At 43.9% G+C, this 118,035-nt stretch overlaps 4 protein-coding genes and 1 non-coding gene across 6 annotated transcripts; 3 read left to right on the forward strand and 2 right to left on the reverse strand.

Annotated features, from left to right (window-relative positions):
* Positions 1-12,306: 12,306 nt before the first annotated feature.
* On the reverse strand, positions 12,307-22,194 carry LOC132583697 (dickkopf-related protein 3-like). The gene is made up of 4 exons (XM_060255325.1): positions 21,792-22,194; positions 17,395-17,572; positions 15,781-15,976; positions 12,307-12,473 (listed from the first exon to the last, which is right to left on the reverse strand). Exons 1-4 carry the CDS (start codon positions 21,945-21,947, stop codon positions 12,419-12,421), a joined length of 585 nt encoding a protein of 194 aa, XP_060111308.1. The 5' UTR covers positions 21,948-22,194; the 3' UTR covers positions 12,307-12,418.
* Positions 22,195-31,505: 9,311 nt separating this feature from the next.
* Positions 31,506-31,577, forward strand: TRNAC-GCA (transfer RNA cysteine (anticodon GCA)). The gene has a single exon. It is a non-coding gene; the product is annotated as a tRNA-Cys (tRNA).
* A 12,952-nt stretch (positions 31,578-44,529) lies between these two features.
* LOC132583611 (parathyroid hormone/parathyroid hormone-related peptide receptor-like) lies at positions 44,530-60,006 on the forward strand. The gene is made up of 13 exons (XM_060255231.1): positions 44,530-44,544; positions 44,960-45,065; positions 45,946-46,119; positions 50,822-50,946; positions 52,593-52,687; positions 53,329-53,521; positions 54,545-54,698; positions 55,296-55,356; positions 57,168-57,234; positions 57,833-57,927; positions 58,217-58,358; positions 58,445-58,486; positions 59,430-60,006. The coding sequence occupies exons 1-13, from the start codon at positions 44,530-44,532 to the stop codon at positions 59,805-59,807; spliced, it is 1,647 nt and encodes a 548-aa protein (XP_060111214.1). The 3' UTR covers positions 59,808-60,006.
* Positions 60,007-61,920: 1,914 nt separating this feature from the next.
* On the reverse strand, positions 61,921-89,070 carry DDX42 (DEAD-box helicase 42). Of its 2 annotated transcripts, XM_060256586.1 has the most exons (18): positions 88,955-89,070; positions 85,102-85,331; positions 84,415-84,565; positions 83,742-83,803; positions 83,241-83,277; positions 80,198-80,347; positions 79,537-79,641; positions 76,698-76,817; positions 73,624-73,800; positions 72,025-72,153; positions 71,408-71,507; positions 69,767-69,814; positions 68,902-68,999; positions 68,478-68,754; positions 66,012-66,238; positions 65,280-65,390; positions 65,100-65,198; positions 61,921-64,213 (listed from the first exon to the last, which is right to left on the reverse strand). In XM_060256586.1, the coding sequence occupies exons 2-18, from the start codon at positions 85,320-85,322 to the stop codon at positions 63,545-63,547; spliced, it is 2,781 nt and encodes a 926-aa protein (XP_060112569.1). In that variant the 5' UTR covers positions 85,323-85,331; positions 88,955-89,070; the 3' UTR covers positions 61,921-63,544. The 2 variants fall into 2 exon arrangements, with proteins under 2 accessions (XP_060112569.1, XP_060112571.1); XM_060256588.1 differs by lacking the exons at positions 83,241-83,277; positions 85,102-85,331; positions 88,955-89,070.
* Positions 89,071-92,780: 3,710 nt separating this feature from the next.
* CCDC47 (coiled-coil domain containing 47) lies at positions 92,781-115,092 on the forward strand. Its single transcript, XM_060256589.1, has 13 exons — positions 92,781-92,932; positions 96,348-96,610; positions 99,156-99,263; positions 101,082-101,256; positions 102,605-102,726; positions 105,399-105,464; positions 106,412-106,513; positions 107,419-107,529; positions 108,694-108,779; positions 110,024-110,082; positions 110,688-110,797; positions 111,843-112,010; positions 114,547-115,092. Exons 1-13 carry the CDS (start codon positions 92,800-92,802, stop codon positions 114,625-114,627), a joined length of 1,584 nt encoding a protein of 527 aa, XP_060112572.1. The 5' UTR covers positions 92,781-92,799; the 3' UTR covers positions 114,628-115,092.
* Positions 115,093-118,035: the final 2,943 nt, after the last annotated feature.

Genomic DNA, 118,035 nt, shown 5'->3' on the forward strand with positions numbered 1-118,035 from the left:
GTATCAGTTTACATACAAAACAGTATTTTACAAAAATATAAGGAGCCAGTGTGGTTGTAGTGGTTTGAGTGTCAAACTAGGGTCTCAAAGATCCGGGTTCAAATGCTTACTTCAGATACAATATTCACAGGATGGTTTTAGAACAGTTGCTTTATGTTACTCTAACATAACTCACAAGTAGGGTTGCCAGGTCCAATTCAAGAAATATCTGGGGACTTTGGGGGTGGAGCTAGGAGACATTGGGGGTGGGGCCAGGAGCAAGGTTATGACAAGCACAATTGAACTCCAAAGAGAGCTCGGGCCATCATGTTTAAAGGAACCGGACACCTTTTAAATGCCTTCCCTCCATTGGAAATACTGACGGATAAGGGGACCTTATTTTGGGGCTCAGAGGACTGGACCAGGGATTTAAAGTTTCTCTTTAAATCACTTAAATTAAATCAATTAAAGACTTGGAAAAAGCATTTCCCTGAAACTTGAAGGGTATTTTGAGGAGAGGCATCAGATGCTATGTGGAAAATTTGGTGCATCTACCCCCCAAAACAGCCCCCACAAAGCCCCAGATACCCACAGATCAATTCTCCATTATACCCTATGGCAGGCGTGGCCAAACTTGCTTAACATAAGAGCCACGTAGAATAAACATCAGATGTTTGAGAACCACAAGACAAGGAGGGAGAGAAGGAGGGAAGGCAAATAGATGGGGAGGGAAAGGTGGAAAGAAAAGAAATTTAATTTTGAATTATTTAACTTAAGTGATTTAAAGAGAGAAATGCTTTTTCCAAGTTTTTAAATGATTTAATTTAAGTGATTTAAAGAGAGAAATGCCTTTTCCAAGTAAGCCAACAGGGTGGATGGGGGGGATTAAAGAGTCACACAATGTGTGTGAAAGAGCCGCATGTGGCTCTTCAGCCACAGTTTGGCCACCCGTGCCCTATGGGAATCAGTCTCCACAGAGCATAATGGTGTGCCCAGCAGACATCCCCCCACACTTTCTGATGACCCTGCAGCTGGGGGAGGGCCTCCAAACTAGGGGATCCCCTGCTCCCACCTGGGGATTGGCAACCCTACTCACAGGGTTGTTACTGTTATATAGGGCAGGCAAAATGGAAGAAGGGCAAACCACACACACTTTAGTTAACTCCTTGAAGGACAGGTGGAATAAAAGAGTGATAGGTAGATAAACAGTACAGTTCAATTGTTTTTGTTGCCATGCAATGGTTCTTCCCCATTTCTGTAATCCTAGTTCTTCTATATTGTTTATCAGAGTTCTTTGCCTCTCTAGTTACTGGATGGCATGAGATGATTTGGGCCTTGGTCCCATTATGCTGAAGTAAAGATTATGGCTTGGGAGCCTAATGCTGTTCTGAAGGGCCATTCCTCAGCTGTAATCAGTGCTCTTCCCCACATTTTGTAATCCACCTTGAAAAATGAGAAAGGTAGGCTATACATTAATAGTAATATTCATATTCTTAAAGCAAATTATTCCTATAAATCTCTACAAAGTTCCAATATATTCTCAATTTTTTTTATCACAACCTTGTTTTGAAGAATAACTTCATGGACTTCACTGTTCAGCCATATGTAAACTGCTGGACCTTGTAAATTTGAAAAGTGCTTGTTTTTCAGTGGCATTCATGAAGCTAATCTTTTTTAAAAAGACTGTCATTGAAACAGACTATATTTGAATGCCATCAAAATATGTGGAAAAGGTTACTGAGAGGCTATTAGAAAGTTCTTAGAACTATGTTTTCAACTTATGTGTTTCTTTGTAATATAGTTTTGTGTGTGAATAGATGTGTGGGCAATATGGTATGTGGGAATATGTATGTACTCAATGCTTAATTTAATTTAAAAAATGCTGAAAACATTGCCCATCCCCAAATGCCTATTTATTCTCCTCTTGTTTTTTTTAAGGAAGGACACAACTAATCATTATATTGTTGCTGTCGAGGTGCTTGTTCTTACAAGACAGGAAGTGTGTAATCTTTCCTCTCCTTGCTGATATGATCACTTTGCTCCCCCTCACCCTTTGTGGAGTGGTGACCAAACAAAAACCACACTAACCATTCTTATCCTGCCCATTCTGTTCATGTAATCCAGTCAGCAGCATTTGGCCCTAACAGAGGTGGAAACAGCATATTCAAGATGCAGTGGAAAATTATATATGTTGAACATGCTCAGTTCTAAGAAATTACCTCAGCTTTTTCTGGAACTTGTTCTGATGTTCACAGCACATACTTCAGATACCTCAGATGAGCAAAATAAAGTCTAGAGTGTCTCTGAGCATGAAAAAGTGCCTTACCCCCAAATGACTGAGATTTCCGAAGGCCTCCCTATGGTGAAACTTACAAAAAAATTATTTGATCACTTTTTCTCCCAAATAGTTTTCAAGACCTATAGATTTCCACGTGTTTTTAAACTTTTGGCCTATGAGACTAAGAAAGAATCTGCCTGAGATGTTAGATTTTCATGACTGGAACTCCAGATGTATAATTGGGCCCCAAAGATAAGCTAGGAGTGGCTGAGAAGGTTAGTATAGATTGGGGCACAGGGAAAGAATCCATGGGGAACAAAGGGAAAGAGGTAAGCCTTCCTGCTGCATAGTATTAAGGCCTGATCTTTTTTGGAGGACCTACAGCTGATTTTAGGGCCAAATTATACGTAGGAAACTCAAATTCCTGAATTGCAGTGTTACATAACTGCCCAGTGAGTTGGCAGAATGAGGACTTGAACCTACAGTTCCCACATTATTTTTCTTGGAGCAGAGGTTTCTAATGGCTGTTCCTTGGTCTCTATCAAAACACTTTGTCAGAGAGCCCAAAACAGAAGTGGCCAAACTTGCTTAAACTGAGAGTCACATAGAATAAATGTCAGAAGTTTGAGAGCCGAAGGAAGGAAGAATGGAAGGAAGGAAGATGACTGACTTGGCTTGGAGAAGTGATTTAAAGAAAATGCCTTCTGCAAGCCAGTTGACAGGGGGCTTTGGTGGGGGCTTTGAAAACAGCACAATATATGTGAAAGAGCCACATATGGCTCCCAAGCTGCAGTTTGGCCACCCCAGCCTAAAATAAAGAATATTTTTACTTATAACATGTCTAGGCTGCTTTCCTAATCACAGACTATCCAATCAAGAGGGCTTGTAAATAAAATACAGGGTGCAATAATACATTAAAAATAAAATCAACCCATAACTAAAATCAATATTACAATTTAAGTAATCATTAAAATCCCAAGAAGATAGATTCAGGTGGGTAGCAGGGCTGGTCTGAAGCAGCAGAACAAAGTTTAAGCCCAGCGCCAGCTTTAAGACCAAAAAAAAGTTGTATTCTGGGTATAAGCTTTTGTGTGCACACCACTCACTCTTCTTCAGTGTATGTGGGCACACAAAAGCTTATACCTAGAATAAAACTTTGTGGGTAAGGGTGCCACTGGACTCAAACTTTGTTCTACTAAAATCCCAAAGTACAAAAACAATCATGTCCCTCATAGGTCCTTGGGAGGGCCAGCCTTAGACTATCTGGCACCCTAGGCAAAGCTAACTTCTGGCACCCCCACCCCCCATACTAGGGTTGCCAAGTCCAATTTAATAAATATCTGGGGACTTTGGGGGTGGAGCCAGGAGACTTTGGGGGTGGAGCCAGGAGACATTAGGGGTGGAGCCAAGATCAAGGCTGTGACAAGCATAATTGAACTCCAAAGGGAGTTCTGGCCATCACATTTAAAGGAACGGCACACCTTTTCAATGCCTTCCCTCCATAGGAAATAATGAAGGATACGGGCACCTTCTTTTGGGGCTCATAGAATTGGACCCCCTGGTCCAATTGTTTTGAAACTTGGGGGGGTATTTTGGGGAGAAGCACTAGATGCTATACGGAACATTTGGTGCTTCTACCTCAAAAAACAGCCCCCCCAGAGCCCCAGATACCCGCAGATCAACTCTCCATGATTTTCTATGGGAATAAATCTCCATAGGGAATAACAGAGTTCCCAGCAGACATTTCCCTCCCCTCTCCCCGCTTTCTGATGACCCTGAAGCGGGGGAAGGGCCTCCACACCGGGGGATCCCCTGCCCCCATCTGGGGATTGGCAACCCTACCCCATACTGATAACCAATTTTCTGAATTGTGGGGAAAATGTGCATCCAGTTTGGCACCCCCCCCCGAAGGCCAGCGCCCTAGGCAATTGCCTATTTTGCCTAGTGGCAGGGCTGGCCCTGGTCCTTGGAAACAGAAAGCATTTCAGATGGTACCAGAATAAGAGTGCATGACATCTCCAGAATAAGAGTGCATGACATCTCCAGATTAAGGGAGCTGCACAGTTTGGAACAGCAATTTTAAAAAGGCCCTCTTATGGGTCCCAGCCACCCACACCTCTGAGAGGGCAGATTTCCAGTAGCATCTCTCCCTCAATGATCTAAGAATCCAAGCAGATCAATAGAGGAGAGGATTGTCTTTCTTTGGGTCCAGGTCATTAAGGGCTTTAAAAGCTAAAACCAGCACTCTAAATTGAGTCTGGAAAAATGCTGGAAGCCAGTATAGTTGAGATTGAAGTGCCTGTGGCCAATGTTCCCTCTAAGCTGCAGAGTCTTGTGAGCAAAAATTATTCGTTGTGAGCTACTGGCATTAAAGTTGTGAGCTACTGCATAAATTAGTGTGCAGTGGGGTCCTCCTTCCTGAGCTAAGACAAAAATGTGTGAGTTGCAGGCTAAAAATCTGTGAGCTAGCTCATACTAACTCAGCTTAGAGGGGACATTGCCTGTGGCAAACACCTGTTACCACTCTACCAGCTAGGCTCGGCCCTTCCCAGCCAAGCCGGCAACGCCGGCGTTCAGGCTGGGGGCCGCATTTGCCCGCCCGGAAGAATGAGGACAGGCGATGACAGCAACAGCCCATCCGGGGCTTGAGCGGGGCGTGGCGCCAGGGCTATATAAGCCCTGGCCCCGCCCCACTCAGTGCGGCTGTCTTCTTGGCTCTCTGCCCACCCACCCTCCCTTGACAGTACAGGTTTCAACCGGTCGCCTTGTTGGGGGCCAGGTAGGAATTTTTTCAGCTCCGCATAATTGGCTCATGTGGGGTTGTTTTTCGCCTACCTTGTACTGCCTTATAGTGTTAGGTTGTTGGGTGGATTGTAGTTGGTCGCTGGCCGGGGATGGGTTGGCCACAGTGTTTCAGGGGAGCACCTATGGCCTAGCACCTTTGGTGCGTGTAGTCTGTATGAACCGCAGATGGGCTAAACGGCTCAGTGCGGGGAATGCAGATCACGGGGAGCCTCACCTGGGGCGGATCTTTCCATGGGGGATCGATGCTAGCCCAGGTGGAGAAAGGCTGGAGGCCTGGCCGCTCAGTTACAACCCGAATACGGCGGGTTTGTGCTGGGGGCAGGGTTGCTCGCCCTTTGGACAAGGCGGGGTCCGTGGGTGACCCCAGGGGCTTGTCTGGTTAGGCTTTATCCCTGCCGAGTTCATAAGTTAATTGAGTTCAATAAAAGCGGCCCGGTTTAAACCCAATACTTTGTGTCTGTGTCTTATTTCGACTGGGTGGGCAATGCTTTGTACTGTTTGAAGTTTCCAAACTGTCTCCGAAAGCAGCCCTTTGTGCAGCGTGTTGCAGTAGTTTAGCCTTGATGTTAGCAAGGCATGCCTGACTGTGAACAGGTCAACTTTTTCCTTGAACTGTCACAGCAGGCACAGCAGCTAAAGCTGGTAAATGGTAGGGATGCCATCCTTCAGGTGAGTCCTCCTGGGGATCCCCTGGAATTATGGCATATCTCCAAACTACAGAGATCAGTTCTCCTGGAGAAAATGGATGCTCTGGAGGGTGGATTCTATGGCATTGTACCCAACTGAAGTCCCAACCCTCCCCAGGCTCCATTCCCAAATCTCCAGGAGTTCCCAACCTGGATCTGGCAACCCTACACCCCAACCCCCACTGGTGGCCATGGCCAAGTGGACTGGGGAACTCTAGTACTTCTAGTTACCTCTGTCACCCATTTATTCAAGGAAAACAAGGAATCCAGAAGTACCCTATCCAAAACAGGTGGCATGTGCGTGTAAGATGCCATCAAGACACAGTAGACCTATAGCGACCCCAGCAAGGCCTTTCAAGGCAAACGAGAAGCAGAGGTGGTTTGCCATTGCCTTCCTCTGCAGAGCCTTCCTTGGTGGTCTTCCTTCCAAGTACTGACCTTGCCTGGCTTCAAAGAGTGGGCTATACCATGCCACTAGGGGGCATACCCATTCCCATACAAGCTTTGGTCACAGTCTACGGCAGTTCTTTCTTATTGGAATCACATCTGCTTGTTTATCGCCCAGCCTTTCACAGCATGCAGAGACTGCTCTACAGGAAGAGGCTTGTGGGACTTTAAAGACTGCTCGATTTGGACAAAAGTTTCTACTGGATTCAGGGAAATCTGACTAAAGCCCAGTAGCACCGTAAAGAGACTAACAACATTTATATTTTAAGACAGGACTCACAAAAGCTCATGTTGAAACAAAGGTTGTAAGTCTTTAAAGTACTCTTGGGCTTTTGTTTTGTTTTGTGACAACAGACTGACATGACTACACCCAGGGCTTTTTTGTAGAAAAAGCCCAGCAGGAACTCATTTGCATATTAGGCCACACCTTCTGACACCAAGCCAGCCGAAACTGTTCCTGTGCTTTCTTGTTAAAAAAAATAGTCCTGCTCTTAACAATTTTGAGGCTGCAACACGCAGAAGGCTTTAGATCCCAACAGTGCAATCCTATGCAGTGTTATTCCATTTTATGCCTACTAATTTTATGGGGTTAGACTGGAATAACTCTGCATGGGATTGCACAGCTAAAGCTTCAGCCGCAATAAATCTGTTAGACTGAAATCACTCTCACACTGTAAAGCTGACAAATACAATTGTAATCTGCCTGGCTGGAAATAAATTTATAAATGCAAAATAAACACATTTAAAAAGATCTGGTGGGTTTTCACATGTGCATCCCAATAGTAGGGGGGAAGCGGCATTTGTGAAGCCAGCCTTAGTCTTTAAGATACCCCCCAAACTGCTGTTTTTGTGTTGCTGTAGAGAGACTGAAATAGAATTGATCATAAAGTTGCCTGCAGCTCAGACTCAGCAAAAAAAGCATTGCAAGTAATCATGTGTCATACACTTCCAATTAGACTTTACACAGCCAGAAAAGGTATGATTTACAGCTCTAGATATGTCTTCTACCCCTGTGAGTGCCACTTAAAACAAAATTCAGTCATTTATTCCAGTCTGCAAATTTAACAGGTTCCTGTTGGGGACAGAAAGAAATTATTCCTATATGTTAGCTCAGTTCAGGTGCCATGTAAAGTCATCGTTCTCAAGAGTCCCCAAGCTTTTGGAGACCATGGGTACCTAGGATGGTGGGTGCAGCCACAAAATGGCCATTACAGGAGGCGAAGTCAGCCAGAAAACCTTGATTTACAACAAGGTGGAGGTGTATACCTAGAGGAAGCCCAAGGGCAGGGGAAAAGAGAGGCAATTTAAAAGAATCCTCTGGGAGAAAGGAGTGTGCAAGAAGAAAATGGTGGTGGCAACTGCCACTGAAACTTTTTAAAACGAACATAGCTAATTGGATCTTCTGTGGCCAATCAGAAGACCTGCTGGGCAAGAGCCCCACTAGACCCTACACAACTGGTCCGCAACAAGAAAGGTGTTGATGGGCATGAGGACCCCTGAATTTTGCTATTGTAAGTGTCTGAATGAGGGCCACTTTGCTACCTAGGATCAGTCAGGGGTGTCAAACTCATTTGTTTGGAGGGCCAGATCTGACATAAATGAGACCTTGTTGGGCCAGGCCATGCGTGTCATAAAATGAAATGCCAGGTAGCAGAGATATAAACTTTACAAACAGACAAACACAATTAAAGATTTAAAAAAAAAAAACATGCTTAAAACATTACCTCTCGTTGATCTTAAAGGTACTTTCTTTGTATTTCTCCCCTAGGATCCAGGGAACTGGGCAAAGGAAGCTCTGGCTCTTTCCTTCATTCCTCCAGGGACCAGGAGGGAGAGAAGCCAATAGAAGGAAGAGAGGTTGGCTCAGTAGCTCTGCTGTGCGATTGAGAGAGCCTGGCAAAGCAAGCTTTCCCTCCCCCCCCCTTTCTCCCTAAGGGAGGAGCCTCAATCAATGGAGAAAACAGAGGTTTTGCTCTGTAGCTCCTGTGCAATTGAGCAAGCCCCCAAAAGCAAGTTGTTATGCAGAAGGAAACAAGAGAGAAGGAGAAGGAAGCAGACAACAGCAAGTTGTCAGGGGCCTGATAGGAGCCTTCCAAGGGCCTGATTTGACCCCCCAGGCCGCACATTTGACACCCCTGAGTTAAGATATCTCACTCAAGGATTGGAAATGTCGGTTTGAAACTGTTTTATTAACCACAGGTAGTTTAAACTATAACATATTTACAATATGAATGCAGGTATCTTGACTTCATCCTGACTTGATCCCTGTGCGGCCCTCACCACAATACATGCCAGGATACCAGCTAAGTTTCTAGACTGTATAGAGGAGGTGAAGGAAAGGCAATAGAAACCAGCGTTTGTTAAGACAAGCCAGGATTTGAATACTCGTCTGCAAGCCAGGTCCTACTAGCTGCAGAAACTAGCCACACTTTGAATAAACAGTGGTTTTGTGTTATGTTTAAAGTGAGCCCTCCCATCCTGTGCAAACTCACCAAGATAACCTCTGAAAGAGCTTCATTTGAAGAAATATTTGGGTTTTTTCTCTGCATGAAAAGCCTGGCTTTTCATTTGCAGCCAGAAAATGCAGTCCCTTCATTTTAAGTGGGAAATTAAACCTCTTGAACTGAACAGCAAAGAAGGAATATTTAGATTTACATCACAGATCGCTTAATTAGCTGCCCCAATGCTCTGCTATTGAGCGGTACCTCCACTTGCCTACTTGTGGTATTTGGCTAGTTGAAAATAACACCCACGCTATTTTTGAACTACAAAAAAAGACCCTTGTTTGCATTCAAAGGCTGGTATCATTCTGTTGCACCAAAGCACTTTGCTAAGAGATTGTCTCTCCAGGAAGCACACATAGCTGGCTGTAAGCAACTTCATCATTTATTTTATATTTTCATTTTAAAAGCCAGTTCAGCCCAAGATCTCGAGGCAGGTACTAATGCAAAACAAGAACACATTAAGTCCTAGCTGGCAGTAGGCCCATTCTATAAAGCGTTGTGCAACCAAAGTGAATTTAACAACACTAGCTTAAAGCCAGAGGTGAAAAGCCTACCACAAATAAGAACTGACTGTATTTCTGGAAAATGTCTTGGCTCAGATTTTAATTAGTCTCTGAGGGAAAGGAACGCCAGGGTGGTGGTGAAGCTGCTGCAGCCCAAACCAGGCATAATCCTTTCAGTTTTTTACTTTACTTCATTTTTATTTTACTTCATTCTCCCCAACAAGGACCCAAGTGATTTACAACATTCTGCCCTTCACCATTGTATCCTTATAATAGGGTTGCCAAGTCTGTGTTGGAAAAAAGCTGGAGGCTTTGGGGATGGAGCTGGGAGAGGGGAAGAGAGGGACCTCAGAATGGTACAATGCCATAGAGTCTACCCTTCAAAACAGCCATTTTCTCCAGGGAACCTGATCTTTGCCAGCTGGAGATCAGTTGTAAAAGTGGAAGATTTCCAGGCCCCACCTGGAGGCTGGCAACCCTACCTTATAACAACCCTGTAGGTTCAAAGTATGAGACTGGCCCAAGCTTCTATGGCAGAGTGCAGGTTCAAATCTGGGTGTCCCAGATCCTAGTCTGACAATCTACCCTCTACACACATTTTTGACAAAAATAATCCTAAAAGCACTTTCCTGGGATTAAGCCTCACTGAAAAAGAACAGGATTCTTATAATCTGCGCTTTCCTCAGCTCTGTAGAAATCTGCGCTTTCCTCAGTTCAATATAAAAAAAGGTAGTCCCCTGTGCAAGCACCAGTCATTTCAGACTCTGGGGTGACGTTGCTTTCACATCGTTTTCACAGCAGACTTTTTACAGGGTGGTTTGCCATTGCCTTCCCTAGTCATCTACACTTTCCCCCCAGCAAGCTGGGTACTCATTTTACCGACCTCGGATGGATGGAAGGCTGAGGCAACCTGGAGCTGGCTACTTGAACCCAGCTTCTGCCGGGATCAAACTCAGGTCACGAGCAGAGTTTACGATTGCAGTACTGCATCTTTACCACTCTGCGCTACGGGGCTCTTTCAGTTAAGTATAAAAAGGTAAAGGTAATCCCCTGTGCAAGCACCAGTCATTTTTTACTCTGGGGTGGCGCTACTTTCACAACATTTTCATGGCAGACATTTTTTTTTTACAGGGTGGTTTGCAATTGCCTTCCTCAGTCATCTACACTTTCCCCCCAGCAAGCTGGGTACTCATTTTACCGACCTCAGAAGGATGGAAGACTAAGTCAACCTGGAGCCAGCTACCTGAACCAGCTTCCGCTGGGATCAAACTCAAGTCATCAGCAGTGGGCTCCGACTGCAGTACTACAGCTTTACCACTCTGCGCCACGGGGCTCTAGGAGAGCCTAAAATATCTCCTTGGACTGAAGAGGTCATAAGCAGTAGGTAGCAGTCTTTTGCTCTTAAAATAGGGTTGCTAGCTCCTGCTTGGTAAATACCTGGAGATTTTGGGGGTGGAGTCTGAGGAGGATGTGGTTTAGGGATGGACTTCAATGAGGTATAATGCCAGAGTCCACCTTCCAAAGCAGCCATTTTCTTCAGGTGAATTGTTCTCTGTCACCTGGAGATCAGCTGTAATCTCAAAAGATCTCTTGCCACCAAACAGAGGTTGGCAACACTATCTTAAAATGACACCCCCACACACACACACCCCCCAAAAAACTTTATACATGCGTGGGACAGACTTACATTTAAAGAGCCAAGCCTGCTATTGTTGTGTTGGTTCTAAGAATGCCGCACTTTGGATGCTAAATGGATCAGCCATTTTCTCTACATAGCATCATGGAACAGCATAGAGATTTATTGTTAGATAACAAAAGATAAGATGGGGGGGGGGGGTGAGGTGATCCCCAACTAGGGTTGCCAAGTCCAATTCAAGAAATATCTGGGGACTTTGGGGGTGAAGCCAGGAGACATTGGGGTGGAGTCAGGAGACATTGGGGGCGGAGCCAGGAACAAGGGTGTGACAAGCATAATTGAACTCCAAGGGAGTTCTGGCCATCACATTTAAAGAGACAGCACACCTTTTTAAATGTCTTCCTTCCATAGGAAATAATGAAGGATAGGGGCACCTTCTTTTGGGGCTCATAGAATTGGACTCCCTGGTCCAATCATTTTGAAACTTGGGGGGGTACTTTGGGGAGACACATTAGATAACTATACTGAAAATTTGGTGCCTCTGCCTCAAAAAACAGCCCCCCCAGAGCCCCCAAAACCTCCAGATTAATTCTGCATTATGCCCTATGAGAATCAATCTCCACATAGGGAATAATGAAGTGCCCAGCAGACGTTTCCCTCCCCACCCCCCTTTCTGGTGACACTGAAGCGAGGGATTGGCCTCTCTACTCATGAGTTGCTGCCAACTTCTCCAAAGTAACACAGACACACCATCCCAAGAGGAAGCCTTTCAATCGTAGACTGAAACCTTCGGAGGGAGAAAGGCACATGGTCCTCTGGGGGCGGGAAGGAGCCTGGGAAAGCGGAAGTACTCCTGCTGGGACCTGGGGATTGGTAAGCCTAGCCCCGACACCATCACAGAAGGAGAAAGTTGAGACGCCTCCAGGAACCCCCTCTGAAGTGCAAAAGGAACCAACCCTGTCAACCTGGGATACAGCCCCACCATCTGACTGGGACCCTGAACCCTCTACCCCAAAGCCCATTGCAGCACCTGAGGTATCTCCCCAACTGTTCACTCGAGCCCCACAAAGCCAAGAACCACCCCAGCTCTGTAAGAGCACCATCACCAAGCTTGGTACCTTTAAGAGCTAGGGGGGAAGGGCTTGACTTTCCATCACCTTTCATGAGTATTTGAGGCCTCACTTCGCCCTCAGACTTTGCTGAAAGAACATCTGTGAAACAGTACTGACTCCTGAACCACAGCCCCTCAGCAGGGTGTATGGGGCTCAAGCTATTTATAGTTAGACAGGACACACCATGTTGTTCGCCTCTACAAATACAAGGGAAGGAGGATTACCCAGGGAGTAGGAGGCAGGAAGGAAGTGTAGAGGCAGGCGCGTTTAAGTAAGGTTTCCTCAGCTTGTTTCCAGGTAAGTTCAATCTGTTTGCTCATACCATGGGCTTGTTCTTTTAAAGGACAACATTAGGCTAGGTTTTATGGCTTGTTTTATTTAAAAACATCCAGACAGAGACACAAAGGGCAGAACAACTCTATGTACAGTGCTATTTACAGGGATTATTAAATACTGTTATTTTAAAACTTATTTTTTCTGGCATTGCCACTCGCCTTTCTCTGGCCGGTACTCAGCTGCTATCCTGGTGGAAAGAAAAAGAAAAAGAGTTAGTTAGGCCGATTCCTCTTGGTTCAAGTTTTTGTAGCACAACAGACAGCAAAAGCAGACAGGTCAGAGAACAGCAGATTGTTCAAGCGTAAGTGAGCTGCAGGGGGCAACTCTGGCTCAGAATAAACCCTACCCAGTCAGTAGAGCAAGGGTGGCCAAACTGTGGCTCAGGAGCCACATATGGTTCTTCCACACATGTTGTGTGGCTCTTGAAGCCCCGTCAGCTAGCTTGGAGAAGGCATTTCTCTCTTTAAATCACTTCTTCAAGCTAAGCCAGCCAACAGCTTGAAGAATTCATTTAAAGTTAAAGCTGCTTTCTTTCCAGTTCTCCTCCCTTTATCTATTTGCCTGTCTGCCTTCCTTCCTGCATTGCGGCTCTCAAGCATCCGATGTCCATGTCTTAACGGCTCTCAAAAATCTGATGTTTATTCTAATTGACTCTTACATTAAGCAAGTTTGGCCACCCCTGCAGTAGAGCATGTCTTAAACCTCAAACTACATGCTACATTTTCTTTATAAGGGCCAATGCACATGTTCTTGTTTCCCCAGTGTATTGAGGATTGGTCAGACATTGGCTGGTAGTTCTGTGCTCAGAATTTAATTCCTAGGCACATGTAAGACTGATTTGAATCAAGACCATGGACTGTGGCAAAAGGAGGTTTAAAGTCTTCCTGTCTATACTGAAATATCCTCATGGAGCTACTATTTGCCCCCTTGGGGAAATGTACAAGTAGGGATGGGCTGTCTGTATGTTTCCCCAATGGGGCAAGTCCCGGCTCTCTGGAGCATGTCAGGCTAAGAAACTGGTGCTGGCAGGGAGTTAAAGCTCCCGCTTTGCATAGGCTGTGATTCCCAATCTAAATCAGACCTGAACATATCTGAGAATTAAACAGAACTATCTATTCTGTTTCATTCTCAGATACGGATGCCGTGTCTCCAGGTGGGGCCTGAGTATCCCCAGAATTACAGCTCATTTAGTTCTCCTGGAGAAAATGTATCTTTTGGAGGGTGGTCTTGATGGCACTGTACCCCCACAGAGGTCCCAGTCCTCCCCAAGCGCCATCCTCACATCTCCAGATGTTTCCCAAACTGCATCTGGCAACCTTACTTCCTATTGGAAGCCAGGGAGGACCCTGGCCACCTTACCCATAACTTATCTGTGGACCAATCACATGGGAGACACCAGAATTTTGTAATGTGTGAACTTGACCCTTGGACAGAGGCTAGGCAGGCTCCTAGGTAAACTACAGACAGTCCCACTAATGGCCCTACCTAATCTTTTTTTTCAAAATCTAGGCTTCTTGGGCTTAGGGTGTTACAGCTTGCATTTAAAGAGCGAGAGTGTTTTTTTTTTAAAAAATATGATGATATCGAGTTTTTAAAAAGGGAAAGTGGAGGCTGACACCCCACATGATTTTGTCCCAAATGTTGCCCTCCTGACTTGCTCTCCTGAGCTAATGCAACACTCGCCCTTCGCCTGCTCACCTTTATCCTCCTTGTAGCTAGCAGGATTCTGAGCCTGGCCCAGAGCTTAAAGGAAGTCTGATGCAAGTTCAGGAAGGTCTTTATTAAGATTTGGAATTTTGCACTGTTCCAGACAAAAACACTACATGGCTATATAAAACGCAGGAAAATGCACTTCTCATAAAATTCAATATCTTACATCACAGTGAACTTTGAAGAACGGCTTGGGCTTGTCAGGTTCTTAAACTGTAGGTCAGAGCGACCACTTTTGCAACTGTGGAAGGCTTTATCGTTCCATATAAATTATTGGTGAGGAGGAAATTCCAGCCCTTGAAAAAGACCCTACTTCCAGTGGAAACGATCCCATGAGCAAGAGACTTCCAGAGTTTTTTGTCTTGTTAAATAATTCCTTGAGCACTCTGTTTTGAAGGACTTTTGTTTTGTACAGTGGACTTTTTAATGAGATGTGGATTGAGTAACTTTCCAGTACTTTGCTACTGCTGGAGACATAGGACTTGAACGTTTTGCATTAATAGAGAAATTGCATATAGCTTCAGATTTACTGTTATACAAAACATATAAAGTTCACTGTGATATAAGATACTGAATTGTATGAGAAGTGCATTTTCCTGTGCTTTATATAGCTGTGTCGTGTTTTAACACAGGAGCCCATTTTTGCTATTGTTTGCCATACAAAAATACTGCAATGCACAGAGACACATTCTCAGCAACTGGGTTTGGATGACAGTTTATACATGTGGTTTTATTTATTTACATTATTTGTCCACTGCCTTTCTCACTTGAACTCAAGGCAGATTACGTAGAGTAGGGTAGAGTAAGTCAACAGATGGAACTTTTAACAAAGAATGCAATTGTGTTAAGGTTGTAAAAACAACCAGAAGTTTAAAAACCAAACACAAGCAAATCATGAATATTAACATGACACATTGAACTATGCAAAATTCCACAGCAGAATCCTAATTTCAACAAGCTATACACAGTAGTATAATTGTTTTCTTTTAGTTTTCAAATGTGTTTCACATTTATAAAAAAAATTCCAATATATTTAGTAAGCTACACTGGGATCTTTTCTCTCCCCCCCCCCCCCCCCCGGAAAGACAGGCGATAAATCTTTGTGAATAACTAAAATAAACATGGTTACCCTAGCTATTCCAATTCATTCCTTTAATCCCTCCCCCCCCCCCCCCCCCCCAGAAATGCAATAGGCCTCACTGATGGAGGAAGGCTATGCTATGCTCAGGAATCCATACTAGGGGTAATGTTGCTGTTCTCTTCTTTCCCACCCTCCATTCCCAGTGATAAAATAAACCAGTGGGAGTCTTGAAAACGAACAAAAAGTGTGTATGTGTTTGTGAATCAAAGCTCACTTCATCAGGTGCAGTCTGAGTTCTCTGCTCACGACCTGAGTTCAATCCTAGCAGAAGCTGGGTTCAGGTAGCCGGCTCAAGGTTGACCCAGGCTTCCATCCTTCCAAGGTCAGTAAAATAAGTACCCAGCTTGCTGGGGGGAAAGTGTAGATGACTGGGGAAGGTGATGGCAAACCACCCTGTAAAAAGTCTGCCCTGGAAACGTCATGATGTGATGTCACCCCAGAGTCAGAAATGACTGGTGCTTTTGCAGGGGACTGTCTTTTTAATGTACACTTCAGTGCATCTGATGAAGGAAGATCTGATTCACGAACACTGGAATAAAATTTTGTTAGTCTTGAAGGTGCCTGCCCACCAGATCCCAGTTTCATTTTGCTGCTGCAGACTAAGAAATCTACCCACCAGGAATTAGTCACTGAGGTTACTTACTGTTGCTTAGAAGAGGTCCTTCTGCAAACAAGCCCTTCTAGACAGGGACACACTTGATTCAAGCTGAATGCAATACCTCCTTGGGGGATGTAGCATCCATCACCTAAATGCAGCCGTTTCTTGCAAACCATTTCCCCATGAAGGCGGGCACAGCATGCATGAGGACCACAGTCTTTATCCTGGTGGCAGCGGGCACCTGCAAGAACCAAAGAAAATAAAAATCTAGCAAATCCTGCAAATCTGAATTATCTTCCCCTACATTAATCCTAGTCTTGGTTTCAAAAGGTTAAATGCCTTAAAAAAAATTGCTTACAAACTCAAAGTTTAAGAACTGAGGTGAGAATCTCCCTCCCTAGATAAGCCTGACCAGGCTAGCCTGATCTCATCAGATCTCAGAAGCTAAGCAGGGTCGGCTCTGGCTAGTATTTGGATGGGAGACCACCAAGGAATACCAGGGTTGCTACGCAGAGGCAAACCACCTCTGGACACCTCTTGCCTTGAAAACCCTCTGGGGTCACCATAAGTCAGCTGTGAATTTACGGCAACAATAACAACACAAGCTGGATCATCATAGTACACACCAGGCTGCCAGGGCAGGATTAAACCCCATGGAGGCCTCTAGGCAGTCAAAATCTTGGGAGGGCCCTCGCAAATTATCTCAGAGTTGGAGTGGCTGCCCTGCTGCCTGTGGCCCCTGCTGCAGTTCGCAGGCACCTTCTCAAAAGCCCCTTTGACAAAGCTGCGGGGGAGAGGCAGAGAGAGGCAAACTTGGCTGTGACGCTAGCATCAGCTGCACCAGGCAAGTCGGGCAAAGAGCGGCTCAGTTGCTGGCTGCATGTGCAGGCTGGGAGGGCTGCAAAAGGGGGGAAACTGGAGGGGGAGCCGGCCTGGGGCCCCTAAAGGCGTGGGGGCCCATAGGCCACTGCCTACTTGGCCTAATTGTTAATCCAGCCCTGCAGGCTGCAGCCCAAATACTTTGGTTCTGAAAATATTGTGCAAGTCTGAGGTTTAAGGATTTGAATGAGAACCTCCCGTCCAAAATATCTGAACATGTCACAAATCCTGCCCACCCATCCTGAAACTGGTGACATCTCTTTTTCTTTAGAAAGAAAGACTTATACCGCTATCCTAAGCAGAATTAGACTCTTCTCAATCAACTTAAATCAACGGATTTAGAAGGATATAACTCTGTTTAGGACAGCAGTGTCAGGATTCCAGATGCTTTGGGAACATTTGCTGTTTGAGAGTTCAGAACTTTTGATATTTGTCACCTAATTAATTTTCTTTGGATGAAAGATGCATGAATACAGATGTGTGGTCCACTATTGTTACTGTTTATTTGCGGGCCGTATGAGATGCATTAAAGATAGCTGGTCTCTGTCAGGAAGCCACGCCCTCTGGCCTATGAGCCCCACCCTGTAATCCCAGATGGCAAACTGGATTGATTCATTGGCCATGAACATATTCCTGGCATGCATGGAAGCCTGCTGTCTTCCTTCACGTGCCTCGGGAGGGAGCAATTACTTCAAATTAAATCCTGATTCAGTTCCTGTCCGAAAACACAAAAGTCTTCCCCTAAGATTAGGGAGAGCAGCTTGCCTCTCCACGCCTTACCTTCCTGCCCGCTTGGCACAATCAGGTGGCATCTGCCAAACATGCAGTTCAAACCCTTGGCACAGTGGGTGTCCCAGCGGCAGTACTCCCCTTCTTCTCGGCGGCTTAGGCAGAGTCCAAAATGGTGGTCGCAGAAGAGCCCTTGGGGACAAGGCACCTCCTGGCTGCACACAGCAGCCTGTAAAGAAAAAATTGATTGATTATACACACCCCTCCACCATTCCGAGTCCATGGAGCTGAAGCCAGGGCTCATGGGGTTCCTCAAAGATCTCCCAGACAGCTACTGGGTAAACTCCAGATTAATTTAGAGACAGTTTGGTGTAATGGTTAAGAGCAGCAGACTCTTATCCGGAGAACCAGGTTTGATTCTCCACATGCAGCCAGCTGGAAGACCTTGAGTCAATCCTAACTCACTCACAGCCATTCTCTCAAGAGCAGTTCTCAAAGAGCTCTCTCAGCCCCACCTGTCTCACAGGCAATACATACTCTAAGCTGTGGAGTCTTGTGAGCAAAGATCCTGCTTCGTGAGCTACTGGCATTAAAGTTGTGAACTACTGCATAAATTAGTTTGCTCTGGGGCCATTTTTCCTGAGCTAAGACCAAAATGTATGAGCCTGGGCTAAAAAACCCCCCCCTGTGAGCTTGATCACACTAACTCAGCTTAGAGGGGACTCTGCTCACAAGGTGGGAGAGGAAGGGAAGGGTGGGTATAAATCCAATTCTTCTTCTTCAGCGAGCTTGTTGTGTCACGGGGCTTTAGACGGTGTGGAATAGTAGTTACAATGTTGGACCAGGATCTAGAAGTCTTGGGTTCAAATCTCCTGAGAGACCTTGGGCCAGTCGTTTTTTCTTGGTTTAACCAGCCCTGAATTCAGAAATATCTGGAGATTTGAGGGTGGAGCCTGGGAAAGTGGAGTTTAGGGAGGGGAGGAGCTTCAGTAAAATATAATGCCATGCAGTCCACATTCCAAGCAGCCAGTTTTCCCAAGGAGAAGTGAAATGAATGTTTTAAATACATGAATAATGAACAAAACATATTCCTTAAAGGAATGGGGAATAATGAACAAATAAATATCCAGGTGAGAGTAATTTCGGGAGGGAGAGTCTCACCTCAGTTCTTAAACTTTGACCGTTTTTGCACACAGCTCACCTCGCAGTCACAATCCTGTTCCCTCCGCAGTGTCTGGTCAGATTTCCCACTATCTGCGCCGCAGTTACAGGAAGTGCCGCAGCTTTTGCGTAGCAAACGTAAACCGCTAAAACCCAGTTTAAGTTTGCTACGCAAAAGCCATGGCACTTCCTGTAACTCCGGCGCAGATGGTGGGAAATTCGACAGACGCTGCAGAGGGAACAGGATTGTGACTGCGAGGTAAGCTGTGTGCGAAAAAGGTTAAAAATGTTTGAATTCGTAAGCAGTTTTTCAAGGCATTTAAAATTTTGAAACTTAAGGCTGGAATTAATTTAGGGGAGGACATTTCAGGATTTGCCAGATTTCAAAGTAGTGAATTTAAAAATGATTATTTCTTTCTCTTTTGTATTTGCGTGTGTGTGAAGTCATGGTGACTTCTGGTGACTGACCCCTACTGGGGGCCTGGATGAGATTCAGAGAGGTGGCTGAATAGAGCCTTCCCTGTCTCCCGACTGCTGGCGATGGATGTAGTCTGGAGATTAACTGTTATTCTGAGAGATCTTCAGCACCCATTTGGAGGCTGGCAGCCCTACAATGAAGGTAAGAACAAGGGAGAAGAGCCCTGACCTGGATAGCCCCATTTCAACAGATCTCAGAAACAAAGCAGGGTCAACTCTGGCAAGTACCTGGATGGGGATATCTCCTTGGAATACCAGCAGCTGGGAGGTAGAGGCAGGCTGTATCAAGCCACTTCTCTAAACCACCAAACCCCACTAGGGGTCGCTAGAAGTCAACTATAACTTTCATGCCTGCTCTCTCTCACAAACACACACACAAAATACTCTCTCTCTCTCACACACACACACAATGTCACAAGCTGCTTTGGGTCCCTCTTGGGCAGAAAAGCAGAGCATGTATTTATTAAAAATGTATACCTGCTTTTCTCCTTGATCAAGGGGCTAACTCAAAGCATACTTTTCCCCCCCCTTCCACTTAATCCCCATAATAACAACTCTGCGAGGGTAGATTAGGCTGAGAGACTGCGATGGGCCCAAGATCATCTGGCAGGCTTCCATGGTCAAGTGAAGGATTTGAACTTGGCCCTCCCAGGTCCTACGCTCTGTCCACTTCACCACACCTGCCCTATTTGAATGAATAAATATAAAAGAGGGCAGCTGCAGCAGATTCTTGACCTAGCTGTGAGCCTGTTTACATTACTCTTTTTTAACCACTTTTTTTCTGGTGGTAACTCTTTTTCTTCTGTTAAAAGAGTCAAGCTACTAAGAATTTTCAGTACTCTTAACAAAATCTACAGTACGTGGGGAGAAAACAGTCATAAATCTATCTCAAGCTGGTTTAAATTAGTATGGAAGATGTGCCATGATCTGGATAGAGAGCTTTTAGGTTTTGAGACAGTTCGTTTAGTGCACTGAAACCCCACAAAGGTAAAATGGCACCCATACTGACCCACTGTGATCCCAGCTGCCACTAATTTAGACACTAAGGCCTAGAAAACAGTACATCACAGATAATTACACCAGTGCAGCAAGAAGATCCACATAACTCTGCTCGACACTGTCCTGTTTTTTCCTGCTAGGGCTGCTAGCCTCCAAGTAGTGGCTTGTGATCTCTTGGGATTACAACTGACCTCCAGCTGACAGAGATCCGTTCTCCTGGAGGAAATAGCTGCTTTGGAAGGTGGACTCTATGGTATTATACGCTACTGAGAACCCCCCCTTGCCCAAAGGGAACATATATTTAACAGCACCGTAAAATGGTTTTAAAAATGTTTTAATAGTGTCTATTGTTTGAAGTTTGATTGTTCAATTTGTATTGTCTGAAATTTGAAACTGATTGTTAGCTGCCCTGAGTCCGCTTGCGGAGAGGGTGGGGTATATATTAAAGGGAAAAAAAAAATATATATATATATACATACACACACACACACCCTGTCCTCTCTAGACTCCAGCCCCCCCACCAAATCTCCAGGAATGTCCAAGCCAAGAGCTGGTAACCTTATTTTTTCCCCCAGCTTAGCATTTCGTCACTGAACTGGAAGCAAGGAAAGAGCATGGACATCTCTAGCAATCCAGCATTGCTGGGTTTGTGGTTGAGCCCCAAGATGGCTAGAGTGGTGGGACAAATGTAGTGTTGCCAGCCTCCAGGTGGTGGCTGGAGATCTGCTATTACAACCAAATTCCAGGTGACAGAAAATGGTTCACCCAAAGAAAATGGCTGATTTGGAAGGTGAATTCTATGGCACTATACTTCACTGAAGTCCCTCTCCTTTCCCAACCCTGCCCTCCTCCAGCTCCACCCCCAAAATCTCCAACTGATTTCCAGCTGGCAGCGACCAGCTCCTCTGGAGAAAATGGCTGCTTGGAAGGGTGGACTTTATGGCACTGTACTATGCTGAGGCTCCTCCCTTCCCTAAACCCCTCCCTCTCCCAGCTCCACCCCCAAAGCCTCCAGGTATTTTCCAACACAGACCTGGCAACCCTATGCAGCCAAGACAATGGGAAGTAGGTGTGTGAAAGGCACATCTGAACCAATGTACCACAGCCTGTGCTCATTCAACAGGATTTCTAACCAGGGCTTCCACTGTAGGGTTGTCATCTCTGGGTTGGAAATTCCTGTAGCTTTGGAAATGGAACCGGGGGGGGGATGGGATTTAGGGGAGCAGAGGGTATAATACCATCAAGTCCACCCTCTAAAGCAGCCACTTTTGCCAGCAGAACTGCTACTTGAACTCTGAAAACCAAATGTAAGTCTGGGAAGTCTCCAGGTGGCTGGCAACCCTAGCTTCCAGCAGGAAAGGCCCAGATTTCCAGCATCTTCATTATAGACATTAGATATTCATTTTGCAGTCTTTTATTTCTCCAAATCCCCGCAAGCCCGTGTCCTCCGCTCTGTCTCTTCCCTTAAGCCCCTCATACCCATTCAAGGACATGTACTGGCATTCAGGTCTAGCACTTTGTACAAGTTTGTTATCTTGCTATATCGTTCATTTCTGGAAAAGAAAACAAGATTGGGGGCTAAGTTTTAGCAAACTGCCATCCCACCCTTCATACACCTACCTGTAGGGCCCAGGTAGTTCAAGCTAATGCCCTCTTTACAAGAAGCTGCACTTTCACATGTCCAAGTGTAACCCAGAGTGCTGTTCTGTCCCTGCTTACTCAGAAGTAAGTCCCATTATATCCCGTGGTGCTTACAGGTGGTCTCAGGACTGCACCTCTGTTCTGTAAAACAGTATGCAACACTTGCTTACCTTAAGGTCCCGGCTAGCTGATGGTCCAGAGCCTATGGCTGCCACTTCGCTGGGGTCCTGATTAGGTAGGGAGTACATCCAGGCCCAGATGTAGCCATGCACAGCAGGTGACGGACAGAGGAAGAAGATGATAAGGCAGAGATGATTTTCCATCATGAAGACCCGGTGCTGATGGAGTTGGCAAGTCAGCCAGGCTGGGAAAGTTTATATAGCCAGGCCTATCTCAGCTCCTGCTGGTTCAAGCTGTTTGCCAATCTAATGGGGGGGGGGGAGGGGGAGGAGGCTGATCAGGGATTAGCGGCTTAGCATAATGCCTAGGCCCTCCTGGCTCTCCAGGAGAGCAAACTAAAGCCCAGAAGTCTGGCTCCACGACTGCCAAGCAATACCCCTCTGTCTCCGCATCCCTGATTGCGTTGGCTCCGTTCAACATAGGAGCAAAATAGACCCATATTATAAAACCATAAACAGTGTCTGACGTGGAAAGAGTTCACAGAGTTCACTTTCTCCAAAACACCCTGGAACTCAGTGTCCCGTTATAAGTTTTTTTGCTTGTTCCTTTGGGGTTTTTTTAAAAATAAATAATATGCTTTTTTCCTTCCTCCAACAGCACTCCAGGTATCTTCCAGAGAGCAGAAAAGCCAAGAGATAAACAGAAAGAGGATATTGGTTGGCAGGAGATTCAGGAAGGACTAATGGAAATCTTTATTGAATTTGTGAAGCTGCCTTATGCTGTGAATCAGACCATTGGGTCTATCAAAGTCAGTCTTGTCCATTCTCATTAGCAGTGGCTGTCCAGGGCCCAGGAGGACATCTTTTACATCACCTAGTACCTGCTCCTTTTAACTGGAGATGCCTGGGATTGAACCTGGGACCTTCTGCTTGCCAAGCAGATGCTCTGCCATGGCCCCTTCTTCTTCTTCATACAAGAAAGCTATCAGTCGACACAAGATGTTGGAACAGTAAACAGTGATCAGTTAATAGCATTTTTGTGCCCTCAGGAGACAATAATTATTATTTCTGATAGAAGGGGGTTCCATTGTTTGGTCCAATGTATACAAGTGCACTTTCCTGACAGAATCTCCCCAAAATCTTGCCCATTAAAAAAAAAAACACACAGAATGAACTCATGGAGGCTATGAAATCACAACAAAAGCTAGAAGTTGCTATCTCCTGCTTGGGAAATTCCTGGCTCTTTAGAGGTGGCTTGTGGAGAAGGGGGAATTTGGGCAAGAAAAGAGAACACAGCTCAGTGGCAATGTGATGCTAGAGAATCCACCCTCATTTTCTTCAGGGGAGCTGATCTCTCTCATCTGGAGAACAGCTGGAAAACATAAGGAAATCCCAGCATAAAATAGAAGAGAGGAGAACAATGAAGCCACTTCAGGTCACCATGAGGGGGGAAAGTGGAATATAAATGGAGTATATAAAATAAATATCTTTAGCTAAGATGGTCAAGGAAGGATAGCAGGTTCTAGGGAAAGACCCTTCCCCCTCCCAATACTCTGAAGATCTGCTTTCGATGAAAGTCAACAATCCTGAGATAAATAGAGCAATGGGCTGGCTTGGTATAGACAGCTTCATATGTAAAATACATCTGTAAACATGATGGGACTAATTTGAATCTGGGCTCAGCAGGGCTTAGCCTACTGAGGGCAAGAAGGTTACCCACCTGTACATCTGTGTATAAACGCTTGTTTCTGTGGAGCTGTAGGCCTCAGTTCCACTCTGTAATTACTAAAGCTCAAGGGTGGCCAAGCTTGCTTAATGTCAGAACCACATAGAATAAATGTCAGATGTTTGAGAGCCGCAAGACATGAACGTCAGATATTTGAGGGAGGGAAGGGAGGGAGGGAGGGGAAAAGATGGGTGGAGGGAGGCGGGAGCGGTGGAAAGAAAGCAACTTTAACTTTAAATGCTTTCTCCAAACTGCCAGTTGGCTTGGTGAAGTGATTTAAAGAGATAAATGCCTTCTCCAAGCCAGCCAATGGGCGATGGGGGCTTCAAGAGTCACACAATACATGTGAAAGAGCTGCAGCTTGGCCACCCCTCTATAGCTCCTGCTGTCATCCACCACTGGTAGTTTGATAACCCTCGACATACTGCCTTGGCATCTGTAAAATTATAGTTGTCTAGCATTGGCTACTTCCTCTGAAGCACTGGCTACAAACATCATAGATTATGGGAGCGTTAGATGCTGTGGACAAGTTTTCCAGCTGCCTCATTGGTGAATGGTGACTGCAACAATTCAGGATGTGGTATGCTGGCTTTTGTCACTGGCAGGAAGGACCAAGATCCCACATATAATCTCTTCTCCAACCTGGCAGGAACCGCAGAAAGGAAAGATCGTCATTTATATCAGCGTTAGGCAGCCTTCTTTGGCCCAGGTGTAGACAAAATGCAACATCTGCCTGCATTTATACCCCAATTTTCTCCACAGAGCGGCCCCGTGGCGCAGAGTGGTAAAGCATCAGTACTGCAGTACTGTGGTCTGAACTCTCTGCTCACAACCTGAGTTCGAGTGTGGCGGAAGCTGGATTCAGGTAGCTGGCCAAAGGTTGACTCAGCCTTCCATCCTTCTGAGGTCAGTAAAATGAGTACCCAGCTTGCTGGGGGGAAAGTGTAAAAGACTGGGGAAGGCAATGGCAAACCGCCCCATAAAAAGTCTGCCGTGAAAATGTTGTGAAAGCAACGTCACCCCAGAGTCGGAAACGACTGGTGCTTGCCCAAGGGACCTTTCCTTTTCCTTTCTCCACAGAGTGGACCAAAAGGGGCTTATATAATGCTGCTCTCCTCCACTTTCTCCTCACAACAACCCCTTGTGATAAAGTAGGTTAGGCTATATATATGATGGGGGTGGGGAGACTCCACATTCAGGAGGCAACATCAGGGGAAAATTTCAGCCTTTATGCCCTGTTGTTGGCCCTCCAGACAGACTCTGTGAGACGCAATGCCATCCTAGATGGACCACTTGTCTGATCCCGTGGCATCTTATAACTAGCCTAAGGTCACCTAGTGAACTTCCCTGGCAGAGTGGGGATTCAAACCTGGGTCTCCCAGATACTAGTCTATCTACTACACTGTAGTACTAATACACTGCCTATGAAGAGGTTGGTAGGCCAGCTAACAAAACTGGTGAATGAGGAATCAGAGCAGGCCAAACTGCAGTGGTGCATCTTGGGATCTTCCTTGGCCTCAACTGGTCATTGTTCAGGTCTGGGGGTGGCAATGAACATAAGCCATGCCTCTTGCTCTCTCTTGAGCTACTGATGCCAGCCGTGGTGCCAGTGCCTGGTTGCTTGGACAGAGATCTGACCCTCAGAACCAAGCAAAATGGTCCAATGCTAGGAGTCACCTACCCTAGATTTATATCATCCCAAAGATATAAATGCCTACTGGCAGCTTCCCTCTTTGTTCTAACTACGGCCAGTTGTTATTACCAGCCTCAACAGAGAGGAGCTTGGGCATAAGCTGGGATGCCTTTATTATCAATGGAGACCCAAGTCACGGATGTTGCATTTCTTTCCTCTTTGGCAGATCAGGCAACTGACCTAGCCAGGGGTGGCCAAACTGCGGCTCAGCTCAGGAGCCACATGTTGTGTGGCTCTCGAAGAACCCAACACCTCCTCAGTTGGCTTGGAGAAGGCATTTCTTTCTTCAAATCACTTATTCAAGCCAAGCCAGCTGGTGGCTGGGAGAATAAAGTTAAAGTTAAAGCTGCTTTCTTTCCACCTCTATATCCATTTGCCTTCCTTCCTTCTTTCCTTCCTGTCTTGCAGCTCTCAAACATCTGACATTTATTCTGTGAGGCTCTTGCGATAAGCAAATTTGGCCACCCCTGATCTAAACTGTCACTTCCCTCAGCCAAACATCTGGTGGAACATCTCTGCTTTACAGGCCCTGTAGAATTGCATAAGAATGCAGTGGCCAGCTGTACCGGATAAAGTTCAAGGTTTGACCTTCAAAGCCCTATGCGGTCAGGGACCAATGTACCTTCAGGACCGTCTCTCTCAGTACGCCCCTCAAAGAGCATTATGCTTGATGGAGCAACATCTGCTGATGACCCCAGCCCAGTGGAGGTCTGCTAGCTAGAGGCTTCTCAGTTCTGACTCCAGCCTGCTGGAGCACTCTCCCAAATGAAATCTGGGCCATTCAGGACTTATTACAGTTTCCCAGGGCCTGTAAAATGGAGATGTTCTACCAGAGTTATGGTTGAGGCAGTGGAGCTCTTCCAATATTGGCCTCCCCAATGCATTTCAGCACATTCCATCTTATGAGTTTGCTCACCCGCCCACTTCCTGCAATACTGGTTTACCATCCGCTGCGCACATATATCAAGCGGCCTCAGAAATAGTTATATTTGGCATCACAAATATAATGATTTTATAATTGGATTTTTAACTAGTTACTGATATTGCTGTCTTATTATAACTTATTATATTGTATTATACAGTCATATTGTGACTGTTGGATTCTTGTAACCATACACCCCCCCCCCACGAGCCTTGCTGTGCAGGGGAGGGAGGGCTAGAATACAATAAATAAAATAATAAAATAAATAATAAGCATATAAAATAAATACGTTGATTTCCCTCCCTTCTGTTTCCTCCACTCCACATCATGTGTCAGGGTCAAACCACGTGTGATTTGGGGAGCTCTAGATTCAGATCTGTGTTTGGATCTTCCCTGTGTCTTTTTGAGTTCAACAACATGAGGCCCGGAGGCCACATGGGGATGAGAGAGAAGCTTCAGATAGATCTCTTTTAAGGCTAACATTGATAGAGAAGGCGGTTTTGATTAGCAAAATTGTGCAGGGGTGAAAAAGACAATCCTGTTGTACCCTTTCCATCACATCCCCAATCCAAATATCAGATCGAAAGACTCTAGTCCAGTTTGCTGTGCTACTTTCCTGCTTTTAGAGAGCTGTTTACATACAGGAACATTTGTAAATGTGAGCCAATTTTTATTGCATTCCTTCCTCCAAGAAAATGCACCCTGAGTAGGACTTTACCACTTCAAAACTCTGCCACCTTGTTCTGTTGCATGTGTAGGTTACACTTTAGAACACATTTCTTTGCACTTTGTCTGGACACAGGCATGGATGGCACTGGAATAAAGGCACACCTGGGATATTGTAGTCCCAAGGGACACTCACTTTCATTATGTCCAGCTTGATCTCTTAAGCTTGCCTAAAAGGATAGAGAGAAATAAGTCAGGTGATCTTTCGACAGGCCAGTAATGTGAGAATATGCAAGCCATCAAGTGATACCAAACTCTTAATCAGGCAATAAATAAATAAATAAATAAAATTCCTTATTCTCAGGTTTTACCTGTCCAACCATCTCTTCTTGCGTCCCTGCTTTTCAAATTCCTTCCATGTCCTTTGTATTCCCTACAGCTAGCTAACGTTGGATAGAGCATATCTGTAATTTATTTACTTTATTCATAGTCCACATTTCTTGCCGCAACTCAAAACTAATTGCAATTTTAAAAAAACTTGCCTTAGAAATAGTAGTATGACATCCAATAAGCAATGCAGTAAAACTGGATTAGAAAATTAAGGGGGGAAATGCAGTGCAAAATGGTGGCTTGGGGCCAGTCAACATTTTTTTTGCTGGGGCTCACCCAGTTCTCCTCCTTGTTACAGATCTGGATTCCATGTGGTTTTTGTTCATGCAGATCCCATGATCTCCAGCATAGCCTTTTTCAGTGGCCTCCTCCTCCTCCCTTTGTAGCCAGTGGAAAAGTGAGTTGGATCTAACCCAGTATAACAGATGACATACCATTAAAAATGAAAAAAATTATGTTTAGAAAATGATGCAATAAAAACCAAGCTAACAATACACCAAAAATGTAGACCACCACTATTCCCTTGATACAAATATTTACAATATTTATATCCTGCCCAATCATAACACCTTATTTTTAAAAAGCTCTCCTGATCCATCCTGAACATCCATGCCCTATTACCCATTTCTCTCTGGGGTGCTCCCAAACGTTTATCTAAACAGATCTCCCCCCACATCTCAACACACACAACCTATTTCCCTCCAGTGATGGTTTTAGCACCTTCTTTAATGGGCCTGCAAATGACATATTTACTTTCCTGATGTCTTTAGCACCTTCTAGATGCCCTGGATAGATTGGCATAGTTAGGAAGGGAATTAATTGATCTTTGGACAAACAAGCTTTTAGTTGTTTTCAGGTGGATTCCTCTGCAACTTTCCCTGTGTCTCCAGCAAGAGGATTATTTTTTTAAAGACATCCATGTCAGGTCACATATTTAACTTCAGCTCAGAAACAATTTAACAACCAGAAGGCCTGAGGGGGCGGGGGGGGGGGGTGGTTGAATCAGTTGGGCTGCCAACTCCCTGGAGAACAAAATCCTGTCACTTTAATAGGATGCTATTTACCTTCCTATTTCCACACATTTAACCTCTGTTAAAGGGACAGGACATTTTTCGCCAGGCGTGTTGACAACTCTTGTTGGTATTGGTGGCAGCAAACAGACTTCCCTTGCTGGAAACAGATTTTAAATCTCTCTGTGCCATTTTCTCAGAGATAATGTTGTACTGAATTCAGCTTCGTCCTGACTGCATATTGACATTTTGATATTGGTTTAAACATTTCTTATTGCATTCCCTCCTCCAAGAAAATGCAATTTAAAAATCACAGGAGAAAACAATCTATCCCCAATGAAATGGATAACATAAAATGGTCAATTTTTAAATCAATCAAATGCCTTTTGGGGGGAAAATATGGTGTATCCTTTCTGGAATCTTTGGAAAGATGTAGTGTTTTCAAGATCCTCTGGGGGAAAAAGTTGCCCAGTTTTGTAGCCAATAATACCATAAAATCCTTCACTGTCCTCAAATTCTACAGTAACCGTTAACAGCATTTGCAGGCTAGTCTTTATTTATTCACTTATCAACTTCTTGTAGCAACTCAAGGTGGATTACAGAACTCTAAAAACAATGCAATAAAAACAAGTATAATCATGCAATAAACAGTGCAATAAAACTGGATTGCCCCATTAGAGAAGAAGGAAATAAAACACTATAATGTATACAGTAAACATGTATGTGTGTGTATGGGAGGGGACAACAGAAAACTTGCCAATAATCCTTTCACAAAACAAACTCCTGCAGCTCTATTCCCAATAGAAAAAGTTCTGTGCACTATTCCCTCTGTTTTGAAAAAAAAATTCTGAACAATTCTGCTTTGTATGTTTTGTGAAATGATAGGAATGCAGGAGGCTTCAGGTAGGCAGGCTCTACAAGGTGGTAACTGCCAGGTGAAAAGCAATCCTTCCATCACAGGATTTTTAGGCCGTGAAGCATTTTAAAGCAGTGGAGTTCAACAGATGGATCAGGAATCTCCGGTGAAAGCAGAAACCCAGGAGTAGGGGGCAGCTTGCTGGCGGGCCTATGGAAACAGGCATCTTAGATGCCAATCCACTTACTTTAGGGTTATCATATCTTGAAAAGAAAAAAAAAGACATCTTGCTTGACTGACTCCAGATCAAACAAGCGATCACTATGATAAATCTCATTTTAAATACACCTACTATTTAAGCTGCGATAATTGCCACTAACTAGGGATCAGAACGGGATATGGAACAACTGATTAGTTTAGAATAGGAAAAGGAGTTCGACAAGGATGTATGTTGTCACCTTGCTTATTTAATTTATATGCAGAGTACATCATGTGGAATGCTGGCCTGGATGAAGCAGAAGCCGGAATTAAGATTGCCAGGAAAAACATCAACAACCTCAGATATGCAGACGATATCACTCTAATGGCAGAAAGTGAGGAGGACCTAAAGAACCTCTTATTGAGGGTGAAAGAGGAGAGCACAAAAGTAGGCTTGAAACTCAACATCAAAAAAACTAAGATCATGGCATCCAGCCCCATCACACCTTGGCAAATAGAAGGGGAAGACATGGAAGTAGTGACAGACTTCACATTTCTGGGATCCAAGATCACTGCAGATGGTGACTGTAACCGTGAAATTAAAAGACATTTGCTCCTTGGGAGGACAGCTATGGCGAACCTGAGCAGTATAATAAAAAGTGAAGACATCACCCTGCCAACAAAAGTCCGTATAGTCAAAGCAATGGTATTCCCAGTAGTATGTATGTATGATAGTGTGAAAGTAATGTATAATAGCATGATAGTGGTAAGCAAGATATAGGGAGAAGGAAGCAGATGACAGCCAAGTTGCTTGGGGGCCTGATAGCAGCCTGCATGTTTGACACCCCTGATCTAAAAAGAGGACATCAGGTAACCCTAACTTACGTATTTGGAAGTACCATTGTGAAGATCGTATGTGAAGGGGAGGGCAGATATGTAGGCTCACTAGAAGACAGGATTCACAAGCGGCCCTTGGTTATATACTGATGTTACAACAGATCTCCAGACAAACCAAGGTCAGTTCCCCTGGAGAAAATGGCTGCTTGGGAAGGTGGACCCTGTGGCACTGTGGGAGCCTCCCCTCCCCAAACCCTGCCCTCCCCCCAGGCACCACACAACCCTCAAATCTCAAAGCATTTCCAAAACCCCAGCTGGCACTAAAATGGGACTTGCTTCTGTGTAAATATGCATAGGATCCTACTGTTAATTACCGCTAAGGAATTCCTGCTAAGGAGGTAGGCCTCAGACACAAACTCCCTTTTGTGGGGAATTGGCAGCAGTAAAGAAAAGGCACTTTGCACATGCTCAGAAGCATTCTCATTTGACACAAGTCGCTTGTGGGTGAAAATGACGTGAAAATCTTTCTCCAAGAAATCTTGCCACAGGCACTGCGAGTTTTTCAGGGGTGGCCAAACCGTGGCTCGGGAGCCACATGTTTCGGGAGCCTCTTTCACACATATTATGTGGCTCTCAAAGCCTGCACTGCCACATCGGCGGGCTTGGAGAAGGCATTTCTTTCTTTAAATCACTCTTCCAAGCCATGCCAGTTGGCAGCTTGGAGAATGCATTTCAAGTGAAAGTTACTTTCTTTCCACCTCTCCCTCCCTCCTCCCATCTATTTGCCTTCCTTCCTACCTACCTACCTACCTACATCTGACAATCATGTCTTGCGATTCTCAGACATCTGACATTTATTCTATGTGGCTCTTATGTTTGGCCACCCCTGGTTTTGATCATCTAGGGATCTAAGGCAAGATTTCTGGAGACGGATTTTAACGCCTCTTCCCTCCCCCTCCCCCTTTAAAGAGCCACTACAGACAAACCTACATTTACTTAGATGGCTCTTTTTGTCTTCTCTGTATTTGTAACGCAAACTTGTATTCTCCTTTGAAAAACTGCCCGCCTTCCTATTTTCATCCCGTAACAACCACATTCAGACGTGTGGCCAAAGCCGCACAAACGACTAAAGGCACTTTTAGCTGCGCGTATAAAAATGCTGCACCCTCCGAGGATAAACTGGGTTGCCTCGACCTGTTTGTCTTGCCTTTCCCCCCAAGCATTTCTCAACCCAGTACTTAAGCTTGCCTTTAAGACTCTCTGTTCCCTGCAGGGAGTTCCTCTTTTAGTTAACGAGTTATATCCTGTGACCAATTAGTCCTTCCGACTAAAAGATCCTTCGCCCTTCAAAATCCTTGGTTTGCCTCCGCTTGCGGTTTAAAAAAATTGCGAAGGCGTCTAAAGCGGGAATTGTGTCGTGTCATCGGCGCTGTAAAAGAACCTTCAGAAAACTGATAGACCAGCAGAGGGGGTATAGCTCAGTGGTAGAGCATTTGACTGCAGATCAAGAGGTCCCTGGTTCAAATCCGGGTGCCCCCTCAACTAACCTTTTCTTTCTTTCTTTTTTTTAAAGTTCTATTGAAGTATTAGCAGGGCAGATCGGAAATTTTAGCAATCCCTACCGTATATTTAGATCTTGATATTGCATATAAGTTCAACACCCTTGCCACGCTGTTAAAGTTTAAACATTCTTCTCTTGTATAGATGAGGGCAAGATTTGTTTCATAAATTTCACTACACTGTGAATTACGAGACACTGGTAGGATTTTTGATTTGTTGGGACTTATTTTCCCTGCTAAGGAGGAAATTTTGCCACCTGTAAAACGTAGTCATTAGCCTTCCTAATGACCTTCTTTCATACTGATATTTAATATGGATATCCAGGGCTTTTTTTCCCTTCAGAAAAAGCCTAGAAGGAACTTATTTGTATATTAGGCCACACCCCCTGACATCACCATGGTTTTGCGAGGGTTTTTCCCAGAAACTGCCCAGCAGGAACTCATTTGCATATTAGGCCACACACTCGATGCCAAGCCAGCCGGGACAGCATTCCTGTGTGTTCCTGCTCAAAAAAAGCCCCGTGGATATCTGGTGGGAAGTTTAACGACAATGCCACCACCATACTGAGATGGGCAAGGGACAGCATCATCATCAATCATCCCTTCCTTTAGTGACTCTCAGGATAGGGTATGTAGCTGCCCTCCCCTCCACACATTATCTTCACAACAAGCCTGCAAGGTGGAGTTAGGCTTAAACTGTGATTTATATCATCTAATAAACTTCAAGGCAGTTTAGATTTATGGGTTCCCATATCTGATCACTAGCCCTTTTTCCTTTACTCTCAAGTGACAGCTGACTTATGGCGACCTGGTGGGGTTTTCAAGGCAAGGGATGTACAGAGGTGGTTTGCTCTTGCCTGCCAGCCTTACTTAGCTTCCAAGATCTGATGAAATCATGACAGCCTGGGCTCTCACTGTACAATATCTTTAAAAGCAAATATAACATTCAGCTTTAAGCTCAACCAGGGCTTTTTTTGAGCAGTAACGCACAGGGCTGGCTTGGTGTCAATCAGGGGGTGTGGCCTAATATAAAAATGAGTTCCTGCTGGTCTTTTTCTACAAAAAGGTCACACACAAATCTGCCTTCTTTTGAAGCAGTCCATCAGTGTTCAGTACTGTCTCCTCAGGCTGAGGTCTGTCTGTCTTATCACTTACTCCCTGGTCCTTTTAACTAGAGATGCTTCCACTGAGTGCTCCAATTAAAACCATGCAGAACTTAGGAATTACAGACTCTTAGCTCTGCTTTAGAGTTGCCAGCTGCCTGGAGAAAAATGGCATGTCCCTCTAACAGTGACTTGTGTGTTTTAAGAGCTGTCAAATCACTTCTGATTTATGATAACCCTACAAAAACGACCTGGGGAGTCCAGGCTAACCTGAACTTGTCAGATCTTAAAAGCTAAGCAGGTCAAGCCTGGTTAGCAGGCTTATAGCTAACCGGGGGGCCCATGGGGCCTGCCCCCTGACAGTTTTGGTGGACTCTCACCCATGGGAGGGGCAGCAGGAGAAGTAACTAGCCTCCTGCAAAGGGCCCCCTCCCCTGAGGCGCTCCACAGCCCTCTCCCCCTCCAGCCCCTAGCTACTGGGCTGCTGCTTAGTATTCAGAAGGGAGATGACCAAGAAATACTAGGGTGGCTTTGCACAGGCAGGCAATGACAAATCGCCTCTTGCCTTTAAAATACTAATGGGGTCTCCAGAAGTCAGCTGTGGTTTGATAGCATCAACAACATATGAAAATGACCTCCAAAATGTCACTATATTTTTTTTCCCATTTTGGATTGTCTCATCATAGGGTTTTTGAGGTAAAAGTTCATCAGAAGTGGTTTACCTTTGCCTTCTTCTGCATAACACTAACCAGGGTTAGCCATAGTGGCACTGCCCTTGTCTACGAATGATTCTCCATCAGGTTATCTTCACCACTACTGCAGTCCAGTAGTTTCCCTTCAAGAGTTCCTCAGCCCCACCCGGTCACCACTGGAACTGCCCGTTCTCTTTGGCATCTTAGTCTGGTGTCTCAGAGTCACTCAGCTGTGACCACTGAGTGACTCTGCTTGGAGTTTTGCCTCTTGATGGAATCTAAACTTACCATATTGCTCTCACAACCCCCCTCACCACATGAAGGTTTGTGTCCAAGAGGGACTAGAGGCTTCATGGAATGTTACTTAGCAGGAGACGTTCTCCATGCCCCAACAATCTTCAGCTGCTCGTTCCTACACATTAAGCCTCTAGTCATGGTGCAGGATATTTTTTCTATAGGCCTCTTGGCAACTCTCATTCACTTCAGTCTGGTCAGAGAAGCCCTGTCCCAGCCAAAAACCTTCCTGGGTGTATAGAAAAGACTCAGGAGGCATTCTCTCTGGCTACTGAGAGAGAAGGATTTTTCACTCCAGCCTGCAGATAGATAGAAATCTAAGAAAAGTAAATGAAATGACTCAGTTCTGGCTCGCCTCTCAGGTTTACCTACCAGAATCATTTCAAGACAGTAGCCATGTTAGCCTGTAGTAGTAGACAGTGTTCCCTCTAAACTGAGTTAGTGTGAGCTAGCTCACAGATTTTTAGCCTCCAGCTCGCATGTTTTTGTCTTAGCTCAGGAAGGAGGACCCCAGAGCACAATAATTTATGCAGTAGCTCACAACTTTAATGCCAGTAGCTCACAAAGTAGAATTTTTGCTCACAAGACTCTGCAGCTTAGAGGGAACATTGGTAGTAGAACAAAATTTAAGCCCAGTAGCAGACTAGAGAGCCAGTTGGGTGTAGTGGTTAGGAGTGCAGTCTCTAATCTGGGAGAAGTGGGTTTGATTTCCCCACTCCTTCACATATACCTACTGACTGTTCTTGGGTCAGTCACAATTCTCTCAGAGCTAGTCTCTCAAAAGTAGTTCTCACAGAGCTTTCTCAGCCCCATCTACCTCACAGGGTGTCTGTTGTGGGGAGAGGAAGGGAAGGAGATTGTAAGGCACTCATACTCTGAGTGAAGGACTGAGTATAAATCCAATCTCTCCCTCCTCCTTCAAGTGTTTAAGCTTTAATGAGTCAAAGTTCTAGCGGGTCTGTGGCAAAAGACAGTGCTTGACAAAGTGAACTTTGACCTACAAAAAACGTATTCCTCGGGAAATGTGTTGGTCTTTAATGTGCTACTGGACTCAAATTTTATACAAGCATTGGTCTGCCACTGAGTTCTACTGTAGAGTCAATGTTTCACTTCTTAAATTTGTCCAGTAGGGGGGAGATGAAACCAGACATTATTCATGTTATTCATGTACATTCATGTTATTCATGTACATCCAAGAGTTCCCATTGCTCTTCAAGAGGAAGAGTTCTTAATACAATCAGGAACCGACTGAAAGCAAATTAACCCACAGAAAACCTACACGTGATGCTAGCTGTAGAAAAACAATTACCAGGTCCTTTAATTTAGATCTGCCCTTGCTTAGGTTCCCTGGAGAGGCAGCAACAAAAAAATCTAAATATTTATTTATTAAACAAATTAGATTTTTTTTAACTGCCCTCCCTTGTAAAAACAGGGCTTATGGCCTGTGTACAGCCATAGGTTACATTCATACAATAAATTAATAATTAAAACAGTTAAAATACAGTAAAAAGCACACAGTAAAAAGCAAATTATAGTCCTGAGCTGCATGGCTAGATATTGGACTGTCGTTACTCTTAGCAGAAATGACCGACTGGATTTTCTTGTGGGGACAAGCTAATCCAGTTGCAAATGATTGCTATTGCACAATCCTTGAGCAATAGATAACTGTACTGAATGCAGTCCTGGTGCACACAGCAAGACTGATTACAGATCCATTATTATTGTGAAATCTGTGTATTTCCATGACAAAGAGGTATGGGTCAGCTTGATGCTGTGGTTAGAGTCTCAGACTAGAATCTGGGGGATCCCATGTTGAATCCCCACTCTGCCATGGAGGCTTGCTGGGTGACCTTGCGCCTGTCTCTGTTAACCTGCTTCACAGGATTGCGAGAAGGCAAAACGGGGGATGAAAATAAGAAGTAAGCAGCCTTGGGTTCCCATTGGGGGGAAAGAAGTGGCATTGATGAAGAAAGTAAATAAACAAATGTTGGCGTTCCCTCCCCATTCAGGTAGAAGACCCTGGCTAAGGAGTCGGTTTAACTTCTGTACCAGGAGGTAAAATGTTTCATGACTGAAGACTGCAAAAGTGGGGAAAAGCAGTTATGAGAACATCTTGCCAAGGCATGGGAAATAAGGAGGAAAAATGTAGCACCTAGGGGTGATCTAACAAACCTGAGCTCTTCAGCTCTGGAGGGGAACAAGGAGCAGCAGGAGCAAATCACCAGCGCTTCCCTCATTAAGACAGAAACAGAAACAAAAGGACCAGGGATGCTGAGCATCACGGTGTGTCAATCTCGGGAACCATCTAGCTAAATTATTGCCTGCGGCTGACGTTGGTCAGTCTTTGGGTGATATCTCCTGGCTGTAAAAGCTCCCACTTCTGGAGGAAACTGGCAAGAGAGGCTCACTGGGAGATGATGAGCTTGGATCCCCAGTATCTCCATCAGATGCATGCGGAATTTGCATCAATGAATGTGGAGTGAGTGGTTCTTAAGGGCTGAACTCATCTTGGCGTGATTAGAACTCACTTCCACTTTGGATGGCACCAAAGCTCTGAGAGAACAATGGAGGTCTTGGCCCAGGCAGGAAGTGTGATATCAGCTGCCCTCTGCTTCTCCCTTCTGAATTTGGTCAGTGCTTTGGTAAGTCCCTTTCTAGTTTGTGTTCCTTGGCCCGCTTTGCAGTCTCTGTTCCACTGTTATGGCTTTATTGGAAATGTGAGGTGCTGGGAATCTGTCCTGCAAAAGCTTTGTCCTGCATGAACTTGTGCAAGAGCCTGGGTGTGTTCTGGTGCAAATCACATCCATTTCAGTGGATGTTAAAGCCTTGAGCAAGTACAATTAGTTTTGATGGGCATTCTGCATGATCCATCCTCATTGTCCTATGCCTGAGGGATATTCTCCTATTATGCAGTCTAATGACCGAGCAGTGACAAGAAAGACAAAATGGGGGGGAAACATATCCCTCCTGGCTGTGTTTCTTTCTCTAAAACATCTGGACTGGCACAGAAAGTGCTGGAATGTTTGACAGCATGAGTAAGTCCTGAGCAGTTCTGGAAAACACGATTAAATTTCTCAGTCATTTGGCAAGCTTTTCTTTTTCCAGAAAAGAGAACCACTTGTATCTTTTCAGGAAGGGGTTGGTAGTGGTGGTTCCATGGAAATCTTTCCATACCTGATGAGGCTCTGGACTTATTCATGCAACTCAAAAACTCATGAGAGACTTTCAGTTATATCTGGTCACCCATCTAATAAAAATATTTTGATTGAACTGTGTGAGTGAGAACGAAAATGAGCACAGCGATCTACTCATTCCTCACAATTCTATCAAAATAGACTTTTCTCCGCTCTATGAAATATGCACACAGATGATAAATTCTGAGTTGGTATTTTCTGTTTACAGTCTTTCCTGGCTCAGGGATTGTAATGCATTTGTGGACTTCTCTGGTCTGTAATGGCTTTAATGGCAATAATTTTAGCTGAGGAAACAAAAACACTAGAACAATCCTTTGTGTACCTAGATCTTCCCCCACTCACCAAAATGAATGGGGAATCTTAGTCTGTTTTTTTATTTTATCTCAATGTCTGTACCATGCTTTTCTCGCACTGGTGTCTCAAAGTGGATTACAACAGCTTCTCTTTACCTCCATTTTATTCTCACAGCAACCCTGTAAGGTAGGTCTGACTGAGAGTGTGGGAGTGGACCAATGTGATCCAGTGAATTTCTGTGGCAGAGTGAGGATTTGAACCTGGGTCTCTCAGAGCCTTGTAAGACACTATAACCAGTACACCACATAGCTCTTTCAGTAATGATAAACCAGAGTACTTGTGCATGTTTTTCAGAAGAGGAGAATAAGCCACTAGACAAAACTTATTTTGTCATCTAAAACAGCAGAACTGGGATTCTAGTCAGATAATTTTTGTAAAAAGCTACCAAAACCTAAGTTGCGCATAAGCAAAATTTTACATTAGGATTTTTACTTTACCAGGCCTTTAATGGGGTCTATTGCTTGTACAACATATGAAGCTGCCTTATACTGAATCAGACCCTTGGTCCATCAAAGTCAGTATTGTCTACTCAGATTGGCAGCGGCTCTCCAGGGTCTTGAGCTGAGATTTTTCACACCTATTTGCCTGGACCCTTTTCAGTTGGAGATGCTGGGGACTGAACCTGGGGCCTTCTGCTGAGCATGCAGATGCTCTACCACTGAGCCAGCTCTGATCCTGATTTATGGGTGGAGTTGCCCACATCTTCCTTTGATGCTGAACTGCTGCTGGAAGATGCAGGCAGTTTCTTGCTATTTCCAGAGACCTCTGAGACAGGAGTAGACAGAGAACAAGGGAGGCAGAGGGACTTTTTGGCCAGGAAGCCTCCTCTACTTTAACAAAAGGCAAGGGAATACAGGAGACTTGCTATGTTCTCTCTCACTGTGGGGGCAAAGCCAAGCCATAATTTCAACCCTTCTGAACTGGGGAAGTGAATACCACCTGGAAGCAAAGAACTATGGAACCAGAACTAGAGTCAACAACTGCTAATTTTAAAAGGAGGTAAAAACACACCCCAGCTGAAGAAGAAGAGCAGTTTACAATCTCCTTTACCCCAGAGTCGGAAATGACTGGTACCTTTACTTTCCCCCCCATCCCCTCCCCATGACAGACACCCTGTGAGGTAGGTGGGGCTGAGAGAGCTCAGAGAGAACTGCTCTTGAGCAGAACAGCTCTTTCAAGAACTGTGACTGACCCAAGGTCACCCAGCAGGCGCATGTGGTTCTCCTAGATTAGAGTCCACACATTTAACCACGACACCAAACTGCACCAAATACGCTACACCAAATATCCGAGAAGAATATCCTCAAATCAGAGTCATGCAGAAATGTACAGTAAAAAGATGAAGGCTCAAGAAGAGGATGCAGATGGGAATATCCTCCACCCAGCAGCAGGGCTTGAACACAGAGCAGCCCTTGAGGATGACATCGGTTCTTGTTCCTTGTGGTTTCCCTTTGCTCGCCTTCTGTTCCTTACTCACCTTAGCACAAGGCTGTCAAAAGCTGAGCGAGACAAGAGGTGACTTGTTCTTCGCTGGGTGGTCTGACAGCTCCTAGGCAGAGAACTGGTAGGATAGTGACGGCAGTAACACGATGGTGCAGGAATCCTGAGGGCTGGCATAGAATCTTGATGTGTATCACAGGAGAATCTTTGGTGTCCCTTTCCACCCCAAGGGCTGTAGTGGATGTCTCCTTAGACATCACAGTTCTAACCTCCGCTGCCCTTTAAAGGTCACAGGGCTGGCACTGCCACTAAGTAAACTAGGTGATTGCCTAGGGCGCTGGGCTTCTGGAGGCACCAAATTGGGCACCCCCATGTGACTGTTATGTTATCAGAGGTAGGTGTGTGTGTGGGTGTGCACATGCCAGAAATTAGCCTTGCCTAGGGTGCCAGACAGTCTAGGGCCAGCCCTGAAAGGTCTTGTCAGTTTATTTATATCATGAACCAGTGTGGTGTAGCGATTAGAGTGTTGGGCTAGGATCCCAGTTCGAATCTCCATTCTGCCTCAGAAGCTTGCTGAGTGACCTTGTCCAATCTCACATTCTCAGCATAACCTTCCTTGCAGGGCTGTTGTGAAGATAAAATGGAGGAGCAGAGGACTATGCAACCTGCTTTGGGGAGAAAGGTGGGTATAGGTGCAATAAATACAATTAAGCATCACTGTGAGTTAAAAGCCCCAAATCACCACCGGAAGATTAGTAATGCAGTTTGAAGCAGCCAGAGCCAGTGGACTTGGAAGGCTGTAACTCTGTCTGTGTGGTATATTTATTATTGTATATGTATATGTATGTATATATGTATGGAACAGTCTGCTCCTCCTCTAATATCTGTGTGACTTAGTTTGATCTGACTGGGTGGAGCTCTTGTTTCATTTTCCAGTTTTGTATGTTAGCTGAAGTTGTTGGTTATTGGAGTTGTCTCCTTGCAAATAAGTGGCTGATGTTGTGAGCCAGCTTGTCTCTGCTGAATGGGCTGAGGATGACTGGCTGAGTGAGTACTGTAACCTGGGAACCCACAGTTTGAACTTTCCCTGGTATCTAAACCAGGGGTGGCTAAACTGTGGCTTGGGAGCTACATGTGGCTCTTTCACACATATTGTGTGGCTCTCAAAGCCCCCAGCACTGCCTCAGCCATCTTGGAGAAGGCATTTCTCTTTTTAAATCACTTATCCAAACCAAGCCAGCTGGTGGCTTGGAGAATGCATTTAAAGCTAAAGTTGCTTTTTTTCCACCTCTCCCTCCCTCCCCATCTATTTTCCTTCCTTCCTTCCTTCCTTCCTTCCTTCCTTCCTTCCTTCCTTCCTTCCTTCCTTCCTTCCTTCCTTCCTTCCTTCCTTCCTTCCTTCCTTCCTTCCTTCCTTCCTTCCTTCCTTCCTTCCTGTCTTGCGGCTCTCAAACATCTGATGTTTATTCTGTGTGGCTCTTACATTAAGCAAGTTTGGCCACCCCTGATCTAAACTGAGGCAATCATGCTTTGGTCACATGTTATGAGAAGACAAAAGTCACTAGAAAAGACAATTAAGCTAGGAAATGTTGAAGGTTGCAGGAAAAGAGGAAGACCCAGCATGAGATGGGTTGACTCGATAAAGCAAGCCACAGCCTTTAGTCTGCACGACCTGAGCAGTGCTATTAGCATGTTTTGGAGGACATTAATTCATAAGGTCGCTTTTAAGTCCAATGCGATTGGAAAGCACTTAACGCATTCAACAGGCTTAGAATTGCACTGTAAGTCCCAAGCAAGACCCCCTCCACTGTTCCAATTTCAGCCTGGGTCTCCAAATTTAGCCCAGACAGGAAACCACTGCAGCACTCTTATAATGTCCTCTGGCTCAGACCCTGGACTGTGGGAACTTTATGCAAAGACTGAATGAAAAAGGGGAGACTCTCTGCTGTTCTCAGTTAAGCTGAGAAGGCAAAAGATGTGGGTTGTGTTTTGTCAAGGGCAAGATGGTTTCCTGTCTGTGGTGCTGAAAGTGGAAGATGGTGTGTATTTAGAAACTTCAACCGTTAAGACGCATATTTCTGTCATTTTGCATATTCTCTATGCTGGTGCAACATGTGTCAGCAGTTATTAACAAACGCGGAAATGACTTTTCTTCCGACACACATATTTTGATTTTTAAAAAATAAAATGGAGTCTTGTGCAATGCTCCCTCTAAGTTGTGGAGTCTTGTGAGCATAAATTCTACTTCGTGAGCTACTGGCATTAAAGTTGTGAGCAAGCAATTTGGCTACTGCATCAATTAATTTGCTCAGAGGCCATCCTTCCTGAGCCAAGACAAAAATATGTGAGCCGGATGCTAAAAAAACTGTGAGCTAGCTCATGATAACTCAGCTTAGAGGGAACTGGTCTTGTGACACCAGAAAGTCTAGCAAGTTTTTATTCTTCCAGACACTTTGTGGACGCTTCATGAGATGCGTGTTAGTAGATAACAGATTGCGCAGGACTTTTGAGGAGCTGCATATTTGCACAGTGATATACAGCACCTCATTTGGGTGTTTGTTTGCAGATTGTTAGCCACCCTGGGTCCGCTTGCGGAGAGGCCGGGATAGAAATTGAATGTAACAAATAAATGTTGTAGGTCCTTCTTAGGCAGGCACTTATATGAGGTTATGAAGAAAAGATCTAAACAGTGGGGTTAACAGGGCATTCAATGCAGGAAATACAAAGTGAGATATAGTAATTTAGTAAAATTCAAATGTAACGAAGAAAAGTACAGAGGCCACTCAAATGGATAATAATGGGGGAATAACATCATTTCTTTAGTTTTGCTAAGCCAGTTGGCACCTGTAATGACGGAGGAATCCCCAGTCGTTGGGGAAATGGTATCAAACTTCTTGACAAATCCTAATTCAGCAGTCTCCCTTTTCCTGGAGAATGGTGACTTTTAGGTCAACCAGATTCTAAATGCCAAGCTCATATTTCACTGCACAATTTTGAAAACTGGTTTCCAGTTCTGCATATTTGAATCTCCCCAGGACCTCCCTTCCAATGTTTTGCACAATGGAGTTCCAAAGACACTGTGTTATCATAACTGTCCCCATTTTATGTGACTAGGTTCTTATGGTATTTTCTTCTCCTGCTAAACAGTGCCCGCTGCTGGTGAATGTTTGCTTACCACCACACAGAGCTTGTCTATTTCAACCCTCTGCAGGGAGAATTTGGTTATTTAGCTGTTCCTTGCTAGTTTTTGTTTAATGTCCAGTTTATAAATGCACTAAGGCAGAATACATATACGTTCTATAAAAAGGACTCTCTAGGGAAAAGAGAACGATCCAACATGAGATGGATTGACCCAGTAAAGGAAACCACAGCCCTCACCTTGCATGATCTGAGCAAGGATGATAACAAAAGGATGTTTTGGAGATCATTAATCCATAGGTGCATCATAAATTGGAACAACTTGATGGCGCATAACGCACAAGGTTGTAGCTTGGCCTGGGAAACTGTATCAAATGACACAGCAATAGTTAAAGGTAAAGGTAGTCCCCTGTGCAAGCACCAGTCATTTCTGACTCTGGGGTGATGTCGCATCATGACATTTTCACGGCAGACTTTTTATGGGGTGGTTTGCCATTACCTTCCCCAGTCATCTACACTTTCCCCCCAGCAAGCTGGGCATTCATTTTACCAACCTTGGAAGGATGGAAGGCTGAGTCAACTTTGAGCCAGCTACCTGAATCCAGCTTCCTTTGGGATTGAACTCAAGTCGTGAACAGAGCTCAGAATGCAATACTGCAGCTTACCACTCTGCGCCATGGGGCTCTTAATAGAAACACTTAACATTTAAAACCAACACTTGGCTGTCTTATCCCTGATTAGACCATGCTTTTTGCAGGCCGCGCTCCCTTTCTCTCCAGTGCCTGCCACAGCGATGGAAATTTCATTATCGGGCAAACTGTATCAGTCCTTCTCGAAACGTTCTGTGCAGACTGGCAATTTAATTGCAGCTGTCAATGTCTGGACCGGTTTTCATTGTCTCTTGATGTCCTGTTTTATCTGTTGAAGCTGCCCCCATCTCCTGATGACATTTGCAAGGGAAATGAGCCTATCCCTGGGAGAAGCTGAGCCAGCTCCTAGCCTTCGGATATGGTTTATGAGCATCTGACTCTGCCAAGAGGACCTGTATACCTGGGCCCATCATTAAAGGGTCCCGTGCTGGGCTACCATTCCATCTCAATTTCCGCTCTGATGGCTCGGCTGTTATCTGTTCCTCTCGACACATTTCTGCCCGTTATTTTAATGTTTTGCTATACCGATGTATCTGCAAACAAGCACTCAAATGAGGTGCTGTATATCACTGAACAAATATGCAGCTCTTCAAAAGTCCTGCACAATCTGTCATCTACTGAGCCAAAGGGAGCCAACCAGCCTGCTGTCCATACCAGGTAGACAATAAATCTTCTTGTTTTGCATCCTGCCTGGGACTGTCAAAAAGATGTGGATGATCAAGTCACTTGCAGAGCGCGATACATGGCCCAGGGTTCACGTTCAGTTTGGAGTATGGCAAGTTGGGAAGGCCTAAGATAATTATTTCAGTCTGTAGTCAGGGCTTTTTTTGAGCAGGAATGCACAGGAACGTAGTTCCAGCTGGCTTGGTGTCATGGAGTGTGGCCTAATATGCAAATGAGTTCCTGCTGGGTTTTTTTAAATAATAATAATAATAAACTTTTATTTATACCCCGCCCTCCCCGCCTAGGCAGGCTCAGGGCAGCTAACAAGACATGGTAAAACCATGCTACAGATAAACAATAGATAATATAATTAATAATCTAAACAATAAAACCAATAAACAGTATGACATTAAAATACAGTCGAATGGCATATAAGATGGCTCGGTATTACTGATCTTATCAGGAGTTCTGTCTTAAAAAGCTAGCTGGAAGAGGGCAGTTTTGCAGGCCCTACGGAACTGGTTAAGATCCCATAGGGCCCGCACCTCTTCCGGCAATTGATTCCACCATTGGGGGGCCTTTGTAGAGAACGCCTGTTCTCTGGTAGCTTTTAATTTAGTTTCTTTTGGCCCAGGGATTTCAAGAAGATTTTTTGAACTTGATCGCAGTGCTCTCGGGGAACATATGGAGAGAGGCGGTCCCTAAGGTAGGCAGGTCCTCGACCATATAGGGTTTTCCTAAAAAAACCCTGTGTGAAACAATGTGAAACCATCAGGGGGTGTGGCCTAATTTGCAAATGAATTTCTACTGGGCTTTTTGTACAAAAAATGCCTTGACTGTAGTTAAAAACTCAGGAGGAGGTAGGGTTGCCAATCCCCAGTTGGGGGCAGGGGACCCTCTGGATTGGAGACTCTCCCCTCGCTTTAGGGTTATCAGAAATTAGGGAGGGGGGGTTGAATGTCTGCTGGACACTCCAGTGTACTCTGTGGAGACTTGTTTCCCATAGGATATAATGGAGAATCAATTTGTGGGTATCAGGGACTCTGAAGGGGCTGTTTTTTGAGGTAGAGGCAACAAATGTCCAGCATAGGATCTGGTGCCTCTCCTTAAAAACACCCCAAGTTCAAAAAGATTGGACCAGGGGGTCCAATTCTATGAGCCCCAAAAGAAGGTACTCCCATCTCCATTATTTTCAATGAAGGGAAGGCATTTAAAAGGAGCATGATCCCTTTGAACGTGATGGCCAGAACTCCCTTCGGAGTTCAATCATCACAACCTTGCTCCTGGCTCCACCCCCAAAGTCCCCAGATATCTCCTGAGTCGGACCTGGGAACCCTAGGAGGAAGGAGGTCCTTCTGGAACATCAAAATGGCTCTGCTAGGGTCTGAGGATCATGGGGGCTACATGGACAGAAGCCAGGTGGGACAGGGACTGTAGGAAGGAAGAGAATTGGCCAGATGGAGTGAAAAAGCAGGCTGGATCCAACCCAGGGATTCACAGGCCAGGAGGGTGCTCTGATTTCTTCAGGGACCCTTTCCAGTTAGCCAGACTCACCACATACATGTCTCAAACGATCGCTCAAAAAAGTATAGGAAGGGCCAGAACATTTTGTTGTATATGTATATATTTAGCCATATACATATATGTGTACATTTATTTGTGCACATATATGGAAAAACAATTAAATATTCTGTCTCTTCCTGTGATCTTTGCCCTATTGCTGAATTATTTGCACTGCCACTATAGGGACCAGTCTTGAAGATCCCAGACAGCCCCCTCCAGTTCCCACTGCCTCCTCGCCTGAGCCTGATCCCCTCTTTTTCTCCTCTGGCAGGTAGACACCGATGATGTGCTGACAAAAGAAGAACAGATTTATTTGCTAGACAAGGCAAAAGCAGTATGTCACAGGCAGATAACTGCCCAGCAAGGGAGAGTGAAAGGTACCTGGTTTTCCTGTGTTTCTAGCACTTGGAATGGAAAAACAAGAATTTGTTAAAAACAATGCAAAAATATATGTTTTGCTGTGAAATAAAGTATACCATAGAACAAAGAAAAAATGTGAGCCTAGTTAAACATCATGTCTCCCCCCCCCCGCCCCTCTATGAAAGCAGAAAGTTATCTTGGATCAGTTGGGATGCCCATTTCCATTCCCTCTTAGTTTCTTGTGTATGTAATCTCCGAACTATGGACTACAATACACTAACTGTCATCCTTAAAATAAAAGGCACTTTTTAGCTCAAAGTCTTGGCTCTCTGAGGAAGCTGTCTCTTTGGTGTAGTGCCAAGAGCCAATTTGGTGTAGTCGTTAGGAGCACAGATTCTAATCTGGGAGAACTGAGTTTGATTCCTCACCTCAGTCCTCCATATGCACCTGCTGATGTGACCTTGAGTCATTCACAATTCCTTTCAGAGCTATTCTCTTAAGAGCAGTTCTCAAAAGAGCTCTCTCAGCTCCACCTACCTCACATAGGGTGTCTGTTGTGGGGAGGGAAAGGAGACTTCAAATTTCTGAATGCCTTTCTGGCCTGCCCTAGAATTTTCCCAATATGCCTCCACTGCAAGTGAGTGTTTCTATTGAATCTCTGCATTGGGTTTGATTGAATAATTCCATCATTCCCAAATTCTGCAAAGGTGCAGCAAAAGTACCAGCTTGCTGGGGAGAACTGTCTAGTATAGGAACTGGGCATGAGTTCCTCTGAGGGCCGGCACCCTTTTTTAAATCACATGCTCAAAAACCCCCAAACTCCTAAGACCCAAATGAATACTCCCTAATGTCTGAATATCCTTCAATGCCCTTTAAGTCTCCATTTCATTGATTAAGGATGTCTTTCCAAGTTCAGCACTCTGATCTACAAAATATTGAGACTTGTTATTTCTTTGTTAGATGAGAATTGCTTGCCTGAGTGGGACGGAATCACTTGCTGGCCAGAGAGCTTCCCGAATGAAGTGGTGGCAGTCCCATGTCCAGACTATATCTATGACTTCAACCACAATGGTATGTGTGTTCTCCCAACCATGACTGTATGCTTCTGGTATCTGGGGAGTTTATCAGATGGACGGAATCTGGCCAACCAGGCTTTTTACCTCATGATCTTGGGAAGGTGATAGAATTGCCAGGTGTCCCCTGGGAACATCTCATAAGTAGCAGCCGACTTATGGCACCCCCTTAGGATTTTCAAGGCAAGAGACATCCAGACAGAGGTGGTTTGCCATTGCCTGTCTCTGTGTAGCAACCCTAGATTTCCTTGGTGGTCTTCCATCCAAGCACTAACCATGGCCGACCCTGCTTAGCTTCTGAGATCTGACAAGATCGGGCTAGCCTGGGCTATCCAGATCACTCATAACCAAGATAGAACAAGCATCAGGCTTTGAGTTCAAAGCCCAGCATGTCTAAAGTATGCCTTCATCTTGATTCATCTGAGAACACTAGCAGTTAGTGGGATCCATTCCTGGTGGTGGTTTTGCTACAGGGTGGGATGGTGTAGAAGACGGTGACTTCCAATATTTGATACAGAACTTTTAACTGCTGAAAATCCGCTTTACTCCAGACAAATAGCTAAATTCTGTTACCATTTGGTAAAATTCCACAATAAGAAACACGATTCTGTATGATTTGTATGACCTGCCTGAACGGTATGATTTTATAGACATTTGATATTTGACATTTTAGACTTTCTGGATTCTTATCAGGTTTGAAGGTTTTTATGATGAAATATGCTTCTTGGAATATTTTTGGTGGTTTTAATAAGGATGTATTATGGCTAATGGCCTGTGGCTTGTAAATAATGGTCTTTGACTGTAAATAAAATATTCATTCATTCAACTACTTACGTTCAGTGAGTGAGTTACTGCTTCTAAGTGCAGCTTCTCTAACAATCCCCCAAATTCTGAGGCACATTCCTGCCAACAATTTGGAAGAGAGAAGAGGTTCACAGAAGGCAGAAGGGTGGATTTGGACTGGTGAAGCAGGTTGAGATGAATCTCGACAAAGAAACAAGGAAGAAAATAAGGGTACAAAATGCTCTGGGCTCAGGTTGCTTTGAGAGCCTGAGATCGTTATCTGTAACGTCTTTCAGGGTATGTCATTTCTCATACCACCAATACTGGCCGAGGAGTTGTGGTTGGACCTGAAGAATCTTAGGTTAGGCTAGGGGTGCCAGCCTCCAGGTGGGGCCTGGAGATCTCCCTCTAGATCAGCTCCCCTGGAGAAAATGTCTGCTTTGAAGGGTGGACTCTATGGCACTGTGCCATGCTGAGGCCACTCCCCTTCCCAAATCCCACCCTCTTCTGGCTCCACCCCCAAAGTCTCCAGGTATTTTCCAACACAGACCTGGCAACCCTAGGTTAGGCCTTCAGGGTTGCCAACCTTCAGGTGGGGCCTGGTGACCTCCCAGAATTACATGCAATCTCTAGATGACAGAGATTATTTCCCTTGGAGAACATGACTGTTTTGGAAGTTGGACTCTATGGTGTTATACCCTGCTGAGGCCCTCCCCTCCCCAAACTATGCCCTCCCCAGGTTCCACCCCCAAATCTCCAGGAATATCCCAACTCAGAACTGGAAACCCTACTTAAAATAGGGACTACCACACCAGAACCTTTAGGGGAAAGTTGAACAAGCATTTTAAATTGTGAGCGGAACTGGTTTTAGCACATATTTGCTGCATTCCAAGGCATTGTTTTCCAGGACAGAGCTATTTGGGAAGTGTCTCATTCTCCATGTTTTCTTGAATAAAGATATGTATGTCCAACCCACTTCTACCACACATAGAATGTCTTTCTCTTTCTTCATCTGTTATCTGACTCTAAAGCCCTGACCTGGATAGCATGGGCTAGCCTGATCTTTTCAGATCTCAGAAGCTAAGCAGGGTTGGTCCTATCTCATGTCTGGAAATGTGACCTCCAAGGAATACCAAGGGTGTTTTTATGTATTTGCTGGGTTCACTGTTAGTAGGCCTGAGCTTGAAGCATGCTTCCATTACTCTCCAGGATCCTGATGCCTGCTTTCCGATTGGCTGTTCTCTTAGAACTGGCCAATCGGAACATGAAGCATTTTTTCCAGGAAATGCAAATAAAGGATCCTAGAGAGGGATTGTTGCTGTTTAACTCAGCCACAGTGTATATATTGAGTGGAGTGCCAGTGCTGTTTGTGACTGTGAAGAAATTCTTGCAATAAAGTGTCCTTGGTTGATTCAGTGCTGGCTGAACTCACTTTATTTCAGGTGTGATACAGAGGCAGACAATGGCGAACCTCCAAAATATCTCTTGCCTGTACCTATTGTATTGTTTGCCATTGTGCCTTGTGAGTCTGTGCTCCATCTGAAAACTGTTTATATTCTGTGGTTACTGACCATATTTCTGATTCCACTTCTTGATGCATATTATCTCTTGAAAAAGGAGCAATCTGAAATGGTTGATACTAAAGTACCATAGAGAGAGAGTTAGTTACACAGGAGATGGGATAAATTATCATAGCCGTTTTGCTTCGGAATCGGTCTTTATTGACTATGGATAGCTTCATGTACTGAATTGGCTGTGAAAGACAAGTTGCTGGAATTCTTTGAACAGTCATCTATGTTTGCTTTGTTTCAGACGATTTTGTTTACTGGACTTGTGGTGGGCTGTGGTGTTATATTCTAGTTTATGGAACTTTTGCTGTATGTTTAGGCTTTCTACTTTAATATAGATAATTTTGTTCCTGAATTTTTGGGAGTGTTTTTGTCCTTTTAAAAACAAGTCTAGCTCACTACCTAGTAGTGCATAATGCTAAAAGAGTGGAACTTCTGGCTGCCAGGCAATCTTAGGATCTTCTGGCTATACTACACACAATGCCACAACAACAACAACAACATGATTTTAAGACACCTTAGAGTTCCTGTTCCTAAATAGAACCATCTTTTCAAAAAGTTCCTTGGTTCAGAGCAATGACAATTAAACAGGCTCTAATCTGGTTTTCCTTGGGCAATTGAGTAACAGTTCTCAGACAGTTCCGCAGGGCCTGTAAGACAACCCTCTTCCGGCTGGCATACAACTGACTGATATCTGAATATCCAAATTCATGAACACCAGCATATCTGAACTTTGGAATACTTGAAGAACTGACTTTTAGGGAAAGATGTAGCATGGTATATTGATAAATGTGTTTTTATGTATTTTACTGTATTAATTTTTAATGTATTTAACTTGATTTACTGTTAGAGTTTTATGTTGTGAGCCACCCTGAGCCCACTTCGGTGGGGTAGGGTGGGATATAAATAGAAATAAATAAATAAATAAATAAACCAGCCCCAGGCTATCTTGTGAGTGTCATGTCAGGGAGGGATTTTTCTGCTTGTGTGGGCTCACTAATTGCAACAAGCACACCCTACAAGAGGACAGCACAGGGGTGCACTTTTGAGCTGCCAAACCAAAAGGGAGAGAAAGAGTTTAACCTCTTTCCTGCCCTCATGTCACCACCTTGATAGGAACTAAAATAGATAAAAATATGGAACAGAGGTCCATCAGTGGCTATTAGCCACAATGTATGTGTGTGTGTGTGTGTGTGTGTGTGTGTGTATATAAAATTTTATATATATATAAAATTTCCCACTGTGTGACACAGAGTGTTGGACTGGATGGGCCATTGGCCTGATCTAACATGGCTTCTCTTATGTTCTTAACTGGTCCCCAGCACAGCTTCTATTAGGATTAGCTCACATGCCTCCCAGCATCTCATTTACTATGGCATTATGTGTAGTTGTTGGTAGGGATGCCATGAATTTAACAGTGAATCTATTTGACAGTTAAACCAACTATGTTTGGCAGTGACTATCAGATGCAGGCCAATTGCTGGGTCTGTTCATTTAATCTCCAGTGTCTCAAAAACCTGTCATGCAGGTTTGCAATTTTTTAACTGTACATGTTACCAATTAAAAATGATACCAGTCCAAATAGACTGACAGTTATTTGCATTTCTAAGGACTACTTCAATAAACACCAAATGGTAGTGTTGTGGGTTTTTACCTCTACAATTTATGACTGATTTGTATGATGGGTGACTGCTTTAACTGTCTGTTAATTGCCTGTCAGGCAGAGCCATGAGTGACACAGCAGAGGGGGCAGTAGCACTCAAGCTGGGCTGTGGGAGAACACACATACACAAAAAGCCAGCCGAGCTGATAGGAAGCAACCTGTCAAAAGGCCTAGGGTGGAATTCTAGCAGGAGCTCTTTTGCATATTAGGCCACATACCCCTGATGTAGCCAATCCTTGAAGAGCTTACAAGGTCCTTTTTTGTAAACTCTTGGAGGATTGGCTACATCAGGGGTGTGTGGCCTAATATGCAAAGGAGCTCCTGCTAGAATGCCACTCCTGCAAACGGCCATTTTATTTACTGATTTCAATTCGTATTCCACCCTCCCTGCAAGGGGGGCATGGACCAGTCAGTGAAAGTTTGTTGAAGAAATTCGCTCTGGGTTCACAACTGGCAAACAGGATGTGATCTAAACTGGTAGGCATTCAATTTTCCCTAGGTGTTGTACAAAGAAAGCAACTTAACAAATGCACAAAAGTACTCTTTCATTTGATATTTACATATTCCAAAACTGAGGCAATTGGCATTGGTTGGGGGTGGGGGCGAGCGAAGTGCTGACTGCATCTTCTGGCAACTCTTCCTTGTCTGCTTTTGCTTGCTGAATTCTGCTTGTTCCTTCTTTTCAGGTCATGCCTACCGATTCTGTGATTCAGATGGGACCTGGCACTTGGTACCCAACATGAACAAGACATGGGCCAATTACACAGAATGTGCCATATTCTTTGCACCAGAGCAACAGAAGAAAGAGAAGGTTGCATTATTTAACACAAGTGAGGGAAAGGGAAGGGGGAGAGGAATCAGAGAAGATAATAGAGATTGGTGAGGTTTGAAGAGGAGGGGGTCATGACTCTGGTAAACCTCATCTGGTGCAAACAAAAGGTCTCAGGTTCTGTCCCTAGCATTTGAAGGATCTTGGGTACCAGATACTGAGAAAGACCGTTCTCTGCCTGAGATCTTGAGATGCAGTCACAACTAGTTGGACCAAAGTTCTGACTTCAGTATAAGGTGTGGTCAATCAACCTTCCCACAGATTTCTAGACCTTGTTGAGAAAGACTTTATTTGCTGTAAGTGAACAAACTCTTCTAACAACTAACACCACTAGAGGTCAGAATGCAGTTAAAAGTAACCATGTTTTAAAAGTAAAAACTCTTTCTGAATTTCTCTTTTGGTTCTTACCCCAGTTCCTTTCTGAGCATAATCTGAATGCCTGGGAACAATGCCTGCCTTCAGAAGCAAAGAACAAAGATAGAGAAAGGCGTTTTCTTACCTTCCCTGCATTGTGATAAAACGCTTGGAATCCTCCCTCCCAGCAGAATTTTTAAATGGGCTAAAACCATGTGGCTGCCATTTTGTGACTGGTCTCAGCAGCCATTTTGTGGTGTTACCCACTACCCTATCCCAACTAGGGTTGCCAAGTCCAATTCAAGAAATATCTGGGGACTTGGGGGGTAGAGCCAGGAGACATTGGGGGTGGAGCCAGGAGCAAGGTTGTGACAAGCATAATTGAACTCCAAAGGGAGTTCTGGCCATCACATTTAAAGGGACCGCACACCTTTTAAATGTCTTTCCTCCACTGGAAATAATGAAGGATAGGGGCATTTTCTTTTGGGGCTCATAAAATTGGACCCCTTGGTCCAATCCTTTTGAAACTTGGAGGGTATTTTGGGGAGAGGCACTGGATGCTATGCTGCAAATTTGGTGCCTCTACCTCAAAAAACAGCCCCCCCTCCCGATACCCGCAGATCAATTCTCCATTATAACCTATGGGAGTTGGTCTCCATAGGGAATAATGGCATGCCCAGCATATTTTCTGATGATCCTCCCCTACTTTCTGATGCTCCTGAAGTGGGGGGAGGGCCTCCAAACCAGGTGATCCCCTGCCCCCAACTGGGAATTGGCAACCGTAATCCCAGCGTTCACAAATAAAGTGCTCACAAAGCACTGAGAAAAGAAGCTACGGAAAGAAAGGTTGAAAGAACAAAAGACATTTCACCTGGAGAATAAGAAATGTGATAATTTTCAAGTGTGTAGAAAATGACAACCCTAAGGAAGCCAGCGCAGTAGGGAGTGATAAGGCACCCTGTGTGCCTTGCTCAGGAGCTGAGCAGCCTATGTATTATATCTGTTGTAGACTCCATACAGTCTTTAAAGACTGTTCCATGAAGAGGACATCGCAGCAATCCAAATGTAAGGTTACTAAAAGACACATTCCTCAGGTTATCAGGTCTAGGACATGGGTACCAGATAGGCTGGATATGGGCCTGTGAGGAGACCATTTTTTCCTTTTTTGGAAGATGTTCGATAAGGGTAGAGGAAAGAAACCTAACACCAGTTGTTAGTAGACAGTTCTTGAAGAGGCCTTCAGTACAGAAATTTCTCTCTTTTTCCTCCACTAGGAAGTGTTTGACCGTCTGCACATCATATATACCGTTGGCTACTCCATCTCCCTCACCTCCCTTGTGGTTGCCATGTTCATCCTTTGCTATTTCAAGTAAGGAGGGGGGAGGGACTTTACTGTATTCAGATCCTACCCCATTATTCCCTATCCAGAGAGAACTCTTCCACAGCTGACTGGCAAAGCAATTCTTTTGCAAAAGGAGACGTGCTGCTGGGGCACCAAATCTGCACGGAGGTCCTATTCTCTGATTTGGAAACTCCACCACTGAATCCCAGATATGTGGGAGCAGGTAGCAATGTACTTAGTGTTAAGGAAAGGCACTCTGCATGTGCTTAGTGGAACTTTTGTCTAATTATGTCACAGGGCTGTGTTTGTAGCATGGGGGGAAAAGGGTTCTGGGCTGTAGAGACCCCTGGCTACCATTAGGTTGCCATACCTGGCAAAGGGGGAGACTATTAATAAATCATTAAAAAAAATTGTATTGCATATTGGTTTGGGGTAGATTAAGGCTTGCAAGACACATGGAGATAGGATGATCTGTGGTCACTGCAGTGATTAAAGTGATGTATATTTTTTAACCACTACTGTCTCTGTCTTGGGGGACTTGAAGCAGAAGATAGGAGGTAACACCTCAGCCATTTTCTTACTGGTCTTCCTTACCAGCCTGTCCCTGCTTGCTTGTACCCCCTAGACATTGTGCTCTTTTCTCTTGCACGGGTAATGGGTGTCTTTAGGCGACTCCACTGCACTCGGAATTACATCCATCTCCACCTCTTTGCTTCCTTCATCTGTCGAGCAACAAGCATCTTTGTGAAGGACGTGGTGCTCTATTCCAGCACCCTCTCAGAGGGACCGGGGAAAGCACATGCTGAGGACTGGAATGCCGAGGTGCTCAGACTCTTTTGGGGAACTAGAAAGACCCAGCTGGTGAGCCCCAATGCGGAGATAAAGGTCCTTTTAACCCTAATTTTTAGAACTGACATAGGCTCGGCTTTAAATCTTCATAGATAGGGCTTTTTTTGTAGAAAAAGCCCAGCAGGAACTCATTTGCATACTAGGCCACACACCCTGACATCACCATTTTCTACAGGAAAAGCCCAGCAGGAACTTATTTGCATATTAGGCCACACCCCTTGATGTCAAACGGCCAGAACTGTGTTTGTGTGCATTCCTGTTCAAATTAAGCCCTGCTCACAGACAATATGCCTCAGGGATTTTTCAAGACAGCAGTATAAATGTGTTGCGTCAGGACAAACTTTCCACCTCCTCCGTTATCCCACTGTGTTTCCCCAAATGTTGTGGGGTTTGGGGATCTCCAGGAACAAAAAACAATGCATGCTATAATCTGCACTGGGAAGGGAAAATAGGTGAAAACTGTCTTCTCTGCTGGCAGATCTCCTCTTCTACCTGCCCAAAATGACCATGGTGACTTCAGATTAACCAGGCTCAATAAGCTTTACTCAACATCAGTATTCTAGTTTTGCAAGAGTGTGGGGATGCTTCAAGAACAGTTTTGGGTGATCTCTGCAACCTATATGTCTTTATACTTTTCAATTCTGCTTAAGTAAGTCATTGCAATCTTGCAAAAGATTGACACACAACTAAAGAAAAGAAGAATGGGTTGGGATCGAGATCCTAGATAAAGAAGTTTGCATCCATCAATGTCATCCTAGATTAGCTGGTTGTGGGCATGTAAGAGAATGTAGGTTCTAAGAGCCAATGTAGTGTAACAGTCAAGGATCTGAGAGACCTGAGTTAAAATCTCTACTTTGACTTTATGGGGTAATCTTGGGTCAGCCAGTCTCCCTCAGCCTAATCTACCTCATAATGTTGTTGTGGGGATAAAATGAGGACAGGAGAATCATATACACTGTTCCAAGTTTATTAGAAGACAATTGGATAAAAAATCTCTTAGACAGAATAGCTATGTATCTTTCTCCATTCCTTCAGGCAGGCTGCAAAGTGGCTGTAACCATATTCCTCTATTTCTTGGCTACCAATCACTACTGGATCTTAGTTGAAGGCCTCTACCTCCACAGTTTGATCTTCATGGCTTTCCTATCAAACAAAAGCTACTTGTGGGCCCTCACCCTCATTGGCTGGGGTAAGCATAGTCTGTTTTACATTCTGCTTTTTGTTCTTCTGATAACAATCTGTATGGGGATTCAGCCCGAACTAGAAGCTTTACCTTAGCACCATGTCAGGTAAGCACTGAGGGATAGGCACCCACTGTTTGGTGAAGTGGTAAAGTGCATGGACTCTTATCTGAGAGAACCAGGTTTGATTCCCCACTCCTTCACTTGCAGCTGCTGGAATGGCCTTGGGTCAGCCATAGCTCTTGCAGAGTTTGTCCTTGAAGGGGCAGCTTCTGTGAGAGCTCTCTCAGCCCACTACCTCTCAGGGTGTGTCTGTTGTGAGGGAGAAAGGTAAAGGAGATTGTGAGCCGCTCTGAGTTTCGGAGTGGAGGGCAGAATATAAATCCTCCTCCTCCTGTATTTGAAATGGCCTTGCCATAGTGTTTAGCATTCCCTCTCCTACACTTGCATATAGTTGTTCTGGCATGGGGGATGTGGGGAACAGTATAGCACATGAAGTCATTGCGTATTGCTGGCTTGACATTTTCTCTTACTGTCCCATTAAGATCTCATTGGAAACCCAGCTATATTTCTGCTTTCCTCCTCCCCCTTTTTTCTCCCTTGAGGGGTGCCTGCTGTCTTCGTTTCAATATGGGCCAGCGTAAGAGCCTCTCTGGCAGATACGCAGTATGTACTCTTCTCTTCAGGGGTATTTTGGAAAATTTAGAGCAAGTCTGTAAATTGACAGGATGAGACAAGAAGCATGTGAGCCAACCACTTAACCATTTTCACCTTGAGACAAACTTCTACAGTTCTAAAAATGTCCCCATGTAATGTTGGAAGCATAAAATGGTCAGTTGTTTGTTATGAGCTAAAGAATATTCTCCATCCTGCCCCCCCCAACCCCACCCCCTGATCTGCTTATTTATTTCCTTAAATTTCTGTCCCGCCCTCTCCGCAAGCGGACTCAGGGCAACTAACAGGCATTTATAATTACAATTTAAAATCAATAAAATACAGTTACAATTAAAACCATTCCGTGGTGCTGTCACTTCAATTTAGGAGGGTTCTTCTTTCCTGATGGTGATCATATGATATCGTAGCTCTATAATGACGTGGGGTGGCAGTCCTCTCCTGGTTAGATATTAAAGGCCTGTCGGAACAGTTCAGTTTTGCAGGCCCTGTGAAAAGCAGAGAGATCCCACAGGGCCCATATGGCCTCCGGAAGAGCATTCCACATTTCTTGTGCTGCCACCAAGAAGGCCCTAGCACGTGTGGAGCATAGCCTGGCCTCCTTTGGTCCGGGGATGAGCAGTAGATTTTGTGTCCCTGAATGCAGTGCTCTCTGGGGAACATGCAGAGAAAGGCGGTCCTGTAGATTGGCAAGCTCCTGACCATAAAGGCTATTATCAAGTTGTATTGTGTGTTAAGTGCCATTAAGTTGCTTTTGACTTATGGCAACCTTGTGAATTTACAACCTCCAAAATAGCCTATCATTAACAGCCTTGCTGAGGGCCATGGCTTCCTTGACTGCTGAGGCACTCAGCCTCTTTTGGTCTTTTAGTTTTCCTCAAGTTAGATGCTCCATTTTTCATTGCTATTGACCCTAAAATCTGCACAAAAATTTCTAACAGTGCCACCCTAAGCATTCTAACTAGGGTTGCCAATTCTAGATTAGGAAATTCCTGGAGATTTTTTTTGGGGGGGTGGGTGGAACCTGGGGGCAGTAGGGTTTGAGGGAGGGAAGGACCTCAGAGGGGTACAGTGCCACAAAATCCACCCTTCGAAGCAGCCATTTCTCCCAGGGAACTGACTATTGTTTGGAGATGTGATTCTGAGGAATCTCTATAGAGTCCACCTGGAGACTAGCAACCCTAAGCTCACTGCTATCAGTATCATCACAGGGAATAACTATGCTGAGAGCCACACTGTAACACCAAGAGATAAATTCAAACAACCTTATCATTTCTGTAAAGCATGAAAGTTGAAATAGTGTCATCTCTGAATTTTGTTTGAACTCATTAGGTGGCCTTAGAAAAGGCACTCTTCAGGTTCCTCCATTGTTTCATGCTGGTAAAATAGTATAGGAAACATCTGGAACTCTAAGGTGCTATATAAATGCTAAACTTCCTTATGGTCTGTACAATTCAGCTGTCCCCAAACTACACTGTTGGCAAACCATAGTGTCCAGGTGCTAGCAAAGTAGCCTAAATCTTGTGCTTTGTTGAGACTCATTAAAGGAACAGGGCAGAGTGAAACGGAGACCAATTTCACACTAGACCTTTAATCCTGGTTTAGCCCTGCCCCAAACTGACATTCTACACTAGAATACTAGAAATCAACTCTGATTCTATGATTTTAGTGTAGAATGTCAGCTTGGGGACAGGGCTAAACCAGGATTAAAGATCTAGTGCAAAATTGGTGAGTTTCAAAGACGTCAAGTGTGGGATGGCATGTGCTCATAGTCCTTTTGGTTTACCACAGATTTTTTTCACCAGGTGCTGGGACCTCAGCGCGGGACACATGAAATGGATCTACCAAACCCCAATCTTGGCAGCAATTGCGGTAAGATGTGCAGAGCAAGACTGGGAAGGGGAGGAAAAATAGACCCCAAAGGCTACTGGGAAGAGGAGGTTGCTTTCCAAGAGGCATCTGCAACAGCCACACCCAACTGCCCACATTTGCTTTCCTTTAACCAGCTATAACCAGAATTTTGTAGAGAAAGACCGATTTTCCACTTGCCTTACGTTGCTCTCATGCTCCTTTTCTCAGCGGGGCTTCCATCGGATTTCACACTATCTGCCCTGGGGCTGCAACTAGCTTCGGCTTTTTCGTGCGGCAAACAGAAACCTCTAAAAACCAGTTTCTCTTTGCTGCACGAAAAAGCCGAAGCTAGTTGCAGCCCCGGGGCAGATAGTATGAAATCCGATGGAAGCCCCGCTGAGAAGCGTGAGTGGCGTAAGGTGAGTGGGAATTCGGTCAAACTCACTTGAGACTCCAGTTTGACAAGACCAAAGCAGGACAGAAAGAAAGGGTGGGGGGGGGAGGGAGGAAATACTTGCTGTAGGTCTCTATCCCTGCATTCTGAGTTTTATGTTTCCAAACACATTGATTTCAAAAAATTTAACAAGACAAAACAGTACTATTTTGTTGTTGCCGTTAGGTCAATTTCTTACTCTTCCTCAACATTGTGAGAGTCCTTGCCTCCAAACTGTGGGAAGCCAATACAGGAAAATTAGACCCCCGCCAACAGTACAGGTATGTGGGTCTCAGCATCTATGTCTGCGCCATCTTTACTGCTTCAGTGAAAATGTTTTCTTCTCATGGAAGCTCTCTTTATGTAACTCTTGTAAAGCAGATGAGGAAGAGTATGTTTTCAATAAAGCACTTCTCTGCTGTCCCTTTTCTTTCTTACTAACCTCCCATTATCAGTCAAGGCCCAAATTCCCTGTAAGCTTCTAGTTATCATGAACTATGACCCGACCCCCCACCCTTATTATTCCTTGCTTTAGTTAAGGGACTGGCATACTTTCACCCCTCCCTTCAGGAAGCTTCTGAAATCCACTCTGGTCCTGATGCCTCTCTTTGGTGTCCATTATGTGGTGTTCATGGCCATACCTTACACAGACGTCTCCAGCACTCTTTGGCAGATTCAGATGCATTATGAGATGCTCTTCAATTCTTTACAGGTGAGTGTTACGCGATTGTGAGATTCAGCTTTGATCTACTTCTGCTACTGTCCTTTAATTTACAGATTTCTCGTCTCTCCTGGCAGGGTTTCTTTGTGGCTTTTATTTACTGCTTTTGCAATGGTGAGGTAAGTTTTCACTTCTGAGGGAACGCATTGTTATATATGATTTCTGCAGCACCATATAGATCCTAATTTCTCTGCACAGAGATGCATTGTGTTTATATATAATATTCTCTTCCTTTTTTGAGATGTGGTGATCTATTTCTTTTCCTGATGCCTGTCTGGGGAATGGGTATATCTCGCTGTGGTATTTTAATGTTCGAAATGGGAAGATACCAGAAAGCATATAATTTGAGGAGGCATTCGCTCCTCTTACTCTCTGATTAAAATGGGCTTCTGGTTGTAGCTATATAATGGTGAGTGATGCTCCTTTTCAGGGCTGCCAAAAGTAAGCCTAGGCCTTCCAAGATTCCCTCTGCCCTGCCCCATCCAACTCAAAACATTGTCAGGGAATAAACACTTGTCTCACCTTCACAAGTTCTCAAGGTATCCAGAACACCCAGAATTATGTTCTCGAGTTTTTCCTCAGTATCCCTTCTCCTCATTAGGTAGTTCACATTCTATGTTTAAACATACTTGCGCAGGAGCTAGACTCCTCAGCTCTGCCTCACCTTCAGTCTTGTTTATAGGGATATATGCTTGCAGATTTCCCTTGTGTAACCTGTGTCTCTCTCACCTTTCTCACGAGGCAAGGGAAGCCACTGGAAAGTTGTTCAGGGTATTAGACAGCATCCCACCTAAGGAACCTCCTCAATTTATACCTGCTTTAAATGTTACACCTAAAAAGTTATAGGAGGAAGAGGCCAAAAGGAAAGTGGACATTAGAAACAGGAAATGAGACACTGACTAGTGAGCTGTCTAAAACTGGTCACTGTCTTCTCCAGTAAAACAAGGGAGTCAAGAAGCACCTTTGGCATCCTTCACCCTGCCACAAAGAGGGCGTCGTGTCTAGCAACATCACCGTATGTGTTCCAAAAATTGTGTTTTGATGGTGTGTCTCCATTCCCAGGTACAAGCAGAAGTTAAAAAAGCCCGTTTCCGGAGAAACCTGGTATTAGACATCAAGCAGAAAACCAGAGTGACCAGCACAGGGGGCAGCTGCTATTACGGGGGGCTTGTGTCCCATGTCACCAACAGCGTGAGTCTGAGTATGGCTGGCTGGGGGACAGCCTCAGCAACAGCAGTAGCCTTGCCTTTGGGCACCAAGAACTGGCTGCTACACCTTACCCCTGCTGCTGCACTGGAATACATGCCTGGCTTCCCCCCAATGCCCAGCCAAGAGATTACAGAGAAGGCCTTTGAGGAAAACCTAAATGCTTCAAGGGAGTCCCTCGAGTCAGAGGGAAGCCACTCTGGTTTGAAAAAGGAAGTGGAGACCATGTTGTAAAATAGCATAGAAAATTAAAAACTGGATAACAATCAGGCCTCAGGGGCAGCAAATGAGAGAATTTTAGAGCTAGAGTTATTCAACAAATGCTTTACATAGGGGAGCAATTTGAATCCGTAGGCCTAGAATTAAGGGCACTCTATCTTTAAAGGCTCTTTTGCCTCAGTTGTATTATTGTAACGCGGAATAAAGTGTTCAAGATGTTCCCTTCTCGCAATTAATGGTTGTTCATTAGTTATAACTTTTTACCTCAATCCAATAGCCCAGAAATGGGGTTTTGAGGTCGATTAATCTTTGTAATAATCTACTTTTTAAGTTGAACTGAAACTTTTGTAGTTAGGCTACAGTCCTAATTTTTGTTTTATTGTAGTAAGGAAATAATATTGTGCTTTGCTTAGAAACACTAGAAAGTGCAGGGGGAAACTTTAACTTTTCTTGCACAGGAAAGCAAGCATGATATGAACAGTACGGGATACTTAAGAGGCAGGATATCACACCTAGACAGAAACATCCTGGAGCAGCACAGAGTCTGAACTTTTGGTAACTGAAAACTGTCCTTCATCATGGTTATCTGTTGACAAATAATGGCACCAATTTAGAACTTGGTATCTTTCTGGACCTTTGTGGTGGAAGCTGAACTAGGTTCCTACACACACATTGGATGTGCCAACATAGATTGCGATAGGTCTTTTCACTCCCTTTTCTCCCCTTTTTTATAGTCATTGCTCCACAACTGTATGCACACGTAACTTCTTCACCAATTGCAAACTATGCCTCCCCCCCTTTTCCTCTATTTGACTTTATCTGTGCTTGTAATCTCATAAAAACCAGTTGCATTTATACAGCTCTTATTTGGCTAATAGCAGGAGAGGGGTTTTACAGTCATCTGGAGGTCTTTGTAAAAGAAAATAATTTTGAATTCAAAATGCATGACGGCCAGGAAACTGACAAGAGAAAGTGATAAGAATTAGACCAGTCCATTCACTCTGCCTACATTCTGAGGAGCAGACAAGAAGTGGCAGGTTTAAAGCTACATGCAGAATAGTTCAACACAGGACAGTTTTTCCCACTAGAAAAACTACTCAAGGCATAACTACTTTAAGGCTCAAAATTACATGTTATTGACCAACTTGCATTTCCAGACATTAAGCTGTAGTAGAACAGCATGAAGCAAAAAGTCAGCTGAAAATTTTCCAGTGGTCTTTATTCTCTCTGCAATTGTCCCTCTGCTGAGATTCCAGACCCACATTTTTGTTGCAAATTAGGGTCTGGACTCTGGAACCCCAAGATGGAGGAAGAATGGTGAAGAAACAAGTACAGGAGAACAGCATTTTTCCTTTTTTCTCCCTTGCAAATCATCTCCTCCTGGCAGCAGGAGCTAGAAATATGGAAACACAGATTGGTTGACACGTATTCTGGTATGTACTTTAAGGGAAAACGTGGCTGTTTTCTCCAAAGGACAGCATGCCTTGTGGAAAGGGTCTGAACTAGAAAACACCAAGAAAACCCTTCCAACTTGTACTTGCTGCCAGGGACACTTGATGCTAAGATACATACCCTGTATGTGCATGGACTGCAGCATAACATGTGAAACTTTTACACAAAATGAGTTTGATCCAGCAGGCTCTTTCACTCAGTCTCATTTAATTTTCCTCATTCCTACAGTCCCAGTTCATCCATGCAGGTCCCATGGTCCCCAGCATAGGCTTTTTAGGTTGTCATGAGGAGATTCCCCTCCTATTTTCACAAGCAGAAAAATCAGCTGGATACAGCTGTATGCTTACAACATGCACATCTGCCAGCAGCTTCCTCATAGGGGCTGGTACAGTAGAGAAATGGACTGGAAGGCTTTCTATTCCAATCCACAAGATGGGTATCCTATGCTAGCCAGGTCTTAGTGGGCCACAGGCAGAGAGCAGGCACTCCACAGAAAAGCATCCTTTAGAATAAAAGCACTTGAGCAAGAGAGGTGAGGAAGGTGCTGTATGGAAAGGTAAAGATGCTCAGAGACTCTAGCCAATCTGAGCCAGCAGCCTGACCTTGTGTGCTTCAGCAAAAATTACTCATGAGTAAGAAGGGGAAAAGACACAAACAGTCAAAAACCAGGCAACTGTCCTAGTAATAAAAACATTTACTAGAAGAGCAAGCGAAAACTAAAGGAGAACAGCATGTCACAGGATCCTGACACGACTTCAGGTAATCTCTTATAAATGAGAGGTTAAAACAGATCTACTTTCAGCAAACAAGATTATCCTACCACACTGTCCAAAAAAACAAAAGAAAAGAAATTAAAGAGCTCAACACAGTTTAAAAAATAAAGCAAGATAATTTTTACATTTGCTGCTTCTTTCCAGATGTGTGTGAAAGCCATTTTGGAAAGTGCAGCACATTCTGTTTTCAAACAGGTCCCCGTTGTTAGCATCTCTGCGCACAAGGTTCTTTCTGAAATCGGTCCAAAACTTAACGACAGTCTGAAAAACTTCCTGGATGTGCCCCACCCCCAAATCATGAGAATTTGATACAGAACGCGGAAGGTCTCTCTTCCCCAAGTATGTTTTAATCACGGCGGAGGCAGAGAGATAGGGAACCATAAAAATCTGGAACATTTACAAACCAATCTACACAAGATCTCATGGCCTGCCTTTCCCCATCAATTGCATGGTTAGCAGAGATCCTGTTCCATATGTGTTTATTCAGAGAAGCATAAGCATTAAAACTGGACCATCCCAGGAAGATGGAAGCTAGCAGCTTCTGCTAAGACTTTGCTAAGCAGTTTTTTTGCCACCAAATGCCAGATTCTCTGCTGCCACAAAGAAATAATTTGGATGACAGGAGACTCAAATTGGGTATGAGGGAATGTTGTCATTTTGCCCCTAAAAATAACTCTGTGAAATGCAGGCAATGGGGGGCTCCTGGGCCAAAAGAGGCCCATAAATGAGTGCCACTCAGTTTGTTGTTTGAATTTGCCACATTATTGCCTCAGATAGCTCCAGTCAAACTCCTCCTCTTAGGTAGCTAGGGCAGATACATGTGGTACAAAGGGTAAAAAGATTAGCTGAAATCATGACTTAAGCCATAGCAAGATCTTATGTTTCCCACGCCAGGTATGAGATGGTGTAGATGGGCCTGCTCATATATAAGCCGCCCACCCTGGGGATCATTATTCCACTTACATGTTTGCTGTTTGGGGTAGCTGATGGCACCCAATTCCTGAACATCATTTTCTATTGTGACACCATGCATGTGGCACAACTGCGCACACACAAAACGAGGATGAACACGGCAAGCAGATCCAGGAAAAGCCTGCTAGTGTAAGCAGCTGAGAAAGGTTTAGGGGCACCACGTTGACAATGGTAAAGACAGGGAGGCAGGGTTAGTTTAAGTCCATGCTGATTTGGTGGTGGTGGTGGGGAATCTACCCAGTTCAAGCCTCTTTCTGGATAAAAAGCAAAAAACAAAATGCTCCCAAATGATACTTTTTGTTCTTACTAACCAAGTCCCTCAGGTGGACGGATATTGAAAGGCAGAGCATGGAGAAGTCCCATGAAAGGGGATGCTTTCCTTTTGACCAAAGCACAACACCTACGTGCCATTAAAGTGAAGCTGTCTACAAATGCACCAGCCAAGGTTGGTTGGGGGACGTTCTTGTCCACTGCTTTCCTCCTCAGTGACTGCTTATTGGCAGACCGAGCTGCCTTCAAGAGGCACCTCTTCCACTTGGTGGTGAGCCTGGGGCTTTAGCTGTCCCATCGACTCTTCTTGCGCTTTGGGGGTTCAGGAACAGCAAAACCATCTGTCTTGCTGTTGTCCCTGCTGTTGCCGTCTTTCCTGTTCTCGCTGTTTCTGTTCTCGCTGTTCCTGTTCTCACCATTTCTATTTTCATTGCTGTTCCGGCTGTCCCCATTATTCCGGCTGTCCCCGTGGCGGCTGCTGCTACCGCTTCCACCGCCAGAATGTCGGCTTTCGCTGTGACGATGGCTGTCCCCATGGCGGTTCTCTCCATGGCGATAGCCGTCTCCATGGCGCTGGCTGTCGCTGTGGCGACTGCTGCTGTCTCCATGGCGCTGGCTATCACCATGGCGACTGCTGCCTCGGTTGTCACTGTACCGTTCTCGGCCTCCACCACTACCTTCGCGGGTGCTGTTGCTGGCATTTGCACTGTTGAATCCTTGAATTCCAGGGCCTGGGAAGGGAGGGATGCTGTTTAGATTGCCAGAGCTTATGAAGCCAGAGAGCCCCTTTGCTGCACTCATGGGGTTGTCAGCTTTTGCCAAGTTCTGCTGTGCTGAATTTGTCGGCACCGAGTTCAAGCTCCCAGCGCTGGTCCAGCCACTGGCACCTGCGGAAGAGCTGCCCGTCTTCTGGTTGCTAAAACTGGCGGCCACAAAGTGACTCTTATATTGGGACTAGAGGAAAGAAACAGGAAAACAAAAACGTAACTTCTCCCAAATCCCTGTATAGTTTGTGCCACTTTTTTGTCTTCCCTGCTTCAGGGGCATTAAATTCAAATCAAGATTGGAGACTGGGTGCTGCTGGGTAAGATGCACTTCTGCTCAGTAGGTGTGCCCCACTGCTCAGAGATTCCCTCCCATTAACTGCCATATTTTGTGCTGGGGAGGAACTTCTCCTAGGTCAAACTGGTCAAGACAGAACACTGGCTAATCCATTACTGCCTTCTCCCGTATATGGCTTGGCTTACTTGCTTGAGACACCTGAAGGATATGACTGAACCAAATTCTGCCCCCAAGCTCCTCTGGCATTAATGCACATTTCCCTTCTGTGCTTTGCTTGGAACACATTATTTGGTAGGGCTGACTTCTGATATGCCAATTAAGCAAGCAGTTTTTATCTAGATGCAGAATGGAAGGTGACAGCTCCATCTCCTGGCCAACAAAAAAATTGCTTGCTCAATAACTTGTGCTAGGCCTGAGGAAAATTCAGCCTCCAAGGTGAATGGCTATTCCAAAACAGAGCAAACTCTTGCTAACTTTCCTCCACACAACAATTTATTTTCGTAAATTCATGCTGGGAAGACCAAAACAGAAGGGGAAGTGATGAAGCTCTATCCTCTGACCTTCCAAAAGATAGTAATAATGACAAAGAGTCATCACTTCATCCAGTGGTTCTCTCCAGCTGTGACCCCACACCAATGTGGAGGACCTACAGAGAAGTTCCTTCTGATATTATAGGCAAGACTGATCTATACACAAAGCAGCTGACTTAGTGGAGAAGTGGCAGCAGGAGAGATAGCATAGGGAGAGATTTGTACCAGGATGGCTAAGTTATACCTACCTGAAAGGCTGCCTTCATTGCAGACAGTCTGTCCCCCATTGCTCCCGTTGAAGGTTTATATGCCTCGTAATTGCTCATCACACTGTTACTCCCACGATCCTGCAATTCAAAGATGTTAGCCTTGCTTGTCTACATCCAAAATCACCATTGAATCTAGGGTAGTTACTTTGCTGTACTTACAGAACCATCAGAACCTAGTCCGGGGCGTTCACGGTACCCCAGGCCGCCGCCACCAATGTTGAGTTTCTTGCCCTTCCCTCCTTTGAAACGGGATTTTCGGAACCAAGCATTCTTCGAAAGAAAGAGGACGGCAACATGAGTAAAAGACATAAGTCTGTGAGGCACAAGCATATATTTGTGGCCTGGTTCAGGTCCATTCTAGGCTACAGAATTCAAGCTGGAAGTGTAAAAGATATGCCCCCCAAAAGGTGCATGGTATACAGGAATGAAAAATTCACAATTCTACACTCTGTATTCCCCCACAAAAGCAATAGACAAAAGAGAGATAATTTTATTTTTAACATATAATAGGGAATTGTGGGTTGGATCCAGCCAGCTTTTTCATTCAATTCCCTTCATTTCTAAAACCATCATTCCACATGGCTTTTGTCCATGTAAGTCCCATGATTCTTAGCACAGACTTTTAGGATGACGCAGGGAACACGCTCCTCTTTTTTTTTTTTTTGCATGGCTTGGCTGGATCCAACCTACTGACTGTCCGAGACGGAGTGAAAAACATGACTCCGGGTCTCCTTTAGCAGACTGCTCCTTGGAAAGCATGCTGTTAAAACACCAGCCAAACACAAATTTGAAAATGTGTATCTCCCATCAATTTAAGGTGGCTCACTTTCAGATCCAGAATGCATGTTTCAGGCAAGGGAAAGACGATGGCACTTCTGAATATGTTATTACCTGCATGGCTAAGTCTAAGAGCTCCTTTGAAACATGCTGATTGGCTCCTTCCAAATTCCGAACTAGGTCTCCAGCAAAGTTGCTGTCCTTGGGAGTTAGTAAGGTGTAGGCCACACCCTTCTCTCCTGCTCTGCCTGTGCGACCGATTCGGTGGGTGTGGGTGTCGATGTCGCGGGCCACGTCGTAGTTGATCACAGTCTTGATGGAAGGGATATCCAAACCACGGGCTGGGACACAGAACAGGGAAAACCGTATCTGGGGTCAAGGCTTCACTGCAAGTCTCTGCTCAGCTTGCACTGCCCCTTCTCCCCCCAGGCTCAACTAGGTTTTTTTGTGCCTCCATTTAGGAAAACTTCAGTTGATAGCTGACAGTGACCACTTACCCCAAAAAACTTTCAGTGCAGACTGACTACAGGCCTGTGCTTTTGATTACACCGGTTTGTAACCAATAAGATCTGTTGGCTGGTTGGAACTGCCTTGCTTCCTTCTCCTGTTGAAGCCCACTGAACTGCTCCCACCACCCCATTTTGTTAATGGAGGTTAATGAACCCTCAGGAATAGCCTATGGGGCAAAACAGAAGTCTGTGGAAAATCAGAAGGAACACCATCCCCTTCTCCAAAGACAGAAATGCCCTTGCCATGATCCTAGGCCTAGTGAGGCCTACGGGCTCCAGGGAAGTTTGCGTTGGAGTTGCAAGGAGGCCTACATCTCCCAGGATCCCTTCTGTCCCTCTGATTGGGAAGCAGAGTGTTGGAGGGGAAACTAGCACAGAGAGGTGGGACCTGGGAAGGAAGCAATAAAGGCCCCAGCTAGAAAGGGAAGTTGTGCTCTCTGGAAAGGCTGCAGACAGAGAGAGGGTGGCTTTCTTTGGGAATGTTGAACTGAAAGCAGGTTGCAACAGGAGAGATCCCTCATCCAAAGCGGATGGTGAGTCTTTGACATTAGAAGAAGGGAACGTTTAGATAGTTGTATCAGGGTTTTTATTTTTTTGCATCAACCTTTACTGTTTCTTTATTCACCACTGCACTTAATGTTTTACTACCCACTTGTTACTCTAGAGCACTTATAATAAACTGTTGCTATTGTTAAACTGCCTGGGTCCTCATGTCTCTTTGATCATGGTTAAAAGGTACTTGCTAATAAGGAGGCTGGGGGTGGTGGTTAGGTGCTCTGGGCCCTCCCATACAGACCCTTACCAGAATGGTGGCAGCCAGTAGAACGACCTTCCTGGTCCCTGCTGTGTGACAGCCCTTAAGTCTTTAGAGCTGCTTCGTGGGATACAAACCATTCTTACTCTAAAGAGATGTCTTTTTGGATTGGAAAGATGTTACACTGAGGTCTAAATTATCCCACAAACCTTTAACTTCTGATATTACACCACAAACCTTTAACTTGTGAGAAAGAAACACACCAGGAAAAGTGACAACGCAAGTTTAAAGTAAAGCTGGAGAGAAAACAAAGCACAGGGAGCAGTGGCTGGTTTCGAAATATCACTGTATTTAAACTACTTACAAACTGGGACAGAGGTGAACTATAACTACTAGATAAAACAAAGTGGTTTGACTGCTACAGACTGTCAATCAAAAACAGTCTAGGAAATCTACCTGTGTAAGTTTCAGAGGGGAGCTGGTCTGCAGTAGAACAGCTAGATACGAGTCAAAGAGCACCTCAGAGACTGTCCAGATTTTCAGGCTATGGATTCTGGAGAGGTGAAACTCCCTTGGTCAGATACTAATGAATGCACGTGGTCAGATACTAATGAACTATCTGACCAAGGGGACTTTGGCTCTCGAAAACTCATACCCTGAAAATCTGGCTGGTTTCTATGGCACTCCTGGACTCATACATAACTGTGTAAGGATGTCTAACAAGTTCTAACATTTTCACTTTCTAAGATCATGGGGATGGGGGCTACAATACAGTTGCTAAAACACAGATCCACTCATTATCTACTGAGTGCAAAACTCTCTGTGCTGAATACAGCGCTGGGGGGGGGAGGGGAACTGCTTTTCAGACAACTGCCTCCCAAATCAAAGAACTGCCTCACCAATCCAGAGAAGAAGGCTCCAGGCCTCATGCTCTTAAACTTTAAAAAGAAAGAAAAGAAACATGGGCAAAGGGGAACAGTAGAAAAAGGCAAGGAGGGGCATTCTGAAAACATCAGAATGGAATGCTGGTGCAGTCATGCAGTCTTCCTGGGAGGGAGGCACAGCAACCTCCCATTGGACCATCTAGGTGGTGGCACAGCCCGGAATATCCTTCTCACGTCTGCAGTCCCTAGGTAGTTGCCAGCTCATTTTCTGGCTTGTACTTCTGGCTTCCACTTCAGGGAAGGAAGATAGGTTGGCAGGCAGGTGAAAGCTAGCAAGGTAGGAAAAGGCTCAGGAAAAGGTAGAGAAGTCCAGCATCGGATACAACAACAAAAGGCTCCTCCTGGGCTTTAAAAAAAAACCTTTCACCCCTACCTGCCACATCGGTAGCAACCAGAACTGGGAAGGTGCTCTTCTTGAAATCTGAGATGACCTTGTTCCTTTCGCTCTGGTCCATGTCGCCATGCAGCAGCCCCAAACTGTGCCCTTCTTGCTTGAGGTTATTGGCCAGTTCCTCAGCATTTGCCTTCTTGGTGACAAAAAGGAGGACGCTCCCTGAAGAGGTGAATTCTACGAGGCGGCTGGTCAGCCAATTCCACTTGTTGGGGCCAGAGGAGAGGATCTCCACAATTTGAGTGATATCTTCATTGGCCTGTTTGGATGGGGGAGGGGAGAAATGGGGAAAGATGAAAGCAAGTCAGAAATTAGCAATAAACTGCAACAGGGGGGAATTGCCCACTCAGAAACTCCCTCCAGACTCAACAAAAACATCTTCCAAAAGGGGAACGTGAAATATTACCTCTCCGATGTCTCCTTGCACCACACGAATAGGATCGATCAGAATGTCTCTGGCCAGTTTCTCAATCTTCTTCCGGAAGGTCGCACTGAATAACAAAGCTGTTGAGCCAGGAAAGCAGTGCTTAGTTTAAGGGAGTGTGTGTGTATGATGCTGGAAGTAAGGATGTGATCCCAAAGTAAAGCCTCCAGAAACTGCACGTGTTCAGAGATAGTCTGCTCTCAAACAGGTGTGCCATTGCCAGAGCAAGATGCTGCCAAGCTGCATGTGGCACGGTGCCTAAGGTCAAAACGTGACTTCTCAAACAGCCTCTGCTGTGGCTCAATAACAAAACAAGCAGCAAAGCTGCAGTGTCTGATTACAAAATGAGATTATGAGGTTTGCTCAAGTGGGGACAGAAGGATATACTATATCCTAGATTCCTTCCAATCCAAGCAGGGCAGGATGCTGTGGTGGCGGCTAGCTGGCCCGATCTGTAGGCTGTAAGTATCTGATACGCCATGAATAACTGAGCTACTAGGCACTGTCGGTATCAATAAAATGATACACTGTCATGTATCAATAAAATGAGGACAAAGAGTGGCTAGGAATGCAGAGAAAGACACCATCAAAAGGCAATGCAAGAGAAAGGGGAAATGAAAAGGCAATGGCCTGGGAAATAGTTAGAACTAGAGGACAGAAGTTAGAGAAAGCAGCTGAAATGTATTTAATATCCCAACTATTTCTAAGTACAGAAAAGAGATTCTGAACCCAAATATAAGCCAGCATCTCTTCCCAAAGAAGAGACATCCAGACAGAGGCAGGTGTCTCTCCGGTCTTATAAAAGGCCTACTTAAAATTATTCCACATTAAAGAAGCCCACACTCACTCTGCCTTTCAGGACGCACGTGGCTGGCGACTGAGCGGACTTGGTATTCTAAGGGAAGAGAAGAACAGAGTTCCAGTGAAAGTTCTGTTTGCTCTGACATAGACCGAAAAGTAGCTCTATTGAGATTTCTTTGAACTGAATAAATCAAGCATGGCATAAAGCTGTCCTGTAATACTGTACTTTTACTTCACAAAATGCTGAACCATCTCAGTGTTAATATATTTGACTTTAGACTCAGATTATATATAAAGACAAGATATAAGGCATTCAAATATCTTTTGTACACATTATAAAAGATATGTTAGTGGGAGATTACAAAGCTATAAATTTTAATGGTAGATAGATCTTTGCTCTCTATTTAATTAGTGCCTTGAAATTCAGGGCAAGCCACAGTTACAGAGATCGTCTAGCTTTATCTTTGCTGAGTCAAATCTGGTAGACAAAGCTACCTATCAAGGTGAATCACTATGCCTTTCCTGAACATTAGGAACGGCAGATAATGGACGGGGAGAGCATGCAACTAAGTTGTATCAAGAAGTTTCAGATTTTTCTTCTAAAATTATATTTTAGGAGAATTGGGTTCCACCATGTGGCTATTACAAGGATTACTTTGTACTCCAGAAAAAAAGCCTTTCCTTCCAGTGAGTGATATACCATGCTCTTCCTTAAAAGGCACCTGATAGTGAATTCTGGTAATATGGAACTATATTGAAAGAGATTACTTAATCCCCCCCCTCATTACTAATCCGTTAAAAACAAATCAGGAATCAGTTTGGAGTTGTGTGTGAGCTTGCACACACATGCAATTTCTACCGCTGGCAAGAGGCAGACAGGGCAAGCTGGTACTAGTTTTAGTTTAGTTTTTTCGATTTATATCCCACCCTCCCTGCCAAAGCAGGCTCGGGGCAGCTCACAATACACAACAAATTACAATAAAACAATTAAGTTAAACATTAAGTTAAAACAGTTGTTTTAACTGTTTTAAGTTAGTGGTCTGTCCTGCCGGCCATAGGAAGACAAGATGTAGCTGCAAAGCCGGGGCTCCATGCTAATTCTAAGGCTGCTGCAACTACCATGCTCCATGTTCATCTGAAAGGTGCTAAGCAAATTAGAGAGCACTAGACTCTCAAAAGCATCCTCCTCTTGGCCACAAAATGCCTGCCTGAGCAAGAACGGTATTTTGCAAGGGAGTTGGACTTGAGCTTTGACAGATTACTGAAGTTCCAGAAATTAGGAGCGGCCACCAGAGGCCACCCTTTCATGTGCCCACCCAAGACCATCTGGAGACCAAGGGCATCACTTGCAGCTAACCACAGAGAATGCCACAGAATGTGCCTATTTGTGTTACATTATTCTTGACTTCCCAAACTTTCACTACTCTGCCCGGGGTCAAATAGCTTTCTTTCCCTCTCTAGCCGAGGGCCTTCATTTTGCCCCACCGCTGTCATCTAAAATAGCCGGTACAAGACTGCAATAAATCCTTGCTGAGCGCATAGCTGAGGAAGACAACCTGTCTTTACATTCTTTTACTGATGGGTTTGCCAAGCCATGTTGGGACTCCTGGAGGAAGATGTGAAGCTGGGAACATGGACCAGCCCTGTGGCACATCCATACTGTGGCTACTGTTGCTGCGTCACCTACCAAAACCCATGTCAAACATTCTGTCAGCTTCATCAAACACAAGGTAAGTGACCCTCTGGAGGTTGGTAGCTTTCTTCTTCACGTGATCAATCAGCCGGCCCTGAGTGAAAATATTATGACAGCAGCAAGCTTGTTAGTATCAAATGTCTTAAGCCACATCACAGAAACCTCTAGATCACAGAGCTTAAACAGAAAAAAGAGCAATCCATTATTGTTATTTCTCTTTATGCTTGCTCCTGGGTCTCCTTTCTGAGCAGTAAAATCCTTGGTCTGAGAGTTTTATGATGGGGGGGGGGGGAAAACAGAATTAAGTAACTGAAGGATAAGAAAAATATAAATTTATAGGCCCAATAATACTGTTAGTTAAATTAAAAATTAATAATAACATACAAAAATATAATATACAAAAATATATGCATTTATTATACAGTATATTAAAAACAGATATTGGCTCTCACAATAGCCTCAATTATAATTGATAATATACAATGACATCCAGAGATGACAAATACTGACCCTGATTAGATGCATTTCAGCTCAACTGGCCTTCCACGGTGGCCGAACTTATTAGAGAGCTTCCTTCCCTCAAACCCCATATGGCAGCAAGAAATACTCACTGGGGTGCAGACAACGATTTCTGCTCCTTCTTGCAGAGCCTTTGCTTGCTCCCACATGCTCCCTCCGCCGTATACCGCTACGGAGCGCAGGTTGTAGGCTTTCCCAAAGCGCTTGCATTCAGCATGGATCTAAAAGGAAGAAACGTTCACAGAACATCAATATGAGGGTAATGAAGAAAGCAGAGAGAAGGGACTGCAAAATGTGTACATCTTCCCCAGTGATTTAGATACATGGACAAGCAGGGTCAATGGGCTGGGTCCTGCGATCTTCCCCAATAACAGTGGCATTTTCCTCCAACCCAGGGAGCCTCCTGCTGCAGCAAGATGAAACACTTCTAGTGGCAGAAGGCTCGCCAGTGTCAGAAGAACCACCACTGGCAGAGCAGAATACAGGATCCAACCCACTGTCTGCAAACTTTCTGGTTTTAAGTGGCCCTTCAAGTGACTGAGTTCTGCTTGGCTTCTTCCTTTCCATACCTACCTATCTGTTGCTTTTGGCACCCACTGCTCAGTAAACACCATTCCTATTTAGGCCACAGCAGGTCCCTCTCCTTGTTAGCCATCTGTTCTGACACTTTCTATGGCTCTCATCTTCACAAAAGTAGTGGAACTGATGTTTCCCCTCCTCCACCCTGTGCAGATTTTCAGCATTATGTGGAGAGCATATCAAAATGAAATCGGACTGTGACAGGGGATGGAAAGGCAGCTCATGGGAAAAACAAGCACTCTGGCAGAGGCAACCAATCCTACATCTGCAGCTGCAGTGTCTGCAGCCTGTCTTTACAAAATTGAGCCCAATACACGTGAATAGTTAATGGAAGAGGCAATTGCAGAAGCATCGCTCCGCATTTGTGCCATCTTTCCCAATACACTTTGGCCTCAACACTGGTCTCTTGAGATCTGAAAGGGGACACAACAAGTACTCTGAGTTCACCTGTGTTGATAAATTCCATTATAAAGTCTTTGACCAGTCGAGGGGACCTGACAGTGCTGCAAGGGCTAGCTCACCACTCATGCTGAGAGGCTTTCTTGGAGTGTAAATAATCTTTGGAGGCTTTCTGTTCTCCTTCTGGGTGGTTGAGCTATGTTTGAGCCTGCAGGCACCTTTGGACTTCTGACAGTATGGTGGGCGTAGCCACAAAATGGCAGCCACAGGAGCTAGAGCCAGCAACAAAGTGGCTGCCCCAGCTTACCTTCAACTACACAGTGAAGATCCCTGACCTATGGTGGCAGTCTTAAAAAAAAAAATCTGCAAAGCCAATCAAATTGCTAATGGGCAACAAGACACTTTGGTGAGCAAAAACCCCATCTGGCCCTGACTACTTTCTAAAAAACACTTGGTGGGCACCAGGAAAGGTGTTGGCAGGCACTGCTACGGGGACCCCTGACTGATGCCATATAGCATTATCTTACATGTAAAACGTTACTGGATAGGTTTTACATGAAATAGTAGCTGGAGGTCCTATAGGAGTTTTCATGTAATGTTACCAACTCAAGTGGCCAACCTAAATGACAAGGACCACCCATAGCAGAATCCATTAGGATGTCTATCCCATTCCCAGTCATTTGCCTTTCAACAAGCTCTAAATATGTATCTACCTGCTGGCACAGCTCTCTGGTTGGACACACAATCACTGCGATGGGACCATCTCCTGGTTCCAGCTCTTTCTGGTCCATGATATGAATCAACATGGGCCAAATGAAGGCTGCTGTCTTCCCACTGCCGGTCTTTGCTATGCCAATCATGTCTCTGCCACTCAGTGCTACTGGAACACCCTAAAAAGTGAGGGGGGGGCCCAAAAAAAGTTAAACCACCTGCACATATTTTAAACTCATCAACTTTCCAAAATGCAATAAGCAACACTGAGCATGGGGAATGATTTCCAAACATTCAGCCCATAATAACATCCGCATAGCATCTTTCTACCAAAGACCTGTATTTAAATATAAAATATTTGTCTACACCATTTGGTAACAGTCTCAGAAGAAGTTACCATTTGTGGTGTTCCTGCTACCAAATACCCAGGAAACTGAATTTACAACTGGCAAGATGATCAAAGGTCTATACCACTCCTGAGACAAAATGACTATCCGAAGACACAAACTGCATTAGGCCTTCATATCAAAGTTTACAGGGAAGAGATTCAATTGGTATGAAATTGTGGTGCAGGGATAGTAGTGTTTTTTTTTTTAAAGACAGATTGTTTGGAGTTTCTCTGTATATTACATTGTTAAGCTACGAACACAAGAGCAACAGTGTTGGATCAATGGTCCATCAAGTCCAACACCTTGGTAAACCCAGTAGTCAACTAGCTGCCATTGGAAGGCCTAAGAGCGGGTCAGAGAGGCAAAAATCACTTGCTGTTATTGTCCCTGAGCATGGGTATTCAGAGGATTGCACAAAGCTTCTGCTTAGACACTGTAGCTAATGGTTATTAATAAACTTCTCTGAATTTGCCTAATCCCTTTTAATGCTAGCTAAACTTGTGGTCAAAAGAGCCCCATGGCGCAGAGTGGTAAAGCTGCAGTACTGCAGTTGGAGCCCTCTGCTCATGATCTGAGTTCGATTCCAGCGGAAGCTGGTTCAGGTAGCCAGCTCCAGGTTGACTCATCCTTCCATCCTTCTGAGGTCGGTAAAATGAGTACTCAGCTTGCTGGGGGGAAAGTGTAGATGACTGGAGAAGGCAATGGCAAACCATCCCATAAAAAGTCTGCCATGAAAACGCTGTAAAAGCAACATCACCCCAGAGTCAAAAACGACTGGTGCTTGCACAGGGGACTACCTTTACCTTTTAAAAACTTGTGGCCATTGCTTCATTCTATGGCCATGAGTTACACAGGTAGATAACTTTATGAACATACTTTAAGAACATGCTTTCTTGCCTTTTGTGAACCTTTCTTGACTTCTTGAAACTACTGCCCAACAATGTCATCAAGATGAGCTCCAGTATTACAGAAGAGGAAGAAAGATCTTTATAGCTATTTTCTCCAAACCATGCATAAATTCAGAAGCCTCCATCGCATCCACATTCGGTTGTCTTTCCCCCCCTAAATTAAAAAGCCCTCCAACTCCTTAACTTTTCCAGACGGGGATGGTCTTCCAATCTATCAGTGAGTATACTCAGTGGCTTGGGGGCTACACATGGCTTTCTGACACGCCACCTGCGGCTCTTCTGAGTACTGTTCCCCAATGTTGCATCCACCCCATGCTTTAAGAAAGCGGGCAAGGCCCTTGTCAGTGGGGCTCGTGGTTCTACAAATGTGGCTCTCTGTGAGCACCACTGCCTTTGATCATCAGTGTTAAAGCAGTCTTTACAAGAAGCATACTGTTTCCAAAGACTGTATTTATATATTTAATTTATACTTCACTTTCGTCCATAGCGAAGACTCATCAAGTGGCTTACAATATTCTCCCCTTTATCCATCTTATATTCACAACAACCCTGTAGGTTGGCTAACCTAAGACTGCGGGACCGGCCCAAGGACACCCAGCAAGCATCCATGGCAGAGAAGGAATTCAAACCTGGATCTCTCAGATCCTAGCCAGTCAATCTTAGCTTTTGTACTGTATCATCCGCAGTTTAATTTGGCATTATTTAGATGAGATAAAATTATTTGCATGAAGGGCAAAACAATGATCACCTTTACTTTCTAAACCTATTGGCCTGTCAGAAGATATATGAAAGTCCTCCCCCACCAGAAAAATTGGAAATTTTGGGGAGTACGGAAAAAAACTTCTATGAAATATTTTCTCTTTCAGAAATGGGTGAAATGCTTTTAAAGACAAGGTCATGTTGTAGTCATTTAGAACTCTTAAATCCAAAGAACATTTATGCACCTAGAAGGTTCTTCATAAAAGGAGCACACAGGACTTTCAATATTTCTCAACTGTGGCAGGCCTTCTGTTGCTCTTTTGAGCTGACTCTTCCCTTGTGATTAACCTTTTTCACCTCTCTCTCAAACCACTGTGGCACATATACTCAGACTGGGTAAAAAGTGGCTTATTGCCTTACTTTGTGGGAGGATAAAGAAAAAGATCAAAAGAAGGTAGGGCAGAAACTGAACCAAAGCCACAAGGGAAATCTGTGACAGTTTCATTACTCAAGTGCTGCACAGATTACTGAGCCTCTGTGTGACATTTTCCTGACCAAATAATATATTTAATGTTATTTATCAGACAGCTTGTGCTTTTTGCTTAACTCCTGTTTTTTTCCTATTTTTCAGATAGCAAAAATTAAGGTATATGTGCTAAGGCAGCACTGGATGCATCAGCTGACATTTTTGTCTCAGGCACTGGGCGTTCTTAATTTTGCTTACATAAAACTAAGGCACTTATAACTTTTATATAAAATATAACAAATATTGTAACCTCATATGCCAATTAAGGCATAAGATGATACCTTTTATCTTGTTAAAGCAGTAAAATTAGTTTAGGTTTGGCAGGGCAGTAGTTAGTACATATATTTCCACAAAATTTCCTGTTTGGGGGGGGGGGGGACTTAGAAAAACAAAACCCACAGGAAATTTTACATCTCTGCCTGTTAACCAAGGAACAAACTGTCAGCATCACTATGTTGGGAGGTATGCCATCTACTCCTCAAAAAGAATGAGAGGCTGCAGTTTACATTTTGGGATTTCTGTTTTACTGCCCTACGGAGCTGTGCAGAACCCACCTGGCACTGGATAGGAGTAGGCTGAGTGTATTCAGATTTCCTGATCTGATGCATGAGTTGCTCGTCGAAACCAAAATGAGCAAAACTGCTTCCTGGCCTTGGCGGAGCAGCTCCAGAGACCTATGAAGAATCATATCAATTATGAACAAAGGCTTGAACACTTTGTTTCTTTGGGAAGAAATGATTATTTGACATATCTGCAAGATGTTGTGGAACCTGTGAGGGGAAAAATGGGAGTCAAAGATAATGCACCCCTACCCAATATTGTCTCAGGCATTGAATCCATATAACAGGTTTCTCCCCTCCCAACTACAGATTCACCATTCCTATACTGAATACGGTGCATTTCTACTCAAGTGTCCAGCAGTGACAGATCCATCTCCAAAGCACAATGAGCATCCATGAAATGAGAAACCTTTTTTTGGGACAGAAGAGACATCACTCAAGCAGTTCTTGCAGCATGCAGGTCTAGAGCGGGCCAGAGATGCTCAGCAACAGAGCTGCGTCAAATGGGATCAGTATCAAAGAAAGGGTTGGAGGTTTTTTTCCCCATGGGCAAGTCAAAGGCTAGATGGGGTAAAGACAGGAAGTATCTGCTTAGAAGCTGAAGAAACCATAAGAGGCTAGTGAAGAAAATGGCTTCATGGTCTTGGGAAAGCAGCTCACAGTGGAGGAAAACAAAAGAATAAGAGAGAACAAAGAAGAGCTGGTTTTTATATCCCGCTTTTCTTTACCTTAAGGAGTCTCAAGGCAGCTTACAATCTCCTTCCCCTCTACTCCCCACAACAGGCACCTTGTGGGGTCTAACAGAATTCTGGAAGAACTGCGACTGGCCCAAGATCACCCAGCAGGTTTCATGGGAAGGAGTTGGGAATAAAACCCTGTCCCCCAGATTAGGATACGCCACTCTTAACTATTACATATGAACCCCAGAGAGCACTGAGGTCAGTCGGGAAAAATCTAATGAGCATCCCTGGGCCGAAGGAGATTAAATATCAGAATACTAGAGCACGGGCATTTTCAATCGCGGCCCCTACCCTATGGAACCGACTCCCCGAGGAGGTGCGGGCCCTGCGGAACCTTGATCAGTTCCGCAGGGCCTGCAAGACCGCCCTTTTTAAACTTGCATACTTGGACTGCTAAGAAGATCGGTAATTAAGGATCCGCCAATGCGAGTTGAAGATCTATACCGCTGAATAACTGTACTTATTGGATTGGTTTAATGTTATTAAGTTTAATGTTTTAATGTTTTATATTGTTAAATCTAAAGGCTTTTATCTGCTATTGTATGTTTTTATAAAATGTTGTTAGCCGCCCTGAGCCTGCCGAGGTGGGGAGGGCGGGATATAAATAAAATTTATTATTATTATTATTATTACATCACACTGGCTCATTAGGATCATTAGCTCCGCTCGTTTGCTTTTGTAAACATAAGGCACTGCATGGCACAGGCGGAGGAGCATCTTGCCAGCTCAAAGGTGCTGAACATAAATCTGAGGTAGTTTTGAGGGCAAACAGTTGACAAAACCCAAACCGAACTTACATTTATGCAGTATATGTGTTCATTGCCACTGTGCTTTCTTCCATATTTTCTTCCTGAACAGACACCCCCTCTCCATCAAGCCATGTTCTCCTCCAGCCTCTTCCCTTTATAAACTGAAAGCTTTTCTTCCACAAAACAGAAAGCCCGTTCCAGCTTTCTTCTCAATGCTTGAGGTGCTTCAGAAGAGGCCCAGGAAGCATGACCTGTTGTCTGCAAGCAACACCCACAAAGAAGTAACTGCAGGACAATCCTTAGGATCTCCCAACTGTTATGGATCCTCACAGCATTTTGTGACTGGCCCCACCCCTCATTGCAGCCACCATGAGATTGGCCCTGCCCCCATGGCAGCCGTTTTGTAGCAGTGCTGGCCAGCTTTTTGGAGGTTGGAAACTCCTGCTCCAGGGTCAGTTCAACGATTTTCTTAGTATTCTTTTCTTTGCAGCTAGTTGCTTTCTTTATGCGCCACCCTTTTGAAATGGTCTGCTCAAGGCTATGCTCTACATACTGTCCTTTAGGAAAGCCTGTAAAACATTATTGTTTTTAAAGGTGTTGCATTCCACTGACTGGCTGGACTATTTTTGTATAACAGAAGTATGATGGGATGAATCTTAATGTTGTCTGTTTGGTTATAGATTACTGGGTTTTGTTTTTTTAAAACAATACTGTAACTCAACGAACACTCAAGGCACCTAACAAGGATTCCCCCACCCCTAACAAGCACTCTGGACAGGAATCATGTTACTACCGCGTCTAATAATCAAACAAGGTTCTGTAAAAGAGAGAGTGAAATAGAAGTTTGTGTGTATTAAGCTGACAGAGAACACATTTTTCCACAATGCACTCAAGTTCCTGCAAAGGTGATAGGGAAAAAAAGGAGTTGGCAACAGAAAGTCAAAAGGGGGCAGTAAGGCACAATCAGTTCCACCCACCAATGAATTCGTGTTTTCAATTTACAGAGAATTTTGCTGTGCTGTAAATTTAAGCGAGCTGCTTCAGTCCTTTCTCCTCAGCTATGCCTCATGGACATTCAGCAGATTAAACAGTACCTGACAAAATCCTCCAAGTTAGGATTAATGTTTATCAAGTGAGCAGTGTGGTGTGTTTGAAATCCTCACTGTCAAGCTCCCCAAACGGCAGATTTACATTCAGCCTCAAAACATATTCCAGTTTAACCATAACACTCTAGGTGAGTAGCTTCTGACAGCTAAAGCACACTTTGAATTAAAATCAATGCATACTTTATGTGTCAAATCCACAGTTGCCACTAAGGCACTTATAGCTCCATCTATACCTTACCCGAAGGTTTAGCTTATGGCGAAGCTCAACCACTTGCTGTGGAGTGAGGCTGGTGATTTCCTCATGCTCATCATAGAAGTTCTTCTCAAAGGGCGGGTATTCAATCTGCCGGCCAAACAAAGTTAGTCAGGTTAAAAATTGCTTTCAAAATCCAAGCCCTTCCTCAAATTATGGCAAAGGAATTAAGTATACAAAGAAATATTTTTAACACTGTGCCATCAATGATTTCCTCTCTTAGTTATATCTTGTAAGATAAAATGAAAAATCTGTTAAAATACTAAGCCCTCTGTCAGTAATCTGATTCAACATGGTCTATCTTTGTATTTTGAGTGTTCTTTTTTGTAATCTTTTTTGATGTTTTGTAAATTAGAAGGGTTATGTTTTTTGTCTATTTGTCTTGAGCGGTGCTTTTTCTTTTTCTTTGAAAAATTAATAAAAAGCATTAAAAATGCTTGCTGACTTCAACTGAGTGGCTCTAACATGACGGAATGATCATGAACATTTCTGCTCTTGCAACAGTTGTTGGCGTGAAGCTTCTGTGAAAGAACTGAATGACCAACTGGGCTGCGAGCAGCCACAACATAAATCTTCTGCATACATTTGTTTGGGCCTCTTGCTTTCCAACCTTTGATGCTCTGTGTGATGGATAAAACTCCCTCACCTCTGAATGATCAATTGGTGGAAGAGGATCGATTATTTTTTTGGAAGGAGCAATTGGATTTCCATCACTATCGTACTCCAGGTTGTCCTCCTCTTCTTCTGGGACCACGCCAGCATTGGGGTTTTCTGCCATGTAACGGAAGTAAGCCTCCTGCAGCAAAACACAGCGGTATAACTGCATACAAGAAGTTTTTGCTTAACCACTAGACACATTTAGATTGTTACTTATTTTTATCACTTACCTACTTAACGGAGAAGAAACAGGTTACCTATGACTTTCAACTTTAATAGCACTCTTTCACTAATAACAGTGTAATAATTTAGGAGACCTGAATGAAAGATTTGTACACTTCTTGCTATATCTGGCTCAAACAGCAAATTAGAATTTCAGGGCATCCCAAATGTTAAGGCAGTATTTAAACAAAAATGTTTCCACCAATGTTGAGAGACACTGCCTTTTTGTTCTGAGAAGTGCTGAGAGGAGGCCTGCTCAGATGTTACTACCACTACCCTGGAAACCCTTTCTACCAATCCCCAGTATCAGTGAAATGAGCAACACAGAGAAAAAGATACTCTGCACATGCCCCAATGTATTCTCTTTACTTGACATTAAGCCTCCTCAGACCTTAATGCAAGTCTGTAAACAGCTCTTTGCTCAGCTATTTGGCAACTTAATTGCTTCTAGGTTAGATTTTCTGAAATGGGAAGAGAGCTGCATTTTTTTCAGATAGTCAATGGGCCATGAATGACTAGCACAGATATGTGTGGGCATGCAGAACAATAATTTCTGTGAACCAATTTGCTCCACCCATCTTTTTGTCTTCTCCTAACAGCTATCATTTATCATTTGTTTGTGCGTATTAGGCTGACAGACAACCAGTCTTAATTCCTATATCCTTAGACTACAGCACATTATACAAATGGGTTTCTTTCCCCTTCTTCTAAACCTAAAGGTGAATTTGATTAAGGAACCAGATATTCTTATAAAATCCTTCTTTACACAGGGAGTGATTAAAAAGTGGAATTTGCTGCCAGAAGATGTAGTGATGGCCATAAGAATAAGCAGCCTTAAAAGGGAGTTAAGTAAGATTCATGAAGGATAATTCTATTAGTGGCTATCAGCCATGGTGACTGAGGGGAATCTCCACAGAGGCATTGAACTTCTGAATCCCAAAGCCAGGAAGCAACATCAGGGCCTCTATGCTGTTGTTAGCCCTCCAGAGGAACTGATTGGCCACTATGCGACACCGGATGCTGGACTAGATGGACCACTGCTCTGATCCAGTAGGTCTCTTCATATGTTCTTATGCAATCTGTGTGCAAGCAATGGTAAGAAGTGCCAAAGCTAACTGTTCCAATCACATCTCAGTGCTAATATGATTTGGGCTGTGAAACTCAAAATCTCATATATTCCGATGCCACCTTATATTGCTCCAATGAAATTTATCACTCTAGTTGCTTTTCCTCAAGTCCAGGAAAGAGTTACTCAGAAACAAAATCCTCTGAAATGGAAGGACATAAGCTTCCATAAACAATTCCATGAAGCAACACTAATGGAAAGCTATTGGACTTTGAACAAGCCTGGAATTTTCCTCTGAAATCCTGGAAGCGTCTGTTCTACTAGCTACTTAAGGAGATGGAAATATCTACTTTAGGTAACAGGACCATTCAAACACAACTTTCTGAATTATGTGCTCCTTCAAAGATTTTTGGAAATCATTTTAATTTATTACCATCAAAAGGGAATAGTCCATATTCTTAAACTTGAAGGGAAAACAATAATGAGTACTTTCCCTTCTAGTCAATTTCATTTTAGAGTTTCACTGAGGAAAAACCACCTCTCGCCTAACAGATTCTAAAAAAAGACCCATCTGCATTGATTCCCCCATTTGTAAACTGACTGAAATGCCAGAAGCAAATTTAAAAACTGACATTCTTCTTTTTGTAACACCAGAACAGCGCAACAGTCTAATAATCAAACAAAGTTTTGTAAAAGAGAGAGTGAAATCGAGGTTTGTGTGTATTAAGCTGACAGACAACACATTTTCCACAATGCACTCAAGTTCCTGCAAAGGTGATAGGGAAAAAAAGTTGGCAACAGAAAGTCAAAGGGGGGCAGTAAGGCACAATCAGCTCCACCCACCAATGAATTCGTGTTTTCAATCTACAGAGAATTTTGTTGCGCTGTAAATTTAAGTGAGCTGCTTGTCCTTTCTCCTCAGCTATGCTTCATGGACATTCAGCAGATTAAACAGTACCTGAAATCCTCCAAGCTAGGATTAATGTTTATCAAGTGAGCAGTGTGGTGTGCTTGAAATCCTCACTGTCAAGATCCCCAAACGGCAGATTTACATTCAGCCTCAAAACATATTCCAATTTAACCATAACACTCTAGGTGAGTAGCTTCTGACAGCTAAAGCACACTTTGAATTAAAATCAATGCATACTTTATACTTATGGCTTCAAGAACTTATTTTTAGAATTGTAATGAACAATAAGGATCTGTCCACAAAGGCCTTCATCCTGTGCTGTCATTGTTCTGAGCATACCAGCAGACTGGAGATTACAACAGGGTCTCACGTAAAGATACGGTGGGCAACCTCCACTGAAGTCTGTGGATCATTCTGCTATGCCTTTGATCCAGAAGTGTCTGAATGTTCCCATTGCACTTGATACAAAGGATGGAAAACCTCATTTCCCTCCCCTGACCAGATCAGAAAGAGCCAAGGAAACAGCAGTGGCTCGTGCAAAATGGGAACTACTTGGGTAGAGTGTCTGGAATTTGAATCACAAATATTCCTTTATGTAGATGTAGATAAAGCTATTGGTCACGAAGCACAAGCTCATAGGTTGTTCAGCTATCTTTTATATGATCCAGTGCACTTGGACGGACATACACACACATGATATCCCCACACCGAGCAATACAACTGGGCACCCTTTCAAGTGACTCCAAACTATTTCAAAGAACATTAAGAAATTAATGCTTGCAGGTATCTGGAGATTGTTTCATAATAGATAGAAAGATTGCATAGGAAACTCACTTGGTCATCTTCTTCTTCAATATCATCGCGTATACCCCTGGAAAAACAAGCAGAGAAACAAAACTTCCCTGCAAATGTTCCACATACCCAGCTCCACACATTCAACCTAACCAGTATCAATATGACTCCACATCAACAACATTCAGCAGCAACAAAGAGATATCTACATTAATTCCAACCCACCAGGACTTGCCAAATTATGAGTGGCCATCTTGAATGAATTTGTTTCACATCTACCACACGTGAGAGATAAGCTGTCTGCAGAATCTTAAGCGGATCAGGGCCCTCTTGCTATAAGGCACAGCCATTCATATACCACCCTCCCACAAATCAACCTTCAGGATTCAGATCACAGCCTTTAAAGAGGTTCAAAAGGGCCTGATGATCTCGGCATGGCAGAAACCTTCAAATAATATCCCTTGGGAAACAATATAGAATAATTCCATGCACTTGTCCATGTCTTTGATTTTGATTTGGCTGCAATGTATGAAAAAAACTTACTTTGTATTTTTCCTTTCTTTGTCTTTATCTTCCAGCCTCTTCATGTCTCTAGCAGCCTGATCCTAAGGGGCCACAAAAGAAACACATCACAGGATCCAAAATGTTTTTTTACAATGAAAGTTATCGAGCTACATGCAAAAGAATGCTGCAGCAGGAAGAGCTGAGAGCCAAGTTGCCAAGAGATTACTTCTGTGGTCAACAAGACTACAGGTTCCATGAACAGCTAGCCTATTCCTTCCATATCACTTGAAGCATTCAGCAGTGCACTCATCCATCTAAATACAAAAACTCAGTTCAGTGGCAGTTCTAGACTGAGCCTTCACCCTGTTTATTGAAAATTGTGGATAACACCACTCCATCCCTCCAGTTTAATTATATGCATAAGGCCTTCTTGCGGTGGTGTCTCAACTGTTCCAACTCCCGATTGAGGGAGCCTTCTGGTTGTGTTCCTGACATTTCTGCCTCACTTTTTTGTTTAATGGGAACATCCTGATTTTTTTAGATTTACTAAATTGATGTAACCTAGAATTAATGGCAGATTTTTTAAAAAATGTTTATATTTAAGGATAATCTCTTCAGGCCTACTGACTTTAAAACTGTACTCCTCAGGAGCAATCACTAGTGAATCATGAAAGCATCCATTCACTGCGCTCAACAAGAAATGGTAGCTCACCTCGACTTCAGCCATGAATGCCTCCAAGGGGTCATCCTCACTGTCTGAGTCAGGTGCTTTGGAATGGAATTGCTGCCGAGTGGGAGAGTTCTCGGCAGGGATGTATGGCAAGTCAACATTATTGGAATCTTCCTCCTCATCCTCAAAATACCTGCAAATTGAGACATACAAAGAACCAAGTCAGCATATTCCAAGCTTACTAAAGGAAAAAAGTGTGCCATGTAGCTGTCATATCCGAATCCAGAGCTTCTTCTGATACATTAATTAATTATAGGCCCAATCACAAGATATTTCTTTTTTAAAGAAACTGTGCTGGGGCTGTGAGACCATGCATGGTCCTCTCACTCTCATACACACTTTAAACTCATGCTGGGAAAATACCAGGTAAACCTAAAAGTTCCAACAAGGCATTCCAAGAATCAATAGTCAGTAAGTGTGGCAGGCCCAAGGACTTCTGATTTGATGTGAAGGGCTTGCTTCCTTCAACAGTCAGGAGACCTTGGGGGGGGGGGGGGCAGGGAGAGGAAATCTTCTGCTGGAAGTGAGAAGTGACAAACCTTGGGCCCTGTCAACCACACAAACTGAAAACAGCCCAGAAAACTAACCAAGAAACAAAAAACTCTAGCTTAACTTGCAAAAACAAGTAAGTAAATCTAACAAGCTATGAATAAAAAGTGGGCAGCTTACGCATTCTCCTCATCAAAGTTTGCCCGTTTGGATCCAATCTTGTAAAAAGAAGGTAGCTGAGGTGGTGGTGACTTCCCGAATCCAGCCGCAGAACCAGTGGCTCCAAAAGCACTATGGGACTGTTGAGAGAGTTTTGGCTCTTCCTTCTTTCCAGACGATATTGAGAAGCCACCAAAACCAAAACCCCTTTTGGTACCAGGGCCACCTTTGTTCCAGTTCATGGCGTCAGCCTGATAAGGATGAAAAGGTGTGCTAGCTGTAAAACCTCTCCCTTATTTCAGAGCTAGCTGAAAGCATCCAAGAAAACAACAAAACTTCACAGTTAACTACCATGGAACTAAGACATGTGAGTCTGATCTAGAAAAATTAATAGCCAATCTTCTTTTAAAAATCTCATTTGAAATTTAAATTAAGGTGAGTACAAGGAACTATAGTATACAAAGGTCTCCTAAAAAGTGTTAACGATGATCATTTGCATGATATTATTGTGAAAGGTCAGTTAACCACATAACAAAGAGAATCTGAACCTGATAATTTACAATTCATATTAACGCTGTAACCCTTCTCTCCAGTTCATAGTTAGCCCTTATGTCTACTCTCACATCTAGGACTTTCAAAGCTCTGCAGAGTGTGTACTCGACTTTCTAGCGTACCATTTTTTTTCAGTGGAGGGTTTGATAGTGTTGATTGTGGAAATAATTCATGTGCTGAGATTGTAATAATAAAGTTCTCCCAAGATGAACAGAAAACAGTCTGAAGGAGAGAAGAAAGTATCCTGTGTCTTGCACGGTATGAAAACAAGGAACAGCAGCTCTACCGGAAGGCAGAAGGGGATGAAGACAAGCAGCAAGACACCTTGATGTGTAAATAAACATGAGATGATTACATAATAATTTTACCTTGTGCATACTGCCAGTTACTTACAAATGCTACTATTACTCATTTGTCTTCAAACTTTAAACACAAGTCACCATAATTTGCAATCAAATAGTAATTGTACATTTTGTGTTTGTACCCCACCCTCTTACCACAGAAATAAGAACACAATACAAGCTACTCAGCTGCACTGGCTAGAGAACCTGATTTTTAAAATTATATTTGGGCTTTTCTTTGGCCTCTAGTTTGACTCGCTTGTTTGAGTCACTTGAAGTTGTTGCACAATGCATCTCTATTATGCTAGCACTTTGTAGTTTGGACTCCACAAACTAATCTCTAGGTTGTGGCTGAGCAGAAATGTATGTAGCTTAGATGGATTCTTGGTGTTTTCCAGCTCCAGAATTCTATGAATATCATCTTCTGTAAACAATCTCCATTTTACAAATTCAGCCAGTGCAGTTCAGCAAAGAAAAACAACCCCTCAGACCTGCTTCTGACAGACCTGTGTTCAGTTCCTACCTCCACCACAGACAGAAAGAAGTCAAGGCACATCCTCAAACTAACTTGCTCACACTGCCATCTTCACCTGTTCACCGGTAATCAGCCATCCATCTTGGTGAGTTAAGGTAATAACAGAAATACTAGCACACCATAACAAATGATTTGGTGACAGGATGGAAGCCATGGTCCCCTTTCCTATTCAAGCAGGCTTTAGACTACACCATCTACACAAAGATGTCTTACAGCACCTTTTGAGACAAACAGATTAGTTTATACAGAATTATTCCAATCTAAACCGACTGTGGACTTTGACTGGAATAACTAAATCTGCATAGCACTGCAACCCCTCCCCCTAACAGCAAGGCATCTGTGTTGCAGCAAAATTAAACAGAAATTCATGCCACCTTAAACACTATTTTTAAAGTCCAGCAAGCAGGGCTGCCAATCCCAAGGTGGGGGCAAGGATCGCCTGGTTTGAAGGTCCTCCCCCCGCCTCAGGGTCATCAGAAAGCGGGGAGTGGAAAATGTCTGTTAGGCACTCCATTATTCCCTATGGAGACCAATTCCCATAGGGCATAATGGAGAATTGCTCCGTGGGTATCTGGGCTGGGGGGGCTGTTTTTTTAGGCAGAGGCACCACATTTTCAGTATAGTATCCAGTGCCTCTCCTCAAAAGACCATCCAAGTTTCAAAAGGACTGGACCAGAAGGTCCAATTCTATGAGACCTCAAAAAAGGTGACCCATCCTTCATTATTTCCAGTGAAGAGGAGGCACCTAAAAGGTGTGCGGTCCCTTTAAATGTGATGGCCAGAACTCCCTTTGGAGTTAAGTTATGCTTGTCACAACCCTGCTCCTGACTCCACCCCCAAAGTCCCCAGATATTTCTTAAATTGGACCTGGCAATTCTATCAGCAAGCCCTGTTCTAAAGTCAGTGTTCACTTGGGTCAGATGCTTGAAGCTCACCTACACTGAGTGAGTGCTGTGTACATGTAAAATACCGTCAAGTCACAACCATCTTATGGTGAACCCCTAGACAAGAGACTAACAGAGTTGGTTTCCCATTGTCTGTCTCTGTGTAGCACCTCTGGCCTTCCTTGGTGGCCTCCCATACAAGTACTAACCAGGACTGACCCTTAGCTTCCAAGATTTGATGAAAGCAGGCTAGCCTGGGCCATCAAGGCCAGGTTTCACTGCACAGAAATGTCTATAAACTAACCTACATACAATATATAATAGACTGATTGACAGACATTTTCACATGTTACTGTTTTATTGCTTTCTTATACTTGTGCTACCCAGATCAAAGGTTTGCTCACTGTGTTAATTTTACTATTCTATCATTGGATCTTAAATTTGTACCATTTTGCATTCTAAACCACTGCCTAACAACTATGTGTAGCTCTGCTCACTGTACCTAATTCCTTGTCTGATTAAGTGTGCTTGGAGCACACGAAAACACATTCTGAATAAAACTTTGTTGGTCTTAAAGATACACTTGACTCCTACTTTGTTCTACTGCTTCAGACCAACATGGCTGCCCACTTGGATCAATCTACATCTGACACAAGGACAGGTGAGAGGAATTATGGTGAGCTGTGCGGAAGCGGGCCCTACCCTCACAAAAGGCTTCTGCCCTGCATAAGGGTGCCATTCTCTGCACATTTACTTAGGGGAACAAGTTCTGCTGAGCTCAACAACGTAAGCATGCGGAAGGATGAGCCTATATAGTTGTTTGTCCTTTAAAGCAGGGGTCCCCAACCCCTGGGCTATGGACTGGTACCGATCCGTGGCCTGTTAGCAACTAGGCTGTGAGATGTATAATTATTTCATTATATATTACAATGTAGTAATAATAATAATAATGACACTGGATTTATATCCTGCCCTCCACTCTGAATTTCAGAGTGGCTCACAATCTCCTTTATCTTCCTCCTCCACAACAGACACCCTGTGAGGTGAGTGAGGCTGAGAGGGCTCTCACAGCAGCTGCCCTTTCAAGCTGCCCTCTGTCAGAGCTATGGCTAACCCAAGGCCATTCCAGCAGCTGCAAGTGGAGAAGTGGGAAATCAAACCCGGTTCTTCCAGATAAGAGTCCGCACACTTAACCACTACACCAAAATAAAGTTGTCTTCCAGAAACCGGTCCCTGGTGCCAAAAAGGTTGGGGACCGCTGCTTTAAGGCCCCTCGCGGCTCTTGTTGTGTGTTGGCTGCGAAAGGCGGAGGTGGTCACACCTCCGCAAATACATCGCCCCCTATCCGCCAGCCCTGCCCAGGCGAGTCACAGATAGAGCCCAGAATGCAGTCAAGCTCCCCCAAAGAAAAGACCTCCCCAGCCAATGGAAGAACTAATCCAAAGGAGGAGCCACGGGCCCTCTAGGCCGCAGCCCCGCCCCCTCTTTAGCCTTCCTCAGCCACCCCGAGGGCCAACCGCGCGGCCTTTCCCCTTCGGCCCCTCTCTTCCTTCTTCACTTACCCACCGCCTCCTCAGACCTAAACGGGGTTGTGGGGCTTTTCCCCGCCCCGCTCCCCACACAGACGGTTACTACGGAGAAGAAACGGGAGACGGCGTCGAAGCAATGGCGATCGGCGACGTCGTGACGTCACCACGCATGTCGGGGGCGACGAAATGGCTCGGCGAGCGTCGCATCATAGAGACGGAAAGGCTAGTCCGCGCGCCCTCTCTTGACATGTGTTTTATCATAGACTTGGGAGGAGGCAAGGGCAGCTGATGGGGGGTCGGCCTGGGAGGAGCTTCACCGAGGCTGCGGGGGTGGGGAGGGAGGAGGAGGCGCCGCGGGGGGGGGGGGAGGCCAAATTGGGTACCCCCTGTAGCCATGAAATTAAAAGACGTTTGCTTCTTGGGAGGACAGCTATGGCAAACCTAGGCAGTATAATAAAAAATAGAGACATCACCCTGCCAGCAAAAGTCCTTATAGTCAAAATGATGGTATTCCCAGTAGTAATGTATGGCTGTGAGAGCTGGACCATAAGGAAGGCAGAGCGCAGAAGAATAGATGCTTTTGAGCTGTAGTGCTGGAGAAGACTCTTGAGAGTCCCTTGGACTGCAAGAAGTTCAAATCAGTCAGTCCTAAGGGAAATCAACCCTGGAAGGTCAGATAACATCATTGGACTACATTGCAGGGTTATCTGTTGGCTTTAGTCTACCTTTCTCCCTGAGACTCCAGTGGGTTATATATACATACACACACATGACCCATTTAACAATGCAATAGACTAGGAGTACAAAATTAGAAAGGCAAAAAAAGAGTGTGATTTAGCATAAACAACTGTAAACCACTTTCAGCCCCTCCCAACGCAGTGTGACACAAATTTCTGATTCTAACTGGATTACATTGTTTATTAGACATCATGCCCTATTGTCTGGACTGATTTATACTGGTGGTCCCCAACCCAATATTTTTGAGCCTGTGGCTGGGGGCACTTTTGTTATTTTAAAATATAGTAGTAAGCAACACAACAAAATGGCTGTTGTAGAAGATGGAATCAAGCATCTGCATACACATACACCCCCCAAGAGAATGGGATGGAGAATAATATGCACACAAAACAGAAAAATAACACACAACCCAGAAGCCCACTAAGACACCCAATTGCGAGTCCTGCCTTCACATTGTTACACAAATCTGTATTCTTGACCAATAGAAACACTCAGCAAAGTCCAGTGGAGGAGGAAGAAAAAAGGTTTATTGCAATAAATGGAGAGCAGAGCTAAGCCAAAGCCTACATACTAAGATGCTCTACCCCCTTTTAGGGTGGGCAGTACTTTATATAGCCTTGATGACACGTTGGCACATGCTAACAACCAGGCCTCATTTTGAGTAGGAGCTCACAGAAGCAGAGCTCCAGAACATCTAAATTTTAATGTGCTCTTTCTTTCTTACCCACCCCCCCTTCCCCCAAATACTTGCTCGTGGGCTCCATTGTTCAAACGCCCGTGAGAATTTTGACAAACTTTCTAATATTTTCCTCCACAAAAAAAGGAAAAATAACCAAAACATATGAAGCAGACAGATGGAAATTTCCCTCATGCAACTGTGGCCACATAGGAGAAAGTAATTTTAAAAATATGATGGGAGTAAAGTTTTCTTATGACAATTATAATTCAAGAAGCATTTTAAGGTAGATGCTGAGCTGATATCATTTAGTACATCTTCAGGTGATGTCAGTGGTGTGTAGCATATGCAAGCAAGTTATGCAAATGAGTTGTGCTAATGAGCTCCGGTACCTCTTTTTCTACAAAATGACCCCTGACTGCAACATCCAGCACAATTTCATCGCAAGAGCCAATTACGCAGTACTGATACATTTTGCCAGTTTGGCATCAATTCATTGGTCAAGATTTATGTCACAGAAAGAATTTCTACTTCACATGCACTTTGACCCTGAAATACATAGTGGGCACCTGGTTGGAGAATGCTGATATACACTCTGTAAGCTGTGTTGAGTCTCAAAAAGGTGGGATTTAAATAAAGGAAATAAAGAATTACTAATAGCTGACTATATTAAAAGGTTATCATAAGTGATGTTTTCATTACCCCCCATATTGTAAAGAGGAGACGAACTGGAGACTACATTGCAAGTCTATGCTAAACCATCCTCCCTGTGGAACCCTATGGCCTTATGCATATGTGACCTGATTTATTATAAAGCATTCTCTGTGGGCTTGCCTTTAAAGAAAGACCTTTTGTTTTCAGATAAACCATGCTGACCCAGAAGTAAAACATAACAATAACCATGCATGACACAGAAGTAAAACAATCCTGAACAGAATTAGACACATCAAAGTGCACTGAAGTCAATATAGAAAAAACGTAACCAGTGCACATTGGTCCAGGTGAAATCCAGAAAAATAAAAAAAACCCCACCAAAACCCTCTAATACAGGGATTCCCAATGTAGTGCCCATCAACACCTTTTCTGGCCCCCACCATGTGTTTTTAAGGTAGTGGATTGTGTCAAACAGGGCTTTTGCCCAGCAAGGCTTCTGACTGGCTATTGAAGATTTGTTTGAATGTGCAGATTTACATTTTTTTTTTTTTTGCTTTGGCAGCAGCTGCCACCACAACACAAACATCTACGCTGTATTACTGAAGTTAAGCTATGGCAATTGTTTGTGGCTGGCCGTGCCTCCTGTAGCAGTCTTTTTGTGGCCACCATTTTGTTGCTATGCTCATCATTCTATCTTGTCAGAATCCCAAATGTACTCGGAAGGCTCAAAAAGATCGGGGATCCCTGCTGTAATACCATTTCCTGAGGCCAACCTAAGGGGAATGCTTTATCAAGCACAGATGTTACATACATTTTTAAAATGGAGGAAGAACAGCATCCCCCTTCCCCATTTTTGTAGCATCTGCCCTCACGAAGAATTCTTCAGAACTCGAAAGCCTGCAAAATGTTTTGTCATTTGAGTTAGCCTCCACATTAGAAGATGTGTGTTTCTTTTTTTAAGTCAGTGTGCCACTCTTGCTTAGGGATTACACTGCGATACATTGAGAAGGATGAACAATCTCAGCAACCTTCTCATTAGCTCCAGAGGAAAGAAAACGGTCTCTTATCTCATTACATATGCTAACCCATTCTCACCAAGTAGAGCTATATATCCACAGTATTCCAATGTATTTCAATAGTGCATCAGAATGCCTTGTTTGTATTGACAAAAAAGGATACTGGTTGTTTATCTAATTACATATGCTAAACCCATCTCCCACAATATTCTAATGTATTCTTTTTTTGTATCAGCAAACTGGAATGATGTTTATAAGGTATAGTACATGTTAAAAAATTAGGCGGCCAGGAACACCTCTGAGAAAAACATAGTCTCCGTTTAATCCAGGCTTGAGGAATAGAGCAATTAACAGACTCTGCATTTATTGCCTTGTGACATTCTCACCATCATTCTCCAATTCTGACGTTTCACTGCCTTTGTTGTTTTCCTGGGCAAGTGCTATGCAGACCAAACTTTTCAGTTTGTTGATTCCATTTTCAGTTTATTAATTTCACCATTTTGTCATTGGATTCTAACTTTGTACTACATTGCATGATTAACCGCTGCCCACCAACTGCACTGCTTACTGTACCCCATTTCATTGTCTGACGAAGTGCATGCACACGAAAGCCTGCATTCTAAATAAAACTTCGTGGGTCTTAAAGGTGCTACCGGACTCCCAACTTTGTTCAGTCTCTTCTGAACAATCCCACTACAAACAGCACGAGAAAAACAACCGGACCGGGATCTTCTTCTTCTTTCAACACTCTGGCCCCTCCCTCACCTTTCCCTCGGCCTTCAGCCTATGGGCGCATGCGCGGACTTACGCAATCCACTTACCTTACGAGGAAGAAGGCCTCGGAGAAAGGCAAAAGCGAGCGCAAATTCAGCTGGGAAGTGAGGTGGGCCTGGGGGGCGAACGACGTTGTCGTGTCGTTGCGCTCAGGTAAGCGGGGTTTGAGGGGTTCTCGGCGGGAGGGCGGGAAGCCTGTGGGAGGTTGACGTTGAAGGGAAGCGACCAGCTCGTCCGTTCTGTCTTCCAACTGAAGCCTGGGCACATTTGAAGCAGCTCCCCCACCCCCTCAGTCTTCCATGCTTTCCCTGATTTAAGGTAGTTATTGGGGAGGGGGGAACGAATGGCAACCTAAGTCCCAGTTCCTTCTTTTTCCTAAGTCTGATGAAGCATTTTTTGGGGGTGGAGGTCGTGTGTAAAAAGAGCCAGGGAGATGCATATTTGTTAGTCCCAAGCTTGTGGCAGGAAGGTTTTCTTTTCACACGCCTTGGGAAGAGGTGGGTCATTCTTGTGCATTTCGCAGTGCAATCCTAAACAGAATTGCCCCCCCTCCCCCGTCTCAGTCCATTGAGGTTAATAGGTTTAGAAGGGTGTCATTCCGCTTAGCGTAGCGTGGAACGGGTTCCTGCCTTCCTGTGTTTGATTCGTTTTGCTTTCAAGGAATGATATTTTGGTCTTTCAAGGTTGTGCTATCCCATGATGGATCGTCGTGATGAGGGGGGCAATTTTTTGGTGCCAGGACTGAAGAAAGGAATCCCAGTTCCTGTGACCAGACCTCTAGGAGTCCCTTGCAATAACCAGGCCTGTGGGCTTGGAGTCTTGGCTTATGTTTGAAAATGCCAGCCCTCTGGATATCTTGGGTGCTTGGAAATTGGATGCTGATTCCATAACACTTCCTTCCACCACAGTGTTAACTGAGGCTGAGTGTTCAAAGTCACTTTCGGTGTCCTCTTAAACAGAGTTACACCCTTTTGTGTCCATGGAAGTCAGTGGGTTAAGACGGGTGTAATGGTGCTTAGGATGGGATGGTTGATGCAGGGGAATGACGTGATAAAACTCTCTTTGCTGCATTTTCATATTCAGACTTGGAATTTTAAAAAGGGTAAAACTAAAGATCATTTCCCCTGGTGTGTAGGGGTAGAATGGGAGTCTGACCTCTCTCAGTGAATCTGAATACAGACCCTGGAGGGATGCTGGTTATGCTAGTGAAGCAGAATGCAGTGTACATTAAAGTATGTGTTGTGTATAAGGTTGGTAGGGAAAACAAAAGCATTTGACATATTTAAGGTAGGTAGGATTAGTATTCACAGGGATAAGGATTGTCCATAGGAAAGCTATAATTCTTGTTTTTTCTCACTGGGGTAAAAGCCATGAGTTCTGCTACTCTTTGACTTTTTAAATTTGGGTTTATAGTCTTTATTGTTCTGAACCTAAAAGTAGCATGAGAGCCATTTTTTTGAGCTTCCTTACTGACTGAAAATAGGAAGACTAGTCTGAAATGGGCCATCCACTAGTTCAGTATTAAAATCTGGGAATTAATCTCAGCTGTTCCACTTCCAAATCCCATTGTTTCCAAAACTGGACTTTAAGCGATGGCCACTAGAATCTTTTATCGCATTGGTATTATTTGGACTTGTATTTTGCTCTACCTGTGTGTTTAAATATAATGCTATTTCTGTTCTCCTCTTCCACAAAGTGGTCTTGTGTTGTTTCACTTCATCTGGCGCTCTAATATTGATGTCTTGATGCCAGAACTGGGGGAAGGGAGTTTATAAGCTACAGTTCATAAATGTGGCAGATGTGATTTGCATTCCTGATCAACCAAGAAACTTCCTTCTTTCTTTGGTTAACCTTCACAGGGTAGTTGTGAGGCAAATACAGAAATTGGGATTTGGTCATATTGTATGGACAGAGAGTCACTATTTTCAATCTTGTAGTAGTATGGCTCTTTGGAGGATTGTACTGAAAGTGAGGGTTTAGCCTTGTTTTTCTTTCAGGTACCCTGATGTATTTTTAAGCCTTGCCTGTTTGTGTGTGTGAAAATGCATCTGATAGATGGGACAGAAACAAGTAGTCTAATTTTAGACTGTGTAACCTAAATGGCATACCTTTTTAGGAGCTGTTCCTTGTGGCTGTGAGCAAGGGAAAGGTTTGATTTTCTAAGCAGTATACTGACAATAGGGTAATGGCAAAGTCAACCCATAACACAACTTCAAGAGTAAAAGCAGGATGTTGCAGGTGCTATTGTAATTTCAAGATCTGCAGCTGCAACACTTTCTTAGTTACTGCCTAGGGTAATAAAATTACTGTCTGATATCGCAGCAGCAGATGGAAAGAACTTCTTAGAGGTGTCTAATAACAGTGGCAGTGAAAAAGTGCTGTATAGGAGGGTGGTAATTAGAGAAATCTGGTATAACCTATCCTCTGTTTTCAAGAGGGGAATTGTATCTCACTAACTTTTAAATAATTTTTCTGTGTCAGCAAATGGACAGATAGGAGTGTTCTGAAGCATATTATATACTTGAAGATGCTATTTTTTATGCCTGTTGTCAAAGGGCTCTAAATCAACTTTACTCTGGAGAGAGATTAACGTGGCTGTTTCCCTGAAAAGAATCCACTGTGGCTGTACAAAAGACAAATTCTGTGATAGGAATTATTGGGAAGTGAACTGAAAATCTGCAGGACTCATACTGTCAGTGTGGTTGTATTTGCAAGACTGTAAGGGTTCTGGTTGCTGTTCTCAAAAATGTGTCCTAGAGCTGGAAAAATGGCAAGGGGGAGAAGTCAAAATAATCAAGGGTTGGACTTAAGCTGCTGCTTTACAAGAAGTCAGAAACATTTGGAGCTCTTTTGGGGGGGAAAGACTGAAGAGAGCAAGGGAGTAATGTAAGAAAGGTTTATAAAAGCGATGAACGGCTTGGAAGTTAAACACAGAATTTTTCTCCCTGTTCCATATTAGTGGAATTCAAGGTTGCCAGTTGAAACTGACGCAGTAAATTCAAGATGGACAAAAAGATTCTTCCGTGGTTTTTCAGGTGATTCTGTGCTTACATGCCGGCCATCTGCTTCTCAACACTTGACACTGGGGATGCCTGACATGAGGGGGATAGCCACTTAAAAAGTCTCATCGGCTTCTTGTAGTTGTCAGCACCTTTGGAAACAAGGTGACGAACTAGAGGAACTGACTGGCTTAATCCAATAGGGCTCTTCTCAATGTTCTTGGACCAGTTAGTGTCTAAAAAGCAGGTGGCCTAAATAAATGGTATAGAAGTTTGGAACAGCTTTCTCATGTTGCCTAAAGGAAACCTCACATGTGGCTTTGAGATTTCACAAGTCTCTGACTCAACTCCACATCATATTCTGAGCAATGTCTCCGTCAGGTCATTTCTGAAAGTAATATGCAGAGGGTATGCAGCCTCAGCCTGCGGATTGTGGTATATATTTTCTATTATGTGTCTTTACAATAGGAGAGTGAGTTGCCTATCTCTGCAGTGTTGCCATAGGGAGAAAGCAAACTTCTGCTTTTGAAGTCTAAAAATGATGGTGTGTGTTTCTCCCCCTCCCTCAGCAAAGATGAGAACTGCAAGCTTCTTACTGGCGGCTCTGTTAATCCCTTGGGGCATTTCTCTGGCAAAGTATGATGAATTTGATGATGGTGATGACATTGTGGAATACGATGATAACGACTTTGCTGAATTTGAAGATGTGATTGAAGATACTGTGACGGAATTGCCGCAGCGGATTGTTACGACAGAAGATGATGAGGAAGAGGCCACCATTGAGCTTGAAGGTCAAGATGAAAGTCTTGACTTTGAGGATGCAGATGCACAGGTGATGTTGGATGAAGGATCTTAGCTGTTTTGGTCATCCAGAGCAAGGGAAGAATGCTGAATGCTGGTCCAACTGTGTCTCCAAGTGCCATGGGGGCTGTCTAGCATTCCACACAGATTAATCCAGTTTAAGTTTGGATTCTGTATAATATGTATAGAATGTATAGGCTACAGCTTTGCTGCAGGGATTTGCACATACACTCATGAATCTGTAAGTACCCTGGTGTATATACGCAGGGTTCTGCATGCATTCCCCCTTTCCCTAGTCTTCATACATTGAGCTTTCCTACAGCTCGATGCTTCCAATCTACAACTTCTGTCTGAACATGGATTGCATCCACTGAGTCAGAGGGCAACATAGACTGTTCATCTGGCACTCTCCTGGATATGTTCTTGGCACTCTGGTTCTGTTGAGTTCTCACTTTTGTTAACTTGATGTATCTTCTACTGTGTCTAAGTTCATAGCGGTAAAATAAGCGTAGTTGGTGTCATTTCCCATGTAGATCAAGTTGTTACTTGTGAAAGCTTGGGCCAAATTATACTAGTTAGTCTTGAAGGTGTTACAAAGCTATCTCTGTCTTGGAAGTACTGCAGGCGGACTTCAGAGTAACAAAAAACAGTAGGATAACTGAGCTTTAAAAAGTGTACAGACGTTTTGGAAAATTGAACAATAGGTTTCCCTGGAGATCTAATGTGAGTGGCAGGAAATAAAAATTGAGTTCGCACCTAACTTTTCAAACTGTAAGAGCTCTCTGATTCTGAAGGAATGCTTCACCTCCGTATTGTTTGTACAGGCAACTTTATTGTGGGGTAGCTTACTGCTTTTCTTTGCTTTGTGTCTGCATTGAGAAGAAAAGTAGTGGGTTATATCTCATACTGAGTTGAGGGCATATGGAAGTGGTTGTCTATCCTTACTAGAAGGATAGATGTGGATGAACTTTACTCTGGAGCCATCCATGCCATCAAGTGCTGCAGAGAAAATCACTGCTGACTACTGCTGTTTTGTTTTTTTAAAAGTAGTAATTGAAGAAGACTGCAGATTTATACCCCACCCCTCTCTCTGCATTAGAGACTCAGAGCGGCTTACAATCTCCTATATCTTCTACCCCACAACTGGCACCCTGTGAGGTGGGTGGGGCTGAGGGTTCTCACAGGAGCTGCCCTTCCAAGGACAGCTCCTGTGATAGCTATGGCTAATCCAAGGCCATTCCAGCAGGTGCAAGTGGAGGAGTGGGGAATCAAACCCGGTTCTCCCAGATAAGAATCCGCACACTTAACCACTACACCAAACTGGCTCTCTAAATACCATGCTATTTTAGTTGATCCAGAGAGTAGTCTGAAGGAAGGTATTGCTTGTGTCTTGTTAAAATGAAGCGGGTGTCAAGATGCTAGACTGTCTTGGAGACCCACTGCGCTTCATGAAGGAAGTGCATAGTGGAAGTGCAACAATAATTTCAGGGTTCAGAGAGACTGTTTAGGGCAGGGGAAGGCAACCCCAGGATGTATGTCAACAGAAGCACACCAGACTATTATTAATTAATTAATTGATTTGATTTCCATCCTGCCCTCCCCAAAAGCAGACTCACGATGGCTTACAACACAGAGGTTTACACAAACAGACCTATTTTAAAATCTAAACAGTATAAAAACCATTGTATACAATAGTAGGATGGCATGCTGAGAAAGGCATAGTATCTCAGCTCTGTTTTGCTTGGCACTTAGGGTTAGATCTCTGCATGGACAGGCAGGGCACTGGCAGCACTGTTGGGGCCAGTGGTGCAGGAGAAGGCAACAGGCATGGCTTATGCTCATGGTCACTTCCCTGATTTGCACAAGATGAATCCCTGAGGTGCTGCTGGGGCTTGGTTTGGTCCAACTGTGTCTCCAAGTGCCAACTTTTGTCTCTTACCTCACTGCTCTCTGTGTTTGCTGGCTCTCCAACATCTTTATAAAAATTATTTTATTTGTGGGATTTATATTCTCCTCTCATCCTGCCAAGCCATGCTCAGGGTGGGTAGATGTTGCTTCCCCCACCACCCCCTTCCAGCACTTGGGCCAAACAGGTTGCCTGCCTCTGATTTAGGATGATACCAAGTGGTGGTGGTATAAAACTGTAAGTAGTGCAGTGGCTGAAAAGAATCAGTGGAGATGTGAAACATCTCTGGGTCAAACTTTATTTTAACTGTGGACTGACTAGATGGTCTAGTGTCCACTTTCTTTGAGACTCAGACTCCCTGTCTGCAGTATAATATGGCATTCATTACAGGGCTGTTGTAAGGGTCACTGTGAGAGCATGGATTGGGTCCAAATGCTCTGTTCTATTAGCTTTGGAGCCTTCCTCTGGAGGACAGCTCCACTATTAGCAGAATGGAACATTTGGTTCTAACCCATTGTGTCTGCAGTGGTTTGAACCCTGAAAGAACTGTAAAAACACTGAGAGTTATTATTAATTTGCAAAGTGCCAGAGTAAATGAGCTCCATGCTCACAGAAGCCTGTATTATTGAAACATCTGACATTCCTGTGTCTTGTTCTTTTTTCCTCATAGGAAGGCGATACAGAGAGTGAACCATATGACGATGAAGAGTTCGAAGGTTATGAAGAGAAACCCGATGCTTCTCCTGGCAAAAGTGAAGACCATATAAAAATAATTAATGTAAGTGCCTGTGGTGAGGGTTTACATTCAACTCTTAATTGTAATAGTTCATGTGTGTTTGCGTGTGTGTGAAGTGCCAACAATTTGTAACTGACACCATTGGGATTTTCAAGGCAAGAGTAGTCTTCTTAGTGGTGTCCCATCAAAGTACTGACCAGGGTTGACCCCACTTAGCTTCCGAGATGTGACAAGATTTAGCCATCCAGGTCTAAACAATGTTAACCTAAATCGATATCCACCTAAATAATTTTGCATAGGATCCTCCAGTCAAGTATTTTGCCTTAAGTCAAGCCCATTCTCAGTGAACTCACATAGCCAAGCATGTTGCAGCAAACAGTTAAAAGAGGATGGACAATTCCCCAAGAAAAGAAGGTGGCTTCTCCTTCCTTAAATATGTTTCTTCAGATCAAGCCTTTTCTTTGGTGTGTGTTCCCTATGTTCCCCGTGTATCTATTTCCAATGTCTATATCAGCCAGGGCTCTGTGATAGCAAAAACTCAGGGGGAGATGAGCCCCATGTAGCCAGCCTTGAGTGAACAGAAACTGACCAGAAGGAAAATGAGCTGCAGGCTTGTCAGGATTCACAGCCAACAGCTGGTGCAGAGCCACCGACACCTTCCAACCCCAATTGAACAGGTGAACCTCAGTTAGCTATTCCCAGCCCACCAGTATAACCCACATTGACTTAAAAGTATGACCCGCTTTTCCCCAGGTAATGCTGTGCCAGGAAACACCAAAACAACTTTTCTGCCCAATGCATCTCTCTTATTTATCTCTTTTATATGTGAGCTGTTGTGGTGTAGCTGTTAGAGTGCTGGATTAGGATCTGGGAGACCTAGGTTCGAATCCCCACTTTTCCGTGGAAGCTTTCTGGGTAATTTTGGGCCTGTCACTCTCTTTCAGCCTTAGCTACCTTATAAAGTGGTTGAGAGTATATAACAGAGGAAAGGAGAACAAAGTGAGCAGCTTTGGATTCCCATTAAGGAGAAAGGCAGGAAATAAATGAAGTAAATAAAATTGTATACTGTTATCCACAATGCATACTTTGGGTCAGTGTAGCACAGTGTTTAGAGTGATTAAAATGTGAAATTCACTGCCAGGGGATGTAGTTATATCCACAGCAATAAACAGCTTTAAAAGGGGATTAGATAGATTCATGGAGGATAGGTCTGTAAGTAGCTTCTAGCCATGGTGACTGAAGGAAACGTCCATGTTCAGAGGTGCTAATCGTCTGAATCCCAGCGCCAGGAAGCAACATCAGAGGAAGGCGTCTATGCCCTGTTTTTTACCTTCCAGAGGACCTGGTTAGCTGCTCTGTGAGACAGGATGCTGGACTAGATGGACCATTGGTCTGATTTTCACACTCATATGGGACAGAGCTGGATTTGACTCTAATCTGAGCTATAACATTTGTCAGGTTAGCGGCTATGGAGGCAGGATGCTGGACTAGATGGACCATTGGTCTGATTCAGCAGGGCTTTTCTTATGTTTTCACATTCATATGGGACAGAGCTGGATTTAACTCTACTCTGAGCTATAAAATTTGTCAGGTGGCCTGGGACAAATCAAAATAATCCAGTTTTAATTATTGATTAAAATGAGATGAGTTAAGATGAAGGCACTCTGTTTGCTGGCAAAACACTGTAGAAATAATGCATGGGCAGGCCTGTGTTGATTTGCTATTCTCTTTGTACCTTGCATTTTAATTCTAAATAAGATGATAAATAAGTTATAATCTGGAGTCCCAGCTTGCATTGATTACCTGATTTCCCCCCCTCAAAAAAAACAAACAAACCTAAAAGTCCAAACTCAACTGCAGGTCCCTGCCCACCTCCAAAACAGCTGGGAGAGTTACTACATGGAAATCTTGATGGTGACAGGTCTCCTTGCCTACATTATGAACTATATCATTGGGAAGAACAAGAACAATCGTCTGGCTCAAGCCTGGTTTAATTCTCACCGGGAGCTGCTAGAGAGTAATTTTGCTCTTGTTGGTAAGTGGTTTTCTCACTGCTTGTCCCCTGGCTAGTATTGTGTTCTGAGGGAAGAGAAGTTTCCTCTGATAATGTATAGCAGGGGTGGCCAATGGTAGCTCTCCAGATGTTTTTTGCCTACAACTCCCATTAGCCTCAGCTAGCATGGCCAATGGCTGGGGCTGATGGGAGTTGTAGGCAAAAACATCTGGAGAGCTACTGTTGGCCACCCCTGACGTATAACAGTGTAGAAAGTGAGGTGAAGGTTTTTGTACACATAGCAGGTTAAGCCGTTTTTTTGTTCTTGGGAACATGCTGGTGGGAGGAGGGGTTGCATTTGAGTGCTCCCTGAAGATTTTCTCTTGAATTGCACATGTGAAGGAAACCAGATAGAGAAATCTTGTGGATCCATGGTAATGTTCCTGTTGTCTGTATTTGTCCAGTTTTGTTAGGCTCTGTTCCTCTGCTTTAGCGTTGGCAGAAGAAGTATTTTAAGAAAGTTGAGAGGGATAGGAGGAAGGTGGGTGTGATTAAAAGCTTTTCATGGGAAGGAGTGCCTAATCCACCATTTCCCCCTTGGGACAGATTTATTCAGTGTATTTCTTTCTGTGTTTTATAGCCTGCCATTCTCACTGAGACCAAGGCAAATTTCACTGTGTAAAGCAATGCAGTCCACTTAGCACAAGACATCCAGTAAACATGTAGTAGGATCAGGGTGGCTTTCTGTATTGTTTCTGTTTTTGTATCAGACAGGGCATGGTGTAAACAACCTCCAAACGAAATGACGAAAGTAGGAAACAGTTCTGAGTATAGGGCAGTTGTGACAGCACTGAATAGTAGACCGATCCTGTGCTTCTGCCCTGAGCCTTTCTTCCATGCAACTTAATCTCTGAGCAGCAGTTAACATGCTGCCTGTTGCTTTACATTCCTTAGAGAGCTAAAATAGTTACTTCCAACCCACCCAGACAACTGAAAATGCCTCCAGATGAACAGAACAAACCTACAAAACATAGAAGCTCAGGGAAATAAAAGGGTGGACAAAGCTCATTGGAAAAGACACTCAGCTGCAGCCTATTGTTATGATCACATTTCTAGGAGCACATTCCAAGCATAAGCAAACCATGCTTTTCAGTTGTAATGTGGCAAAGTTTTGCTTCCTAAAAAGGAGGGGGAACTTGAGATTAGTACCCCTGGGGGGAAAAACGCATCTGGCTCTGAATGTTACAGCTCAGGTTCCCATCCTGGATCTGTGTTGGAAGGAACATACAAAGGCCAGCCAGCAGCGTAGTTTCAGTGATACCTGTCCTGCAGGACCAGGGCAATCACCCTATAGTAGGTTCCCATTAATTAGCTTGTGCTTTCATTCAAGGGGATGATGGCACGAATAAAGATGCCACAAGCACGGGCAAACTGAACCAAGAGAATGAGCATATCTACAACCTCTGGTGCTCTGGCCGGGTATGCTGTGAAGGCATGCTTATCCAGCTGAAGGTAAGAAGAAAGCATCTTCAAACATTGTGCTACTTTTTAAATAGCTGAATATTTGTCCAGGCAACTTTCTTTTTCTAGAATGGCAGAGCCCCAGTACCAAAAAAAGTCTTTGCTTCATATTTGTATATATCTTGTAATTAATGACTGCGTGTATGACAGGCCCCTTTTCATTTCCGTTCCTCAGAGGCAAGATTTTCTCTCCATTTCTCTTTCCCTTTACTGACTGAACTGCCCTACCAATGTGTTTTCTTCTTTGCTGAAGAACTCTGGCTGTCCCACCCGGTCACAGAATGATATCTTGGCTGTTGGCTCAACCCTGGAACCCGAGAGAACTTAAAACAACTTAAATAGCACTCAAGGCATTTTGAAATTCAAAAATAACAATATTTTATTTAACCTAGAGGAGAAAGGTCAGGTGAAATCAGAGGCTGAAAATTTCTGAAGTAAATAACTGAAGTAAAATCAGTACATGTACAGACTTTCGTTTTTATGTTTCAGCTAATGAGAGTTTCTGAAGCTATTCACAATTAAATCTTTTATGTTGAGAGTAGTGTGCAAAACAACCTGGTATTTTTGGGGAATATTGAACCTGAAAAGTATCAATAGTTCCTGATATTCCTGAATCCCAATACCAGTATCAGATTTAGTAAATATTTGGGAAATTATAGTCTATAGTCCCCATAGAATATTTGGGAAATTATAGTCAATGGTCCCCATAGAATATAATGGATAATTGATCCAGGGGTATCTGGAGCCTTAAGGGGGCTGTTTTTTGAGGTAGAAGCACCAAATCTGTGCATAGATGTTTGTGACTCTCCTTAAAAAAATCCCTTAAGTTTAAAAAAAAATTGGAGTAAGTGGGCCCCCAAAGAAGGTGCCCCTATCCTCCATCGCTTTCAATGGAGAGGGGAAAAGATGTTTAAAGGGATTACAGTTCCTTTAAATGCGTTCTCTAAGTCAAGCGACTCCACAGCAAGAATCTGAAGGTGTTTAAAGGGATTTAAAGAGAGCCAGTTTGATATAGTGGTTAAGTGCGTGGGCTCTTATCTGGGAAAACTGAGTTTGATTCCCCACTCCTCCATTTGCAGTTGCTGGAATGGCTTTGGGTTAGCCATAGTTCTCACAGAGCTGTCCTTGAAAGGGCAGCTTCTGTGAGAGCTCTCTCAGCCCCACCTACCCCACAGGATGTCTGTTGTGGAGGAGATTTTGAGCTGCTCTGAGAGTCAGAGTGAAGGGCAGGGTATAAATCTAATAACATCATCATCTTCTTTAAATGAATTCACCACAAAGTTACATGGCTTGGACATTTAAAGGTATCTTTCAGTTATTTTTTTCAGCTTGGTTTATGCTGAATGCACACTACTAGCTTGAGAGGCTTTTGTTCCAGTGCTTTCCAAAACACTCCAGTACACTTTCTGTGATTATTTTCAGATATTTTTGGTTTCCAGAAGGCTGGTACACTCTTTCTAGTACCCAAACTCCTCTTAAAGCACCAGTACTTGTCTTGAGTTTTTAACTGACTCTTAAGGTATCTAAAGGCAGTTTCTGACTGCACCAGACCAGAGATCTCTGTGCTTGTAGAGCTAACTCACTGTTTGACTCGTTAGGGAATTTTCTTCTCTCTAGGAGATCTATCCCCTTTCCTTGGCCCAAATGGGAATCTCTGTCTAACTACCCACTCATCCTTGCCAACTTTCCCCAGTTCTTCTGTCTGTGTTGATCTGCTCTCAGTCAGGCCTGAATTCTGGATGAATTCTCCTCAGCATTCAGCTCTAAAATCTCTCTCTGCTCAGCTGATACTAACCAGTCCGATAGCTTGGAGCAACCTGTCACCCAAGCCTCTTTGTTTCTGTGGTGAATTAATCCTTCACAGTCCTTCAGCTGTTTGTACAGCACTTCTGCTTCTTAAAACTGCGGTCCATTCAGTGTTATTGGCGAGGAGGAAAAGATTTTCTGATTCATTGTACCCTGCATGCACAGGCAGTGTCCTCCCCCACATTGTGCAAAAAAGCAGCAGTGGGTCAGCTGTTTCCAAGGCTTGATGGGGACTAGAGCAGGGAAACAGAACTAGATGTAAGCAGTTCTGAAACAGGCTGGGAAACATCCAGTTCAGGTCCCCATTTCAGTGGGAGGAGAAAGAGAATGAAGGATCTCTATCCTGTTACATTCTCTGAAGCGTCACTCCCCTTTCCCACTATGGGAAGACAGAATCTAGGTCCTAGCAAGATGGGTGCTCAACTCTAATCCCCCTCTTCTCTCCCATGGGAGGAAAAAACAAGTTCATAATATGTGAGACGACTACACCAAACTCCCCAGGCAAGGTTTTACTGGTTATTTTAAGTTCATTCTAGTGTTACCAACCTCCAGGTGGGTCATGGAGTTCTCCTGGAATTACGGTTAATCTCCAGACTACAGAGGAGGAAGCACAATTTTGGAGGGGGGACTCTGTGGAATTACTTCTCCTTTGAGCTCCCTCCTCCCAAATTCTGTCCTGATGCTTCTAGGACATGCCTACCTAGAATGTTTTTTGACCTTTTGTAGCATAGATGATTCTATACCATCATCTTTAACTATTTCTGGTGGGGTGGTGATGGTGAGTCATTGGACCTTTGGAAATGTGGCAAGTCATGCTAACTTTTGTTACTTAACTGGCCCCAAATGCTCTCTTTCAGTTTCTCAAAAGACAAGACCTGCTAAACGTGCTGGCTCGCATGATGAGACCAACCTGCGACCAAGTGGTATGTGGTCAGTTTTGCAGCCTAAGAGCAGTGTTGGGGTGGATTAAGCTCATGACTCCTTTAGCATGGTGATCTATGGCTGGCAGTGGCTTACCATAAGCAAAAGCTGGGCGTGTTCTTACAGAATTGAGAAAGTCAAATGGTCATGAAGAATGTCAGCGACACCTAGTGAAGTTTCAGAAGACAGGAAGACAGGAGGATAATGGGTTAGAACCAGAATTTGTTAAGCATCCTTGAATGTATCCTTGCCTAAACTTAGACAGCTTGCAGAAAGTGCTTTTCTTGGTGTAACATGATGAAGGCTTTCTCACTGTGTGCGGGAAAGGGGAGCAGGCAACAGCCAGAAGCCCATAACAGCGAGCATCATTCTCTGCTGTTCCCTTCTATCCTGAAATGGTGTGGATAGGCTCAAGATGCATCTCCTGGTTCACTGGCCAAATAGCTGTAAACATTTGATGGAAGATTGTGCTGTCAGTTTTTTCCATTTTTCCTGGCATTTTAGGGGTTCCCTCAGGATTGCTGCTACTTTAGCAAGACTGCTCCTTACAGCAGTATTTAATGAAGCAATACTTCACCTGCTTGATGGGGCTAAAGAAATAGCTATGTTCTTTAGTGCAGTTCAGTTAACTCTATTACAGTTTGAACAAAGCCATTCTATGGTGGCTGAATATCAAATTACTCTGATTGTAGTGTGTGTGTTGCTGCTAAAGGGGGAGCATAATGGCTTCCTTCCAGGTAATGCTCTACAATGCCCCCTTCACTCACTATATTTTAGGGGGTTCTCAGAATAATTTTACTCTGTGGTCCCCACTAACCCCATTCTGATATTGGCTGTATGGCTGTTTGGGGTGATAGACTCTGTTTATTTCTTGGCTGTGATGTGAATGAATTAGGTTTTTTTCTGGATGAATTAGTTTTGTCAATCCATACTTCAATCTGTCGCTCAGCAAATAAAAGTGACGATGAATGACGAAGACATGGACACCTATGTTTTTGCTGTTGGGACAAGGAAAGCCTTGGTGCGGCTTCAGAAGGAGATGCAGGACCTGGTATGTATGGCATCGCAAGTGGCCCACAGAATCTCGCATGTAATGAGTGTTGTCTTAGTGTTTCTTTCTCAAAGCCACCAGTTTGGTGTAGTGGTTAAGTGTGTGGACTCTTATCTGGGAGAACCGGGTTTGATTCCTCCACTTGCAGCTGGTGAATGGCCTTGGGTTAGCCATAGCTATTGCAGAGTTGTCCTTGAAAGGGCAGCTGCTGTGAGAGCCCTCTCAGCTCCACCAACCTCACAGGGTGTCTGTTGTGGGAAGAGAAGATATAGGAGATTGTAAGCAGCTCTGAGTTCTGATTCAGAGAGAAAGGCGGGGTATAAATCTGCAGTCTTCTTCATATTCATATGGGTCTTTCTGTCTCAGACAACTTGGGGGGGAAATTGGCCATTTATCTTTGAAACTCCTGACTAGAGTTACTAGAGGAGTCGTCGTCTTCTTCATTCAAGTACAGATTGTACTTGGTGTAGTACTTTGTAAGTTGTGTGAAGTCTTAGCTTGATGTCAATGGAGAAATATTTCTGTTTAAAATTTCATTCAGGATTGGCTCTATGAGAAAGCATCTTGATGTGAAACGTGTACCAAGAAGTTGACAGGCACGTTTAGGATATATCAACCTTTGGAGTCTTCTTTTGAGGGGATTTTGTTCTTCTACTACTCAGAAGCAAATTGGTTGCCACATGAATTTATGGACTTTATTGTCATAGAGCCTACCCCTTTTGAATACAGTTGTTCATAGGGTATCTGCGTATATTTTTCTAATGAAATAGAGACTGTTTGTGTTTGTTTGTGCACAGTTGTTTTGTTATTTTGGTTTATCACTGTGCAGCCACTCAGTTATTTTGCACACCCAAGGGCTAGAAGGTATGGAATCTACTTCTAATGCAGCAATGTCTTCCCAACAGAGTGAATTCTGCAGCGATAAACCCAAGACTGGGGCAAAGTATGGACTCCCAGAGTCATTAGCTATCCTGTCAGAGATGGGTGAGGTCACAGAGGGAATGATGGATACTAAGGTAATATCAAGTAACTATTAATAAAAAACATTCAGATTGTACTTGGTGTAGAATCCCATGGGAGTTGTAACAGGGCAACCAAATGTCAAAATATTTGCGTTCTGAGGCCCTCGTCTCTGCGATATTTGACCAAGAATAGCCTTGTTTGTCTTGGATCTTTCTGTCTCAAACAGTTTGGGGTGGGGGCGGGAAATTGGCCATTCAGCTTTGAAACTCATGACTAGAGTTCCTAGGGGAGTTGAGTGGAGTCTTGCAGCTGTTGATAATTTGAGTTGGCATATTTTAGTGGGCAGAGGGCTGAACTTGGACATAAGGTACTTGGGCTCCAAATCCTCCCTGGATTGAAATTTACTAGGGTAGCTTTGAGCAAGTAAGTAACTTAGAATTTTGTATGTATCTCAACATTGCTTTGATGGGAATTGTGAACTACTCTTGTCTTTTTTTCCCCCGATGAAATGACTGAATTATAATTTTGTGTTCCGTATGGTGGACGCTGATAAGGAAATCCTTGAGTTTTAGACTACTTACCAGTAAAACTAATTGAATGAAACATAAAAACGTGCCATTCTAGATCTAGCCAAAGTGCCACGTAGCCCTGTACTATTTTAGGATGGTAGTTGGTCAGATGTTCTAGGAAAGATCACCAACAGAGCATGATAGCCATGGCTATCTTCTGTGGCTTGTTCTACAATATCTGGCAAATTAGAAGTATCCAGAGGACCTTGCTTAATGATGATGTTGAATAACTGCATGCTCTCAGTCTTGTTTTCTTTTGCCTGCTCCCAGTTACTGAAAGAGAGCATTAGCTGTCTCAATGCGTTAGTTGATATAGGGGATTAAATAATACAAGATTTGGTGAGGGCCATTAGTCCAAATAACCTCGGAGACTGTTTTTCTCCATAGATTTACCTAACTTGTTTTAAAGCTACATTGCATGTATAGCTGAATGGAACCTTTGTCCATAGGCAGCATAATTCTGAAGAGCAGAGGCTGAGGATGGAGGGATGGTGGCCTTCGGCCTGATGCTGCAGAGTTGCTGCTGTCCTTTTGAATGCAATTCTTAACCATAGTTAATGGGGAGAGGCCAGTTTCCGATGCTGTGAATGGTGGCCTTTAAAAGGTCATGCCTCCCCAATACGCTTAAAGTCTTAATTTTTCTTGTAGATGATCCATTTCCTCACGCATTATGCTGACAAGATCGAGTCCGTCCATTTTTCAGACCAGTTTTCCGGTCCAAAACTTATGCAAGAGTGAGTATGATGCAAGAAATATCAGGCTTACAAATTAATGCATGGGGTGCCATCGCTCTGTTTATCCAAGCCACAAGCTGGCAATGCCCATGTGACCGGCAATGAGGGCTTATTTAAGTAAGGGCAAGGCTCAGCTCTGTATTTGCTTTGAGAGCCAAAGCTCCTACGGAATGAGAGAATTAATGTGCTTAAATAAGACTGCCTGGCAGAGAAGCACAGTCCCTCTGCCTTCCTAGCAATTATTTCCTGGCTGTGTTGCAGGAGGTAGGACCCAGCAATTTGCCTGCTTTACTGCTGTCCCCTTATCTGGCTGCTGTAAACGGGATAGGCTGTAGCAGTGGGGATCAGGTCTAGTAATTGCCCAGATACCTTTGAGCTTCAAAAACAACACTGTGCTTGTTTGTAGCGTGAGGACTGCGCGGTGAGGACTAGCAGTGCCCAGAATCCAGCGTGGCACATCTCTTGCATTGTGGGTAGCTGACGGCTATGTCAAAGCCTTCCGCAGTTGCAGAAGGACAGCCTGGATACTCTCGAGCTGCTTTTCATACCTTGTATAGAAGTATCTAAGATGCCTTCCTCTGGATACCTGGAGAGTTTGTATGGAAGCAATGGAGGATAGAGATGAGAGAGCACATTCTCTTTGAATGTAAACTTTATCAGAACATTCGCTCAGCTTATATTGCTCCTATTTGCGACCAATTCCCGGGGAGAGATTTTAACTTTTATTTAGATAGCATTTTAGCAGATAGGAACCAGGAAATTACTATGAAGGCTGCAACGTTTGCTGTACAAGCCATAAGACTCTGTAAACAACTAATGGATAAAAACATTTAAATGGCTATGAAATATTTTAATTTATGTTTTATAACTAGAAATGGAAACTGAAATTTTTATGTATAATATTTTATACTGTGCCCAAGTTCAATTGTATACCTTTGTTTTTTGGGAGTTTTTTAATACCACTTGTTACCTATTTTGGATGGGTCTCTGACCGTATTAAACTAAACTTGACTTGACTGTATGGAAGCAATGAGAGCTGTTGCTGGGTCAGACGCTCCCACCATTTCTTCCCTCGTTGGGGTTTATTGTGGGAAATGTATTCACAAACATCCTGCAGGAACGTACTTCCAGTTGGGCTTGTGGTGCTGCAGTTGGGCTTGTGGTGCTGCCTGTCAACTGTGAAGCTTTATCGGTTGTGTGTTTTATATCTTCCTTCCATCCACCCTCTTTTTGTTCTCTGCTAGGGAGGGTCAGCCTTTGAAACTGCCTGAAACCAAGAAGACACTATTGTTTACTTTTAATGGTAAGGAAGCATCTCTGATTTTCAAGTACGTCTAAAATTGGTAATACGCTATAAGTAGAATGCCATTTCACCTTTTTCTCTGGAAGAGTTGTTCTCCTGTTGTCATAACTATGGTGAAATTGGGGGTGGGGAGGTTGTGGTGGGAAGGATCACTATAGAGTAGAAGCTCAGAATCTTGACTCCTGAAAACTTGATGCCTGGAATACATTTTGTTAGTACGTAGGAGCAAAATAAAAACAGGAGTTCAGTGACGTATTAAAAACTTAACACAGCTGCCCATTTGAAACCTGCATTTCTGTGCTTGAAAATAAAAGCAGAGAAAGCTGCTTTATTCTTTTGTGGGGGGAAGCACCTAACTCCCCCCCCCCAATGCCTGTGTTATCATTTTTAAAAAATTGGGAGACCATGAAGTGTGATGTTTGAATCTGCCCTTTGTTAGCTCCTGATGTTAGTGGGTTTGTTCCCTTTGTATCTTTGTGATTTCTGTCCCCAAAGTGGATCACTGCAGAAGGAGTGCAGAGAAAGAACAAAGTTTCTCTCCCCCCTCCCTCCCAATTTTCCTGGGCATTAAAACTGGAAAAATAAAAGTCTCTCTTGCTTTATAGTGCCTGGATCGGGCAACACGTCCCCAAAAGACATGGAGGCTTTGCTGCCTCTGATGAATATGGTAATTTATTCCATTGACAAAGCAAAAAAGTTCCGTCTGAACAGAGAGGTAAGTTGTCTGCTAACGTGCATAGCTGTCTTTTCTAAAAAAAAAAAAAGATTAATAAAATTCCTAGCAATTCCTCTGCCCTTCTCTCACTGTCACTCCATCTTCTGCTGCGTGCAGAATATGTATGCCCTCAGTTGATTGTGGGGCACATATAGCAGGGATGGCCAACGATAGCTCTCCAGATGTTTTTTTTTTCCTCAACTCCCATCAGCCGCAGCCATTGGCTATGCTGGCTGGGGCTGATGGGAGTTGTAGGCAAAAACATCTGGAGAGCTACCATTGGCCACCCCTGACATATAGCATACCATGTAGCATACTCTCTAGGCACTAATGATTCTCAACTAGTGGAAAATGTACCACTGTTGGAATGCAGGCATATTCTAGGTGAGATTGAGGGCTTTCATAACAATTAATTCTGTCATGCCTGCCTACTGCAGATTATCCATCTGTGACCTTTTAGCATGCAAGTGGTAATAATAGAATGCCTGTAAATATATAATGTCCTTCTCAGAAAAAGTGGACTTTTCCTCCCTATCATGGTGGTACCCAGGTTATTTAATAGAGAAATTGTGGGACTTAAGATGTGAAGGCTGAGGACCATTAAGCTGATGTTACAGGTTGTGATTGGGCATAACATGGAGTGGGCAGGGAGAAGAAAGAGATAAGTGATATAGGACTTTAGAAGCTGAAACCAGCAATCTTGACTTCTGTCAGGATGGCCAGAATGGTGTGTTTAAATGTTGTAATACAATGATGTTTTAGTTTTCTGTTGCTGTTAGGAGGACAGCCACTATGCACTGAGCCCACTACAACTCTTGAGTTGTCCCCAAGGGCAGCTTGCATAAGCATATGAGAGGAGTCTGATGCATTATAATAATCTAGCATTTTGGAACAGTTCATTGCCAAGTTTTTGCTGCATGTGAAAGCATTTAGAAGATCTTATTGCCCACCATTAGCCTATTGCAACATTGCCCGATGTACCAAGTGTTTAATCCTATTAACTGTTGTTTTATGTTTCTCTCTCTCTCTCCACTGTGGGACAAAGGGTAAACAAAAAGCAGATAAGAACCGGGCACGTGTAGAAGAGAATTTTCTGAAACTCACCCATGTGCAAAGGCAAGAGGCTGCTCAGACCCGCCGAGAGGAGAAGAAGCGGGCCGAGAAAGAGAGGATCATGAATGAAGAGGATCCAGAGAAGCAGCGCCGCCTGGAGGTAGAATAAGCTCTTGAGAGAAGCCCCCTAGTACTGTTTAGTGGAAGTTGAGCTCTTACCAAAGAGCTTTGTTGTGGTTAGGAATATGCCAGATTCTGAGTTCTCTGAGGAGCAGTGAAACGAACACTGTACATTTTGGTTTGCATGATCTTTGTTGCGTTGTGAGATTGTGATGAATTTGCTTGTGCTTAATACAAGAATGGTTGGTGAGGTGTATGGGAATAGAGACTAATCTGTGGAAGTTTGTCATTGATTTTCAGAATGCAAAGCTATGCCTCTGTAGGGCCCTGTGGAAAGTTGCCCAGACTCCTCTCTGATCCCTTGCCAGGGTCTGTCGTGGTTGACTCAGAAGTTGACGCACAACCAGTTGATGATGTGCTGGAGTTCAATGGGGCAACAACTGCATTCTTTTCTCCTTGCTCTAGCTCTTTGGAGCATGTTGTGGAGCTGGGTAACTACACCATGTCCCTTTAAAAAAATAATTTTTAAAAAAAAATCTATTTGTTGCTCAGCTGTGGGAACTGCAAATCCATTCAAAATTGTGGCCTCTTTTTTGCAGATGGAGCTGTAATGGAGTTGCATGGTTTCTGTGTCACAGCAGTCACGTTAGTCACTCACATGAGCAACTTTTGTTCTTTGAGGTGGCCATTGTCATATCATTGGGACAACTTAAGATGAACAAAATGTTTGCTAATATGAATTATGTCCACTGATTGCACAGCCTGCCTCTTTGAGAAGTGCCTAGAAGGTACATCTCATGTTACAATGAGGATTTGAACCTGGGTTTTCTCCCATAGTGAGTCCAGTGGTTTAGTGATTGCATGCAGCGCTGCTGAAAGGGAGGATTTGGGGGACAAGATTCTAAGGTCCCTGGCTGCTTTGGAGAGTTCACGCAGCAGAGGAAGTCATGTGATTTGATTTGATTTAATATGATATTTCTGTGGAGTCTGGGTATTGAAAGTGTGGCCCAGAAGAAATCCAAACGATGCTATTAATAAAAAAAAATCAGATTCCTCAATCTGAAACAGATGGAGTACCATTTAAAAATACTTGTCTGTATGGAATATAACCAGTAGGGCTATACCTGGAAGAAGCGAGTACTTGCCAGAATCTGTTTTCTTTTTCCAAGTGTAAAAAGGCAACATGAATGCTCCTACTATAAGACAGGGAGCGTGCATTCTGTTAAAATAAGAAAACGATTCTTTTTTTTTAAAATAGCCCTTTAAAGTTTTGAAATTGGCACCAACATTTTAAGGGATAAATATGTTTCTTATTCTCCTTGATGTCAGAGGACCTTGCTAGTGCATCGCATGACACTTGTGTAACCACATTGTTTTAAGGAACTGGGAAGGCAGAACTGAAAGGGGCTTACCTTGGGAGTTTCCAGCTCCTTTCTATCCCCAGTTTATCTTCGTATGCATATGGTACAGGTATATCAGAAACCAGTCCTTCAGGGTCCATTCTGATAAAAACTCTGCAGGCCTCAGGGCTTTCAGTATGCCTTCTGCTGTTGCTTGTGGGAACAACTGGGTGGACTGCCTCCTTGCCTAACTGACCGGTGCATGGTAGAGTATTAGCCTATTCTCTTAAGAGCCTAGCAGCCTGGAGAGAAAAGGGAACTTTGTCTGGGCTACTCAGAAGAAGTTCTAAGTGGACACCTGTGTAAAGGCTGCCTTTTGGCAAAGCAAACTGTTCTGCAAAGTCCAGGGTATCAGAAACTGGGGCAGGACACATTTAAGTTTACTGCTTGTTGACATCCCAATATTGAACACCTTCCTACTGATGTGTAGAGGGAAGAAAATTCTTCCATGGCATGTTTCTGCTGCTCTTGTAGAGAGAGCTAGGCAAAATGCTGTCCCAAAACACAACTTTCTAATAATAATAACAGTAACAACAACAACAACAACCTCAAGAAAACTCCATTCTCTGTGGGCAGCCAGCTTTTTTGCAGGTGACCTGGATCATTTCCCCTTCGTATTGTTTTCATGTTTTTGCCATTAGCAGAGCTTATTTTGGGTTGTAACTTTTTGGCCATTCTGGGATACAGTGGGAACCCTATCACTTGCAGAACAGAAGATTCCTTTTGTGACAGTTCCACTCATTCCCTAAAATGAATGCACTAGCCAGGGGGCAGGGGGGGAAGTGCCATTTGGATCACACCTATCTACTGAGTCTCTATTGCGTTTTCTGCTGTAGGATGATGAAGTGTCCTCCTGGATGAGACCAGTGGTCCATCATATCCAGTATTCTGTCTCACACAGTGGCCGGCCAGTTCCTCTGGAAGCCCAACAGTGGCATAGAGGCCAAAGCCTTCTGCTGATGTTGCCTCCTGGCACTAGGGTTCAGAGGTTTAGTGCCTCTGAATGTGGAGGTTCCCCTCCGTACCATGACAAGTAGCCAGTGATAGACCTATCCCCCATGAATCTGTCATGCTCATCAGTGGGCTTCATTTCCTGGATGGGGGGGTGTCTTAATTTTGTTCTACAAACAAAGGCAGAATCAGATGATAACACACAGTTTGTTGTCTTTGCAACAGGAGGCTGCTTTGAGGAGGGAGCAGAAGAAACTTGAGAAGAAGCAAATGAAGATGAAGCAGATCAAAGTGAAAGCCATGTAGTGGGCGGGGGAAAAGCTGCAGGAAACCCCTTTCTTAGTGCCAACCTTAGAATTTCAGTTTGCTGCCTGCAAACGAGCTAATTATGTCTGTGATCTTAATAATTGCCCATTGAGAACTGCATTTGACCTACTGTTTAGTTGCATACGGAATTATATTTGGAAGCTTTTCCTGTGGACACGTCCTCGTGGAAAGGTTATTGGAACTGGTTACCATGGAGCTTTTCCTGGATCAGTCACAGAGTTATGTCTGGAAATGGGTAACCAGTTCTAATGCAACGTTTTCATTTATATGTGCACTGGACTGCTTCAAAAAGTGATCTCGCAAACACCAAAGCTACCCTGCAGTTGGCAGCACAAGAGGGATCCTTTGCATCGGCACTCCCAATGGTTGGGTTACAATCCTGGCGACCGCTTCAGTCCCTTTTTATGTTAGTGGGACTACTAATAAATATTTTTCAGGATTGCAGCCAGTGTTCTGGTTTTATGTAACATGCAGATGTCTGTCCAGAGAGAGAGCTTTGCAATTGTCTTCCATGCTGCTAGGTTCTTTCTGCCTCCTCTCCCCACCCAGCTTTGGATGACACTGCAGAAACTTGTGATAGTCCTTGGATTTGGTCTACTACTTGTTTCTTTTTCTTTAAAAAAAAAGTATGTACCAGCAATGCATAAAGCACTTTGATTCTGTTTTGAGGACTGGGGGCAATATAATAGTTCATTATATAGATGTTTAAAAACTCACAGGAGAAAGAATATCCTTTCATAATCAGCACAACAATGTTTTGTTTACTCGCTTGATGCTGACTTGTATTAAGCCTTGACCTGGATGGCCCAGGTTAGTCAGATCTCGGAAGCTAAGCCAGGTCAGGCCTGCTTATTACTTGGATGAGAGACCACCAAGGAAATCCAGGGTTGCGGTATGCAGAGGCAGGCAATGGCAAACCACCTCTGAACATCTCTGGCCCTGAAAATCATACAGGGTTGCCATAAGTCAGCTTCAACTTGACGGCATTTTCCACCAACAATTTAACATTAAACTCAAACACATGATGTGGATAGTTCAGGTTTTTAGGGGGGGGAAACAACCCATGGCAGTTCATCAAAAGCTTCTAAAAATGTACCAGATAGATTTGTTTGTTTTCCCTTGTTCCTGCCACAGAGAGATATGAAATGAGTTGTATTTAAAGACTGGCTGTTTTCAAGCCACATAACTTGATAACTGCATCTTTATCCTGCTCTTTCCTCAAGGAACTTTGGGCAGTGTACATAGTGCCCTCCCCATTCTGGATATAATCCAGAATAGTTCTGAGGAACTATTTTCAGTCCCTCAGAATAGTTCTGAGGAACTATTCTGGGTCTTGGCAGGAACTATTCTGAGGAACTTCTGAGAAACTATTCTGTCAAGGGCAGTTTGAAGCAAACAGATTGGAAACCTGTTGGTGGATTACTAATCCCAAATCCTGTTATGAGACTGCATGCAGATGGGTGTTTCTCCAGGATCTGGACCTACAATACATTGATTGGTATATAAGCAATAGGAAATGATGGGTGCAAAGAAATTTGCCTGCTGGTAAGTTCAGGGTTGTTTTTTTTAACTGGGGAAGTTTAAAAGAATGTGATCCCAAATGTTAAATTGCCTTCATGCAGCATTGTGGACATATCAGTTTGCATGCACACTGTTCAACTTTTGCCTTTAATGGAGGATGCTGCACAAGGATCTGTGTGGGTCCTGGCATGTCATTCAACATGTATTCCTCCAACCACAGAATGTAATCTGTTCCCACCCGCCTCCAGGTAGGCTTTGTACACCTGGTTTCTGCCCATGGCTCTGCTGTACTTGTTTCCCACATGGACAGCATTTGCTGATTCTGGGTGAGTGCTTACATGTGTGGTTTCTTTCTGTCCTAGGGCATTCAGCAGCTTTCTCTAGGTTTTGATGTGATCCCTCCCCAAAAAAGTGTCAACTTCTCTGCTATTTTAACTGTTCCGTGTGGCTGCAGGCTGTGTAACATTTAGATCCTAGCTTCCTGTCGACTAACACCGCAATTATTCCTTCGGCAAGGTAGAAGAATTTTTAAAGGAACGTGTCTTTTGTACCTATGGAGGAGTTTGCGTATGCTGAGGGAAACTGGTCACCTGAGTCCTTCATGCTTTACAGGCTTGTGGAATCGCTGCATTTTATAAATGCTTATGCAGAGGGCATTTGATCGTTGTGTATCATGAGCCTTCCTTCGGCAGCGGGTTTTATGAGAAGAGATGGGAGGGTTAATTTTTTTTTATCTTAATGTATTTTCTTGACAGTGCTTTTATCTGCAAATATCTTTGACGCAATAACATTAAGCTGCTCTTCTAAAAATCAGCATGTGCGAAAACCTTTTTGTCAAGAGCATGAAAATGCACCGTTGTTTTTAACAACCGTAAACCTGGATAACAGTCCAATTTAGTAACTTTTATATAACAGTTATTTATGGTACTTTGCAGCAAAAAAAAAATAATCTCAATCCTGTGTGGGATTCAAACTATTTTGTCACTAGATGTGGAAAGTAAAATTGAATAAAGTATTGTTTCGCAGAGATTTCTCTTTTTTTAAAGGAAATGTATATGTGGTTTGTTCTGTTATTTTTATTTGAACAGGGATAAATAGGCTGATTGAAATTCTCTGAAACTCAGGGTAATAGAAAGGAACTTTGTAATAACTGCTTTTAAGAACTAAGGAAAGACTAAAATTGAACATGCTTGATCCCCCCGCCTCCACTTTTTGCAGTTTGGTTTCATTCCAAAGTTTGAGTTGTTTCTCCTTTATGAAGAAGAGCCCAGTGCTGTGGAGAGGGAAAGGATGTATATTTGAGAGAAGAGCAGCTACCCAGGCAGCTGTCCTGGCCCATTGTTAGGTGGAGCAATCGGGTGGGTGGGTGGGGCTATTGTACATCACACATATCAATCTGCTTTCAGAGAAAGAAACATACAGGACTTTTAGCCCTTCTGTACTATATGGTATGCATATTTAGAAGGGAGAGGGAAACTAGGTGGGTAGTAAAGATGAAGGGACTCTTTATAGAGTCATGCTTGGGTGGGGAGGGGATTGCCAAAAAGGAATTGGGTTTCACCGAGCTGTGGGATTTTGGAAGATTGGGGAAGGGAGCTAGTTCTGGTGGTGGTCACTTCCTTGCTTTTGTAGAAGAGGAGGAGTAGGTTTTCTCTACCTTAAGGAGTCTCATAGCAGTTCACAATCACATTCCCTTCCTTTCCCCATAGCAGGTACCTGGTGAGGTAGGTGAGCCAGAGAGAGTTCTGAGAGAATTGTGACTGGCCCAAGATCACCCAGCAGGCTTCATGGGAGGAGTGGGGAATCAACCCCCATTCTCTAGATTAGAGCTTGCTGCTTTTAACCACTACACAGTACTGGTTTTGT

The sequence above is a fragment of the Heteronotia binoei genome, chromosome 15 (assembly GCF_032191835.1).
Source record: "Heteronotia binoei isolate CCM8104 ecotype False Entrance Well chromosome 15, APGP_CSIRO_Hbin_v1, whole genome shotgun sequence".
In the NCBI taxonomy this organism is placed as follows: Eukaryota; Metazoa; Chordata; class Lepidosauria; order Squamata; family Gekkonidae; genus Heteronotia; species Heteronotia binoei.

Bases quoted from the DNA above. Each gene is read 5' to 3' on its own strand.
- LOC132583697 (XM_060255325.1), bottom strand. From the start codon at position 21,947: ATGATGGAAAATCATCTCTGCCTTATCATCTTCTTCCTCTGTCCGTCA. The intron at 15,977-17,394 runs GTAAGGCGTGGA...TGGTTCTTGCAG, and splicing joins TGTGCCAAGCGGGCAGGAAG to GTGCCCGCTGCCACCAGGAT. The intron at 12,474-15,780 runs GTAAGTAACCTC...TCTTTCCACCAG, and splicing joins AGGACCTCTTCTAAGCAACA to GATAGCAGCTGAGTACCGGC.
- LOC132583611 (XM_060255231.1), top strand. The intron at 50,947-52,592 runs GTTGCATTATTT...TTCCTCCACTAG, and splicing joins AGCAACAGAAGAAAGAGAAG to GAAGTGTTTGACCGTCTGCA. The intron at 57,928-58,216 runs GTATGTGGGTCT...CCCTCCCTTCAG, and splicing joins GACCCCCGCCAACAGTACAG to GAAGCTTCTGAAATCCACTC.
- DDX42 (XM_060256586.1), bottom strand. From the start codon at position 85,322: ATGAACTGGAACAAAGGTGGCCCTGGTACCAAAAGGGGTTTTGGTTTT. The intron at 80,348-83,240 runs GTGAGTTTCCTA...GTTTTGCTGCAG, and splicing joins TTGAAGAAGAAGATGACCAA to GAGGCTTACTTCCGTTACAT. The intron at 69,000-69,766 runs GTGAGTGTGGGC...CTGGCTCAACAG, and splicing joins CGTGCGTCCTGAAAGGCAGA to CTTTGTTATTCAGTGCGACC.
- CCDC47 (XM_060256589.1), top strand. From the start codon at position 92,800: ATGCGCGGACTTACGCAATCCACTTACCTTACGAGGAAGAAGGCCTCG. The intron at 92,933-96,347 runs GTAAGCGGGGTT...CCCCTCCCTCAG, and splicing joins TGTCGTGTCGTTGCGCTCAG to CAAAGATGAGAACTGCAAGC. The intron at 101,257-102,604 runs GTAAGTGGTTTT...CTTTCATTCAAG, and splicing joins GAGTAATTTTGCTCTTGTTG to GGGATGATGGCACGAATAAA.